General features: G+C 45.8%; 2 protein-coding genes and 1 long non-coding RNA gene across 5 annotated transcripts; 2 read left to right on the top strand and 1 right to left on the bottom strand.

The window, feature by feature from the left end:
• Positions 1-31,903: 31,903 nt before the first annotated feature.
• LOC109740512 (F-box protein At5g49610-like) lies at positions 31,904-98,071 on the bottom strand. Its single transcript, XM_073495663.1, has 2 exons — positions 97,949-98,071; positions 31,904-32,971 (listed from the first exon to the last, which is right to left on the bottom strand). The coding sequence occupies exons 1-2, from the start codon at positions 98,069-98,071 to the stop codon at positions 31,904-31,906; spliced, it is 1,191 nt and encodes a 396-aa protein (XP_073351764.1).
• A 14,137-nt stretch (positions 98,072-112,208) lies between these two features.
• On the top strand, positions 112,209-115,587 carry LOC109740556 (uncharacterized). Of its 2 annotated transcripts, XR_005752731.3 has the most exons (4): positions 112,209-113,994; positions 114,465-114,547; positions 114,912-115,285; positions 115,362-115,587. It is a non-coding gene; the product is annotated as an uncharacterized lncRNA (long non-coding RNA). The 2 variants fall into 2 exon arrangements; XR_005752732.3 differs by lacking the exon at positions 114,465-114,547.
• Positions 115,588-117,790: 2,203 nt separating this feature from the next.
• LOC109740550 (inactive anthranilate O-methyltransferase 1) lies at positions 117,791-120,203 on the top strand. Of its 2 annotated transcripts, none has more exons than XM_020299602.4 (4): positions 117,791-117,974; positions 118,831-119,223; positions 119,290-119,556; positions 119,651-120,203. In XM_020299602.4, the coding sequence occupies exons 1-4, from the start codon at positions 117,900-117,902 to the stop codon at positions 119,996-119,998; spliced, it is 1,083 nt and encodes a 360-aa protein (XP_020155191.1). In that variant the 5' UTR covers positions 117,791-117,899; the 3' UTR covers positions 119,999-120,203. The 2 variants fall into 2 exon arrangements, with proteins under 2 accessions (XP_020155191.1, XP_040241706.1); XM_040385772.3 differs by having other exon boundaries at positions 117,832-117,974; positions 118,834-119,223.
• The last annotated feature ends 23,976 nt before the right edge of the window (positions 120,204-144,179 follow it).

Genomic DNA, 144,179 nt, shown 5'->3' with positions numbered 1-144,179 from the left:
GGTCACCTTGAGTCATGCTGGAGAACTCGGCCATTTTCATGGCACTGTTGTCAAGCCAGGTAGCTTAATAAGATATGTGTTACCATGAAGTTGGAAAGTTCGATGTCACCGAAATTCAAATTTGACCAGAAATGCTCTAAAAATGGTGATCTTGAACACTACTCTTGCTTCAAACGAGACCCACGGATGCGACTGACAAGAAATAATGCTCGAGTTTGCCTCCATCTCGGTGAAGGTCACTTGGTCGACTATGCCATGGTAATAACCCTTGTGTGTTTCGTATTCGAATTTGAGTCATGTTATTCGGTCTTGCATTGGATGTATATAATTGTTGGCCAGTGCTAGGAATCATCCGGCTGATCCCGCGCGGGGATCAGCCGCCTCCCCAGCCGCTCGATTGGCATGATCACGATGGAAACACCAACTCGTTCTTTTCCTTGCACGCCTCACAGCCGCTCGCGCGTTCGTATTCCTGGCACGCGTGTTGCTGGCGCGTGCGCATTCTGGCTCACGTACTAGCTAGCCTCCCGGCTTGTAGTGCCATGCAGCAACGTGCAGTTTTTTTTTCTTTTTGCGGGCAAGCGACGTGCAGCTTTGGAAGTGAAATGACAGCCGTCGACGTATTGACATGAGCTGCTTCAAAATCAACGCCGGAGTGGTTGCTGCGTACGACGGACGACACATTGTAAGCCGAGACGACGACGATGCTCCGAGGGTGGTCCGGCAGCTACGGGCGTCATTGTGAGGCCGCGGGGCAGTGTTGCGATGCTGGACCACTGCCCCGACAATGGTGCGACAATATGCTTCGGATGCTTGTGGTATGCTTGGACAGCCACGGCGAGGCTGCAACGGCATCCCGGTTGCTTCGAGGATGTTGCCTGGACATGCTTCAACGGCCACCGCGATGCTACTTGGCGTTCCGCGGCGGCATCCGGTTACTTCGAGGATGTTCTGACGACATGCTTCGACAGTCACGGCGATGCTACGAGACGTGTTGCGACAGCCGCGACATTGGCACAATGACATGCTTCGAACACATGTGCTGTGCTTTGATGGCTGTAACGATGTCGCGACGACATGCTTCGACGGCCGCGGCGATGCTACAAGGCATTGCCGTGACGACGGCGATGACGAGGCTGCGATAGCATCCTGGTTACTTCAAGGATGTTGCGACGACATGCTTCGACGATCACGCGATGCTACGAGGTGTGCTGCGTCGGCCGCGGCGTTGGCACAACGACATGCTTCTAACACATGTGGTGTGCTTCGATGGCAGCAATGATGCTACGAGGTGTGCTGTACCGACCACGACGATGGCGCGATGAGATGCTTCGAACGACCGTGGCGCGCTCCGACAGCCAGAATGATGTTGCGAGGACATGCTTCGACGGCCATGGCGATGCTGCGCCGACATGCTTCGAACAGTCGTGGCAATGCTGATACATCATGCTTCGACAATCGCGGGGATGCTACGACAGAAGCTCGATTGCTTCGACGATGCTGCAATGACGTGTTTCACGGATGTGGCATTTTTTGACGACAGCCATGGCTGCTTTGATGACGGTGCGATGGCGTGTTTCAACGGCCCTAGCGATGCGGTAACGGTAGCCCGGCTGCTTCGATTATGCTGCAATTGCGGCCGCAGCGGCGTCAAGGACGTTGTATGCAAAGCGACCTTGACTCCATGAGCTTTCTAGTGCCAAATCAAAGCAACATCCACGATCAGCGTCCAGAACTGGAATCGTCATTTGCCACTTGTTATGTGGTTTGTCTTGAAATTATTTGTACCATCACACATGTACTCCAGTTATCTAGCAAAAGCAATGTGTATGAAGTATAAGTGTAAGAAGGGTCGTCAAAAGAATGGCGAAGTATCGGGTGAAAATAGGTTTTCAGTGAAAATTTGAAAATTCTCACGTGGTCCATCGGATCTATAATGAGCGGCTCCGATCAAAGGTGGGATCTCCCACGATCCACTTAAACAAAATTAGTGGATAACCCCCTGTTCTCTCACTGATTAACGAATATCATGTGGGGATTGCCTTGCCCAACTCCGATCTAACTCTTCCCCGGTCGTCCCATGGGCTGCTCCCGCGGGGAACGCCATGGCGTTTTCGAGACTTCTAGCGGCCGCGAGGCACGAGGCGGGGCAGACACAACCGGCACCGGCAGCGACGCGGGTACGCACCGCCTCAGAGCTCTCATCGGCAGGGAGGGCTCCCGAGGATCTGAGGCGAGGATGCCGCCCTGGGGGGAGGCAACGATATCCGCGACGTCCGCCCCGGAAGCTTCACCAACGACGCAGACAGTGTGGCGGGAGAGTGGGACTGCGTAGATGACGCGCACGCGGCAGACCAGCCGCAGGGGTGAAGTCGAGCGGCATGGTGATAGCAGCGCATCCGAGCTGCTGCGCTAGAATGACGGTGGGTGTGACCTGCAGGGTAGCCGCGTCCATTACACTAGCGGCCGGATGCGTCGACCTCGAGCGGCAACGACGTGGGCTGCCCCCATGCCACGCTTTTCTCTGAAAATTTGTACCTTAACTTTACAGTTCTCTGAAGAAACGTCCGCACAACCTCTGTTATTTCACAAAATGTACCTGAACATGCTGAAGCTTTTGCATTGAGATTTGCTATATTGTTAGTGCTGGAGTTGTGCAACTCTCCTGTGGTGATTGTTCAGTGGCAATGGACAAACTGAAAATCTGAAGCATCTCGTTGTAGATTGTGTCATGAGCTCAAGAGATATCAAAGTGATGTGTAGTCGCTTGCCTAACTGAATGTTCCAGCTTGCTGTAACCAAATTTTGCTGTAACACAGTGTACAAGTTAGCTGCGTCCATCACAGTAGCGTCTAGATGCGTCGACCTCGAGCGGAAACACGCGGAAGCGTGCTGCCCCATGCTACACTTTTCTCTGAAAAATTGTAGCTCAACTATACAGTTCTCTGAAGAAATGTCCGCACAACCTCTGTTATTTCCGAAAATGTACCTGAACATGCTAGCTCGATCATAAGGGTTGTGTAATGTTTGGCTGGGGCTTGTCCCTCTGTTTGTTTCTAAATTTGCTTGTAAAGACTGTAATTTGGGCCCATGTACATGTGTCTAGCTACAAAAGAGATTAAGATTGATTGGGTGGTGGACTCGTTGCGAAACTATGTGTGTAGGAGGCAAAAGAATGTGAATACAGAACTTCAGGATTATTGCACAGTTTCAGCTTGATAAAATGTTGGCATGAAGCCCATAAACTAACATCTTTGTAGAGTTTTGCACGGTTCAACGTGATAAAATATTGGCACAATGCCAATTCAGAAATCACGCAACACATGAACTTGTTCAATGTAGTTCACCAGAACAAGCAACTAGCAATGTTTCTCTACAGATAAAGAAAAATCAGTAGCAGGTAACAAAAGGAGTTCTCAAAGAACGACACTGAAGCTCTCAAATAGATAATGCTCATGCTCTTAAAGGCGCCGCTCTTAGAAGCCCAAAAGATAAAGTTGATCTCTCAGAAGATAATGCTGAAGCTTTGAACTCCATCTTCAAGTACACCAAAATAAAAGCACCTGGCTGCCTCGAATCAAATAAAAGAAGCTGCACATAGACATGAACACAACTGTTAGTATTGGACAAATGAATTCTGAAATAGTAATCATTCTGTCCACATGCATAACCTATGGACGGTGTTTGGCATAACTTCATCAAGGGCAGCCTTCATACTAGCATCTTCATCAGTTACTATAAGCCTCGGTGCTACACCATCCATTGCTTTCAAGAATGTTTCGAACACCCATTTATATGACTTTATCTTCTCATCAACAATCAAGGCGGCACCATAGAAAACTGATCCCATATGGTGGTGTATTCCTGTGAAAGGACAAAATATCATCTTATACTGATTGGTGCTATATGTGGAGTCAAAAGACACCATTTCGCCAAATAAAGCATAATTCTTCCGACAAAAAGCATCTGCCCAAAAGACACGCGTCAGTGGGTTTTTATCATCAAGAACATAGTCAAAGAAGAATCCTGGGTTGATTTTCTTCCTCTTTCTGAGGTTGTCAATGAACATTTGAGCATCTGTATCTTCGAAACTGCTTCGCATGTCGCGGTGATAGTTTTGCAAGTCTCTCTTTGTGCACCCCACGAACTGGAATCCGCCCTCACCAACACGAAGCAATCGGAAGGCCCCAGATGTGCCAATGCTAGCTGCATGACATGTGAATAGTGTGGTCTTGGCCTTCTCGCTGACTTCTCTGTTAGACTTGGTTAAATGCTGCTTGCTAGGTGTGACAAATTCATGGGTGTGTTCTTCTTGAAAATATGATATACAATATTTGCCATCCTGCATATGCTTGACAGTTATCATGGCCTCACAACCACATCTAGTAATCTTTCTTGCATGTGTTCTTGTCTTCTCTCCCTTCGAATCCTTCTTTCGTTCCTCCTCCTTTATTGTTCGGAAACCTGCTTTGCAACAAAGAAATCTCCTCCAGACCACCACATTACCTACGGTCCTTTTCTGCCCAATTCGAACTGAAAATCCAACACTGTGTGCGTAAGCCTTGTAAAACTTCTCGACAGCTTCGATACTCTCGAATGTCTTACCTACAACCGGCTTTAAGTTCTCATCACAGTCAGGTGTACATGATGAACCTTAAAACAATTAAACCTCGTTACTCATACAAGCTAGTCATTGTTAGAGAAATCTAACCGAAATTATGGTGATAATGATACTCACACAAAATGGGCCACTTGTAGCTCTCTTTTTTGTTGTACTGAAGTTGTCTAGATTGATCGGAGGAGGATGGATCTCCATATCATGACTCCCTTGATCATTGCCAATATCGAATTCATGCTTGCTCCATCTGTGATGCAACATCATGGGTGTTAGCATGTTCAATTCGTATAAACAAAGAAACAGTCATCAAATATGCATATTCTGTACAGTATATGTACCGTTGCATGATCATCTCATACTCTAATTTTCTAGTACGTCTAGTGCTGATGCAGATATGTTTTTTTTGGCACAAAGCCTTGTCAAGCATCAGTCTATTTTTCCATCTAATGCGCCATAACTTGAGAGTACGAGACCATGAATGTTACCTAGTGATCAATCGATGGTTCATGCTCACGTAACAGCTTACCTCTGCATGGCTAGGAAGAGCCCGAGGCACGGTGTTGAGTACTCTGAAGATTGAGACGCAACAGGCGAAGGGTGAGCAGCCAGCCGGAGGCCATTTCACGACTGACAGCGTTGAGTACTCTGAAGATTGAGACACAACCGGCAAAGGGTGAGCAGCCAATGAAGGCCCTGTCACGACAGACGGAGGGGAGATCATGGCTTCAGTCGCCATGGGCGGAGGATGAGCTGTAGCCGACGGAGGGCCCGTCGCTGCCGTCGGAGGGAAGGACATAACTCGAGTCGCCACCGGTGGAGGATGAGCCGCAGCGGACGGAGGGCCTGTTGCTGCCATCAGAGGGGCCGTCGTTGACGTCGAAAGGCAAGGGCTCGCGGCCGCTGAAACGTGGTTCTCCATGGCGGCGTGTAAGATTGAAACGTAACCCTATCATAGGGTTTCACGAAGGAATTTTCCACCTTGATGGTGAACAAGCCAGGGGGTTTTCTGCTAATTGTGTTTAAGTGGATCATTAGAGATCCCATCTTTGATCAGTGTCATTCGTTATAGATCTGATGGACCGTGTGAGAATTTTCAGATTTTCACTGAGTACCTATTTTCACCTGATACTTCGCCCAAAAGAATAGACTAGTCACGCGGACGCTAATACATGCCACGAACTCACAAAGGTGGGCCACCTCCGCGTGGGTATACAAAGGCCCTCTGGGCCACACGATCACCTGAGATCAGACGGCACCGGACCCAGTTGACGAAGGTAAGAAATCATCCGACTGTTTTAAAGCATTTTTCATAATTGTTTGGCACTGGATGGATATCTACTTACTAGTTGTCGATTTTGTGTTGGAACTGAGTATTGTGGGCCTCTTCCTTGTTTCAAGCAAGGATCATACATATTTTCCACATGTAGTGACTCTGAGCATGGATTATTTGTTGGGGAACGCGTAATTTTAAAAAAAAAATTCTTATGCACACACAAGATCCATCTAGGTGATGCATAGCAACGAGAGGGGAGAGTGTTGTCCATGTACCCTCGTAGACCGAAAGCGGAAGCGTTATGACAACGCGGTTGATGTAGTCGTACGTCTTCACGATCCGACCGATCCTAGTACCGAAAGTACGGCACCTCCGCGATCTGCACACGTTCGGCTCGGTGACGTCCAACGAACTCTGGATCCAACTGAGTGTCGAGGGAGAGCTTCGTCAGCACGATCGCATGATGAAGGTGATGATGAAGTTACCGACGCAGGGCTTCACCTAAGCACCACAACGATATGACCGAGGTGGAATCTGTGGAGGGGGGCACCGCAGCTATGACAATTGTCAACTTGTGTGTCTATGGGGTGCCCCCCTCCCCCTACATAAAGGAGTGGAGGAGGGGGAGGGCCGGCCCTCTATGGCGCGCCCAAGGGGAGTCCTACTCCCACCGGGAGTAGGATTCCCCCTTCTTCCCTAGTTGGATTAGGAGAGGAAGGAAGGGGGAGAGAGGGGGAAGGAAAGGGGGGCCGGGCCCCCACCCAATTCGGATGGGCTTGGGAGGGGGGGCGCCCCCTCCTAGGCTCCCTTCTCCTCTCTCCCACTATGGCCCAATAAGGCCCATATACTTCCCGGTGGTTCCGGTAACCTCCCGGTACTCCGGTAAATGCCCGAACTCACCCGGAACCATTCCGATGTCCAAACATAGTCATCCAATATATCGATCTTTATGTCTCGACCATTTCGAGACTCTTCGTCATGTTCGTGATCATATCCGGGACTCTAAACAACCTTCGGTACATCAAAACACATAAACTCACAATACCGATCGTCACTGGACGTTAAGCGTGCGGACCCTACAGGTTCGAGAACTATGTAGACATGACCGAGACTCACCTCCGGTCAATAACCAATAGCAGAACCTGGATGCTCATATTGGTTCCTACATATTCTACAAAGATCTTTATCGGTCAAACCGCATAACAACATACGTTGTTCCCTTTGTCATCGGTATGTTACTTGCCCGAGATTCGATCGTCGGTATCTCAATACCTAGTTCAATATCGTTACCGGCAAGTCTCTTTACTCGTTCCGTAATGCATCATCCCGCAACTAATTCATTAGTCACATTGCTTGCAAGGCTTATAGTGATGTGCATTACCGAGAGGGCCCAGATATACCTCTCCGAAACACGGAGTGACAAATCCTAATCTCGATCTATGCCAACCCAACAAACACCATCGGAGACACCTGTAGAGCATCTTTATAATCACCCAGTTACGTTGTGATATTTGATAGCACACTAAGTATTCCTCCGGTATTCGGGAGTTGCATAATCTCATAGTCATGGGAACATGTATAAGTCATGAAGAAAGCAATAGCAACAAACTAAACGATCAAGTGCTAAGCTAACGGGATGGGTCAAGTCAATCACATCATTCTCTAATGATGTGATCCCGTTAATCAAATGACAACTCATGTCTATGGCTAGGAAACTTAACCATCTTTGATTCAACGAGCTAGTGAAGTAGAGGCATACTAGTGACACTCTGTTTGTCTATCTATTCATACATGTACTAAGTTTCCGGTTAATACAATTCTAGCATGAATAATAAACATTTATCATGATATAAGAAAATATAAATAACAACTTTATTATTGCCTCTAGGGCATATTTCCTTCATTATTATGATTCCATGGAAGGCATAATTCTGCATTTCTGTCCAACTGCATAAACAATGATCATCATTCTCTCACTTCATGGGCGCAATAACTTCCCCCTATGTTGCCCCCGCGAGCGACCGGGGCTAACCCTAACCATCCGTCAACTTCTCCCCCTCGCTGCCATCTTCCCCCGCCGCCACCAGAAAGTATCGTCCAATGAAGCCCGCCTGGCATTCGACACAAACCAAGCAAACCTCATCGGTCCACTTGGCTGACAACCATCATAGAAAGCGCCCCATAGGTGCCGGGCGGCTAGAATACGCGATCACAAGGGTCGGGCAACCAAAATCCGGGTGGAAGCGCAGCATGCAACACGCCCACCTGGGCATCCACAAACAAAGTCGAACAACCAAGGCAGGCCTGACAGGAAGCCAACAACACTGACAGGCCGGTCGGGAAGGCAACACACTGAGCCGGACACACGCGCACACCCATTGAACCAACCTCGTAGGAAGCCAACAACACTGACAGGCTAACCCGCCCTGGCCGACGCTCGTGGAGTAGCGTGCAAGCCGGTGCACGCAGCCCCGCAGGAGCGAAGGACGCTGACATGCCAATTTGTCCTCGCCCTCCGCGCTCGGGGCAGCGCACGAGATGGTGCTCGCGGGCGCAACAAAAACCACCATACAAGTAGCCTTGGCGGCGCCAACGGCCCACACATCATTTTCCATCGAGGGAGACTGACTAGGTGCAGGGCGCCCGCGTAGATTGGACGACATGAAGAGCGCCATGGAGCCAGCGGTAGAAGGTGCACGTGAAACGGAGGGCATGGATGGCACTCTCGTGCCTGGAAACCGCAATGAGGCAGATACTCCAACATCGTTTATAGGAGTTGAAAGTGCTAGTTATTGACTAGAGGAGGAGGGGAGTGGGGGTTGAATAGGCGATTCTTATGAAAGTATTCAAACTATGACCTACGAAAAAGGTTCTTCAATGACTCCTGGTTTTTTTAAGAAAGATCCAAAAACAGGAAAAAAATAGAAGAAAAAGCCACGAGGGTAAATGGATCGGCTCAATAGGGAATTTTCTGTTACACAATGCCGTACATATCGAAATCACTAGTTAAGGGTACTCATTGCAAAGATCACTCCCACCTCCCCAGGTTGTGACAAGGGGCGCGATGCATGTGCGCCACTTGTTGCAACCTGGGAGTTTTCCCATTTTTCGTAGATTCATTTATTCAAAATGTTTTATCTCTTAAACCGTGCGTCCAAATCTTGAACCATTTTCAGCATTAGATTCATCGCATCGATATCTTCAAAACTAGATCCCATGTTGATAGGTTTTGACGAACATTTTTTCACACAAAAAACCAGACAAAAAAACCAAACCAGGAGCACGGATATTTTCCCTTTCCGAAAGAGGCACGCCAGTGTCTCTCATAAAATCACAACCGTGCCTCTCGCGAAGCAAAACCGTGCCTCTCGCGGAAGGAAAAAAGGAGAAACGTGATAACCCACAAGTATAGGGATTGCAACCGTTTCGAGGGTAGATTATTCAACCCATATTTATAGATTCAACACAAGGGGAGCCAAAGAATATTTAAAGGTATTAGTAGCTGAGTTGTCAATTCAACCACACGTGGAGATTAATTATCTGCAGCAAAGTGATCGGTAGCAAAGTAGTTTGATAGTAGTGATAGCAGCAATGGTAACAGTAACAGTGATAGCAGTAATTTGTAGCAAGTGTAACAGTGATGATAGCAATAGTAACGTAGAAAGATCAATATAAATAGATTCGTAGGCATCGGATCGGTGACTTGTTGGATGATATTCATCATGTGACAGTTATAACCTAGGGCGATACGGCACTAGATCCAGTTCATCGATATAATGTAGGCATGTATTCCGTAAATAGTCATACGTGCTTTATTAAAAGAACTTGCATGACATTTTTTGTCCTACCCTCCCATGGCAGCGGGGTCCATATTGGAAACTAAGGGATATTAAGGCCTCCTTTTAATAGAGAACCGGAACAAAGCATTAACACATAGTGAATACATGAACTCCTCAAACTACGGTCATCACCGGGAGTGGGCCCGGTTGTTGTCACTCCGGGGTTGCCGAATCATAACACATAGTAGGTGACTATAACTTGCAAGATCGGATCTAAAACATGGATATAATGATGAATTCATAAACGGTTTAGATCTGAGTTCATGGAACCCGGGCCCAAAGTGACAAGCACTAAGCATAGCAAAGTCATAGAAACATCAATCTAAGAACATAGTGGATACTAGGGCTCAGACCCTAACAAAACTAACCCGATTACATGATGAATCTCATCCAACTCCTCACCGACCAGCGAGCCTACGAAGGAATTACACACTCCCGGTGGGGAGCATCATGGAATTGGCGATGGAGATTGGTTGGTGATGACGAAGAACGAAGACCCCCCTCTCCGGAGCCCCAAAAAGACTCCAGATCTGCCCTCCCGAGCAAGAACAAGGCTTGGCGGCGGCTCCGTCTCGTGAAACACGATAATTCTTTCTCCCTGATTTTTTCTGGAATAATGTGAATTTATAGTATCAGGGGGGTCATCAGCGGGGCCACCAGGTGGGTACAACCCACCTGGGCGCGCCAGGAGAGGGGTGCGCGCCCTGGTGGGTTGTGCTCACCCAAGGGCCCCTCTCCGGTGGTTGTTGGCTCCAAAAATCTTCTTTTATTCCATAAAAATTCCTCGCAAAGTTTCACTTTATTCCGAGAACTTTTATTTCTGCACAAAAACAACACCATGGTAGTTCTGTTGAAAACAACGTCAGTCCGGGGTTAGTTTCATCCAAATCATGCAAATTAGAGTCCAAAACAAGAGGAAAAGCGTGAGAAAAAGTAGATATGTTGGAGACGTATCAACTCCCCCAAGCTTAAACCTTTGCTTGTCCTCAAGCAAATTAGTTGATAAACTAAAAGTGAGAAAGAAAAACTTAAATAAGCTTAAACAGAACCCAGGTTTTCAGCCAATCATTATAACTAACCATGTCAACAATAACTCTTAAAGATTATATTAACTCATATCAATGACATAATCAGCTACCAAGCAATAATAAGATATCTCAAATGGCAACACATTGTCAAAACAACCATGATATAATATGACAATAGTGGTATCTCACTAGCCCTTTCTGAGACCGCAAAACATAAATGTAGAGCACCTCCAAAGTTCAAGCAGTGACTAAACATCGAATTCATGGTAGAAAAGATCCAGTCATGATGCACCCAACATTAGCCATAGACAATGCATAAATCATGACAACTGTGCTCTCAGGTTCTGGTGCTTGTTTTAGAAGGTGATGACACAACATAAAAATAAATAGAAAGTCCCTTCGCAGAGGGAAGCAGTGATTTGCAGAGGTGCCAGAGCTCAATTTTTAAAACAGAGATAAAATGATTATTTTGAGACATGCACCCTTCTTATTCACTTCACGACCATCAGTTATCAACATCTTCCATGCTAAGCACGCTAGTGGAGGTTCCCAAGCGATAAAAGTAAAGGTTTACCCCCCATCCACCATCAATCACACTCCACGGCTTGCCCGGAACAACGGGTGCCGTCCATACTAACATCAGTCCCGGGGGAGTTTTGTTTAATTATTTGCATTTTTGAGTTCGGGACTGGGAATCCCTATTACCGCCCATTTTCTCGTGCGATGGCAAGTGAATAAACACTCGACCTGAGAATAACCCGCTTAGCATGGAAGATATCGACCACCTCCTGTCGTTCCATGAACGATCCAACCACACAAAAAGATAATTTTTAGAAGTTTTCAGAGGTGGCACATGCAAATTTACTTAGGACGGCAGGGTAATACCGTATATAGGTAGGTATGATGGACTCATCTAGAATAACTTTGGGTTCAAGGTTTTTGATGTACAAGCAGAATTCCCACTTAGTACAGGCGAAGGCTAGCAATTAAGATTGAGAAGCGGCCAGCTAGAGAGCAACAATGATCATAACCATGCATTATGCATAAGTAACATTGGACACTAGCCTGAGTAGGATATGAACACCATGAACATAAATATCATAGAGGCTATGTTGGTTTTGATTCAACTACATGCATGAACATGTGCCAGGTCAGGCCACTCGAACATTCAGAGGAGGATACCATATCATCATACTACATCACAATCATTTTAATGCTACGTTGATATCCAAGATAAATCATTATCCACTCCTAGGTACTTATGCATGGCATGAGAAACTATAATCTCTAATTGTCACTGCAAACATTTTTAATCATAATGGGCTGAAGCCTGGATACTAGGTTAAACATATTTACACAAACAGGACAAGTCGAGTTCATACCAGTTTCTCTTTGCCATGGCCAGCGCATCGAATATCGTCATTATTGCCTTTTACTTGCACGACCGAATGATATGAAAATAATAATAGTTCAAGAGTGCCATGGACTAAGCTGGAATCTGCAAAACATTTTATTCAACAAGAGAAGACAAGGTAAAACAGGCTCTTATTAGTTCAACGATTAGTCATATGAGAGCCACTCATCATTTTCATCGTGGTCTTCTCCTCGGTAAGACTCGAATAAAAAGAAAAGAAATTCAGAGAAACACACTGAAATATTTAAGGAGTTTTTGTTTTTTCTTGAACAAGCAAATAAAAGCAAGAACGAGAAAAACTATTTACATGGGAAAGCTCCCAACAAGCAAAAGAAGAATAGGAAAATCTTTTTAGATTTTCTATTTAGTACTACTACTAAGCATGCATGAAAGTAAACTACTACAACTAATTTTTTTTGGTTTTTCTAAAGTTTTTCAAACACACAAGAGAAAAGCAAGAAAATAAATCTAAGCATGTTTACAATGAAAAAGTGTGAACACCGACAAATAAAATGATATGTTGACATGAATGTAATGTTGGTGAGAAACACGTACTCCCCCAAGCTTAGACTTTTGGCCTAAGTTGGTAATCAATCAGTAGCCTGGAGGGTAGTAAGGATCCTGAGGAGCGGGCATCCACACATCCCACTGCTGAGGTGCCTGTGCAGCTTCTGCAGCAGCGTGAGCGTTCCAGTAGGCGAGGATGTCTGCAGGCATAATCCTGTATCCGCCCCTAGCAGCAGAATCAAACAAAGAAGGTGCAGGCAAGGGGATAACATCACGGGTATCAATGCTATAAACCAAGTTATAAGGAACGGCAATGTTAGGACAATCATGTGCAAGAAAGTGATGGTGATACATGGCTGCCTGGTCTAGGTAAACCTTGGTCAGAGGGTAATCATGAGGGCGTATCTCAACCTCGAAGTGAGCCACCAAACGAGTAGCAAAAATCCCACCATGTATTTTACCCTGAGATTTATTAAGATGGAGGCGATGAGCCACAATAGCTCTCAAGCTATATGTGTTGTCGCCATCGATTGCACGACGTAAAATAGTAAGGTCTGATGAACTAAGTGCACCCACCTTCTCCCTAGCAAGCAAGCATTTAGTGATGAAATATGCAAAGTAACGAACAATAGGAAAATGTAAACCACCAGCAGTGATGGCTGACACTCTCCTCTCATCACCCACTGTCAAAGTGCGACAAAAATCCTCAAACTCAGCGGGCCTAGGCTCAGCCAAGCTCCCATCAGACGGGATCATGCATATGTTGCAAAACTCAATAAGTGGTATCTGATGGTTTTCCGCATATAAATCAAAACTCACTTCAGGAGGATTATTTCTAGGCAAGAAAGTAAAACTTTGAACAAACATGTTTGTGAGGATTTGGTGCTGTTCACACTCATCTGCGATGAAGTCGGTGAGACCGACGTTGGCAATAAATTGCATAAACTCCTCATGAATTCTAACCTCTTGCAGGAACGGGGTGTGCGGCCATTCACATGGCCGTACCTCCGCCAACCTCCGAGGGCGGAGATCACTGTCAGAAGACTCCTCAATAACTCCCTTGGAGTTCTTCTTAGAGCCAAATTTCCTGAAGATATTCATGTCCGCGTACAATTTTTCCTTTGAACAAAAATCTGAATTTTTTAGTCCACAAAATTTTACCAACAAAACTTCACAAAACTAATAGCAATCACTCAGAGGGATACATAGAGGCCATAGCAAGCATTCAAACTACTTAGAACACTAAGAATTCAACATGCAAGCACATCTACAACAGCCCCAAGAGTAGATATTTATTCAAAGTATAAACCACTAAAACAAAAACCAATTGGACAATTGGTGGAGTCGCATACCAAGCAACAAATCCCCGAAACAATTTCAGAAACGGAGCTTCGAGCAAAGAGATTGAAATCTGCGGGTTTGAGCTCAACAACACGGGAGAGAGAGCAATGAGGATTTTTTTCTGGAGGTGAGTGATGATGTGGGCTAAAGAGATAAGTGAGGGGGCCCACGTGGGGACCACAACCCCCCACGGCGCGCCAGGGGGTGCTGGCGCGCCCTGGTGGGTTGTGCGCACCAGGTGCACCCCCCTCTGGTATTATTTGCACCAAAATTCCTAAATATTCAGGAAAAAATCGTATTAAATTTTCAGGGCATTCTAAGAACTTTTACTTTTTGGTCATTTTTTATTCCACGGGAAATTCAGAAAACCAGACTAAACATGGCATTTTATTTTATTTAACTAATAAAATAAAAAAGTAAAGACAGAAGGCAGTGCTTACTAAATTCATCAACTTCATACCGCTCAAAAATGATTCATTAATAAGGTTGATCAGGTCTTATTAACAACCACCTTCGATTAGCATGAAACTGAAGAACTTTCGTAAATCACGAAGTTACCTCAATGGGGATATGCATCTCCCCAACAATAAGCATTTCATATTTCTTTTTGACAGTAGGTAGAGGTATTTGAAAACTTTCAATAGTGATTGTCGGAGATTTTTCAATACCGTTCACCTGGAATTGTTTCTTTGGAAAGTGCACCGTATGCTCATTACCATTAATATGAAAAGTGATCTTGCTTTTATTGCAATCAATAACAGCCCCTGCAGTATTCAGGAAGGGTCTACCAAGGATAATCGACATGTTGTCGTCCTCGGGCATCTCAAGTATAACAAAGTGAGTGAAAATAGTAACATTAGCAACAACAACGGGCACATCCTCACAGATACCGATAGGTATGGCAGTTGACTTGCCATTTGCAAAGATAGTTCAGTAGGTGTGAGTTTATTCAAGTCATGTCTTTTATATAAAGAGAAAGGCATAACACTAACACCAGCTCCTAAATCACACAAAGCAGTTTTCACATAATTCTTTTTGATGGAGCAAGGTATAGTTGGTATACCCAGATCTCCAAGTTTTTTAGGTACTCCATCTTTAAAAGTGTAATTAGTAAGCATAGTGGATATTTCAGCTTCCGGTATTTTTCTCTTATTAGTTATGATGTCTTTCATGTACTTTGCATAAGGAGGCATTTTCAAGATATCAGTCAAGCGAGTACGCAAAAAGATTGGCCTCAGCATTTCAGCGAAGCGTTCAAATTCTTCATCATCATTCTTTTTAGTTGACTTGGGTGGAAAAGACATAGGTTTTTCAACCCACGGTTCTCTTTCTTTACCGTGTTTTCTAGCAATAAAGTCTCTTTTATCATATCTTTTATTCTTATGTTGTGGGTTATCAAGATCAACAGGTGGTTCTATCTCAACATCATTATCTGGTTCTTTTTCATTTGGTTGAGCATCTTCATGAACATCAGCATTATCTTTTTCATTATCACTAGATGAGTGTTCATTACTAGATTGAGTTTCAGCATCAGAGATAGAAGTTTGATTTTCATTATCAGGAGGTTTCTCTATTTCAGGTTCACTAGAAGCATCCAAAGTCCTATCATTTTTCTTCTTCTTCTTCTTCTTCTTCTTTTTAGAAGGACTAGGTGCACTAGTGTTATTTCTATGTGAATCTTGTATAATTCTTTTTGGGTGTCCCCCAGGATAAAGTGGTTCCTGAGTCATTTTACCTCCTCTAGTTGCAACTCTAACAGCAAAGTCATGCATATTATTATTCATTTCATCAAGCAATTCTCTTTGTGATTTAGCAACTTGTTCTAACTGGGTTTGTACCATAGAAGCATATTTTCCAACACCTCTGACATCATTTGAAATTCTAAATAACAAGTCACTCAAGCGAGCAATCATATCCGAATTGTATTTCAATTGTTTCATAACATTTGCATTGAAGTGATCTTGTTTTCTAATGTAGTTTTCAAACTCATAAAGGCATTGACTAGGGTGCATATTGTGAGGATTGTCATTTTCATTGAATTTCATAAGAGAATTTAACTCTACCACCTTAGGCGGCGGTGATGTATTAAGCCCATGTATTTCTTCAATAGGGGGTAAATTTTTAACATCCTCAGCTTTAATACCTTTTTCCTTCATAGATTTCTTTGCTTCTTGCATATCTTCAGGACCGAGATATAATATACCCCTCTTCTTTGGAGTGGGTGTAGGCGGTGGTTCAGGAAGAGTCCAATCATCATAATCTTACAAGATGTTATTCAGTAATTCTTCAGCTTGAGCAATAGTTCGTTCCCTGAAAACACAACCAGCACAACTATCTAGAAAGTCTCTAGAAGCATCGGTTAGTCCATTATAGAAGATATCAAGTATTTCATTTTTCTTAAGAGGATGATCAGGCAAAGCATTAAGTAACTGGCAAAGCCTCCCACAAGCTTGTGGGAGACTTTCTTCTTTAGTTTGCACAAAGTTAAATATTTCCTGTAAGGCAGCTTGTTTCTTATGAGCAGGAAAATATTTTTCAGAGAAGTAATAAATCATATCCTGGGGACTAAGCACACAACCAGGAGTAAGAGTATTGTACCAAGCTTTAGCATCACCCTTTAACGAGAAAGGAAATAATTTGAGAATAAATTAAGAGCGAGTTTTCTCATCATGAGTAAAAAGGGTGGCTATATCATTCAACTTAGTAAGATGTGCCACAACAGTTTCAGTTTCATAACCATGGAAAGGATCAGATTCAACCAAAGTAATTAACTCTGGGTCAATAGAGAATTCATAATCCTTATCAGTAATACAGATAGGTGAAGTAGCAAACTTAGGATCACATTTCATTCTAGCATTCAGAGATTTTTCTTTATACTTGCATAATAATTTCTCTAGATCATCTCTATCCTTACAAGCCAGAATATCTCTAGTTGCCTCCTCACTCATAACATAACCTTCCGGTACCTTAGGCAATTCATATCTACGAAGGATAGTTCTAGCAGGTGTTTCAAGAGTTTCAGTTTCAAGATCATCATCAGATCCAACAACATCATTTTGTATAACTCTAGCAATTTGTTCATCAAGAAAATCACCAAGTGGCACATCATCATTATCAAGCAAGGTACTAGCATCATCATAAGCATCATTCATAGTAGAAGTAGCATCATCAATAACTGGTGACATAGTAGAATTCATAGCATGTGGTGGTGTTGCAAGTTTACTCATAACAGAAGGTGAATCTAAAGCAGAACTGGATGGCAGTTCCTTACCTCCCCTCATCTTCGAGGGGAATATCTTAGTCTTTGGACCCTTCAGATTCTTCATAGTGATAATATGATAACAATCCCAAGTGACTCAACAAATATTTCTATGCTCCCCGGCAACGGCGCCAGAAAAAGGTCTTGATAACCCATAAGTATAGGGGATCACAACAGTTTTCGAGGGTAGAGTATTCAACCCAAATTTATAGATTCGACACAAGGGGAGCCAAAAATTATTTCAAGGTATTAGCAGCTGAGTTGTCAATTCAACCACACCTGGAGATTAATTATCTGCAGCAAAGTGATCAGTAGCAAAGTAGTTTGATAGTTTTGATAGTAGTGACAACAACAATGGTAACAGTAACAGTGATAACAGTAATTTGTAGCAAGTGTAACAGTGATGATAGCAATAGTAAGGCAGCAAGATCAATATAAATAGATTCGTAGGCATTGGATCGGTGACTTGTTAGATGATATTCATCATGTGACAGTTATAACCTGGGGCGATACGGCACTAGCTCCAGTTCATCGATATAATGTAGGCATGTATTCCGTAAATAGTCATACGTGCTTTATTAAAAGAACTTGCATGACATCTTTTGTCCTACCCTCCCGTGGCAGCGGGGTCCATATTGGAAACTAAAGGATATTTAGGCCTCCTTTTAATAGAGAACCGCAACAAAGCATTAACACATAATGAATACATGAACTCAAACTACGGTCATCACCGGGACTATAACTTGCAAGATCAGATCTAAAACATGAATATAATGATGAATTCATAAACGGTTCAGATCTGAGTTCATGGCACCCGGGCCCAAAGTGACAAGCATTAAGCATAGCAAAGTCATAGCAACATCAATCTAAGAACATAGTGGATACTAGGGATCAGGCCCTAACAAAACTAACTCGATTACATGATGAATCTCATCCAACTCCTCATCGACCAGTGAGCCTACGAAGGAATTACTCAGTCTCGGTGGGGAGCATCATGGAATTGGCGATGGAGATTGGTTGGTGATGACGAAAAACGAAGATCCCCCTCTCCAGAGCCCCAAACGGCCTCCAGATCTGCCCTCCCGAGGAAGAACAGGGCTTGGCAGCAGCTCTGTCTCGTGAAACGCGATAATTCTTTCTCCCTGATTTTTTCTCAAATAATGTGAATTTATAGTATCGGGGGGGGGGGGGGGGGTCGTCGTTGGAGCCACCAGGTGGGTACAACCCACCGGGGCGCGCCAGGAGAGGGGGGCGCGCCCTGATGGATTGTGCCCTCCCAGGGGCCCCGCTCCGGTGGTTGTTGGCTCCAAAAATATTATTTTATTCCATAAAAAATCCTCGCAAGGTTTCACTTTATTCCGAGAACTTTTTTTTCTGCACAAAAACAACACCATGATAGTTCTGCTGAAAACAACGTCAGTCCAGGGTTAGTTTCATCCAAATCATGCAAATTAGAGTCCAAAACAAGAAGAAAAGCGTGAGAAAAAGTAGATACGTTGGAGAAGTATCAAAACACGTTTTTTTTTTCATTTCCGTGGAGGCACAGCCGTGCCTCTCATGAAAGCACAACCATGCGTCTCGCGTAAGCAAAAACCATGCCTCTCACGACAAAAAAACAGAAAACGCATTTTTTTTGTTTCCGAGATGCACGGCCGTGCCTCTCGTGGAAGCAAATCCGTGCCTCTCTCGGAAGGAAAAAAACAGAAAACACGTTTCTTTTTCCGTTTTCTTGAGGCACGACCGTGCCTCTCGCGAAAGCACAACCGTGCCTCTCACGGAAGCAAAATCGCGCCTCTCGCGGAAGAAAAAAAACAAAAAACGCGTTTTTTTCATTTCCGAGAGGCATGCCCGCGACTATCGCGAAAGCAAACTGTGCCTCTCGCGGAAGCAAAATCGTGACTCTCGCAAAAGAAAGGAAAAAGAAAAAACGTTTTTTTTCACAAAAAATATTTTTTTGGTCCAAAAGTTAAGGAAAACCGGGACGTCGAAAAACCCGTTTAAAAGGCCGAAAACGCGTGCGGAAAAAATAAAAATAAAAAGAAAATTCTGAGAGAGCACCCAGAGCACGGCACGTGACGGGCGGCTGAGAGCGCGCAAGTGGCGCTGATCGTTGCGAGACTCCCAAAGAAGCGCTCGTTAACTAGTTCCTCTCTGTACATATGGAGGAGGTAATGAAAAGCTAGGCCCTGACCTCAGCCACATTGGCCCAACATAAATAAATAAAACAAGTCTGGATTACATACGGCTGGTGCTACAAACAAACGATTAATCCAGGCAAATCAAAGGGGAACCCCTAAAAAAAGCAAATCAAAGGGGAAAATGTTTTCAAATTTATTAATTATTAAAGACAAAAAAGGTTTAGTTTGTTGAGAGTGGGATTTGAACCCACGCCCTTTTGGAACCCACCCTTAATGTGCCACCTTAGACCAACTCAGGCCATCCCAACAATTCTTGTCATTAGCAATAATATATTCTATTTAATAAAATAATTTATCTTAAAAACTTAATCTATTTTGTGAACAGGAGGGAATAACAAAATTGTACCTGAAAGAAAAGACTGAAGGAAAGGATACATATATATCCAGTCTCCAGAATGGGCCGTCGAAAACTATAAATTGGGACGGGCCGCAAGCACATGCCTTCCCAAAGTTAGTTATGGGCTAGATTATTATTGTCCACAGAGAGATCACAATTGGCCAACGCCCCACGACTATACTAGAGATCAGTCTATGTAATGTACTCTACAAAATTGCATCAAAGGTTATTTCCAATCGGCTCAAGTTGGTTTTACCTCACATTATCTCTGAGGAACAATCAACGTTTGTTCCCGGCAGAATGATCACTGACAACATCATCACGACATATGAATGTCTTCATTTTATGAAGCGGAATAGGGCGAAAAAACATCAGGCATGTGCCCTAAAGCTCGATATGATGAAGGCCTATGACAGAGTTGAATGGCCCTATCTGAAAGCAATGATGTTAAAGTTGGGCTTCACAGAAAAGTGGGTAAGCATTGTCATGAGCTTAGTTACCACAGTTAATTTCTCCGTTATGTTTAATGGTCAGAAACTGGATATGTTTAAACTGTCACGAGGAATCACACAGGGGGACCCAATATCCCCATACTTGTTCTTGATAGCCGCAGAGGGCCTATCGTGCCTGTTAAAATCGAGAAGTGAGTCATCCAATTTGGAGGGAGTGATGGTGGCACCATTGGCACCACCGGTAAACCATCTCTTATTCGCTGATAACAACCTCCTTTTCAAGGCAAATAGTATGGGAGCTACTGAGGTGAACCAGGTTCTGGATATCTACTGTCAAGCAACTGGTCAGAGAATCAACCATGCCAAATGATCTATATTCTTCAGCAAAGGGGTACTAGAGAATATACGTGAAGAAGTTAAGGAACTTCTTAATGTACCCACTGAAACTCTAAATGAAAAATACCTCGGTATGCCCTCGGACATATGAAACAATAAAAATGGTGCGTTCAAGGACCTCAAAGACAGATTGTGGAGCAAAGTCCAAGGTTGGATAGAGAACACAATGTCTTCAGAAGGTAAAGAGGTACTGGTTAAATCAGTTGCCCAGGCAGTACCAGTTTATTCTATGTCCTGTTTCAAGCTACCGCGGGGTCTGTGCGAACATCTGAATAAGCTTATCAGGAAATTTTGGTGGGGAAGTAAGGAGGGAAAACTGAAGCCACACTGGGTTTCTTCGAAGGACATGACCCAACCGAAATGCATGGGGGGCTTGGATTTCAAGGATTTTGAGCTGTTCAATCTAGCAATGCTAGCTCGGCAGGCATGGCGACTCCTGCAAAATCCTAATAGTTTATGTGCGCGTCTGCTCAGGAGCATATATTATCCAAACGGCTCAATTCTAGACGCCCCCCTTGGTAGCAATCCGAGTCAGATCTGGAGAGCAATCTATGAGGGACGGGACACGCTAAAGGAAGGCCTGATCCACCACATTGGCAATGGAGCCAGGACTACCATATGGGCCGATAACTGGCTCCCGAGACCGGAGATGATGAAGCCCTACGGCTGTATGTGCAATAACCCGCCTGTCCTTGTTTTAGAACTCATAGATGCCACATCCGCGTCATCGAACAGACAGAGGGTGCGGGCGACTTTCTGGCCAATGGACGTTGAAGTTATATTGGGCATCCCGTTATGTACGAGTAATGTCGAAGATTTTTGGGGCTGGGCTCATGAAAAGAATGGAATCTTCTCAGTGAAGTCAGCATAGTGAATTCTTGTCAGTACACGGGAACGTCAAGAGGCATGGTTAGAGAACCGGTCGGGTTCTTCTAGCTGGGCTAAAGAGGAAGGGGAATGGAAGAAGCTGTGGAAAACTCAAGTACCGGGAAAGATCAGAATGTTCCTATGGAGGCTGTCAAAACAATCAATACCAACAAATGATGTTCGTGCACATCGGCACATGGCAAGTTCGAGCGCATGCAATATGTGTGGATCGCCTAATTCATGGAGGCACTCCCTGTTGGAATGTACGATGTCAAGATGTACTTGGGTCCTGGTAGATGAGGAACTGGCACAAACTATGGCAACAATCACAGAACCGGACGCAAAATAGTGGTTGTTTTCTCTCATGAGCTAATTATCACATGCCATGTTTGTGAAGCTGGCTGTCACTCTCTGGTCGATTTGGGCCTCACGTAGGAAGGCTATCCACGAGGGTATATTTCAAAGCCCGTAGACTATCAATGCTTCATCAACAGATACATTGAGGAGCTGAATATGCTGACAGAGCCCACGCGCACACCGAACCATCGGAGGAGCACCTCGAATGCCACAAGACGGAGACAAAAGGCGCCACCGGCGGGATACGCAAAAATACATGTTGATGCTGCATGTCGCAAGGGAGCTGGAGGCACAGCTGCAGCGGTATGCAGAGATGCAGATGGGCTGTACTTGGGCAGCTCGGTGCTATAATAATCGGGGGAGTGGATGACCTGGCAAGCTTGGAGGCTATAGCATGTAGAGAAGCACTTGCGTTGGCACATGACCTAAACCTGCATCACTTATTGATCGCTTCAGATTCAAAGGGGGTGGTCGGTGCAATCAACATGGGAGCCAGAGGAGAAAATGGTGCAATCATAAGTGAGATTAATAGCTTAGCAGCTTCTTTTACTTGTAATTTTTCTTTTGAGGGTTGTGCCGTAAACACTGAGGCACATAGTTTAGCCAAGTTTGCTCTCTCGCTAGGGTTGGGCCGCCATGTTTGGTTAGGCCAGCCCCATGACGTGAGATGTATCTCACTTTTTATGGAGTTTGATGAATAAAACTTGGTGTTAATGCTAAAAAAAACTACTATACTAGAGACAAGCATCGGTTATCGGTTTGCATCATCTGACAATTTCATGTCCTCCCTTTTTTTCAGGAATTTTGCTTCACAAAGCAGGGTTCCCATCCAAATCTGAACAAGCCATTGCCTGACAATCAGTCCCGAAAATGGCATGCCCAATACTCAACTATGGGCCTGTTGATTAGTGCGACGAACCAACCAGCACCAGCAAAAACAAAACAGCACCATCATCTCCTCTTGCAAATTGCAATACAGCGCCGCAATCACCGGCCTCGTCAGAACATGTCTTCACATATTCAATCAGCTGGAGGCAGGCTGCGTCCAGCCAACATTAGGGTCTTTTCCCCCATCCGTTTTAGCTTCCTGGTAACCGATTCTGAACAGTTGATGTTGAAGCATATTTTAACATATAAGGTGGCTGGGCGACCCGCTCACCCGAAGCTCCCCCGATTTCCATTCGATTCTACCCGTTCGATCTACACAAGTCGGGTCAACGCTGCTCTGCCGGACGTTAGATTTTTACTGCGTTTTTTGACCTGATGTTCTTTCGTGGCGTACTATGACTGGTGGGCTCGTACCTATTATACCTGTGTGGTCAGTCTGTTCAACAAAGGAGCCCTCAGTGCTGAGTCTGAACCACCACTCATCACTCATCAGGTTTCCACCGTCTGGGCGTCGCCTTGCTTCAGCAAACATGTACTGCTTGCCTTTCTTATCATCGCACCCATATTGGCCCGGACAGTCAGGCCGCTGGAACATCAGCCAAGCAGCATCAGGGACCAGACCTTGATCCACCCCTGATCACTTATCAGGTTTCCACAATTTTCCATCTGGGGTGCTCTGATGTATTTTCTGTCGCATTGCTTCAGCAAACATGTTCCGTTTGCCTTTCTTACCGTCACACACAGGTAATCATGTTGGGACAAAATAATTCAGGAGGAAGGCAACTGAGGCGCCAATGGTACCATCAACTTTGCTGTCAGTACTGAACAATAACACCATTCCTCCATACAGTGTCACCGCCTCAGCAGGACAAAATTAACAACCAGCCGGGACCTGAATTTCTGGATGCCTCATCATGCGGGAGTACCCAAACTCCAGGCCAGGGTACAACATACAGTAGGAGCATGGTGGGTGTCTTTTAGACCCATTCCCACATATGTCGCACTACACAAGTTGAGTTTGATCCAACCCTCTGCTGAGTTTTTTTATCCACCACTGATCAGTCTCGCACCAATTTTCCACTGGTGTTGAACTTGTATGTATACTGATTATACAGTGTTAACTGTAACCCACAGTCTTGACTTTTCTTGTCTCCAGTATGTAAGTATATTGATACCATAAGTCAACAAATAACTGACTCTGATCAGTAGCTGAACAATTACCATGCAGGAATGGCACATCGTACGTGCTGTGACAAATTGGACACTCTGCTTTCGACAAATGCAACTCCACGTGGCCTTGGCCTTGCACCAGTTTTTTTTTTTGAAATGGAGGAGGACCCCCGGCCTCTGTATCTGGACGATGCATGCAGCCATTTTATTAATTATTCACACAAGACCTTACAAAGTCATACAACAGTAAGACTGAAGCCACCGACTAGGCAACAAAAGTGTCGCTACTCCTATCCAACTGATGAAGGGATGCTGATAGTCTGGGTCTAGTACCAAACAGACCTCGCAGCCAAGCCTAACATCTAAGACCTGAGGTCCCATCCAGGACGCCTACCGGGTATGGGTCACCTATCAGTCCGGCGTACTCCTCAACCAGGACGCCTGCCGGGTCTGAGGCCGCCGCAGCCACCTGCCACCAATCCATCTTCAGAGCTGTACTGATGCATCTACCTTGCCCGGTCTAGCTGCCGTCGACGCCACCACGACGCCAGACCGCGTCACCCTCCTGCGCGAGTCCATCTCCGCGCATCGGACGCAGAGTCACCACAGCGCCATGCCACCGAGATCCGCCGCCATCAATGAGTGAGATGCCGCACTGCTCCACCAAAGAATCCGTCCTCTGGTCCTGCATCCAGCCACTGCTCAAAAAACGATGCCCCCATGAGGGAAAACGACGCCCCAAAAGCACCGCCATCATCCGATCCGGAAACTCCGGATCAAGGTTTTCACCCAGAGCAGCGCAAGCAAGTCGACAGAAGCTGCAAAGGCGATGTCTTCAACAAGATAACGACGCGAAAACGCCGCCATCGCCCGCCATGACCCGAGTCATAGCACGGTTTTCACCGGCAGCCCCGTCTCCCCACTGTACGCCGAGACTGGATGCGAGAATCCACAACCATCTAGCCGACCACCTCCGGCGAAGAAGATGGCCACCACCTCCACGCCAAGGGCCGGAGCCCTCGACGCCCTCGTGTCGCGTGCCTAGTCCAGAGGCCGCTTGCCGCGCCGGAACTAAGGATGCGCACGACGGCTCGAGGAACCACCATCCAGATCCGAATGGGATCCAGATCGGACACCCTAGCCGCCGACGTGATCTCTTCGTCACCGGCACCAGCACGACAACCCTGGTCGCCACCGGCCTGCGCCATCGCCCTTGGATCGGCCGGAGTGGGTCGCCGCCACCCAGATCCGATCGCCGGCCGAGGAAGATTGCCGCCGCCGCCGCTGCGGCCCGCAGGCTTAGCCTGCGATGCCCTCAGCGCCGGCGGCGGGAGGAGAGGGAGGCCCGGCGGGGAGGCCCCGGTGCGGCGCGGCGCCGCCGCACGGGGGGAGGGGGTCATGGGGGGAGGAGGTCAAAACATAGATGGGATTACAAATTATAAAGAAACAGGGTTGACAGCTCAACAGAACTACTTATAAGTTATAACAGAACAATTCTGTGTCTGAAGAATGTGAAGAGGAACACAATCTGGGATTGTGCAACATCAAAGACATAACTATAACAGAACAATTCAGCACCTAACCAGATGCAATGAACACATGAAGAAGAATAAATTGCAACACAACATTTCACTCACAAGTTGACTACAATGCAACCAATCCATTCAGCCTAACGAGCAGTGCTCCAAACTACTCCAACAATCAGGTGAAAGAAGCAACTGAACAGATTAAGAGGATGATCTGCCACATTCAATTACCAGCTAGAACAATACTTGGAAATAAAAACTAATGTATACCTCGATAAAGAATACAATCCATTTTTCAGTAGAGAAACAGAGTCATGGGGCAAGCCAATCAGCAATTATTTCGAACGACTGACCAAAACGACTAAATAGTTGTAGCATAAACTTGCTATCCACTTCATCCCGAAAGAATATTCACCTTCCGCTTCGTGATGGATGTGGACCGGCAGTTCATACACGACGAGCAGGTCCTCCTGATGGCGTGCAAGGAGAGAGAGCTCGGCGGCAGCGACAGGTACAATTGCCCGATCTGCTTGGAGGGCCTAGAGGGAGAGCCCGCCGTGCTGCCGCCGAGGTGCCCACACGCGTTCCATCGCCGGTGCTTTTTCACGTGGTTCTACCAGGCGATGACGTGCCTGCTTTGCCGCCGCGACGTGAGGATCTGTGCTAGTGGCAGAGCTTCATGGGGGCCATTGCCCCCCTACTATAGGAAAACTCTTAAGTGTATCCCTAATATTATTAGGCTTGAATGTCCTAGATTTCTTAGAGTTCATGCATAACTTATCTTCTTTGCCCCCTCAACTCTGATTAGCCCCTCAACAATCATTGTCAAGCTCCGCCACTGATCTGTGCCGTGTCGAAGTTTCTTGCTCTCTAGTGCACTGGTGAAACATACGGTTCAAGGCCGAGCAGAGCAGGAGTATTGAGTCTCCTTTTTGTTCCTTCCAAATATCAAAGATTAATTGCATCGTCGTGGTCACATCTCTGCCAGTTATCCCTTCTTTGTTAAGGATTCAGTCGGTTATCTGTTAAATGTTCGTTGAAAGATTGTATGGCTGTTGTCATATATCTGCCAGTTATCCCTTCTTTCTTAGGGATTCAGTCAAGTTATTATCTGTTCAATTCGGTCGTAATTAAACTTTCGAATCTCATTGCAGGATGTGTGCCTTCTACCCATCCAGGATCGACATATCCTGCATGTTTCCACTTGTTTTTTTAGAGAGAGAAGGACATTCAGCATCTTCTTACTATATTTTTTATTTGTGCACATGTTTACAAGTTATGCCTGTGATTGACATTACAGTGTTTTTCTTTTTGCGGGGGATTGACTTTTATAGAACTGTTGTAATATTAGTTTCGCAGTGGCAAAAAATATGCCGACTAGTATTATTTTTGCTACCCCATAGCTTACATGGATGCGGTACTAAACACTGACAGGGTTTTGAAAAGTTTCCTCATGAATTGCCTTCATGTGTGCTGCACAAATTGCATATACTATCAGTCATATATTTGTCAAATATGGGTATGTTGTAGTCCCCATCAGGTGGAACAACCATTCTTATGGGTATGTTGTAGTCCCCATCAGGTGGAACAACCATTCCTTTACACCCGACACAAACTAGCGCACAAATCCTCGATTGGTAAGCCGACCATCTAGCAGTGCCCATACACATCTGGCCATATAGTGCAATCAACAAGGGCATGTTGTCATGCATCTTCAGGTCTGTTGCAAATCATGCACCTTGCTGAAGTAGCCATGTCCAGTGCTACAATATATCTCTCGCTGGTAGTCAATTCTGAACAAGTCCCCATGCAAACACAAATACCTTCGAAGGTATACTAATTTTCCAGAATAGTGAGGAAGCATTAGTTGATATTTAGGAGCTTGAGCTTGGCCTACCATTCCACCAATCTCTTGTGTCTTCTTTGTGGTCACCAACATGCGATAGCAAGATCTAACAAAAAAAACAGATTTTTTTTGTGCCACCATGAATTGGCGGAGCTTCAAAGAAAAAGCTGGGCGGGCCAAGCTATAGAAAAGCACAAACATTTTAGGCATTAATCAGCACCCATTACCTTTTGTTCCCTCACACCTACAAACTCGATAATGTGCAGCTCTCACCCCCCATACCGAAAACCGGTCTCGTCACCGATCCATCCACATAACCTATCGGGACCAACAGCCGGTGCAGCAGACCTAAAGCGCGCACCACTTGCACACGTTTTAGAAGTCAGAAGCCGCTATCATCCTCGGACCGCTGACCCATCTTCAGGATAGAGATCCGCATCATCCTTGCCAGTCCAGACATCCGTCAACGCCACCACTGCGCCCAACGGCGCCACCGCCCTGCGCGCATTCATCCAGATGCGAAGACTCAGGAAGATCTGTCGTGCGTAGTACCTGCCGACCAGGCATGACACGGCGTAGCATCTGTCGGCCAGGCATGACTTGACATCTCCACCGAAGCACCTGGCAAGACTTAGCCGCTCCACCTCCTGCCTCTGTCTTCCAGCGCCGCTCCACAAACGATGCTCCCAAGAGAGTAACGACACTGCAGTACCGCCATCGTCTGATCTGGATGACCAGATCTTAGGGTTTCCCCCAAAGTAGCACGAGTGGGTCGACAAAAGTTACATGATGATGCCTTCATCAAGGTAACGACGTAGAACGCCGCCATCGCCCGCCATCGGCTCGGTTTTCACCGGCAACTCTGTGTCCCCAACTGGCAGCCAGGACTAGATGACGGATCTGGAGATTCGACCAGCCAGCCTCAGGTTGACCATCTTCGGCGAAGGAGGCGGCCACCACCACCACACCCAGGGCCGGAGCCCCCGACGTCCTCATGATGCGGGTCGATCCTAGGGGCAGTATGCCGTTGACGGGATGGTACCTCACGCTCCTCCTGCACCATGTCCATGTAATAGGCACGGGCCTCGCCGATAGTCAAGGTGCAATGCACCACCAAGGGTGGCACGGAGGAGGAGGGTGGCGCCGGTTCATCGTCGGCATCATTCACCATTGGGACGTCGTCGTCCTCCGGCAGCAATGGCGGCCATGTCCTTCTTCTGGTCCGGCGTCAACCCGTCACAGAGAGCTTTGGCGGGGGAGGAATCCATGGTTGGAGTGGTGCGGAAAGGGCTCAGAGATGGATGACTACGACTATGGCCGGGGCAGTGGTTTATATAACAATGATGGGCGGTAGAGGGAGGGACGGATGTCACCGGAGGAGACGCCTCAACAACTGTGTGCAATCAATGTTGGCGTTAGATGGACGAACGGGAGCCTGTCGTATCGTTTGAACACGCAGCAGTCACCTACAGCGGGAAGCGACGTGAGCAACGCCCTCTCGAGCGGCGCACCACTTCAATGCTGGCACTAGTGAGCGGTCGCATCTGCTCTGGCCGGGCAAGAATGCGGGTGCTGGCGCTCTGGAGGGGTGCTGACCGAAAGCACGCGGGGTGGAGGAGGGATTTTTGGGGATCGGTCCAGACTCCCGGAAAGCCCCCCCCCCCCCCCCGTTTGTCTCCGATTCGTGAGAGAAAGTACGTCCGGACCGCGCCACTGACCGATACAAGACTGCGTTGAATGCCTTCTGTTTTTCAGACTGCGTGATCTGAACGCGTGCAGGAGGTTCGCGGGGTCGACGTTGGAGATGCCCTAAGAACTCCTAAAAAAGATGGACGCTTAGAACAACAAAAATCCGTGAAAATCAAAGGGGAACACGAGTTTATTAGAGACAAAAAAGATTCTGTTTATTGAGAGTGGGATTCGATCCCACACCCTTTCGGAGCACATACTTAACATGCTACCTTAGACCATCTCGGCCATCCCAACAATTATTAATCATAATATATTCTATTTAATAAATAATTCAGCTTAAAAAGCTTCATCTATTTTTTGAACCAGAGAGAATAGCAAGTTGTAACTGGAAGAAAAAATTCTCCACAATGGGCCGTTTTTTAGTTATAAATTGGGGAAAAGAATTATATGAGACCAGGTCTCACGGGCTAGCATGTGAGACCCACGCTGATAGATGACACGTGGCATTTACAAATCACAAAGCATCTACCTCACCCTCACTTGAAATCAGGGGCGGGAGAGATTAGATGCTTTATGATTTGTGAATGCCACGTGTCATCCATCAGGGTGGGTCTCACCTGGTAGCCCGTGAGACCTGGTCTCATATAATTCTTTTCCATAAATTGGGACGGGCCGCAGACACATGCCTTTTATAAGCTAGTAGATTTGACAAGTGTGTGCATCACAGAATTGGCGAACGCCCCACTACTAGAAATGAAAATACTGTGCAAGATGATGCCCTTGCGTGTTTCATACTTGAATTTTGGTCGCGCCATGTGATGTGACTGGATCTGGCACTGGATTGATACCTACAAACTAGCTATTGATTTTGTGCTGTCCTGTGTCACTGTGCATCGAAAAGCACATGATGTTTTCCGAATGCACATGAAGCATGTCTTGTTATCCTTCGGCCATCAACTGGCACCCTTTCATGTCCTCTTTTGTTTTCTACACTAATTTTGCTTTGCTGCTTCGCGGGAGCCTCATCATGCGAAGCCTTACCAACACGCAGTGACCAACCAACCGGCACCATCATCCCTCTTGCAAGACAGCCCCAATCACCGGCGCCTCGTCAGTACATATCTTCACATATTCGGCTGGACGCTGTGTCCATCAGGAGGGTTTTCCCACCCCCATTCGTTTTAACTTCATGGTACTAACTCCATCGGTCCAGCAGCACGACCAATTCTGAACTGTTGATGTTAAAGCATTTACCTGTACCTCCCTGGCCAGTCTGTTCAACAAAGGAGCCCTCGTTGCTGAGCTTCATCCACCCCTGACCAGACCAGGCTTGCACCATTCTCCATCTGGGAAACTATGATGTATCCTCCGCCGCCTTGCTTCAATGCACATGTTTTGCTGACCTTCCTTTTTCTCATCATCGTGACACACACATGGTAATCAGGTTGTGCGATGAAATAATCCGAGCTTCTTCATCATAATTTCTAATACATCAACAAAGAAGGTAGTTGCCTCATAGTGGATCCGGTTAATACATACTGCAGGTCATGTAGATACGAAGAGCTAGGCCAATAAGAAGCACCACCACACTCAACAACCCTCAGACGAAAGGCCAAGTATTCACAGCATAATCTTCTCGTCAGACGAAAGGCTAATTATTCAAAATAAAAAAAAGGAGGATCAGTGTCAGCTCTACAGCAGTCTGTCTGTCTGTCAGCTCTGGTAGAAGAACTGCAACCCTGCAACAAGAAACAGAGACTATACTAATCTGGTGTTCAGCTTGTATGTTGCATCAACAGTGTAAATTGTACCTATACAAAAAAAAATGTCACCAGTATGTAGCATGCTACATAATACTAAATGTGGGTGCGCTTCAAGTGATCCTGCAATGGCACATCCAATAACAAATGATCAGAGTGAACTTGAGACAATCTCCTTGAGACCAATGGTACTCGAGACGGTCTTGCACTGATCAGAGGGAATGAACATGGCTGGTAGTTACAGAGTCTAAAGGAGAAAACAATCTTGTACCCCAGCCTGACCATGATAAGCTTAATCACAAACAACGCAACAGCAAAGACAGATTTATAGCATAGCTTTTTAACATCTAACCAGATGCAATGAATACATGAAGAGGAATGAACGAACATTTCTCTAAGTTGACTATAATGCAATCATGCACTTAAACGAGCAGTGCTTAAAGCTCTTTAAAAACCCAAGTTCAACTTTCCAGTCATTAAAGAGGATAATATGTCCTAATTTCATAACCCACCACAACAGAACTGGTAGCCATTCGGCCCAATAGGATATTCACACACACGAAATTTATGCAACAATGTAATAGTGATAGCTTCTTGATCATAATAAAGAAACTAGCCGGCTCATAGGTGGACCCAGTTTATACATAGCAGCTCATGAGTATATTAGCAAGTTAAGAAATTGAGAGGATAATCAATCTGCCACATTCAATTTTCACATTCAGTGGTCAGCTAGAACAGAACTTAGAAACATGAGACACATCAAGATTGCAAAATAATAAGAATTCATCTTTGAGAAGAGCAGTACATAATTTCATGTAAAACGAAGACCAAGAGAAAAGGTAAAGTCAATCCTCCAGTTCAAGAAACAGAAACATGAGGCATGTAGATTGCTAACTAATAAATAGGAGTACAACAGAGACATGAGGCAGACCGGAGCACATCCTTCAAACACACACCAAAATGACTTGGTAATTTGGTACCAAAACATGCATAGATTTCAGGCAACCACATAACAGTGAGAGCTTCTTGATCACAACTTGACATGCATCAACAAAGAAGCCTGCGGGCTCAAACTCGATATTGTAGCTCATAAGGATACCGCTAGGCCATTTAGAAACGCTGCCTCACTGGACAGCTAACATCCGATGAAAGATGAATTGTTCACAACATAACCCTGTAGCATTGGAAAGAAGGTATGCTGAACAAGAGTTTGCTTGAGACAATGTTCAGCAGGAACGAGGCCTCTAAAATGGAAACTGGCAATCAACTTGCCATTGATGTCAAACTGAAGTAGCCACTCACCAAATTTGACTAGCATGGACACACCACCATCCCTAGAAGTGACCATGAAATTCCAATACTCAACAAACTTTCCAAACTGCACAGTGAGATCTGCAACTGGTAATTTAACCCGGTATTTCAAGGCCCATAGCTCGTTGTCATAGTCTTGTGACATCCAGATATCAATGGTTGTGTTGGTTGCCTCATCAAAGCTGGACATGCTGAGCATTCCATCCATCTCAAACAGGTGAGCGGGGTAAGGAAGAGGCGGAGCACGCATCTGCCGGAACGACTCAGCGGTGGTGTCGAATACCTTTAACATGTTGCCCGCGCTCTCTAGAATTTGCCAATGCAGGTTACCACGGAACAAAATGGGTCTGGTGAACATCAATTCAAATGCATTGGGATACCCTTTGTACCTCGGCGACTGGTCGGAGCCTAATGAAAAGACATAGGAGCCATCTTGTCCCAGATTTGCATCACTCAAGTACAACAATAATCTGTACTTGCCGGTTGGGCTGTGCGGGTACATCCCCAGCAACATGAAGCCAGCAATCTGTGGGAGTGGAGCATATTGACGAGTTGCCGGATTGTAGACGGACAAATTTCTGTTTTCTCCTACGGAGAAGACGAGGAGACCATCACAAGAGACCTCCATACCAGGATAGGAGAGGTCAATTTGCGCGACGGACTGGAGCCGGTCGGCGGTGGCGGCCCCTACTCGGTGGTCGAAGGGAATGATGTCTAGGAACTTGACGCGGTCTCCGTCGCACTTGAAATTGTAGGCGTAGATGAGGGGGAGGGCGGGCTGGCGGGCGTGGTGAGCGAGGAGGAAGTCGTGGGTGGAGGTGGCACCGCGCCAGGCACGACAGACGGCACGACAGCGGAGGAGGGCTTTGGGGGGCAGGCGGACGAGGATCTCCTAGATGGAGATTTCGTCCGGGAGGCTGCGGTGGAGGGGAACTGGTGCAGCCTCCGCCATGGTCGCCGGCTGGCCAGGGGCTCAATCTGGATCTCGATAGCAAAGCAAGAGGAGTGGTGTGAAGTGGAAGTGACGGCGGGGGCGATGGAGCTCTAGTGCAGTATATATATATATATATATATATATATATATATATATATATATATATATATATATATATATATATATATATATATATATATATATATGGGAACCACCAGATCCCTAGGGTTCCATCAGACCAGAGCATGGCCACAGGGCCGTACATGAGAATTTGGGGGCCCAATGCAAAATCAAAGTTCAGGCCTAATTAAGTTAAGAAAATAGTTAGGGAAAGAAGTTTTTAAAATTTACCATATGTGCAACCCATTTTTTCCAAGAACTATCTCTTGCAAAAAAAACATGTATTGCGAAAATGCAAAGTGACGAATTAATTAATATCTAATCTGTATTTTAGTTGGACCGAGCAACCTTTCTAGAACTTCCTTTCAAAAAATCTTCAAGTTTATCTCCATTAAATATTTTCAAGCACAATTTTGAAGTGCTATCTCTGTAAAAAAGCAATTTCCATCTATTCCACTGCAGTTAAAATGAAACCACAAAAAAGGAACGCGATCCTTTGTTAGTTGAAGTGCTATTGTAACAAATCAGGAAAAAAAACCCACACCGGCATGTTTATTTTTTGTTACTAGACATTTGTGCTAAATTGGAAATTATTTAATTTGTTTACTTTCTAAAGGATGGAATATGCCCTTCTTTAATTGTTGCAACGACTATGGTCCGATGTACATGTAACGTGAGGCAGCAGTCCACACCAAATCTACATCGATAAGTACCTGCAAAACAACAGACACTACCAATAAGGTGAAGAGAAGGCAAAGAATGGTGAAAAAAGGAAGAGGAAGAGAAAGAGGGGGAACTAAATCCAAGAAAAGAACGCCGAAGAAACTGCCAAAATAGGCAAAGGAAAAAATCCAAAAGAGGCAGAAGCAATGGGAAGAAACTAAATAGCGCTCTCATCAGAACAACAATAAACTGTAAGCACAATAATATTCCGGCTATACCAAATCGACTGTAAAATAGCACAGAAGGTTCTTACCTTGAAAGAGTATAGCAATTCATCAAAACATGTGTAGCAGACACTATTACACAACACAAGGCAGACCCCTGATATAAATTGGTTGATGTATAGACACGGGACTTAAAAAGAAACTACAAGATGCAGGATTCACGTGCAAACCCGATAAAGGAGAACTGAGAACAACCACAAGATTTTCTTTTCATGTATAGGCAAGGCTCACCCTATCTATGAGTTATTTCTTCTGAATCCCCGACTATCAAGTGTTTTCTCTGAGTAAACAAACACAATAGTGTTCTCTGAATTATATTGTATGACGATAATAAACAAAGCAACTGAAATTAACAATGTAATGGGTAAACAGTGTTCACTTAGAGATAACTTAAATAATACAGTTTACACAAGCTTTTGCAGACTGAAGTAAAAGGTCACAGTACATGAAGATAGGAGCAAGGAAGTCCATAAATATATTCTACAATATGGCTTCCTTAGATATATTCTACAATAAAAGGCATAAAGCCTTGTCATCCTCAAGTTCTTCAATCTACAATATGGCTTCATTGCTAGAATTTTCTTTCGTAGATAATGGGGTCATGTCAAACATTTGGTCATGAATATATTCTTGAAATATATTCTTTACCAGGTTTTGAGTATCTAATAATCATAATTTAAATGTGAGGTGCTTCATGCATTCCATTTGCTTCATATGAACTAAATTTCTCTATAAAACACTCGCATTTCATATTTGAGATCAGCATATCAGAGTGTATAGAGAAGCTAACTTCTAGCAACTGGAAATTCTGAGCAAGACAGATTAAGGAACTTTGCAATGTCAGCAACCGACCATTAATTGCAAAATAGTTAGATAAACCAGGTAAGGAGCCGAATGCAAGCAATTTTACTTGCGGCAGCAATAGAACTTTCATCTTTTAGAAGCAGGTTTGAAGCCATGAAACGGGAGGTCATATGAAATCAATCAAGTTGCCAGAAACCGATGATTAAACGCAAAATAGTTGGATAAACCAGGAAAGAAGCTAGAAGAAGGCAGGCAAATTTACTTGTGGCAGCAATAAAACTCCCATCTTTTAGAAGCAGGTTTGAAGTAGCTAAGCAAGTGACTTATATAGGCGAAACCGACGTCAAGGGTAAACATAGCAGCCAAAAAGAGTAGTATCCGTTCAGATTGACCAGAAGTAGTAACATATATAGTTGCTTCCAAGTTAGCATCTCTGTGGACTTGTAGGCAACCTACGAACACTGAATCGACTTGTTTGTAGACCAGATTGCATTTCTTCAAGTTGTAAAGAAACAACATACGGTCAATCAGCTAACATGAACCTAGGAAAAAAAAGAGGGAACTGAGAAATCAAAATCGAAGGAACAAAAAAGAGCCAGTAAGCAAACATAGCAACTCAAGACCTTTTAAGAAAATTAGCACCTTTCAGCAAGAAGAAAGAAAAGAAGGAACATAAGATACACTTCCCATAAATATCAGGACCTTTTCGGTTCCTTTTTTTCTTGTTTTATTGAAACAGAGTATACTAATTCAGAAAGGTAAGTTGGTAAGCATGACGTAATTAAAGCAAAAGGATTCAAAAATGTTATTTGCTGCATTATTCAACACTGACAAAGTTTTGCATCTCAATTTTGTTAATTTTGAAATATGAACGGATTTGAACTCCCTATAGTTTGACGATCAAGTTAACTGATCTTAGATCTTTTGCCTATGAATCGACTGCTCCACTGGTTACTCTCGGTTTAAAATCAATCTGAAGGCGAGATCTAATTTTGTGTGCACCACATCCAGAGAATTGATGTGGATATTCATAAAGTCAAAACTAAGAGCCACTCTCTCCTCATTGCTTAAATCCTAAAAGTAATTTCCTCATTGGTATTTACCAGAGATGGTTACACTTATTTAACAGAAAATTGGCAGAAAGATCACAAGCAATTTACATTTATGCATCCATGGTGAATACCTAAAATAAATATATGCAGCAGAAAAGGGGGGTGCATTACCAAAATAACGCAATTTTCCCCACAAAGAATAAATGCCAACCAAAGGGCACGATTATTCATCAGCTGTTGTAACTGATGAATGCTCGACAGTCATGGAAAACACCTCTCCCAGTACATACAATTATCTGGAGAAAGTCACAACTACAAATCAGAACATAATAGCTAATGAATAATATTACAAATGGTGAATATCCTAAATAAATATATGAAACAAAAAAGGGGTGCATTACCAGAAGAAAGGTCTTTCTATTAATGTACTTCTCTTCACAAATTCTATGGAACCTCCGACATTGGAAGCTATATCATAAATGCCAACCAATGGGCATCATTATTCGTTAACTATTGTAGCCGATCAAAACAAAAAGGCATTGAGTATTGAGGAAAGAACTAAGTACTTTTTCTTTCAGAACACCTGAACCAATTTTTTCACCTCACTAATGCTTATGCCCATCAAATTAACGTGTTGCTCTTATCAACCTTGTATATATGGCAAATCTCACAATGGACCAAGAGTGGCCAGTGATGTTTTTTTGTACCTAGCAAATGTTGACCAGATATTATCCTCATCCTACCTAATCAAGACCAAATCACACAGTGGCCATTGATGGAGAGGCACACACACACAAGAGAGAGAGAGAGAGAGAGAGAGAGAGAGAGAGAGAGAGAGAGGGGAGAGAGAGGGAGGGAGAGAGAGGGAGATATATATATATATATATATATATATATATAGAGAGAGAGAGAGAGAGAGAGGCACCTGCATGACGGGGAGGAAGAGGAGGCTGACAGGGAGGAGGTGTTGGGGAACGTAGCAGAAATTCAAAATTTTCTACGCATCACCAAGATCAATCTATGGAGTAATCTAGCAACGAGGGGAAGGGGAGTGAATCTACATACCCTTGTAGATCGCGATGCGGAAGCGTTGCAAGAACGCGGATGAGGGAGTCGTACTCGTAGCGATTCAGATCGCGGTTGATTCCGATCTAAGCACCGAAAGAACGGTGCCTCCGCGTTCAACACACGTGCAGCCCGGTGACGTCTCCCACGCCTTGATCCAGCAAGGAGAGAGGGAGAGGTTGGGGAAGACTCCATCCAGCAGCAACACGACGGCATGGTGGTGGTGGAGGAGCGTGGCAATCCCGCAGGGCTTCGCCAAGCACCGCGGGAGAGGAGGAGGAGGGAGAGGGGTAGGGCATCACCAAAAGGAGACTTTCTCGTGTGTGTATGGCAGCCCAAACCTCAAGTATATATATAGGGGGGAAGGGGGCTGCGCCCCCCTTAGGGTTTCCACCCCCAAGAGGAGGCGGCCAGCCCTAGATCCCATCAAGGGGGGCGGCCAAGGGGAGGAGAGGGGGAGGCGCCCCACTAGATGGGCCCTAAGGCCCATCTGGACCTAGGGTTTGCCCCCTCCCACTCTCCCATGCGCCTTGGGCCTTGGTGGGGGGGCGCACCAGCCCACCTGGGGCTGGTCCCCTCCCACACTTGGCCCACGCAGCCTTCTGGGGCTGGTGGCCCCACTTGGTGGACCCCCGGGACCCTCCCGGTGGTCCCGGTACATTACCGATTTCACCCGAAACTTTTCCGGTGACCAAAACAGGACTTCCCATATATAAATCTTTACCTCCGGACCATTCCGGAACTCCTCGTGACGTCCGGGATCTCATCCGGGACTCCGAACAACATTCGGTAACCACGTACATGCTTTCCCTATAACCCTAGCGTCATCGAACCTTAAGCGTGTAGACCCTACGGGTTCGGGAACCATGCAGACATGACCGAGACGTTCTCCGGTCAATAACCAACAGCGGGATCTGGATACCCATGTTGGCTCCCACATGTTCCACGATGATCTCATCGGATGAACCACGATGTCGGGGATTCAATCAATCCCGTATTCAATTCCCTTTGTCTAACGGTATGTTACTTGCCCGAGATTCGATCGTCGGTATCCCTATACCTTGTTCAATCTCGTTACCGGCAAGTCTCTTTACTCGTTCCGTAACTCACATCATCCCGTGATCAACTCCTTGGTCACACTGTGCACATTATGATGATGTCCTACCGAGTGGGCCCAGAGATACCTCTCCGTTTACACGGAGTGACAAATCCCAGTCTCGATTCGTGCCAACCCAACAGACACTTTCGGAGATACCCGTAGTGCACCTTTATAGCCACCCAGTTACGTTGTGACGTTTGGTACACCCAAAGCATTCCTACGGTATCCGGGAGTTGCACAATCTCATGGTCTAAGGAAGTGATACTTGACATTAGAAAAGCTCTGAGCAAACGAACTACACGATCTTGTGCTAGGCTTAGGATTGGGTCTTGTCCATCAAATCATTCTCCTAATGATGTGATCCCGTTATCAACGACATCCAATGTCCATGGTCAGGAAACCGTAACCATCTATTGATCAACGAGCTAGTCTCCTAGAGGCTTACTAGGGACATGGTGTTGTCTATGTATCCACACATGTATCTGAGTTTCCTATCAATACAATTCTAGCATGGATAATAAACGATTATCATGAACAAGGAAATATAATAATAACCTATTTATTATTGCCTCTAGGGCATATTTCCAACAGCCTCCCACTTGCACTAGAGTCAATAATCTAGTTCACATCACCATGTGATTAACACTGACAGGTCACATCACCATGTGACCAACACCCAAGAGTTTACTAGAGTCAACAATCTAGTTCACATCTCTATGTGATTAACACTCAATGAGTTCTGGTTTGATCATGTTATGCTTGTGAGAGAGGTTATTTAGTCAACGGGTCTGAACCTTTCAGATCCGTGTGTGCTTTACGAATATCTATGTCATCTTTGTGGATGCTACCACGCGCTATTTGGAGCCATTTCAAATAATTGCTCTACTATACGAATCCGGTTTACTACTCAGAGTCATCCGGATTAGTGTCAAAGTTCGCATCGACGTAACCCTTTACGACGAACTCCTTTCCACCTCCATAATCGAGAAAATTCCTTAGTCCACTAGGTACTAAGGATATGTTCGACCGCTGTCATGTGATCCATTCCCGGATCACTATTGTACCCCTTGACCAACTCATGGCAAGGCACACTTCATGTGCGGTACACAGCATAGCATACTGTAGAGCCTACGTCTGAAGCATAGGGGACGACCTTCGTCCTTTCTCTTTCTTCTGCTGTGGTCAGGTCTTGAGTCCTACTCAATACTCACACCTTGTAACACAGCCAAGAACTCCTTCTTTGCTGATCTATTTGAACTCTTTCAAAATCATGTCAAGGTGTGCGTTCTTTGAAAGTATCATCAAGCGTCTTGATCTATCTCTATAGATCTTGATGCCCAATGTGTAAGCAGCTTTATCCAGGTCTTCCTTTGAAAAACTCCTTTCAAACAACCCTTTATGCTTTCCAGAAATTTTACATCATTTCGGATCAACAATATGTCATTCACATATACTTATCAGAAATGTTGTAGCGCTCCCACTCACTTTATTGTAAATACAAGTTTCTAATAAACTTTGTATAAATCCAAAATCTTTGATCATCTCATCAAAGTGTACATTCCAACTCCGAGATGCTTACTCCAGTCCTTAGAAGGATCGCTGGAGCTAGCATACCTTTTAGCATCCTTAGGATCGACAAAACCTTTCTGATTGTATCACATACAACCTTTCCTTACGAAAACTGGTAAGGAAACTTGTTTTGACATCCATCTGCTAGATTTCACAAATGCAGATAATGCTAACATGATTCCGACGGACTTAAGCACCGCTACGGATGAGAAAATCTCATCGTAGTCAACTCCTTGAACTTGTGGAAATACTCTTTGCCACAAGTCGAGCTTCATAGACGGCAACATTACCGTCCATGTCCGTATTCTTCTTAAAGATCCATTTACCTCAACAGCCTTACGACCATCAAGTAGTGCTCTCAAAGTCTATACTTTGTTTTCATACATGGATCCTCTCGGATTTTATGGCTTCTAACCATTTGTCGGAATATGGGCCCACCATCGCTTCTCCATAGCTCGTAGGTTCAGTATTGTCCAACAACATGATATCTCAGACAGGATCACGTACCACTCCGAAGTAGCACGCATCCTCGTCGTCCTACGAGGTTTGGTGGTGACTTGATCCGAAGTTTCATGATCACTATCATAAGCTTCCACTTCAACTGGTGTAGGTGCCACAGGAACAACTTCCTGTGCCCTGCTACACACTAGTTGAAGTGACGGTTCAATAACCTTATCAAGTCTCCACCATCCTCCCACTCAATTCTTTCGAGAGAAACTTTTCCTCGAGAAAGGACTCGTTTCTAGAAGCAATTACTTTTGCTTCCAGATCTGAAATAGGAGGTATACCCAACTGTTTTGGGTTTTCTATGAAGATGCATTTATCCGCTTTGGGTTCGAGCTTATCAGCCTGAAACTTTTTCTCATAAGCATCGCAGCCCCAAACTTTTAAGAAACGACAACTTAGGTGTCTCTAAACGGTGTCGTCTCAACGGAATTGCGTGGTGCCCCTTTTAAAGTGAATGCGGGTGTCTCTAATGCCTAACCCATAAACGATAGTGGTAATTTGATAAGAAACATCACGGTATGCACCATATCCAATAGGGTGCAGTCATGATGTTCGGACACACCATCACACTATGGTGTTCCAGGCGGTATTAATTGTGAAACACTTTCCACAATGTCTTAATTGTGTGCCAAACTCGTAACTCAGATATCTCTATGATCATATCATAGACATTTTATCCTCTTGTCACGACGATCTTCAACTTCACTCTGAAATTACTTGAACCTTCCAATAATTCAGACTTGTGTTTCATCAAGTAAATATTCTCAGCATCTACTCAAATCATCTGTGAAGTAAGAACATAATGATATCCACTGCATGCCTCAGCACTCATTGGACTGCATACATCAAAATGTATTACTTCCAATAAGTTGCTCTCTTGTTCCATCTTACTGAAAACGAGGACTTTCAGTCATCTTGCCCATGTGGTATGATTTGCATGTCTCAAGTGATTCATAATCAAGTGAGTCTAAATGATCCATCTGCATGGAGTTTCTTCATGCATATATACCAATAGACATGGTTCGCATGTCTCAATCTTTTCAAAAATGAGTGAGTCCAAAGATCCATCCACATGGAGCTTCCTCATGCGTTCTATACCAATATGACTCAAGTGGCAGTGCCACAAGTATGTGGTACTATCATTACTATCATATATCCTTTTTGGCATGAACATGTGTATCACTATGATCGAGATTCATTTTAGGTGCAAGACCATTGAAGGTATTATTCAAATAAACAGAGTAACCATTATTCTCCTTAAATGAATAACCGTATTGCGATAAACATAATCCAATCATGCTCAACGCAAACACCAAATCTCGATAGTAGAGGGAGCATGCGATGCTTGATCACATCAACCTTGGAAACACTTCCAACACATATCGTCATCTCACCTTTAGCTAGTCTCCGTTTATTCCGCAGCTTTTATTTCGAGTTACTAACACTTAGCAACCGAACCGGTATCTAATACCCTGGTGCTGCTGGGAGTACTAGTAAAGTACACATTCATATGACGTATATCCAATATACTTCTGTCGACCTTGCCTGTCTTCTCATCTACCAAGTATCTAGGGTAGTACTGCTTCAGTGACCGTTCCTCTTATTACAGAAGCACTTAGTCTCGGGTTTGGGTTCAACCTTGGGATTCTTCACTAGAGCAGCAAACGACTTGCTGTTTCATGAATTATCCCTTTTGCCCTTGCCCTTCTTAAACTAGTGGTTCTACTAACCATCAACAATTGATGCTCCTTCTTGATTTCTACTCTCGCGGTGTCAAACATCGCGAATAGCTCAAGGATCATCATAACTATCCTTGATATGTTATAGTTCATCACGAAGCTCTACTAGCTTGGTGGCAGTGACTATGGAGAACTATCGCTATCTCATCTGGGAGATTAACTCCCACTCGATTCAAGCGATTGTGGCATTCAGACAATCTGAGCACACGCTCAACGATTGAGATTTTCTCCCTTAGTTTGCAGGCTTAAGAAACTTGTCAGAGGTCTCATACCTCTTGACGTGGGCACTAGTCTGAAATCCCAATTTCAGTCTTTGGAACATCTCACATGTTCTGCGACGTTTCAAAAACGTCTTGGGTGCCACAATTCTAAACCGCACTGAACTATCACGTAGTTATCAAAACGTGTATGTCAGATGTTTCGCAACATCTACAGACGACGCTGAGGTTCAGCACACCGAGCGGTGCATTAAGGACATAAGCCTTCTGTGTAGTAATGAGGACAATCCTCAGTTTACGGACCCAGTCCGCATAATTGCTACTACCAACTTTCAACTAAATTTTCTCTAGGAACATATCTAAACCAGTAGAACTTAAAGCGCAAGACATAATTCGCAAAGACCTTTTGACTATGTTCATGATAATGAAGTTCGTCTGATTAATGAACTCCCACTCAGATAGACATCCCTCTAGTCATCTAAGTGATACATGATCCGAGTCAAACTAGGCCGTGTCCGATCATCACGTGAGACGGACTAGTCATCATCGGTGAACATCTCCATGTTGATCGTATCTGCTATACGACTCATGTTCGACTTTTCGGTCTCTTGTGTTCCGAGGCCATGTCTGTACATGCTAGGCTCGTCAAGTCAACCTAAGTGTATTGCGTGTGTGCCGAGGCCATGTCTGTACATGCTAGGCTCGTCAACACCCGTTGTATTCGAACGTAAGAATCTATCACACCCGATCATCACGTGGTGCTTCGAAACGACGAACCTTCGCAACGGTGCACAGTTAGGGTGAACACTTTCTTGAAATTTTAGTGAGGGATCATCTTACTTACTACCGTCGTTCTAAGCAAATAAGATGCATAACATGATAAACATCACATGCAATCAAATAGTGACATGATATGGCCAATATCATTTTGCTCCTTTGATCTCCATCTTCGGGGCACCATGATCATCTTTGTCACCGGCATGACACCATGATCTCCATCATCATGATCTCCATCATTGTGTCTTCTTGAAGTTGTCACGCCAACGGTTACTTCTACTTCTATGGCTAACGCGCTTAGCAATAAAGTAAAGTAACTTACATGGCGTTATTCAATGACACGCAGGTCATACAAAAAATAAAGACAACTCCTATGGCTCCTGCCGGTTGTCATACTCATCGACATGCAAGTCGTGATCCCTATTACAAGAATATGATCAATCTCATACATCACATATATCATTCATCATATCTTCTGGCCATATCACATCACATAGCACTTGCTGCAAAAACAAGTTAGACGTCCTCTAATTGTTGTTGCAAGTTTTTTACGTGGTTTGTATAGGTTTCTAGCAAGAACGTTTCTTACCTACGTAAGACCACAACGTGATATGCCAATTTCTATTTACCCTTCATAAGGACCCTTTTCATCGAATCCGTTCCGACTAAAGTGGGAGAGACAGACACCCGCTAGCCACCTTATGCAACTAGTGCATGTCAGTCGGTGGAACCTGTCTCACGTAAGCGTACGTGTAAGGTCGGTCCGGGCCGCTTCATCCCACAATGCCGCCGAAACAAGATAAGACTAGTAGCGGCAAGAAGAATTGACAACATCGACGCCCACAACTTCTTTGTGTTCTACTCGTGCATAGAAACTACGCATAAACCTGGCTCTGATACCACTGTTGGGGAACGTAGCAGAAATTCAAAATTTTCTACGCATCACCAAGATCAATCTATGGAGTAATCTAGCAACGAGGGGAAGGGGAGTGAATCTACATACCCTTGTAGATCGCGATGCGGAAGCGTTGCAAGAACGCGGATGAGGGAGTCGTACTCGTAGCGATTCAGATCGCGGTTGATTCCGATCTAAGCACCGAAAGAACGGTGCCTCCGCGTTCAACACACGTGCAGCCCGGTGACGTCTCCCACGCCTTGATCCAGCAAGGAGAGAGGGAGAGGTTGGGGAAGACTCCATCCAGCAGCAACACGACGGCATGGTGGTGGTGGAGGAGCGTGGCAATCCCGCAGGGCTTCGCCAAGCACCGCGGGAGAGGAGGAGGAGGGAGAGGGGTAGGGCATCACCAAAAGGAGACTTTCTCGTGTGTGTATGGAAGCCCAAACCTCAAGTATATATATAGGGGGGAAGGGGGCTGCGCCCCCCTTAGGGTTTCCACCCCCAAGAGGAGGCGGCCAGCCCTAGATCCCATCAAGGGGGGCGGCCAAGGGGAGGAGAGGGGGAGGCGCCCCACTAGATGGGCCCTAAGGCCCATCTGGACCTAGGGTTTGCCCCCTCCCACTCTCCCATGCGCCTTGGGCCTTGGTGGGGGGGCGCACCAGCCCACCTGGGGCTGGTCCCCTCCCACACTTGGCCCACGCAGCCTTCTGGGGCTGGTGGCCCCACTTGGTGGACCCCCGGGACCCTCCCGGTGGTCCCGGTACATTACCGATTTCACCCGAAACTTTTCCGGTGACCAAAACAGGACTTCCCATATATAAATCTTTACCTCCGGACCATTCCGGAACTCCTCGTGACGTCCGGGATCTCATCCGGGACTCCGAACAACATTCGGTAACCACGTACATGCTTTCCCTATAACCCTAGCGTCATCGAACCTTAAGCGTGTAGACCCTACGGGTTCGGGAACCATGCAGACATGACCGAGACGTTCTCCGGTCAATAACCAACAGCGGGATCTGGATACCCATGTTGGCTCCCACATGTTCCACGATGATCTCATCGGATGAACCACGATGTCGGGGATTCAATCAATCCCGTATTCAATTCCCTTTGTCTAACGGTATGTTACTTGCCCGAGATTCGATCGTCGGTATCCCTATACCTTGTTCAATCTCGTTACCGGCAAGTCTCTTTACTCGTTCCGTAACTCACATCATCCCGTGATCAACTCCTTGGTCACACTGTGCACATTATGATGATGTCCTACCGAGTGGGCCCAGAGATACCTCTCCGTTTACACGGAGTGACAAATCCCAGTCTCGATTCGTGCCAACCCAACAGACACTTTCGGAGATACCCGTAGTGCACCTTTATAGCCACCCAGTTACGTTGTGACGTTTGGTACACCCAAAGCATTCCTACGGTATCCGGGAGTTGCACAATCTCATGGTCTAAGGAAGTGATACTTGACATTAGAAAAGCTCTGAGCAAACGAACTACACGATCTTGTGCTAGGCTTAGGATTGGGTCTTGTCCATCAAATCATTCTCCTAATGATGTGATCCCGTTATCAACGACATCCAATGTCCATGGTCAGGAAACCGTAACCATCTATTGATCAACGAGCTAGTCTCCTAGAGGCTTACTAGGGACATGGTGTTGTCTATGTATCCACACATGTATCTGAGTTTCCTATCAATACAATTCTAGCATGGATAATAAACGATTATCATGAACAAGGAAATATAATAATAACCTATTTATTATTGCCTCTAGGGCATATTTCCAACAGGAGGCGCTGGAGAAGATGCAGCAGCGACAATGGAGGCGAAGCTCACATCAAGGTCGCGGGGCGGAGGCGCCGGATGGCATCGATGTCGACTTGTTTTCATCCCCGTCCGCCTGGACCAGATCTCGCTCTCCCCCTCCCGCAGCATGTCGACGATGACCCCGTCTCCCATCGATGGCAAAGACGCGCTCCTCGAACTCGACTCGGGAGTAGCTGCGCGAGCAGCAGGTTGCTTCCCTCCTGACGCTAGAGGAGAAGGGGTGCCGGGGGCGGCGAGAGGGAGTTGACGGAGAGGACGCGCGTTGGCGGCAGAAGCAGGGAGGGGGAAATCGCGGGCGTGGGCGTGGACGCGAGAGCGAGGCGGCGGCGGACGAGGAGGATGGTTTGCGGCGGCGGCGGGTGGGGAGGATTGCTGGTGGGCGAGGGTGGTCGACGGCAATGGGAGGAGAGGAGGCACGGTCGCGGCGTGAGGGACGGGAGAAGAGAGAGGGGAGTCGAGGCGAGGGGTGAGGGCTGAGGATTGGGAAAGATGCAGCTAGGGTTACGCGTGCTGCGTTTTATACGCGTACGTGTGAAAAGACGAGAGTGCCCTCGGTGGGGCATGGGATTTACAGGCGGTGGCACACTGCTTGACCACACTGTTCATTGTAGCAGTGTTTTGCTCGATCCGACGACCAGGATCGCTCCGGATGAAGATCCGACGGCCAGTATCGCTCCAGATGAAGATCCGACGGCCATGACTGTTTTGGAAGGCTAATCCGACGGCCGAGAATCAAACGTCCTGAGAGGGCTTCATTTTGTCCCACACCCTAACAATGGGATGTTCGCATATATCAATATCAAATGTTGAGATCGCTGAGTGAACCTCCCACCCGGTATATGTATGTATGTAGTAACCACTCTAAAAATGTATGTATATAGTATTATAATACACACCAATTTACAACGTATAATACACATCAATTTAGAACGTAATATTCAAGGCACTAAAATAATTTCTACAAAACATCTTAATGTTGATTCAAAGAACAAATAGTATCATAAACACTTACTTGATCCTTAACATCATTAGTTGGTTCGTCCACGGGAATTACCGCCAACTTGTCGAAGCCCCTTTGTATTACTCTGGAAAAAAAATTATCCATAGTTCCTCTCTGTAATTATATTAACTCATCTACAAGTCTGCTTTCTTTTTCATGTGCATTACCAAATGGATACTTTCCAGATGATATAATATCTGGCAGTGCTGAAAGACAAGAATTCCAAATCTGTTGAGCTAAAATAATCCAATTGCCAACATATACATGTAATGACAATGGTTAGTGAATTAGTGATCAATAGTACATTTAGGAGATCCAGTCGGTGAAGCAAATAGGGCTGATTGGTGAACTGGTGTGACCGACTGCCTGATACACATATCATGGGCGGAAGGAGCTTTGTGACAGAAGAACAAAAGAAGTCCTGGAGCGATCAGATCAGAAGTGGAAGAAGCTGCAGAGCCGGAGCACTAGATCAGGAGCAGCATGCAAGCGACCTCACCAGTGATCTTGTTCCTGGCAGGCCGTCTGAACATCTTGAAGACTCGCTTCTGCAATCAGCATGGACGCCATAGATTCGTAGCCGCCGTAACCCGCTGGATCCGCTTGCAGCCTCGCTTGAGTCACATTTGGATCATTTGCCCCACTTTACATGGGGTTTGATGATTTGCCCCAGGGTTGTCTCAATGGCGAGTGGCCTCGGCCCCATCCGTCAATCTCAGGGGGTGAAGCATGACGACAAATTGTAGGAAGCATGAAAATCTGACAACTCAACATTACTCATCTTGGTTGGAAGCACAGAATGAAACTTTGATAGTGAAACAAACTAAGATTGTGGCAAAGATGAGGTGCATCTTTTGTGTTGTTGACATGCAAATTTAACGAATTTGTTGTTGATTCATGGGAGCAATTATCTAGCCCAGCGAAGCAATAGTATTACATTGTAGAAGCATGGACGCATGGCACTAGGTACATAAGTAGTGATAAAAAAAACTTGGAAGGTAGGAAATTTGAAAATGAAACAAAAACTAATATTGTCGTCGATGTGCATACCAATCTCACGGAAAATTGTGGATGGTTTAGCTATCAGATAAGAATGACCGATGCAATTTCACGCACTCAGACATGGAACAAAAAACAAACTATTGACATAGAGAGGGATCGCACCAGTCTCATAACACAATTACGCCAAAGTTAACTAGCAATGCAGGAATTGAACCATGCCAAAAGAGATGACTCAATCACTCAAACCCAAGGCTAGAAGGGGCGGACTGGGTGTATCATGTGGAAGGCAGTGGTGATGGCTTTGTTCCCGAACATAAATGGCACTCCCACAAGGTGGACCGCTGTCCACGGCTGCGAGTGGAGCAGAGGGTTGGTCGTGGTGGAGATGAGAACTACACGGAGTTTGCGAGGTTCTCGGCCGGCAGGTTGTGCTCCAGTCGCTGCACGGCCACCGACGGTATAACGTATCGGCTAGGTGCGGCGGAGGCTGTAGATAGGCGGGGCATGATACTGGCTAGGGAGAGAGACGGGGCGACCAGGGGAACGGCAAGCATTGCTGTGAGCAAGGACGGCACACAAGATAGATGGGGACTGGGGTCAACTTGGTATAGGGCAATTAATTGAGGCAAGGAGAGATTACCGGGCCTCGGTGTGAAAATCGGGTAGTTTAGATAGAGATTGGCACAGGATTTCAATTTCTCTCAGCCGTGAGATCAATTAGGAATCAACGGCGAACGACCGCTCTGGCACATTCTACGCATCAGATGTCTGGATCGGAGCGTTTCCCTACCACCCTGAAATATATATATATATATATATATACTCCCTACGATCTGAAATATATGACGTTTTAAGTTTGGGCACTCATAGGCCTCGGCGCGCTGGCCCAAATTTGGGCCGATCGCACTGCAGCCCCACGATATACCTGTGGGCAGCCGTCAGATCTGCCACCTGTATCGTCTTGCTCCATCCCCTCAATTCTTCCTTTCTCTAGCACACCAAAGCCGCATCAAACAGCGCGCACGAGAGAAATCCCCCTCCCCCCGACAACCCCCAACGCCGATGACCTCGCAAGCTTGCCGCCGCTCGCCATTCTCGATCCTGAACAGCCGCAGTTCCAGGAGTCGGTTGCAATACCGGTGCTCGCTGGTCCGCCCGACACAGCAGAAATGTGGTGTCAGATCCAGGAAAATCGACCTCCGGTTGCAGCTTTTCAGTGAAAGATGTCGCTCTGGCCGTTTGCAGATGAGGGTAGTAGCAAAACAAAACATCAGTTCCAACAAAAAAATTGCTGGTTCCAGTAAAAAAGAGGATGGCATCAAAACTCAAATACAGTGGTAGCAAAAACAAAGACGGTGGTAGCAAATATGGAGTGTTTACAAAGTAAAAAGGATGGATCCGGCAAAAAAATCGAAAGATGTGGGTGGTAGCTAGTTGTAGCAAATTTGGGCGCCGGTTGTAGCTTTCCTGCTGCCGGTTGCAGCAAAAAACACAGCGTTGTCACCGCCGGCCACACTTCATTCTCATGGTTGTAGCAAATCTGGGCGTCGGCTCCAACATCTCGAGCTTACCCTTCCAGCAAAACGGGGAGCTGGAATAATGCACCCCCCCCTTCCCCGTGGCGGCAACTTCTCTGGCAGCTGGTTGCAGCTCTGCCACCAATGGTTGTAGCTCCTATGATAGCCGGTTGTAGCTTTCCCATCTACGTGGCTACACCAAACTGGGGTTGCAGCTCCTTGCCGCCGCGCACAGCAAAATCGACGATGGCTCATATCACGATGGCATCGACCGGCCATGGCGCGAGCTTGCAGCAGCACGGCGCACAGCATGGCGCCTCCATTGATCTGCAGTAGCACAGCAGCGGTGCCCCTCCAACGTCCGCCCGTCTCCTCGATGCAGTACGAGGTGCCATGGATTTGGGGAGAAGAAAATCAGAGGAGGGAAGCATCTGGATAGAGAACGAGTGGGCTGCTAGATTTGGGGAGAAGAAAAGCAAAGGAGGGATGGATAGAAATGAGTGGGCTAGAGCAGCTTCGCGTGAAAGGATAAGGTGGGGAGGGTTCGAGCGGCACATGGGACCCGCAACGCGTTAAGCGCGCGAGCGTCTGGTGCAACGCTCCGCCGCACACCGTCTTCAAACATTTACCTTTAAGTTTCTACCAGTGCAAATTAAATTTCGTCATGTTACAATCTTCTGTTGTTTTCAAAACTACCCTCCCACTCTTTTGCTCGCTCAGCCACTCTCTCGGCCGCTCACCCGAATCCCTAGCTAGCTCGCCGCCACCGGTGCCTCTCCCTCACCTGCGCCGCCTTAGCCTCTCCCTCTCACGCCATCGCTGCCTTTCCATTGGCCCCGTCGTCGTCGTCCTCTTCAAGATCTCGTTTTTATTCTCTGGCGACTGGATCCGAAGCGCGGCGGCTTGATATGCAACGGCTTTCCACCACTCCCACGCGAGCAGCCGCGGTATGCCTTGACCACCTTAGTTGCAAACACTTCGAGTGATTTGACTTCTGAGGAGGCAATAACATCCTTATATGCACCCCAATTTAAATTAGAATTGATAGGCATTGCCTTCATTCAACACTTGTGTGCTGTTCGAACATCATATTTCCATACTAATTGAACTTGGTCACTTGGATCCATCCACTTTAATCTAATCCGTATTTTTTTCACAACCTATTCATTGCTATAGTATAAAATTTTGCATAACGGTGTATAAATATAGTATAGATATAAAGAAATGAAATACACATGAATAGTAGTGCTGCGGGGCAACAACCGGCGCTGCTGCCGTAGCGCGGTCCAACCCCACACTACTACTAGACACAAGTAGTAGTAGCGCAGCGTTAGACCTGCGCTACTACTAACAATTACTTGTAGCGTCCTAGTAGTAGCCCGGCCCCCTATGTTACTGCTAGCCCTTAACCCCGTGCTACTAATAGGGTTTTCCCTAATAGTGTTAATACATACTTCATCTCATGTGATACGGAGAGCTAGGCCGATAAGAGGCATCACCAAACTCGATAGCCCTCGGATGAAATGATGCAATTAGTACATACTTCTGCTCATGAGATACAAAGAGTTAGGCCAATAAGAAGCGCCACGACACTTGATAGCCCTTGGATGAAAAGCCAAGTGTTCATAACATAATATTGTTGTCACATGAAAGGCGAAGCATTGACAACATAACCCTCTAGTGTTGGGAAAAAGGTATGGTGCACAGGATTTTGCTTGAGCCGATGTTGAGTTGGATTCACTAATAGAAAAAGGGCCATTTGTCCCGGTTCATAAGGCCCATCTGTCCCGGTTGTGGAACCTAGGCCTTTAGTCCCGGTTCTTATACCAACCGGGACAGATGGGTCTCCACGTGGCCGCTCCGGCGAGCCCAGACAGGAGGGCCTTTGGTCCCGGTTGGTAGCATCAACCGGGACCAATAAGCCTCCACGCGTCAGCATTTCAGGGGCTGTTTTTTTTAAAGGAGGTGGTTTAGGTGTTTAGGGGGTTAATTTAGGTTGTTATAGATAGCTAATAGAGAGATGTGTCCTCTCTTATCTCCGTGCTACTGCTATACTGCTATTTCTAAACATGACTTAGATTGAAGTGAGGCAACATGTGGTGCATGTCGAAAGTAATACTAATCCTAACTTGATCAAGTTTGGATTGTACTACTTTCGACATGCACCACATGCATGTTGGCTTCACTTCAATCCAATCCATGTTCATTTCACCCACAGATATATAATAACTCTTCATGCTCGCATCATGCCTCATCATAATAACAAGTCCTACTAATCATCATCATACAACTTCTACTCGTTATTAATAACAAGTCATACGATCATCATCCTGATAGTCATCGAACCAACCCTACTTAATTGTTCTTAGCACATGATCATCAGTATTATGCAGGACCTAAATACCCTATTTAAGGTAAAACAGCATAAAACAATATAGACCCTGACTCTCCATTATGGAGAATGGAGATCATCATGTCTCCAATTCTTGCGCGGCGCTTCCTTTTACTTCCAAGAACCTCCTTACGACTGTCCATAAATTTTTTCCATTCTCTGATTAGCATGTCTCCACTTCTTTTAGAAATCCGGTATGGACAGTTGAGATTCGTAGGATGACCTGGATATATGTTCAAAACACGAAGGCTGCCATTCTGATACATCACATGAGGCACACAATCCTCTGGGATTCTCTGTTGAAAAACATAGTAATAACTTCATAGTTAGCAATGATGTACTAGTTTTAGAAGTATGCAAAAGATGCACGGATGTCGTAATAGTAAAAAATCTTACCAGGGTATCTCCATGGTAGTTACCGTAGTTCAACACATGCACTAGTGGCACGTATTGACCATAATGCTGAGGAGTTTGATTGTAGATATTATAATTCTCAAGATCAATACAAAATCCGACTAGATGATTTTTCTCCTGATAAGTTAACTCGGAGCCATCGGTGTAGCGGGTTTTGTCTACCATGTTCCGCACATTGTTTGAACAATAAAAATAAGCTGTCAACTATTTTGAAATAAACAATATAAATTAGTTAATAATTAACTATGTTTGAGAAACTCACATAGCGGTAGAACTGGAGGCGTATCAACAAGGACCCAAATGTCCATATTGTCTTGGTCGATGTCAGGATCACCAAGATCCATTGTGACAAGCATACCCTCATCAAAACCATACATCTTGCAAAATGCTTCCCAATTTTTTCAACCAAAATGGGTTACGCTCTCAGCATTATACAGATTTACTTCAAAATCCACATCATGATGGGACCTTAGGTGAATTTTCTTCGTTTCAAAATTTTCATGGTCTTCAAAATCCATCCTCTCCATGGTCTTCAAAATCCATCCTCTCCAAGACATAGCATCTTGCATGGCATGGGATAAGCTATACTGAAATTGTAAAATATGAAAATTACACGTTGAAATAGTTGAAGTCATGCTTAACTACGAAAAAACACTTGTCGCTGTTGCGTACTGTTTCAACATCGAAGGTCTCCTCGAGCTTAATGCAGAAGCGCCGATCATCGTCCAGGTGAGGCCTGTCGCACAAACCTCGATCGTCGTGGCACCAGCCGCACTCCCCCGGGAGACTTTCGTCGTCCGATGACGACATTTCCTACATTCATAATTCAAAGATTAAACTTGCACAATTAAATATATGTACTACAAAAACTAAATTAGATCATTATTATTCATCACGGGTTGACTATCGGTTTGTCGAGCTTGAAAACTCTCAGCTCACGTGGTGTATACATTCGGCCGTTGATGATGGTCGCTCCTCCATTTGTCCCCGAGTGCATTACACCAAAATGTCTAGCACACGGGAACGAAGGAGAAGCGACCCCCACGACAACAGTCGGGATTCTTCGTCCTCTCATATATATATATATATATGGTGGAACTCTTCCTCACTGATTCCTCTCTGACATTTGCGACCGTCGGTGATGGTAGCTCCTCCTTTCGTTCCCGAGTGCATTACACCAAATTGTCTAGCACACAGGAACGAAGGAGAAGCTACCCCCACGACAACAGTCGGGATTCTTCGTCCTCTCATATATGGTGGAGACTCGACGGACTTAAAGTCAACCCGAAATATCGTTTAATTATCTTTCTAAAAGAGGATTCGGCTGGTCTCACCTCGAGGTCGGAGGGGGTCGGTGACGGGGACGACGGCGGGGATGATGGAGGGGTCGGGAGCTCCTAGATTTCTGTGAAAACAAAAACCCTATAAGCTATCAACTAATCATATGCATACGCCTTGCACAGTGCTCTCCAATTTTAGCATTCAAAGTAGCAGTAGTTTTCCAATTTGAGCATTCAATAAGCAAAATCAAATCGCAAAATAAGTAGTATTCAAATAAGGATGCATTCAATTATAAGCAAAACTACATCATCTCCATGCGTCCGTACATCGTCGAATATTATCACTAATACACCTCGAATACTATCATACATATAGCATCGCCAGTACAGCTAGAACCGTAGCGCCCGACGGGTATCGGCGCGGGCGGTGGACACCCAAAGAGAAGGAACCATCACAGGATCGCTCCAGTGAGATCCCTGAAGAACCTGCCAGGTATTGTCGAACCTGGCCTCCAACGCAACCATGTAGCGACGGACGTGCTCGTCCTCCTCGCTGACACGGTGACGTACCACCTCCGCGGTGTCCGGAAGCCTCGGCACCGTCACTGGCCCACGCGACCGCCACCAAACAAGGATCGGGTCAACGACGGGCTGGCTCCTCACCAACCTACGCCCCCCGGAAGGTAGCACCTCCCAAAACCAGCCCGGCGGAGCCTAGTCCCGGACATGGCCCCTCTGATCAAGCCGGCCTCCTCCGCCGAGTCGACGACAAGGATGCGGGATAGGCATCGTCGACGTCGATTCGGGAATAATTGCTTTAACTAAAAAAATAAATTAGTTCTATTAATTTCCTTGCTAAAAATAAACTACTTCTATAGTAAAATAAAGTAGTTTTATTAAATCAACTAGTTCAACTACTAATTAAGCACTTACTATAAATAAAATAAAGTAGTACTTACTAAAAATAAACTACTTCTATATATAGTAAAATAAAGTAGTTTTATTAAATCAACTAGTTCAACTACTAAGCACTTACTATAAATAAAATAAAGTAGTACTTACTAAAAATAAACTACTTCTATATATAGTAAAATAAAGTAGTTTTATTAATTAATCAACTAGAAATAAACTAACTTTAAATGCACTAACAGTAGAACTAATAACCTAAAATAAAACTATAAAGCCTAAAAATGCTATGAACAAAAAACTATACAGCCTAAAAATGCTATGACCAAAAAACTATGAAAAAAAAGACACTGAACAAAAAACTATGAACAAAAAAAATGCTAAAAATGCACTAACGGATCGAGATGGGAAGGGGCTCACTGGGGGCTCGAGGCAGGACGGCGACGAGGCCGGTGACAAGGACGACGACGAGGCCGGCGACAATGACGGCGGGCTCGTGGGGGAGGGGTTACGCGCACGCGCGGCGATGACTCGGGGAGGAGCGGCTCGGGGGCGGCGACGGCGAGGACGATGTCGACGACTGGTCGGGGGCGCGGCGACGGCGTCGGGGCAGGGGCTCGGGGCGGCGACGGCGACGACGATGAGGAACGGCCTGGCAGCGTCGGGGGAATGGGAGCAGTTGGCGAAATTTTCACAAGTGCTACCTTATATAGCAAAACCAATGGTACCGGTTCATGGCACCAACCGGTACCAATGCCCACCTATGGTCTCGGTTGGTGCCACCAACCGGGACCTGCCGAAAAGAGACCTTTGGTCCCGGTTGGTGGCACCAACCGGGACCATAGGTGGGCATTGGTACCGGTTGGTGCCACGAACTGGTACGAATGCCCACCTATGGTCCCGGTTGGTGGCACGAACCGGGGCCATAGGCCTTGTGCTGGCACGGTGTGGTGGGAAGTTTAGTCCCACCTCGCTAGTTGGGAGGGGCTCGGAGTGGTTTATAAGCTTCGCTGCCGCCACCTACTCGAGCTCCTCTCTATTGCAGGCTTACGGGCCTAATCTCTACTTTGCCATGCCTGTTAGGCCTATTGGGCCTTCTGCGGGCCTGACTCCTGGCCCATTGTAGGGTTTCTAGTCATATTCAGGCCATGAATCTCCAGTAGGTGGCATTTTTTCCTTTTTTTCTTTTTATTTTTTTATTTCTACTTAAAACTAAATACTTATAGTTTTTTAGTGATTTATTTTTGCTTTTAGGTCACAAAAATTATAAACTTTCTGTTAGTGCCATTAGTTTTAAAATTTGAATTTTTTTAAATGTATGTGAATCACTAGTTTTATGAATAAATTTACTATAAAAATAAATGATATTAATGTTTGGAACAAAAAATACTTTGTTAATATAAGTTGCATAAATTTTATATAATTTTAGTTTCAAAAATACTAGAGGTATATATAAGCTTTTTAGTTGATTCCTTTTGCTATTATAGTTTTATAAAAGCTTTTTAGTTGGTTCTTTTTGCTATTGAAGAATATTATAGTTTTATTTTAGTTCATCATAACAGAATATTTTAATTGATTTTAGTTTTTTAGTTGATCATAACAAATATTATAGTTTTATGCATTTTATTATTTTTCATGCATTTACTGCTTTTTTGAGCTATAAGACCCGGAAATTGAAAATCATTTCAAATGAACTCCGAAAATGTTGAAAATTAGCATGGTATAATCATTTCACCCACATAGCATGTGCAAGAAAGTTGAGAGGGTTACGGCAAAAACTAGATGCACTTCGTGTACAAAACGGACAATCTCTTTCGAAGTATCAGGGTTTCGGACGAAAGCTCATCTGTTACAAAGGAATTTCATTTTTTGAACTTATTTGAATTCCATTGTTTTTCTGTGTTCAAAATGCACCATTCAAAGCCACATCATCAATTTTCAACCCTTTCTGACTTCATTTGTTATTTTCCATGCATTTACTGATTATTGTGAGCTATAAGACCATGAAATTGAAAAGCACTACAAATGAACTCTGAAAAGGTTGAAAGTTGGCATGGTATCATCGTTTCACCCACATAGCATGCCCGGTATCAGGATTTCATACAGACATGGATGCACTTCGTGTACAAAACGGACAATCTGTTTCGAAGTATCAGGATTTTATACGGAAACTCGTCTGTTACAATAGGCATTTCAAATGAACTACGAAAAGGTTGAGAGTTGGCATGGTATCATCATAATAGTTGTGGAGAGAAAGTCTTCACTTTTTTTCGCTTGTGTGCTTTGCTTATTGCGCCGTAACCATGGATAATCTTCATCGTTTATCAGGATGCTTGGGTCAGCCTTGACTTTAAAGGGAGGAATTTCATGAAACTTTTCATAATCTTCAGACATGTCTGTCTTGCCCTCCACTCCCACTATGTCCCTTTTTCCTGAAAGAACTATGTGGCGCTTTGGCTCATCATATGATGTATTCGCTTCCTTATCTTTTCTTTTTCTCGGTTTGGTAGACATGTCCTTCACATAGATAACCTGTGCCACAACATTGGCTAGGACGAACGGTTCGTCAGTGTACCCAAGATTGTTCAGATCCACTGTTGTCATTCCGTACTGTGGGTCTACCTGTACCCCGCCTCCTGACAGATTGACCCATTTGCACTTAAACAAAGGGACCTTAAAATCATGTCCGTAGTCAAGTTCTCATATGCCCATTATGTAACCATAATATGTGTCCTTTCCCCTCTCGGTTGCTGCATCAAAGCGGACACGCTGTTTTGGTTGGTGCTCTTTTGATCTTGGGCGATCGTGTAAAATGTATTCCCATTTATCTCGTATCCTTTGTAAGTCAATACAGTCGAAGATGGTCCCCTGGACAACGAGTACAACTCATCACAAACAGTGGTGTCACCTCTGAGATGTGTTTCCAACCAACTGCTGAAAGTCCTGATGTGTTCACATGTAATCCAGTCGTCACACTGCTCCGGGTGTTTGGAGCGCAGACTATTCTTGTGTTCATCGATATACGGGGTCACCAAGGTAGAGTTCTGTAGAACTGTGTAGTGTGCTTGAGACCAAGAATGCCCGTCCCTGCATATTATTGAGTCCGCTCCTAGCGTGCCTTTTCCAGTCAGTCTCCCATCATACCGCGATTTAGGGAGACCTATCTTCTTAAGGCCAGGAATGAAGTCAACACAAAACCCAATGACATCCTCTGTTTGATGGCCCATGGAGATGCTTCCTTCTGGCCTAGCACGGTTACGGACATATTTCTTTAGGACACCCATGAACCTCTCAAAGGGGAACATATTGTGTAGAAATACGGGGCCCAGAATGACAATCTCGTCGACTAGATGAACTAGGACACGCGTCATGATATTGAAGAAGGATGGTGGGAACACCATCTCGAAACTGACAAGACATTGCGCCACATCACTCCTTAGCCTTGGTATGATTTCTGGATCGATCACCTTCTGAGAGATTGCATTGAGGAATGCACATAGCTTCACAATGGCTAATCGGACGTTTTCCGGTAGAAGCCCCCTCAATGCAACCAGAAGCAGTTGCGTCATAATCACGTGGCAGTCATGAGACTTTAGGTTCTCGAACTTTTTGTCTGGAATATTTATTATTCCCTTTATATTCGGCGAGAAGCCAGTCGGGACCTTCATACTGAGCAGGCATTCAAAAAAGATTTCCTTCTCTTCTTTGGTAAGAGCGTAGCTGGCAGGACCTTCGTACTGCTTTGGAGGCATGCCGTCTTTTTCGTGCAAACGTTGCAGGTCCTCCCTTGCCTCAGGTGTATCTTTTGTCTTCCCATACACGCCCAAGAAGCCTAACAGGTTCACGCAAAGGTTCTTCGTCACGTGCATCACGTCGATTGAAGAGCGTACCTCTAGCTCTTTCCAGTAGGGTAGGTCCCAAAATATGGATTTCTTCTTCCACATGGGTGCGCGTCCCTCAGCGTCATTCAGAACAGCTAGTCCGCCGGGACCCTTTCCAAATATTACGTGTAAATTAGAGACCATAGCAAGTACGTGATCACCGGTACGCATGGCGGGCTTCTTCCGGTGATCTGCCTCGCCTTTGAAATGCTTGCCTTTCTTTCGACATTGATGGTTTGTCGGGAGAAATCGACGATGGCCTAGGTACACATTCTTCCTGCATCTCTCCAGGTATATACTTTCGGTGTCAGCTAAACAGTGCGTGCATGCGTGGTATCCCTTGTTTGTCTGTCTTGAAAGGTTACCGAGAGCGGGCCAATCATTGATGGTCATGAACAGCAACGCCTTTAGGTCAAATTCTTCCCCCATGTGCTCATCCCACGCACGTACACCTGTTCCATTCCACAGCTGTAAGAGTTCTTCAACTAATGGCCTTAGGTACACATCAATGTCGTTGCCAGGTTGCTTAGGGCCTTGGATGAGAATTGGCATCATAATGAACTTCCGCTTCATGCACATCCAAGGAGGAAGGTTATACATACATAGAGTCACGGGCCAGGTGCTGTGATTGCTGCTCTGCTCCCCGAAAGGATTAAAGCCATCCGCGCTTAATGTTGGGGAACGTAGTAATTTCAAAAAAATTCCTACGCACACGCAAGATCATGGTGATGCATAGCAACGAGAGGGGAGAGTGTTGTCCACGTACCCTCGTAGACCGAAAGCGGAAGCGTTAGCACAACGTGGTTGATGTAGTCGTACGTCTTCATGATCCGACCAATCAAGTACCGAACGCACGGCACCTCCGAGTTCAGCACACGTTCAGCCCGATGACGTCCCTCGAACTCCGATCCAGCCGAGTGTTGAGGGAGAGTTTCGTCAGCACGACGGCGTGGTGACGATTATGATGTTCTACCGACGCAGGGCTTCGCCTAAGCACCCCTACAGTATTATCGAGGTGGACTATGGTGGAGGGGGGCACCGCACACGGCTAAAAGATCAAACTATCAATTGTTGTGTCCTTGGGGTGCCCCCAGCCCCTGTATATAAAGGAGCAAGGGGGGAGGTGTGGCCGGCCAGGGAGGAGGCGTGCCAGGAGGAGTCCTACTCCCACCGGGAGTAGGACTCCCTCCCTTCCTTGTTGGAATAGGAGAAGGGGGAAAGAGGTGGAGGAGAGGAAGGAAAGGGGGGCGCCGCCCCCTCTCCTTGTCCTATTCGGACTAGGGGGGAGGGGCGCGCGGTCCTTGCCCTGGCCGCCTCTCATCTCCACTAAGGCCCACTATGGCCCATTAACCCCCGGGGGGTTCCGGTAACCCCTCCGGTACTCCGGTAAAATCTCGATTTCACCCGGAACACTTCCGATATCCAAATATAGGCTTCCAATATATCAATCTTCATGTCTCAACCATTTCGAGACTCCTCGTCATGTCCGTGATCACATCCGGGAATCCGAACAACCTTCGGTACATCAAAACATATAAACTCATAATATAATTGTCATCGAAACGTTAAGCGTGCGGACCCTACGGGTTCGAGAACTATGTAGACATGACCGAGACACGTCTCCGGTCAATAACCAATAGAGGAACCTGGATGCTCATATTGGCTCCCACATATTCTACGAAGATCTTTATCGGTCAGACCGCATAACAACATACGTTGTTCCCTTTGTCATCGGTATGTTACTTGCCCGAGATTCGATCGTCGGTATCTCAATACCTAGTTCAATCTCGTTACCGGCAAGTCTCTTTACTCGTTCCGTAATACATCATCCCACAACTAATTCATTAGTTGCAATGCTTGCAAGGCTTAAGTGATGTGCATTACCGAGTGGGCCCAGAGATACCTCTCCGACAATCGGAGTGACAAATCCTAATCTCGAAATACGCCAACCCAACAAGTACCTTTGGAGACACTTGTAGAGCACCTTTATAATCACCCAGTTACATTGTGACGTTTGGAAGCACACAAAGTGTTCCTTCGGTAAATGGGAGTTGCATAATCTCATAGTCATAGGAACATGTATAAGTCATGAAGAAAGCAATAACAACATACTAAACGATCGAGTGCTAAGCTAACGGAATGGGTCAAGTCAATCACATCATTCTCCTAATGATGTGACCCCATTAATCAAATGACAACCCATGTCAATGGCTAGGAAACATAACCATCTTTGATTAACGAGCTAGTCAAGTAGAGGCATACTAGTGACACTCTGTTTGTCTATGTATTCACACAAGTATTACGTTTCCGGGTAATACAATTCTAGCATGAATAATAAACATTTATCATGATATAAGGAAATAAATAATAACTTTATTATTGCCTCTAGGGCATATTTCCTTCAGTCTCCCACTTGCACTAGAGTCAATAATCTAGATTACACAGTAATGATTCTAACACCCATGGAGCCTTGGTGCTGATCATGTTTTGCTCGTGGAAGAGGCTTAGTCAACGGGTCTGCAACATTTAGATCCGTATGTATCTTGCAAATTTCTATGTCTCCCACCTGGCCTAAATCCCGGATGGAATTGAAGCGTCTCTTGATGTGCTTGGTTCTCTTGTGAAATCTGGATTCCTTCGCCAAGGCAATTGCACCAGTATTGTCACAAAAGATTTTCATTGGACCCGATGCACTAGGTATGACACCTAGGTCGGATATGAACTCCTTCATCCAGACTCCTTCATTTGCTGCTTCTGAAGCAGCTATGTATTCCGCTTCACACGTAGATCCCGCCACGACGCTTTGTTTAGAACTGCACCAACTGACAACTCCACCGTTCATTGTAAACACGTATCCGGTTTGCGATTTAGAATCGTCCGGATCAGTGTCAAAGCTTGCATCAACGTAACCATTTACGATGAGCTCTTTGTCACCTCCATAAACGAGAAACATATCCTTAGTCCTTTTCAGGTATTTCAGGATGTTCTTGACCGATGTCCAGTGATCCACTCCTGGATTACTTTGGTACCTCCTTGCTAGACTTATAGCAAGGCACACATCAGGTCTGGTACACATCATTGCATACATGATAGAGCCTATGGCTGAAGCATAGGGAACATCTTTCATTTTCTCTCTATCTTCTGCAGTGGTCGGGCATTGAGTCTTACTCAACTTCACACCTTGTAACACAGGCAAGAACCCTTTCTTTGCTTGATCCATTTTGAACTTCTTCAAAACTTTGTCAAGGTATGTGCTTTGTGAAAGTCCAATTAAGCGTCTTGATCTATCTCTATAGATCTTGATGCCCAATATATACGCAACTTCACCGAGATCTTTCATTGAAAAACTCTTATTCAAGTATCCCTTTATGCTGTTCAGAAATTCTATATCATTTCCAATCAGCAATATGTCATCCACATATAATATTAGAAATGCTACAGAGCTCCCACTCACTTTCTTGTAAATACAGGCTTCTCCAAAAGTCTGTACAAAACCAAATGCTTTGATCACACTATCAAAGCATTTATTCCAACTCCGAGATGCTTGCACCAGTCCATAAATGGACCGCTGGAGCTTGTACACTTTGTTAACTCCCTTTGGATCGACAAAACCTTCCGGTTGCATCATATACAACTCTTCTTCCAGAAATCCATTCAGGAATGCTGTTTTGACATCCATTTGCCAAATTTCTTAATCATAAAATGCGGCAATTGCTAACATGATTCGGACAGACTTAAGCATCGCTACGGGTGAGAAGGTCTCATTGTAGTCAGTCCCTTGAACTTGTCGAAAACCTTTTGCAACAAGTCGAGCTTTATAGAAAGTAACATTACCGTCAGCGTCAGTCTTCTTCTTGAAGATCCATTTATTCTCATTGGCTTGCCGATCATCGGGCAAGTCAACCAAAGTCCACACTTTGTTCTCATACATGGATCCCATCTTAGATTTCATGGCCTCAAGCCATTTTGCGGAATCTGGGCTCACCATCGCTTCTTCATAGTTCGTAGGTTCGTCATGGTCTAGTAACATAACCTCCAGAATAGGATTACCGTACCACTCTGGTGCGGATCTTACTCTGGTTGACCTACGAGGTTCAGTAACAACTTGATCTGAAGTTCCATGATCATCATCATTAACTTCCTCACTAATTGGTGTAGGCATCGCAGAAACCGGTTTCTGCGATGAACTACTTTCCAATAAGGGAGCAGGTACAATTACCTCATCAAGTTCTACTATCCTCCCACTCACTTCTTTCGAGAGAAACTCCTTCTCCAGAAAGATTTCGAATTTAGCAACAAAACTCTTGCCTTCAGATCTGTGATAGAAGGTGTACCCAACAGTCTCCTTTGGGTATCCTATGAAGACACATTTCTCCGATTTGGGTTCGAGCTTATCAGGTTGAAGTTTTTTCACATAAGCATCGCAGCCCCAAACTTTAAGAAACGACAACTTTGGTTTCTTGCCAAACCACAGTTCATAAGGCGTCGTCTCAACGGATTTTGATGGTGCCCTATTTAACGTGAATGCGGCCGTCTCTAAAGCATAACCCCAAAACGATAGCGGTATATCAGTAAGAGACATCATAGATCGCACCATATCTAGTAGAGTACGATTACGACGTTCGGACACACCATTATGCTGTGGTGTTCCGGGTGGCGTGAGTTGCGAAACTATTCCGCATTCTTTCCAATGAAGACCAAACTCATAACTCAAATATTCTCCTCCACTATCAGATCGTAGAAACTTTATTTTCTTGTTACGATGATTTTCAACTTCACTCTGAAATTCTTTGAACTTTTCAAATGTTTCAGACTTATGTTTCATTAAGTAGATATACCCATATCTGCTTAAATCATCTGTGAAGGTGAGAAAATAACGATATCCGCCACGAGCCTCAACATTCATCGGACCACATACATCTGTATGTATGATTTCCAACAAATCTGTTGCTCTCTCCATAGTTCCGGAGAACGGCGTTTTAGTCATCTTGCCCATGAGGCATGGTTCGCAAGTACCAAGTGATTCATAATCAAGTGGTTCCAAAAGTCCATCAGTATGGAGTTTCTTCATGCGCTTTACACCGATATGACCTAAACGGCAGTGCCACAAATAAGTTGCACTATCATTATCAACTCTGCATCTTTTGGCTTCAATACTATGAATATGTGTATCACTACTATCGAGATTCAACAAAAAATAGACCACTCTTCAAGGGTGCATGACCATAAAAGATATTATTCATATAAATAGAACAACCATTATTCTCTGATTTAAATGAATAACCGTCTCGCATCAAACAAGATCCAGATATAATGTTCATGCTTAACGGGCACCAAATAAAAATTATTTAGGTCTAAAACTAATCCCGAAGGTAGATGTAGAGGTAGCTTGCCGACCGCGATTACATCGACTTTGGAACCATTTCCCACGCGCATCGTCGCCTCGTCCTTAGCCAATCTTCGCTTAATCCATAGCCCCTGTTTCGAGTTGCAAATATTAGCAACAGACCAGTATCAAATACCCAGGTGCTACTGCGAGCATTAGTAAGGTACACATCAATAACATGTATATCACATATACCTTTGTTCACCTTGCCATCCTTCTTATCCGCCAAATACTTGGGGTAGTTTCGCTTTCAGTGACCAGTCTGCTTGCAGTAGAAGCACTCAATCTCAGGCTTAGGTCCAGACTTGGGTTTCTTCTCCTAAACAACAACTTGCTTGCTGTTCTTCTTGAAGTTCCCCTTCTTCTTCCCTTTGCCCTTTTTCTCGAAACTAGTGGTCTTATTGACCATCAATACTTGATGCTCCTTTTTGATTTCTACCTCCGCAGTCTTTAGCATTGCGAAGAGCTCGGGAATCGTCTTATCCATCCCTTGCATGTTATAGTTCATCATGAAGCTCTTGTAGCTTGGTGGCAGTGATTGGAGAATTCCGTCAATGACGCTATCATCCGGAAGATTAACTCCCAGTTGAATCAAGTGATTATTATACCCAGACATTTTGAGTATATGCTCACTGACAGAACTATTCTCCTCCATCTTGCAGCTGTAGAACTTATTGGAGACTTCATATCTCTCAATTCGGGCATTTGTTTGAATATTAACTTCAACTCCTGAAACATCTCATATGCTCCGTGACGTTCAAAACGTCGTTGAAGTCCCGGTTCTACACTGTAAAGCATGGCACATTGAACTATCGAGTAGTCATCAGCTTTGCTCTGCCAGACATTCTTAACGTCGTCAGTTGCATCGGCGGCAGGCCTGGCACCCAGCGATGCTTCCAGGATGTAATTCTTCTGTGTAGTAATGAGGATAATCCTCAAGTTACGGACCCAGTCCGTGTAATTGCTACCATCATCTTTCAACTTTGCTTGCTCAAGGAACGCATTAAAGTTCAACGGAACAATAGCACGGGCCATCTATCTACAATCAAGATAGACAAGCAAGATACTATCAGGTACTAAGTTCATGATAAATTTAAGTTCAATTAATCATATTACTTAAGAACTCCCACTTAGATAGACATCCCTCTAATCCTCTAAGTGATCACGTGATCCATATCAACTAAACCATGTCCGATCATCACGTGAGATGGAGTAGTTTCAATGGTGAACATCACTATGTTGATCATATGTACTATATGATTCACGCTCGACCTTTCGGTCTCCGTGTTCTGAGGCCATATCTGTTATATGCTAGGCTCGTCAAGCTTAACCTGAGTATTCCGCGTGTGCAACTGTTTTGCACCCGTTGTATTTGAACGTAGAGCCTATCACAGCCGATCATCACGTGGTGTCTCAGCACGAAGAACTTTCGCAACGGTGCATACTCAGGGAGAACACTTATACTTTGATAATTTAGTGAGGGATCATCTGATAATGCTACCGTCAATCAAAGCAAGATAAGATGCATAAAAGATAAACATCACATGCAATCAATATAAGTGATATGATATTGCCATCATCATCTTGTGCTTGTGATCTCCATCTCCGAAGCACCGTCATGATCACCATCGTCACTGGCACGACACCTTGATCTTCATCGTAGCATCGTTGTCGTCTCACCAATCTTATGCTTCTACGACTATCGCTACCGCATTAGTGATAAAGTAAAGCATTACAGGGCGATTGCATTGCATACAATAAAGCGACAACCATATGGCTCCTGCCAGTTGCCAATAACTCGGTTACAAAACATGATCATCTCATACAATAAAATTTAGCATCATGTCTTGACCATATCACATCACAACATGCCCTGCAAAAACAAGTTAGACGTCAGCTACTTTGTTGTTGCAAATTTTACGTGGCTGCTACGGGCTTAGCAAGAACCGTTCTTACCTACGCATCAAAACCACAACGGTAGTTTGTCAAGTTGGTGCTGTTTTAACCTTCGCAAGGATTGGGCGTAGCCACACTCGGTTCAACTAAAGTTGGAGAAACTGACACCCGCCAGCCACCTGTGTGCAAAGCACGTCGGTAGAACCAGTCTCGCCTAAGCGTACGCGTAATGTCGGTCTGGGCCGCTTCATCCAACAATACCGCCGAACCAAAGTATGACATGCTGGTAAGCAATATGACTTATATCACCCACAACTCACTTGTGTTCTACTCGTGCATATAACATCAACGCATAAAACCAGGCTCGGATGCCACTGTTGGGGAACGTAGTAATTTCAAAAAAATTCCAATGCACACGCAAGATCATGGTGATGCATAGCAATGAGAGGGGAGAGTGTTGTCCACGTACCCTCGTAGACCGAAAGCGGAAGCGTTAGCACAACGCGTTTGATGTAGTCGTACGTCTTCACGATCCGACCGATCAAATACCTAACGCACGGCACCTCCGAGTTCAGCACACGTTCAGCCCGATGACGTCCCTCGAACTCCGATCCAGCCGAGTGTTGAGGGAGAGTATCGTCGGCACGACGGCGTGGTGACGATGATGATGTTCTACCGACGCAGGGCTGCGCCTAAGCACCGCTACAGTATTATCGAGGTGGACTATGGTGGAGGGGGGCACCGCACATGGCTAAAAGATCAAACGATCAATTGTTGTGTCCTTGGCGTGCCCCCTGCCCCCATATATAAAGGAGCAAGGGGGGAAGGTGCGGCCGGCCAGGGAGGAGGCGAGCCAGGAGGAGTCCTACTCCCACCAGGAGCAGGACTCCCTCCCTTCCTTGTTGGAATAGGAGAAGGGGGAAAGAGGTGGAGGAGAGGAAGGAAGGGGGGGCGCCCCCCTCTGATTTTCCTATTCGGACTAGGGGGGAGGGGCGCGTGGCCCTTGCCCTGGCCGCCTCTCCTCATCTCCACTAAGGCCCACTATGGCCCATTAACCCCCGGGGGTTCCGGTAACCCCTCCGGTACTCCGGTAAAATCCCGATTTCACCCGGAACACTTCCGATATCCAAATATAGGCTTCCAATATATCAATCTTCATGTCTCGACCATTTTGAGACTCCTCGTCATGTCCGAGATCACATCCGGGACTCCGAACAACCTTCGGTACATCAAAACATATAAACTCATAATATAACTGTCATCGAAACGTTAAGCGTGCGGACCCTACGGGTTCGAGAACTATGTAGACATGACCGAGACACGTCTCCGGTCAATAACCAATAGCGGAACCTGGATGCTCATATTGGCTCCCACATATTCTATGAAGATCTTTATCGGTCAGACCGCATAACAACATACGTTGTTCCCTTTGTCATCGGTATGTTACTTGCCCGAGATTCGATCGTCGGTATCTCAATACCTAGTTCAATGTCGTTACCGGCAAGTCTCTTTACTCGTTCCGTAATACATCATCCCACAACTAATTCGTTAGTTGCAATGCTTGCAAGGCTTAAGTGATGTGCATTACCGAGTGGGCCCAGAGATACCTCTCCGACAATTGGAGTGACAAATGCTAATCTCGAAATACGCCAACCCAACAAGTACCTTCGGAGACACCTGTAGAGCACCTTTATAATCACCCATTTACGTTGTGACGTTTGGTAGCACACAAAGTGTTCCTCCGGTAAACGGGAGTTTAATAATCTCATAGTCATAGGAACATGTATAAGTCATGAAGAAAGCAATAGCAACATACTAAACGATCAAGTGCTAAGCTAACGGAATCGGTCAAGTCAATCACATCATTCTCCTAATGATGTGAGCCTGTTAATCAAATGAAAACCCATGTCAATGGCTAGGAAACATAACCATCTTTGATTAACGAGCTAGTCAAGTAGAGGCATACTAGTGACACTCTGTTTGTCTATGTATTCACACAAGTATTACGTTTCCGGTTAATACAATTCTGGCATGAATAATAAACATTTATCATGATATAAGGAAATAAATAATAAATTTATTATTGCCTCTAGGGCATATTTCCTTCACTTAAAGCAAACCATACGTTCCTTGGGTCACTTGGAAACTCAGCTCAGAACTTTCTCTCGATTTTTCTCCACTGCGACCCATCAGCGGGTGCTCTCAACTTCCCGTCTTTCTTACGGTCCTCACTGTGCCATCGCATCAACTTGGCATGCTCTTTGTTTCTGAACAGTCGTTTCAACCGTGGTATTATAGGAGCATGCCACATCACCTTTGCAGGAACCCTCTTCCTGCGGGGCTCGCCCTCAACATCACCAGGCTCATCTCGTCTGATCTTATACCGCAATGCACCGCATACCGGGCATGCGTTCAAATCCTTGTACGCACCGCGGTAGAGGATGCAGCCATTAGGGCATGCATGTATCTTCTCCACCTCCAATCCTAGAGGGCATACGACCTTCTTTGATGTGTACGTACTGTCGGGCAATTCGTTATCCTTTGGAAGCTTCTTCTTCAATATTTTCAGTAGCTTCGCAAATCCTTTGTCAGGCACAACATTCTCTGCCTTCCACTGCAACAATTCCAGTACGGTACCGAGCTTTGTGTTGCCATCTTCGCAATTGGGGTACAACCCTTTTTTGTGATCCTCTAACATGCGATCGAACTTCAGCTTTTCCTTTTCACTTTCGCACTTTTCCCTTGCATCAACAATGACCCGGCGGAGATCATCATCGGGCACATCGTCTGGTTCCTCTGGATCTTCACCTTCCTCTTGATCTTCAGCTTCCCCCGTTGCAGCATCACCGTATTCAGGGGGCACATAGTTGTCATCGTCCTCTTCTTCTTCGCTGTCTTCCATCATAACCCCTATTTCTTCGTGCTTCGTCCAAACATTATAGTGTGGCATGAAACCCTTATAAAGCAGGTGGGTGTGAAGGATTTTTTTGTCAGAGTAAGACCTCATATTCCCACAATTAGGGCATGGACAACACATAAAACCATTCTGCTTGTTTGCCTCAGCCACTTCGAGAAAATTATGCACGCCCTTAATGTACTCAGAGGTGTGTCTGTCACTGTACATCCATTGCCGGTTCATCTGCGTGCATTATATATAATTATGTGTGTCAAAAGTAAGAAAATTAGACAAGTATCTATCTAAAGTAAGATTTTTTTTCTTTCAAAAGGAAGATAAGACAAAAGGCTCACCACGGTGGTGCCGGCGACGAGATCGGTGCGGGCAATCGACGGCGGTGAAGACGAGGACGGGGCGTGATGGACCACTAAACCTAGACAAATCTCGGAAAAAATGGAGCTCGGAGGTCGAGCTTCGTGTTTTACGCGAGAAGAATATTAAAATCTATCCGCGTTGGCATTTTAGGTGCGGGCGTGCCAATATACGAGTGTATACAAAAAATAAAACTAAACACACAAAATGATGCGGAGAAAACTTGTAAATCTTTATTGCTGAAGATATACAAATCTCATTTTACATGCTCTTGGTATAGCATCTGACATACAAAAGACAATTGCATAATTCTCGACTCCTAGGGCCTCGAAGGGATCCCTAGTTAATTACATTCATAGCATATCTATGAAATACCTCCGATTAAACTGCCTCAAACGGTCATCATCATTATCAAACTCATGGCTTCTGTCTCCAAGGCAAAAAGAATATGCAAGTGCTCCAAGACAAATAATAATCTCGCCATGCCAAAACTTATGGATTCATGCATCAACCAAACATGGGATGTAGATCAAGTCTCAAGGATAAAATTAAATGGATAGTTCGGCCTCATCGGTCACGAACATCATGTATCCTGCCTCGTCGGTCAGGAAATGTATGTGGGTTCCGGCCTCGTCCGTCGCGGAAAAAAGTTATCTGAGCGTGGACTTGGAAGATGAACCCTTATTTGATTGAGGAACATGCTTCTGCAAAATTTTGTCAATGGCCTCTTGTTTATTCCGGAGTAGATGGCTGTGTCTTTATTATTCTCACAATAATATCATCACCCATTACATCATACGATCTACTTGACTTTATTAGTGACCCCTGATGCGCGTGTGATGACTCATGATGCTGATTTTGATTATGTGTGTGGCTGCGCTGCTGTCCCCTAGGGCCTAACTTTGTATGCCACCCCAAATGTAATATTACAAAAGATGTTGTTGATGAATTTGGTGCGTCCGTGGCGACGATTTGATCGCCATGTAGAGCCACGAGACGCCATAAACTTTTCTTTCTTTCGATTCTCAGATCTGATAATGAAACATCCGCGGCGGCAATTAGATCGCCGTGTAGAGCCGCAAGACGCTAACTTCTTTCTGCTTTTTTTTATACGGACCAAACCATAAAATATTCGCGACGACGATTTGATGGCCATGTATAGTCGCGGAAGGCAATGCCTCTTTTTCTCGTACTGGACCATGAAGCACCCACGGCGACGATTAAATCGCCGTGTAGAGCCTCTAGATGCTAGCAAACTCTTTTTGTGGATCGGGTTGTAGAACGTCCGCGGCGACGATTAGATCGTCATGTAGAGCCACGAGACGCCGCCGAATTCTTTTCATGGATCAAACAATGAAACGTCCGCGGCGACGATTAGATCGCCATGTAGAGCCACGAGACGCCAATTTTGTTGTAGATCAAACGATGAGACATCCACGGCGACGATTAAATCGCCATGTAGAGCCGCGAGATGCCACAAAAAGAAATAAACAAAGAGAAGAAAATAAATAAAAGAAATAAGTGATCATATGCAACCTTCATATGATTACTCACCATACGGCTGCGCCATGGACGCCGGCCACAAAGGGAAAACGCCAGTCGAGGATTGAAGACGTGTGAATGTGTGAGTGTTGGAGCGGAGATGATATGAAGTGTGTGTGTGTGTGTGTGTATGAGTGTGTGTGAGTGGTATGGTGAATGGTGCTGAGATGAGCGTGTAAGCGATGCGTGCGTTGTGAGTGAGCTGAACCTCCTTCGCAGTCACTCGAGCAGCCTTTTTATAGCATCGTCTCCACCGGCTAGCTATGCGAATAGATAGGAAGATAAGCACGAGAGATTAGCGTCGTCGCCGCTGCCGTTAGTAACAATTAAACAAATCTTATCTCTAATCTCTCGGCGTTGTTGAACTAAAAAGCAACAAACTCCTTGGCCAATACTTATCTCTTCGTGGATTTAGTCAAGCCCAACGGATCGATTTTCTCTATCACTAGCGACCACGGACCTTGGTTTTGTACCAACATCAACACGTCCAACTAGCAGCAGGCATGTACAAGATTTTACTACTTCAACACACCAAACGTTTGCCTGGATAGTTGTTGGCCGGTTGAACCGTGCATGCACACACGATTTATTCCATTAGCAAACTGGTTGATCGGCCACTACTAAATCCATTTGATCAACCAAATGCATGCGTTAACGTGACTAGACCTGAAAATTCATAACCATAATATGTTTTCCCCTCTTTTTTTTGAAGATCACCAAATATATATTTATGAGAGAAATTTGATTTTGTCTTATCATTTATATACTCATTGACATGATCTGACAAGGGTCTGCTCATTGCAGATAATCAAATATATATGTGCATCACATGGTAAAAAAAATGGGGTCAAACACTTCGAGAGGAGAAAGCTTAACTAGTCTGGCTCGGGCATTTCATCGAACACCTCACATGCATAAGAGGTGAGCTAGAGCACCCAAATGCCCTTCCTCGCCGGCCAGCAAAAAACAGAGCACTGTGGAGTGCTCTGCTCGCCGTCGATGGGGTATTATAGGAAACTCATTTGTCCCGGTTCGTGGCTGGAACCGGGACTAAAGGCCATCCTTCTGTCCCGGTTCCTGCCACGAATCGGGACCAATGGTTGTGGGCCAGGAGCGAGGCCCATTGGTCCCTGTTCGTGCCAAGAGCCGGGACAAATGGGCCCAGACGAACCGGGACCAATGCCCACGAAGCCCCGGCCGGCCCACTGGGCTCACGAACCGGGACAAATGCCTCCATTGGTTCCCGGTTCGTGGCAGAACCGGGATTAATGGGCTGGCCAGGCCCGAACGGAAGCCCCTTTATCAACTAGTGATTGAGACCTCTGAGGTGGACACTAGAAACCAACTTGCCATCAATGTTAACCTGAAGTAGCCAGTCATGAATTTTCACCTACACGAGCACATCAGCATCCCAAGATGTGACCACCACATCCCAATAGTCACAATTTCCAAATTGTAACGTGATCTCTGCCATTGGCAATTCAACATGATATTTGAAAGCTCAGATCTCTGTTTCATACTCTGGCATGACCCAGATATCAACAATCGTCCTTTCATCATTAAGACTGGACATGCCACCCATCTCAAGCAATTCAGCTTCACCAGGAACAAACCGAGAGCACATCGACCGGAACGACCCATCAGTGGTGTCGAATACCATTATCAGGTTTGATGTGCACCAATGCAGGCTACCATGGAACATGACAGATATTGGGGGTTGTATCAGTTTCTTTGCATCAGGGCACCCTATGCGTAAATGAAGGAACCACCTTGAGCGTCAGGTACCAGATCCATGGAGGTCTGGTACAGCAACAGTCAGTACTCGCCGGTAGGGGTGGTTAGGGTACATCCCCAAGAGGGTGAAACCATAAAGCTGCAGGAGGGCAGCGAACTCCCGATTTGCCGTCTTGCGGATGGAAAAGTTTGGTGGTTGAATGACAGAGATCACGAGGAGGCCGTCGCAGCAGGCCTCCAAAAGAAAGCAGCAAGATGGGGGTGGGTTGTGCAAGCAGTGTGACGGACTGAAGCTGGTTGGCGGCGGCGACTCCTGCCTTGTGGTCGAAGGGGGTGATGTCCAGGGATTCGACATCATCGTCGACGAAGTAGTAGCCGTAGAAGAGGGGGAGGGCGGGATGGTGGACGTGGTGGGCGAGGAGGGGGAGTTGCTAACAAAATCTACAGTAGTTTTCTCAAAAGGGCAAAAGCTTTGCCACATTCATTAAATAAGAGAGAGTTTTTGTAGAATGTGAGTAATTAGGGTCTTTGATCCGAAAGAAGCGAATGTGGAGCCAACAAATGCATTATCATCTTCTCCAGTTACCCAACCGAGGAAACCAGGGAAGATTAAATGGATGGCTTAAAATAACATACATGTCTGCTTTGACTAGAGTTACAAGCATTGAGCTGATCATTAGGGACTAACAGGGCGCACTGACGCTGAGGCTATGGTAATCCCCGGAAAAAAAGTGAATGTACGGTCTATTGAATTGGACGTGCATGTAGTCAGCTCTGATAGTAGAGAATACAGTTCAACATCCATCTGGTGTTCCAACCACTACCGGAATCGCACCCTGGCCGTCGGCATAGCCCTGATATGCCGTCGAGACAGGCCTATGCCGACGGCCCCCCGTCGGCGTAGCCTGGGAGGCCGTCGGCATAGAAAGGCCATCGTCATAGGACCTATCCCGACGATGTTCGTACATCTATGCCGGCCGTCTGTAACGTTCCCGTCTAACGGCGGCCGCCGTCAAGTGACGACCAACTGTTGCCCGCCACGTGGCGCATCTATGCCGACGGCTTAGTGACGGCTAGGCCGTCGGCATAGATGCGCCACGTGGCAGCAGCTGGGCGCTCCTGGGGCAAGGCTATGCCGACGGCATAGCCGTCGGCGTAGTTTCAAGCTAAGCCGACGGCTATGCCGTCGGCATAGCCTTGCCCCAGGAGCGCCCAGTTGCTGCCACGTGGCATCTATGCCGACGGCCTAGCCATCGGCTTAGCTTGAAACTACGCCGACGGCTATGCCGTCGGCATAGATGCCACGTGTTAGCAACTGGGCACTCACGCCAGCACTATGCCGACGGAAGAAATGTCTTTACTTACTTCTTTAGCACAGAGCGTGCAGAAGAAATGGCTTAGCTCGGCAAGCACTCGCCAGACATGCTCAGGGACATAGCCTCGAACCATCACCGGCATTATCCGCTCAATCCATACATGGTAGTCATGACTCTTCACGCCGGTCACTTTGCCTGTTGAAAGATTGACTCCCTTACTTATATTCGATGCATAACCATCGGTGAACTTCAAAATGTGTTTCAGCCAGATAAGTACTTCCTGTTTTTTCTGGCGATTTAAGGACAAAGTCAGCATCTGGCTTGAACCAGTTTTTTCGACCGCCTTTGGGATGCTTCATGTTTAGACGTGGTCTATCACAAATTCTCTGTTGATCGGCTCTAGCTTTAACGTTATCCTTCGTCTTATCAAGAATATTGAGGATCGTGTGGAAAAGGGACTCTGCCACATTCTTTTCGGTGTGCATCACATTGATGTTGTAAGGAAGTTTGAGGTCCTTGAAATAGGGAAGCTCGGAGAAGGGGGTAATGTGAGTCGAGTTGTGCGTCTCACCATATCCCTCGAAGCCTTTGGCTTTGCCTTTGACTTTAGGCTTGAGAGCTTTTAGCTGAGCAAGAACATCTGCCCCCCGAAAATGTTGGAGTCTCGGTTACTTCATGAACAACCCGGCCTTTCGTGAAGTTCTTCTTGTCTTCCCTGTCTGGATGGTCTGGAGGGAGGAACTGTCGATGCAGGTCAAAGGATACATACTTGCCACCCTTACTCAGCCAAATCATTCGCAGAGCCTGCATGCACGCTGGGCATGGCATCTTCCCATTTGTACACCATCCGCAGAATAGAGCATAGCCGGGAAAGTCATGCATGCAATAGTGCAACCAAACGTTCATCAAGAAATTTCTCTGCAGATCCCGGTCGTATGTCAACCTCGAAAAGTACCAAGAATGGTGCAAATCATCCACCAGCGGCTGCATAAACACACCCAATTGCTTCCCCGGGTATTCAGGCCCTGCAATGATGAGCGACAAGAACATGGTCTTGCGTTGCATTAGGGCACCGAGAGGAAGATTGAGCGGAGTTACAAACACGGGCCAGCAGCTGTATGGATTGGACGACATACCATAAGGATTCAACCCATCACCTGATATGGCTATTCTGACATTCCCAGCCTCGACTGCTTCCTCGGGGTATTCTTCATTGAACGACTTCCATGCTTCGCCTTTTGATGGATGTACGATTTTTTTTGGATTGTACCTCATACCTTCCTTGTGCCACTTCATCATTTTGGCAGACTCCCTCGTGATGAAAAGGTGCAGCAGTCTTTTTATAAAATCAAGATACCGAAGAACCTTAACGGGGATGGTTAGCTGCTTTTTCTCACCATCCTCACCGACCACCTCAATGTACCGAGACGAACCGCACTTCCTACAGTACTTGTCATCCGCATACTCGTGCCTAAACAAAAGGCAATTCTTCAGGCAAACATCTATTTTCTCATAATCCATAGAGAGTGCCTTCATGATTTTCTTTGTATCGTACATGCTTTTTGGCAGTTCATGACCCTCAGGTAGGCTGTTAGCCCATACTCCCAGGAATGCTTCGAAGCATTTCTGGCTACAGCCGTACTCAGCCTTGACTGCAATCAGTTGCATAAAGAGGTTTCTTCGACGAGGCCAAGACCTCCAAGAAGGCCTTTGCGGTTGCCTCCGGCTCCTCTGGTTCATTCTCTGAAGGTGTCGCATTTTCCGTTTCTGCAACAATGATATCATCTAGCATGTCCCTGACCCCGTCGTCCTCATATCCATCGATGTGTTGTCGCATCACATCCTCTCTACCACGGTCCTGCTCGGCTATGTTTATCGGCGGCATGTCAAAGTTTGGCATATATCCATGCATGCGAAGGTGCTTAGTCATGTACTTCTGATTTCTACGGTGACATCTGGCACATCTCGCACAGGGGCATGGTGGGATAATTCTCATTGGAGACGGAATATCTCGTTCAACTACACATCGGTTTTCGCGATCCACTCTGATGTTACTCGATTCCAACGGATAAAACCACTGTACATCCACTGATTATCTGCCATGCTCTGCTTTTTTGCAAGCCACACAACATAATTAAGGATTCACTTAAATTAATCACATCAAATTTTAATTTTCTACCGCGTTGAATCCACCTACATCTCTAATAGGTAAAGATGGGTCCTAATCCCACCCGAAGATGTGTAGATTGAGTACGTTCTCCATTCTACCCCGTTCCGAGACAAAATTTCGGCAGCACCTCCCCGCTGTTCTCCAAATACACGTCTCGGCAAATAGCCGAGAGAATGTGCTCCGGAGAACAATGGGGAGGCGCCGCCGAAATCCTGTCTCGGAATGGGGTAGAACATGGAGAACATACCCAATCTACACATTCTCGGGCTGCCCGTGGAAAACGCTGGACAATCCGATAGAGCTGCGGTGATAAATATGCAATTGAATGCATATTTATCGATGCAACTCTTTCGGACGGGAGTCGCCTAGGTTACGTGAGTTGACTTGAGAATGAAATCTAGTGACATGAAAAAATGGAGGAGATGGACTTGTAGCTCACCCTCGGCTGTAGAGGAAGTAGTCGAACAGCAGAGGGATGCTCAGGGGGACCAACGCGTCGGACAACGGTCACTCCAATGAAATGCGATACCACAAAGCCTGCAAATTCCATCGCGGCAAAAAATTAGAACATCACAACTCATAGAGCATATTTAAAACATCTAAACATGCATTCATTTATTTTTGCATCATGTAGGCAAAAAAACTAACAACATTAACAATATATTCATCATCATCATCACATAATCATCATCATCATTATCACCTATTCGTCATAATCATTGATTCATCTCATCGAACCAATTTTTTTTTGCAAGATATGCAACATATAGCATCTCATCTAACCAATTTTTTTGCAAGATATTCACCTATCTAACTATCTATTTAATAAAAAAACAGGAAAAATGCCTAAAGGGGCATGCTGGTTCCATATTTCTACTACCTATCTAACTATCTATCTAACTATCTTACTATCTACCTATCTAACTATCTATATAACCATCTATATAACTATCTATCAAACTATCTATCTAACTATCTAAATACCTATCTAACCATCTAGCTACAAAATTACTAAAAACACTAAAAAAATACATAAAAATTACACCTTCGAGAGGGCCGGCCGGAGTTGGGGTGGGGAGATGCGGGGTCGGGGCGGGGCGGCCCGCGCGAGGTCAGGGCGGGGCGGCCGGCGCGGGGTCAGGGAGGGTTGCGCGGGGTCGGGGCGGGCGGCGACGTGCTTGGATCGGCCGACGCGGGGTTGGGCGAGGCGGCGCGGGGTCGGGGCGGGGAGGCACGGGCTCGGGGCGGGGTGGCGCGGGGTTGGTGCGGCGCGGGCGGCGGCGGGCTCGGGGCGGGCGATGGCGTGCTCAGGGTGGGCGGCGGAGGTGGTGGGCGGCGGTAGGGAAAGGGGTCGGGGTCGGGTGCGGTAGGGAGAGGGAGAGAAATGAGTGGAGGAGGAGGCCGGCCGAGTAGATAAGGTGGCCCTATGTCGATGGCTTGGCCGTCGGCATAAGCTGGGCCCACATGTCAATGGAGCGGAGGAGTGGATAACGTAGGAGGCCTATGCCGACAGCCAGGCCGTAGGCATAGATGGAAACCACATTTTTTTGAAGAAATAGTCCGGCCTTGCCGAGGGACAAGCAATTTGACCTGTTTAAATAGTTCACTAATCAATACGTTATAAGCTCTGGTATTCATTAGACTTATATGAAGAAAACGGACAATTACAGTTAAACTTTCAGTGCCCGGGCACTGAAGGTTTAACCGTGATAGTACGTTTTCAATGATGAATACCGGAGTTTTTAATAAATTCAATTATTACATTTTTAAGATTTTTAGTTTACCGTGTGTATGGGACCCGGTGCGACGCCCGTGACATCGGGACCCTAGGGGGATAGGCGGGACGGGGGCCCGGGGGGGTAGCAATGCCACCGAAGCGTCGCACCGGGACCTCAGACATGCCGTACGGTGTGGTGGCATGTCCGAAGAGGCGGCACGCGTCTCCGGGGTGTGCCCCCCTCACGGACGGCGACGCCGCCGGCACCTGGAGGGGGGAAACGGACGGGTCGGGTCTACACGGCGGGGATCTTACTGTGGCTTTGGCCCGGATGTTGCTCCAAAGTGTTCCTATGGGCTGACCTAACACAACCGGGTGAAGAGTTCCACTGGTCAAAGCCCGTCCGTGCAAAGTCAAAGGGCTAGATCCCTTGGTCAAATGCTACAGGGTTAGGCGGGACGGGGGCCCTGGGGGGGTAGCAATGCCACCAGAGCGTCGCACCGGGCCCTCATACATGTCGTACGGTGTGGAGGCATGTCCAAAGAGGCGGCACGCATCTCCGGGGTGTGGCCCCCCTCACGGACGGCGATGACACGGTAGTTGACGTTCTGCGGTAACGATGCGGCGTGAATATTATTAAATACTCGGAGCGCGATAAAATCATGAGTTTTTTACATTACGTGGGCGCATGTGCTATAGGACTGATGGTAATTTTTAATAATTTTTGGTGATGGAGAAGTATCTGAACACTTCCCTCTACGCGGATTGCTCTTCGCGTGTCTACGACTGTGGCCGGCGGCCTCCAAGGGCTAGCATGCCGCCAAATCTTGCGTAGGCGGCCTCTCACAAGTCTGGAAGTGTTGTGGCGGTTGCAAACCACTAGAAGAAAACTGGGCTTTGGTCACAGGGCAATATTCACATTAGTCCCGGTTCAGTCACGAACCGGGACTAATGTGAGCATTGGTCCCGGTTCGTGCGGCCAGGGGCCTGCCGGGCCTCGTGGGGGCATTGGTCCCGGTTCGTCCGGCCCCTTTGGTCCCGGTTGGTGGGACAAACCGGGACCAATGGGCCTCGCTCCTAGCCCACCACCATTGGTCCCGGTTGGTGGCTTGAACCCGGACCAGAGGCTCACCCTTTAGTCCCGGTTCATACCACAAACCGGGACTAAAGGGTTGGTCCTAGTAGCGGTCAGAGTTTAGTCCCACCTCGCCAACCGAAGGGCGCTCACACCGGTTTATAAGCCCGTCCCTCTCTGCCTTGTTGAACTCCTCTCAAAGTGAAAATAGATGCCCTTATACAGGGAATTTGACCTAAATTCAGAGTAAATTTCTTTGAATTTCATAGAAATTTATTATGAATTTAGGTTGAATTTTCTCTATAGGCGCATCTATGTTCATTTTTTTGTAGTAAATAAAATAAATAAACCTTAATAAAATAAAATAAAATAAACTATAGTAAATAAAATAAATAAACCTTAATAAAATAAATAAAAATAGCAGCAATAAAATAAATAAAAATAGCAGTAGTAAAATAAATAAAAATAAAATAAATAAAGTAAAATACATAAGTAATTAGAAAAAAAAATGGTATAAAATAAATAAGTTTTTTGTTGTAAGTAGAAACAAAACAAAATAAATAAAGCAAAAGAGAAAACAAAAAACAGGGAAAGAAATTATGCCACCTACTGGGCCACCACAGCCTGAATACGACTTGAAACCCATCCATGGGCCAGGATTCAAGCCCGCAGAAGGCCCAGTAGGCCCCACAGGCAAAGAGAACGGTTAGGCCCGAAAGCCTGCAGTTGAGAGGAGCTCGAGAGGGTGGGCGCAGCAGCGCTTATAAACCACTCTCGAGCTCTCTCAACTAGCGAGGTGGGACTAAACTTTTGACGCGGGGCAGCACAAGGCCTTTGGTCCTGGTTGGTGCCACCAACCGGGACTAAAGGGGGGCATGCGTACCGGTTCGTGGCACCAACCGGGACCAATGCCCCCCCTTTAGTCCTGGTTGGTGCCACGAATCGGGACCAATGAGTTGCCTATATATACCCCATCGCCATAGCAGAGCACTCCATAGTGCTCTGTTTTTTCTGGCCGGCGAGGGGAGGGCGTTTGGGTGCTCTAGCTCACCTCCTATGCACATGAGGTGTTCGATGAAATGTCTGAGCCACACTAGTTAATCTTTCTCCTCTCGAAACTCGACCTCCGAGCTCCATTTTCCCCGAGATTTGTCTAGGTTTAGCGGTCCGTCACGGCCCGTCCCCGTCTTCACCGCCGTCGATCCCCCGCGCCGATCTCGTCGCCAGCACCACCGTGGTGAGCCTCTTGTTCTTATCTTCTTTCTGAAAGAAAAAAATTCTTACTTTAGATAGATACTTGTCTAATTTTGTTACTTTTATTATTCCTTCTTATTACATAGTGCGATGGTTTTGGTATCCTCCCCCGTTGGCCCTCGTCCTGTCTATGATTCGGATGTGGTATATATTATCTTTTTATAACTATTTGGTTCATTTATTGTTTATGACAAATATGCCGACCAACGTGACATAGATTTTATTTATCTAGGAGGTGGTTGAACCAGAAATTCCAACCGACCCTATTGTCGAGAGGTTAAATTTAGTTGAAGAAGAAAACAATTACTTGAAGGAAAAAATAAAAAAAATTGAGGAGGAGAAGATGATATTGGAGTTGCATGTTGCGGATGTCGTCGATGATCACAAGATCAGATGGATGCAATGCACTTGAAGATTAGAAAGATTAGAAAATATGCCATTCATATCGAGGCTTGGTATCATTATGCCGTTGGATCAATTGTTACCTTGGTTGCGATTATGATCGCATTTGTTTTCCAATTGAAATGTTTTACATAGTTTCAATGTATGGTTTAATTAATTAGATGCTCTGGAGAGCTATATATATGTTGTTAGATGAGAACTATGTATGTACTTTGGTTTTAATGTGATGATGAACTTCTATTAATTTGGTCACTTAATTATCTATTCATGATGTTCTGTAATGGTTTTTGACACACTTAATTATATATAATGCACGCAGATGAACCGGCAATGGATGTACGGTGACAGACACACCTCCGAGTACATTAAGGGCGTGCATGATTTTCTCGAAGTGGCTGAGGCAAACAAGCAGAATGGTTTTATGTGTTGTCCATGCCCTACATGTGGGAATACGAAGTCTTACTCTGACCGGAAAATCCTTCACACCCACCTGCTTTACAAGGGTTTCATGCCACACTATAATGTTTGGACAAGGCACGGAGAAATAGGGGTTATGATGGAAGACGGCGAAGAAGAAGAGGATGATGACAACTATGTGCCCCCTGAATACGGTGATGCTGCAACGAGGGAAGCTACTGAAGATCAAGAGGAACCAGACGATGTGCCCAATGATGCTGCAAGGGGGGAAGCTGCTGAAGATCAATAGGAACCAGTGCTCGATGATGATGATCTCCACCGGGTCATTGTCGATGCAAGGACGCAATGCGAAAGTCAAAAGGAGAAGCTGAAGTTCGATCGCATGTTAGAGGATCACAAAAAAGGGTTGTACCCCAATTGCGAAGATGGCAACACAAAGCTCGCTACCTTACTGGAATTGCTGCAGTGGAAGGCAGAGAATGCTCTGCCTGACAAAGGATTTGAGAAGCTATTGAAAATATTGAAGAAGAAGCTTCCAAAGGATAACGAATTGCCCGACAGTACATACGCAGCAAAGAAGGTCGTATGCCCTCTAGGATTGGAGGTGCAGAAGATACATGCATGCCCTAATGACTGCATCCTCTACCGCGGTGCGTACAAGGATCTGAACGCATGCCCGGTATTTGGTGCATTGCGGTATAAGATCAGACGAGATGACCCTGGTGATGTTGACGGCGAGCCCCCCAGGAAGAGGGTTCCTGCGAAGGTGATGTGGTATGCTCCTATAATACCACGATTGAAACGTCTGTTCAGAAACGAAGAGCATGCCAAGTTGATGCGATGGCACAGTGAGGACCGTAAGAAAGACGGGAAGTTGAGAGCACCCGCTGACGGGTCGCGGTGGAGAAAAATCGAGAGAAAGTACTGGGCTGAGTTTGCAGCTGACCCAAGGAACGTATGGTTTGGTTTAAGCGCGGATGGCATTAATCCTTTCGGGGAGCAGAGCAGCAATCACAGCACTTGGCCCGTGACTCTATGTATGTATAACCTTCCTCCTTGGATGTGCATGAAGCGGAAGTTCATTATGATGCCAGTTCTCATCCAAGGCCCTAAGCAACCTGGCAACGACATTCATGTGTACCTAAGGCCATTAGTTGAGGAACTTTTACAGCTGTGGAATGGAAACGGTGTACGTACGTGGGATGAGCACAAACAGGAGGAATTTAACCTGCACTTGTTGCTGTTTGTAACCATCAACGATTGGCCCGCTCTCAGTAACCTTTCAGGACAGACAAACAAGGGATACCACGCATGCACGCACTGTTTAGATGACACTGAAAGTATATAGCTGGACAAATGCAGGAAGAATGTGTACCTGGGTCATCGTCGATTTCTTCCGACCAACCATCAATGTCGAAAGAAAGGCAAGCATTTCAAAGGCGAGGCAGATCACCGGAAGATGCCCGCCATGCGTACCGGTGATCACGTACTTGCTATGGTCAATGATTTACACGTAATCTTTGGAAAGGGTCCCGGCGGACTAGCTGTTCCGAATGACGCTGAGGAACACGCACCCATGTGGAAGAAGAAATCTATATTTTGGGACCTACCCTACTGGAAAGAGCTAGAGGTCTGCTCTTCAATCAACGTGATGCACGTGATGAAGAACCTTTCCGTGAACCTGCTAGGCTTCCTGGGCGTGTATGGGAAGACAAAAGATACACCTGAGGCACTGGAGGACCTGCAACGTTTGCAAGAAAAAGACGGCATGCCTCCGAAACAGTATGAAGGTCCTGCCAGCTACGCTCTTACGAAAGAAGAGAAAGAAATCTTCTTTGAATGCCTGCTCCGTATGAAGGTCCCGACTGGCTTCTCGTCGAATATAAAGGGAATAATAAATATGCCAGAGAAAAAGTTCCAGAACCTAAAGTCTCATGACTGCCACGTGATTATGACGCAACTGCTTCCGGTTGCATTGAGGGGGCTCCTACCGGAAAATGTCCGATTAGCCATTGTGAAGCTATGTGCATTCCTCAATGCAATCTCTCAAAAGGTGATCGATCCAGAAATCATACCAAGGCTAAGGAGTGATGTGGCGCAATGTCTTGTCGGTTTTGAGCTGGTGTTCCCACCATCCTTCTTCAATATCATGACGCACGTCCTAGTTCATCTAGTCGACGAGATTGTCATTCTGGAGCCCGTATTTCTACACAATATGTTCCCCTTTGAGAGGTTCATGGGAGTCCTGAAGAAATATGTCCGTAACCGCGCTAGGCCAGAAGGAAGCATCTCCATGGGCCATCAAACAGAGGATGTCATTGGGTTTTGTGTTGACTTCATTCCTGGCCTTAAGAAGATAGGTCTCCCTAAATCACGGTATGAGGGGAGACTGACTGGAAAAGGCACACTTGGAGGGGACTCAATAATATGCAGGGACAGATATTCTTGGTCTCAAGCACATTACGCAGTTCTACAGAACTCTACCTTGGTGACCCTGTATGTCGATGAACACAAGAACAGTCTGCGCTCCAAACACCCGAAGCAGTGTGACGACTGGATTACATGTGAACACATCAGGACTTTCAGCAGTTGGTTGGAAACACGTCTCAGAGGTGACACCACTGTTTGTGATGAGTTGTACTCGTTGTCCAGGGGACCATCTTCGACTGTATTGACTTACAAAAGATACGAGATAAATGGGAATACATTTTACACGAACGCCCAAGATCAAAAGAGCACCAACCAAAACAGCGGTGTCCGCTTTGATGCAGCAACCGAGAGGGGAAAGGACACATATTATGGTTACAGAATGGACATATGGGAACTTGACTACGGACATGATTTTAAGGTCCCTTTGTTTAAGTGTAAATGGGTCAATCTGTCAGGAGGCGGGGTACAGGTAGACCCACACTACGGAATGACAACAGTGGATCTGAACAATCTTGGGTACACTGACAAACCGTTCGTCCTAGCCAATGATGTGGCACGGGTTATCTATGTGAAGGACATGTCTACCAGACCGAGAAAAAGAAAAGATAAGGAAGCGAATACATCATACGATGAGCCAAAGCGCCACATAGTTCTTTCTGGAAAATGGGACATTGTGGGAGTGGAGGGCAAGACAGACATGTCTGAAGATTATGAAAAGTTTCATGAAATTCCTCCCTTCAAAGTCAAGGCTGACCCAAGCATCCTGATAAACGATGAAGATTATCCATGGTTACGGTGCAATAAGCAAATGACACAAGCGAAGAAAAAGTGAAGACTTTCTCCCGCAACTATTATGATGATACCATGCCAACTTTGTAACAGACGAGTATGATACCATTGTCCGTTTTGTACACGAAGTGCATCTAGTTTTTGTCGTAACCCTCTCAACTTTCTTGCACATGCTATGTGGATGAAATGACGATACCATGCCAACTTTCAACCTTTTCAGAGTTCATTTGAAATGCTTTTCAATTTTAGGGTCTTATAGCTCAAAATAATTAGTAAATGCATGAAAAATAACAAATGAAGTCAGAAAGGGTTGAAAATTGATGATGTGGCTTTGAATGGTGCATTTTGAACACACAAAAAGTCAGGAGTTCAAATAAGTTTTAAAAAATGAAATCTCTTTGTAACAGACGAGTTTCCGTATGAAATCCTAATACTTCGAAAGAGATTGTCCGTTTTGTACATGAAGTGCATCCAGTTTTTGCCGTAACCCTCTCAACTTTCTTGCACATGCTATGTGGATGAAATGATAATACCATGCCAACTTTCAACCTTTTCAGAGTTCATTTGAAATGCTTTTCAATTTTAGGGTCTTATAGCTCAAAATAATCACTAAATGCATGAAAAAGGTGCATGAAAAATCACAAATAAAATAAATAAGTAATTAGAAACAAAATAATATAAACTTTAATAAAAATATATAAGTAGAAACAAAATAAAATAAACTTTAATAACATAAATAAAATTTATGAAACTGAAATTATCAAAGTATTTTCTGTTCAAAACATTATAAGCAACCTCTAGTATTATTGAAACTAAAATTATATAAAATTGATGCAACTAAAATTATCGAAGTATTTTCTGTTCAAAATCATTGAAAGCAAAAATTATTTTCATAAAGAACTTTTTTGTTAGAAACTTTAATAGCAAAAAGAATTATCATAAAGTAAAATAAATAAGTAATTAGAAACAAAATAAAATAAAATAAATAAGTTTTTTGTTGTAAGTAGAAACAAAACAAAATAAATAAAGCAAAAAAGAAAACAAAAAACAGGCAAAAAATAAAAATTATGCCACCTAGTGGGCCACCACGGCCTGAATACGACTAGAAACCCATCCATGGGCCAGAATTCAGGCCCGCAGAAGGCCCAGTAGGCCCACAGGCATGTACAGAGAGGTTAGGAGCTCGACAGCTCAGGCGCACCGCACCTTATAAACAGGTGCGGCTCTCTCTCAGCTAGCGAGGTGGGACTAAACTCCCACCACCACGCCGCTGTGCAAGGCCATTGGTCCCGGTTGGTGGCACGAACCGGGACCAATGCCACCCTTTGGTCCCGGTTCGTGGCACCAACCGGGACCAATGCCCCCCTTTAGTCCCGGTTGGTGCCACCAACCGGGACCAAAGGCCGCCGCTTCCCGCCCTTTGGGCTGCTGAAAAGAGGCCTTTGGTCCCGGTTGGTGGCACCAACCGGGACTAAAGGGGGGCATTGGTCCCGGTTGGTGCCACGAACCGGTACCAATGCTCTCAGTATATAAGAAAGCACTTAGCGTTTTTCAGATTCATCTCTGCATCAGTTTCCCCGCCCCGACGACGCCACCAGGCTGCCCGAGCTCGCCCCGTCGACGCCGTCGCCGCCCTCTGCTGCCTCGTCGACGCGCAGCCGCCCCTTCCCCGAGCACGCCGCCGGCGGCCCGCCCCGACCACGCCGCGTGCCCCTGCCCCGACCACGTCGTCGTCGCCCCAGCTGCCCCGACCACGCCGCCGTCGCCTCTGCCTCGCCCTGCCCCGACCACGCCGCCGTCGCCTCTACCCCGACACGCGTCGTGCCTCTGCCCCTACCCCGACCACGCCGCACCTCTCATCCTTTGGTCAGGGCCGGCACTGCCCCCTTCCTCCCTGTTTTTTCTGCACATATATATGATGTTTTTTTCCTGATTATATGTATATGTATGAGTATATGTATGTGTGTATATCTGTTTATATGTCCTTTTTTAGATCTTTTTTCTGCATTTTTATAAAAATGTATATATGTATGTATATATGTTCTCTGTGTATATATATGTTCATGTATATATGCAAAAGAGAGATTTTTAGAAAAGTTAGGATTTTTTCTGTTCATAGATTTTTTTGGTGATATTAATTATTGTAGAATATGCAAATGTTTGTATATTCATATGAACAATGCATTTGGCAAAACCTTTACTTTTTTCGAAATTTTCTATTTGAACATTTTTTTATGAATGAGAGGAAAAAGGAAAATAAGAAGAGGAAGAAAGGAGAAGAAGAGGAGAGGAAGAAGAGGAGAAATAAATAAGAAGAGGAAAAAAGAAGAAAAAGAAGAGGAGAAGAAGAAAGGAATAGAAGAGAAGAAGAAAAAATAGAAAAAATTCTATTTTTTCTTCTTCTCTCCTCTATTCCTTTCTTCTTCTCCTCTTTTTTTTCTTCTTTTTTTTCTTCGATCTTCTCCTCTATTCCTTTCTTCTTCTCCTCTTTTTATTTCTTCTTCGTTTTCTTATGTTTTATCGGGTCTGTCGTCGTCGATATACCCCTCTCCCGATAACTTCAACACGAGGGGGGGGGGTCAATATACCCCCTCCCCGATAATATTATTTTCCCATGTACGTATGTCGTCGTTGTCGATATAACCCCCTCCCGATAACTTCAACACGTGGGGGGGGTCGATATACCCCCTCCCCGATAACATTATTTTCCCATGTATGTATGTCGTCATTGTCGATATATATAACTCCCTCCCAGATAACTTCGACATGATGGACGGTCGATATTTATACCCCCTCTCGACCGTGATAACTTATACCACGGGAGCACCCCCCGGCCCTCTCGCTCGACCAAAACTCTCGAGGACACCCAAACCCTAGAAAAAAACGATGTTGGTCTCCTACCCCCTCCCGCCGCGCCCCTACCCTTGAAGCGTTGCCGAGGCCACCTCAAACCCGGAATAAGCTAGGTCTACGTTTGCACTAATATATCCACCTGCTGTTATGTTTGTGTAATAATTGCCATGTTGTAATATTTGCAGAAACAATGGAGCACGGACGAGACGAGCAAGCAGAAGAGGTGTTGGGGGACATAATCTTAGCCGGAGGTGATATCTTGTCGTATCTTAACGACAATGATGCTCTGGAAGAACAGGGTGAAGAAGCAGGCTACGGTGATCGAAGAGTGGAGGAGGAAAGACATGATTATGATGGCTCCGGTGACCCAATGCTGGTGCAAGAAGGAGCCCGTGGTGACGGCTCCGGTGACCGAACAGAGTCCGGCCAGGTAAATATACTAGTTAAGCCTGTGCTGACTAGCTAATTGATGCATTCATTGTTTTGGTATGTACACATATTAATTAACTCTCGTCTTTCTTCTTTCTAGCCCTCCGGATCAAGCACAACTTCGGTAAAGAGACGAGGCCCGAAGAGAAAGTTGCGCTCGGATGAAAGGTTTGAGATCACAGCAATCGCGCGCGACGGCCAACCGATTGAACCCATCCGGACAAAGGAAGCATTTGCTGCTCAGTGCGGGGTTCTTGTTAGGGACAAGATCCCGATCAGCATCCACCAATGGTATAAGCCTAAGAAGGAAGACCCTGAGGTGTCTTATGTCAATGATATGCAGAAAGATGATCTTTGGACTGAGCTGAAGGCAAATTTCACCCTACCACCAGAGGAGGATCCGGAGAAGCCAGTTAAAGAGCAATTAATTAAGTCTCATGCTCTTAAGAAGATGGAAGACCTATTCAGGAGGTGGAAGAATGAGCTAAAAACGTTTGTCGACAAAGAAGAGACACCAGAATTCATCGGCCGGTATGAGAAGATCAGAGATCACTGGCCCGCATTTGTGGCCCACAAGACATCGTAAAAGAGTAAGAAGATGTCAGCGACAAACAAGAAGAATGCTGCGAAGAAGAAGCTTCACCATCGCACGGGGTCAGGTGGCTACCTGAAAGCCCGGCCTAAGTGGGCCAAGGCTGAGAATGATCTGCTTGAAAAAGGGATCGAACCACAGACAATGAACTGGACAGACCGTTGCCGGACTTGGTTCTTCGGGGCTGGCGGAAAATTGGACCCTGTATCAGGGAGGTGCGTTTGGACGAACGAGATTTTGAGAATACCAGTCAAGAAGATTCAGCAATATATCGATGCAGCGCAGGAAGGGACGTTCGTTCCAGACAGAGAGAACGACGAGCTCACAATGGCCCTCGGGAATCCTGAGCACCCTGGACGGACACGAGGCACGCCAGGCTCCGTTCCGTGGAAGGCTGGTTTTCCGGACGCAGGAGGTTACAAAAGCCAGGAGAGGAGGAAAAAAATGGAGCAGACCCAAATTCAGAAGCTGCACGAAAGGGTTCAAGCGCTAGAGGAACGAGACGGCAATCGACATGTCGAAACTACCCCCGAAGCTACCCCGCCATCTCAGCGGAGAAGCAGCATGGCTTCCACCGAGCTGCTTCAGCCAGAGCATGTCTTGACGGCTTCTGCTAGCTACCCTGTGGATGCTATCACGGAGTCTCAACATTGCCACCTTATGGCGCAATGGCAGAACTTCAAAGTCAAGGCGGCTGTTGGCTCTGTTTTACCTCCTGAACCCGGCGCAACCTACCACTGCCGGCCGATTCCAGAAGGATATGCTAGGGTGATGGTGGATGAAATAACGGTGGGATTTGAGGACCTCCAGCTTGACCACCCTACCGGTGAAGGGGAGACTCGGCTGGGTTTAGCTCTGAAGACTCCGTGCCTATGGCGGAAGGAGCTCATTAACCTTCCCAACTGGACGCCTCCGGCGAGTAAGGGCACTCCGCTGCCTCCTCCTCTGGTGAGTGATCAGGGCACTTAGCCTCCTTCTCCGGCGCGTGGCGGCACTCCGCCTCCTCCTCCGGCGAGTGATCAGGGCACTCAGCCTCCTTCTCCGGCGCGTGGCGGCACTCCGCCTCCTTCTCCGCATGCGCCGGCGTGCCAGAGCAGCCAGCCTCCTCCTTCTCCGCCTCGTCAGCAAGGGCGGAAGTGACCCGCCGCCGCTCCGGCTGCTCCGGCGCGTCGTAGTCCTTCTCCTCCTCCTCGTAAGCAAGGAAAGAAGACAGCCGCAGCCGCTCCGTCTGCTTTGTCGGCGTCTAGCAGTACAGCTGCCAGAGGCGGGAGGCAATACAGATTCGGTCCTTCTCTGAAGACTCCAGAGAAGTTACCATACGAGAGGACCGAGGAGGAGAACGCGAAGATCGTGCGAGCCGAAGTGAAGAACTTCTTTGAAGGGGTGAAAGCAAAGAAACATCTACCTCCGGAGGAGAAGGTAGATCCGGTGAAAGCGAAGCGCACTCTGGCTGCCCTGACAAAACCACCAAAGTCTCCGCCGAAAGGCAACTATGAGCGCATTATTGCAAAGACATTTGTCGAAGCGGAGCGGTCGGGAAGTACTGTCAGTGATCAAAGGTTAAAAGAACGACGAGCTAGGAAAAAAATTGCCCAGCTCGGCGAACAAGCGAACCAATCGTGCCCCCCGCTCAAGGTGTCTAAAGACATCGTCGCTAATGATCCGAGGATGGTGGCCGGTTATAGCAATCTTGGAGATTACCTGCCCGACGATGTACATTATGAAATCATGGAGGTGGACGAACACAAATACCATTACGGGAAGCCTCTCGTCAAAGATGAAAGATCTCTAACAACGATGATGCGAAGATTACATGATTGGTACATGAAAACCTGCAGAGAGTCTGATGGGATGAATACTTTGACGCTGAGAGTTAAACCGGAGCATGACCTCGTTGGAATTGAACTGCTGAAATTTCCATTTGAGGATTTCTTCCAGTTTTTCAATCAAAAGGCCCTCGATAAATCAACGATCACTTGCTACTGTCTGTAAGTAGTACTACTTCTGTCATTAAGTCTCTCTATATAGGTCAGCTCTTTCATTGCATGTATTTATAATTATCCTCACTATATTATGCAGATTGAAGATCGCCGAATTGAAGAAAAGACAAATCGGTGATATTGGGTTCATTAACACAAATCTCATAGATGCATATACGGTTGAAAAACATGCCAAAGAAGCCGAGGCCAACTTGCTACGATCGTTGGTATTAAATCAAAACAAAGATATAATACTCTTTCCTTACAACTTCAAGTGAGTGTTACTGTCTTGTGCATATTCGGTTTCCCTTATTAGTCCAGGCTATGGTAATGTAATTGATGACTTATGCATGCATGCGCAGCTTCCACTATATTCTCCTAGAGATTAAGCTTAAGCAGGGAGTAGTAACCGTCTTAGACTCGAGACGAAAAGACCCCCAGGACTATGCGGACATGACTCAAATGCTCGAGAAGTAAGTTAAATCGATCATTATCCACCATATCAGCAACTTTGTTCATTTCCTGATATCAAGTAATTGTTTTCTTTGTCTGGTAGGGTTTGGAGAAAATTCACCACAAAAGCTCCGGGACTGCCGAAGAAGCTGCAATTTAGACACCCGAAAGTAAGTACTATAGTAGCATGTTCCGCACATCTCCTAGTGATTCAAGCGCTAGTTTCATCAATACCATTTAGCATGCTTGCTTATCAGTTAGATTGACCTCTATTTCTTGTAAAGTGGTTGTGGCAGGAACAAGGGAATGATTTCTATGGATACTACGTTTGCGAGTCTATCCGCCACACGACCTGTGAGCGGGGCTACTCTGACGAACAATATGAAGTGCGTAAGCAATAATATTCACAATTTTATTTTATTACCATCATTTTTGTCGAGTTTCATTTATTCATATATATATATATATATATATATATATATATATATATATATATATATATATATATATATATATATATATGTATGTATTGACCCCCTTCTTCAAATTAGATGTTTCGGATGCGGGACGAACTCCTAGCACCAGATCGTATGCGAGCAATTCAAGAGGAATTGGCGGCATTCTTCCTTGACCACGTGATCGCTGAAAACGGAGAATACTATGTGGACCCTGTGTTCTTACAATTTAATTAGGAGATTATATTGTAAGAGATAATTGTTGTATATATGTAGCCGGTAGTGTCAGATAGATATATGAGAACTTGTTGTTCGACCAATCTCTCGGAGAAGGAGAGGTGGTCGATATCACTTCTCTCTGTATGCATATGTTCATGACGATCTTCTGTTTCCTTCATTTGCTTACTAGCTAGCGTGTCTAGTCCTCCCCATACGTATATAGTACGTAGCGTCGACCAAGCACGGAGATAAGAGAGGACACTTCTCTCTATTAATTGGCTAGCTAACACAATATATGAAACACCTAAATTAACCCCCCAAAACCCCCCAACCCCCCCCCCTTCAAAAAAAACAAAAATCCCAGCCCCTGAAATGCTGACGCGTGGATGCCTATTGGTCCCGGTTGGTGACACCAACCGGGACAAAAGGCCCTGCCTATTGGTCCCGGTTGGGCCTATTGGTCCCGGTTGGTGTCACCAACCGGGACCAAAGCCCCCCTGCCTGGGCTGGCAGCAGCGGCCACGTGGAGGACCTTCTGTCCCGGTTCGTGTAAGAACCGGGACTAAAGGGTTAGGGCTTTAGTAACGACCCTTTAGTCCCGGTTCGAAAACCGGGACAAAAAGCCCTTACCAACCGGGGTAAAAGCCCCTTTTTCTACTAGTGAACGCCCGACAAGCGTCTCCGGGGTGTGGCCCCCCTCGCGGACGGCGCCGCCGCCGGCACCTGGAGGGGGGAAACGGACGCGTCGGGGCTACACGGAGGGGATCTTGCTGTGGGTTTGGCCCGGATGTTGCTCCAAATTGTTCATATGGGTTGTCCTAACACAACCGGCTAGAGAGGTCCACTGGTCAAAGCCCGTCTGTGCAAAGTCAAAGAGCTAGATCTCGTGGTCAAACGCTGCAGGGTTAGGCGGGACGGGGCCCTGGGGGGGTAGCAATGCCACCGGAGCGTTGCACCGGGCCCTCATACATGCCGTACGGTGTGGTGGCATGTCCGGAGAGGCGACACGCGTCTCCGGGGTGTGCCCCCCTCACGGACGGCGCCGCCGCCGGCACCTGGAGGGGGGAAACGGACGCGTCGGGTCTACACGAAAGGGATCTTGCTGTGGGTTTGTCCTGGATGTTGCTCCAAAGTGTTCCTATGCGTTGACCTAACACATCCGGGTGGAGAGTTCCACTGGTCAAAGCCCGTCCGTGCAAAGTCAAAGGGCTAGATCTCGTGGTCAAACGCTACAGCGTTAGGCGGGATGGGGGCCCTGGGGGTAGCAATGCCACCGGACCGTCGCACCGGGCCCTCATACATGCCGCACGGTGTGGTGGCATGTCCGAAGAGGCGGAACGCGTCTCCGGGGTGTGCCCCCCTCACGGACGACGCCGCCACCGGCAACTGGAGGGGGGAAACAGACGCGTCGGGTCTACACGAAGGGGATCTTGCTATGGGTTTGGCCTGGATGTTGCTCCAAAGTGTTCCTATGGGCTGACCTAACACAACCGGGTGGAGAGTTCCACTGGTCAAAGCCCGTCCGTGCAAAGTCAAAGGGCTAGAGCCCGTGGTCAAACGCTACAAGGTTAGGCGGGACGGCGGCCCTGGGGGGTAGCAATGCCACCGGAGCGTCGCACCGGGACCTCATACATACCGTACGGTGTGGTGGCATGTCCGAAGAGGCGGCACGCGTCTCCGGGGTGTGGCCCCCCTCACGGACGGCGATGACACAGTAGTAGACGACGTTCTGCGGTAACGATGCGGCGTGAATATTACTAAATACTCGGAGCGCGATAAAATCATGAGTTTTTTACACGACGTGGGCACATGTGCTATAGGACTGATGGTAATTTTTCATAATTTTTGGTGATGGAGAAGTATCTGAACACTTCCCTCTACGCAGATTGCTCTTCGCGTGTCTATGACTGTGGCCGGCGGCCTCCAGGGGCTAGCATGCCGACAAATCTTGCGTAGGCAGCCTCTCACAAGTCTGGAAGTGTTGTGGCGGTTGCAAACGGCCGGCACGCGTCTCCGGGGTGTGGCCCCCCTTACGGACGGCGCCGCCGCCGGCACCTGGAGGGGGAAACGGACGCGTCGGGGCTACACGGAGGGGATCTTCATGTGGGTTTGGCCCGGATGTTGCTCCAAAGTGTTCCTATGGGCTGACTTAACACAACCGGGTGGAGAGGTCCACTGGTCAAAGCCCGTCTGTGCAAAGTCAAAGGGCTAGATCTTGTGGTCAAACGCTACAGTGTTATGCGAGATGGGGGCCCTAGGTGGTAGCAATGCCACCGGAGCATCGCACTGGGTGCTCATACATGCGGTACGGTGTGGTGGCATGTCCGAAGAGGCGGCACGCGTCTCCGGGGTGTGCCCCCCCCGGACGGCGCCGCCGCCGGCACCTGGAGGGGGAAACGGACGCGTCGGGTCTACACGAAGGGGATCTTGCTGTGGCTTTGGCCCGGATGTTGCTCCAAAGTGTTCCTATGGGCTGACCTAACACAACCGGGTGGAGAGTTCCACTGGTCAAAGCCCGTCCGTGCAAAGTCAAAGGGCTAGATCCCGTGGTCAAACGCTACAGGGTTAGGTGGGACGGGGGCCCTGGGGGGTAGCAATGCCACCGGGGCGTCGCACCGGGACCTCATACATGTCGTACGGTGTGGTGGCATGTCCGACAAAGCGGCACACGTCTCCAGGGTGTGGCCCCCCTCACGGACGGCGATGACACAGTAGTAGACATTCTGCGGTAACGATGCGGCGTGAATATTATTAAATACTCGGAGCGCGATAAAATCATGAGTTTTTTACACGACGTGGGCACATGTTCTATAGGACTGATGGTAATTTTTCGTAATTTTTGGTGATGGAGAAGTATCTGAACACTTCCCTCTACGCGGATTGCTCTTCGCGTGTCTAACCCTGACACAGACGACCGCCGGGTCTAGCCCTTTGACTTTCGCCGAATGGGGTTTGACCAGTTGACCTTTTCACCAGGTTGTCATAGCCTAGCCCATAGCTACACACCCAACACCGTCCCGGCCCAACCCACCCCAAGATTCCCTCTGTGTCGGCCCGGCGTGGCCATTTCCCCCTCCGGGACACGGCGGCAGCGACGCCCGTGAGGGGGGCACTCCCCGGAGCCGCGTGCCAGGTGCCTGCGCCTGCCACCATGCTTCCACAACCGTAGGAGGCCCACCACAACACCTGGCGGCATTGCTACCCTCCCCCCAGGTACCCCGTCCTGTCTAACCCTGACACAGACGACCACCGGGTCTAGCCCTTTGACTTTCGCTGGACGTAGTTTGACCGGTGGACCTTTTCACCTGGTTGTCATAGCCCAGCCATAGCTACACCCCCAACACCGTCCCGGCCCAACCCACCCCAAGATTCCCTCCGCGTCGGCCCGAAGTGGCCGTTTCCCCCTCCGGGGCATGGCGGCAGCGACGCCCGTGAGGGGGGGGGGGCACACCCCGGAGCCACGTGTCGGATGCCTGCGCCTGCCACCACGTTTCCACAACCTTAGGAGGGCCCACCGCAACACCTGGCGGCATTGCTAACCCCCCACAGGTACCCCGTCCCGTCTAACTTCTCCGTGACACGACGGAAGCAAGGCCCGTGTTGGGGGCAATCGATATATGTTTTCTGTACATTTAAGTTAATGAAATTAGTTTTGGAAAAAAATAAAAAGTAAAATGAGAAAATAAATAAAATATTAAAATATTACTAGAAATCTATGCCTACGGCAAAGCCGTCGGCATAGCTACGGCCACGGAACGGTAGAGCCCTGGATTGATGACGTGGCGTAGGGCGGGGATCGATGACGTGGCAAGATCCATGTGCCAGGCTTATGCCGACGGTAAGGCCGTCAGCATAGATATGCCACCCCACCGGACCGGCGAGCGACGCGGATCGATGACGTGGCGGCGCCGCGGATCGATGACGCCGGCATAGCTATGCCGACGGCCATCGTTACCCCGTGGGCGTAGCCTGACGCAGTCAAACGGCCGTCGCCGCCCGGGTAGACGGGCCCACGTGATATGCCGACGGCCTGCCCTATACCAACGGCCGCCGTAGGCATATTTCTTTCGACGCCGACGACTGATCTATGCCGACGGGTGCCATCTGCATAGATTGATATACGCCAACGGCCTTTCTACGCCGACGGCTTTAGCTGGGCCGTCGGGATATGCCCATCTATGCCGACGGGGGCCATCGGCATCGCAAGTTTTTCTGGTAGTGAACTGTGCTCCGGTGGCCTGCGCCACTTCATAATTGCTTTCTCAATCTTAATAAAGATCCTCCACGGCCCTTCGAGACAGTGTAAACTTTAACCACACGCACGCAAAATATTGTCCCCACTATGTACAATTATCTCACACATAAAAAGGAAAAGGCAAAAGAGAAAAAACACATACGCAGATGGATTTCCAAGAGGCATGCATGTATGCTACTCCCTTCATTTCAAAATATAACTCCTTTTAGAGATTTCAATATGGACTACATACGGATGTATATAGACATACTTTAGAGTGTAGATTCACTCAATTTGCTTCATATATAGTCTATATTGGAATCTCTAAAAAGACTTATATTTAGGAACGGCGGGAGTACAGAAAAGACAAAACTGAATGTGGGTAGTTTACAAGTGATCCATCCAGCAATGCTGCATGATACATCCAGTAACAAATTATCTGCATGACACACAATTCCTGGTGATGCCCCTGCTTGACAATGGCCTCGACATGGCCTGCGCCCCAGTCACACGAAAAATAAACCGGTCTGGCAGTTTCAGTGTCTAGAGGGGAACACAATCTGGAACCTGAGCCTGACCATGGTAGAGACAATCCCAAAAAAATGCAACAGAAAAGACGGAACTACTATGACAGAACATCTCAAGACCTAACCAGATCCAATGGATACTTCAAGAAGAATGTTTACAACAAAATGCTTAACTGAACTTGACTGCTAGTGTAACACAATCATTCAGTTTAGCGGGCAGTGCTCCATTCCAAGCTCTTCCAAAAATCAGGTTCACTTTGCCAGTCACCAAATAGGATAATCTGCCCTAATTTCATCACCAGCTAGAGCAGAATGTACAGACAGGAAACCAATGTAGATTGGCTAAATAGTTTGTGTTACGAAAACCACTGGATGATCTTTAAGAAATAAGAAGACCCCCATAAAAACAAAGGCGATTCTTCAGTTCAAATAAAAACAGAGACACAAAAGCAGCTCAATTGGCAACTAATAAAAGTTGACCAAACCGATTTCATAACTTTAGCATCTGCATGCACGGTGGTCATTCCAGCCCAAAAGGATATCATTGAACGATGTAACAGCCATAGCTTCTTGATCATAATAAAGAAACTAGCCAGGTCATACGCACGCCCAACTTATACATATTGCATCTCATGAGAATGCTAGCAGGCGAAAAAATTGAGAAGATAATCTGTCACATTCAATCATCAACAAGAAAAAACTTAGAAACATCAAACACATGCATATTGCTAAATAATATAAGAGTTCATCATAGAGAAGAGACACGGGGAAGATCAGAGCACATCTTTCAAATGCACACCAAAATGAATTGGTAATTTCGGTACCAAAACAAGCATAGGTTTCACGCAACCACATAACAACAAGAGTTTGTTGATCACAGATTTACCTGCATCAACAAAGAAGCCTGCAGACTTTAACTTGATAAAGCAGTTCTTCAATTCAAAGAAAAACAGAGACATAAGGCAGATCAATCAGCAACTATTTGAAATGCTGACCAGAATGACTAAATAATTGTAGCATCAACATTCTAGGCACTTCATCCCAAAAGGATATTCACACAAGTATAAATTTCATGCAACCATGAAACATTCAGACCTCATTGATAATAACTTGTATACATCAAAATGGAACTAGCCGGCTCATAGTGGACCCAATTCTTAGTTTTCTGCTCATCAATACAAGTTTCATTTCTCAAGCATATATTAAGATCGAGGATCACATGAAGCAATGATTCCTTAAAGTGATTAGAAGTTATATGTAATTCCAAACAATGCAAGACAAAGGCAGAATTATAGCACTATGTTTCAATGACTGACCAGATGCAGTGGATTCATGGACAATAATAAAGAACAGCAACAGAACATTTAGTTGAAAATTGACTATAATGCAATCATTCAATTCATCTTGTGTTGCAAGCTCTTCTGAAATATGGTGCAACTAGCTATTCAACAAGGAGGATAATCTGCCCTATTTCACTTTCAGCCAAAACAAAGCACAGAAACAGGAATCAACTGTATGTTTTCTAAATATGTAGTACTAAAGGACAACTGGGTAAACTCTAAAAATGAAGACCTTAATAAAAAGACAGGTCAATTATTTGGTTCAATAAACAGAGACCAAGAGGCATAAGTCAGAGCAATCTGTATTTCAAATGCTGATCCAACAGACTTTTCATTTTAGCATCAACATTCACGTCAACCACTTCATGCCCAAAATGATACAAAAAGAAATGTAACACGACCATATAACAGCCAGGGCTTCTTGGTCATAACCTTTTATACATTAACAAAAGCTAGTGGTCTCATGGAGGATCCACTTAATACATACTGTAGCCCATGTAGATATGGAGGGCTAGGCCGTTAAAAAGCAAGACCACACTCAACAGCCCTCAGATAAAAAGCTAAATAATACTTAGAACATAAGCATCAGGTGAGATGAAAAGGCGAAGCATTGACAACATAACCCTCTAGTGCCGGAAAGAAGGTATGTGAAACTAGAGATTGCTTGAGCCGAAGTAGAGTTGGATATAGGAAACTGTGACGGATACTAGCAATCAACTTGCCATCTATGTCCACATGAAGTAGCCAGTTATCTTCAAACTGAATCAGCAGGAGCACGTCACCATCCCAAGATGCGGCCACAAGACCGAACCAACCTCCAGTACCAGAAGTTTCAAATTTCTCAACGATCTCTGCAATCGGCAAGTCAACCCGCCGTTGTAAGGCCCAGACTTCGCCATCATAGTCCTGCATCACCCAGATATCAACAATGTTGTCTTTTTCATTAAAAATGAACATGCCAAGCATGTCAGTCATCTCAAACAGGTCAGCATTGTGATCTGCCGGACCAATCGGAGAGTGCATCTGGCGCAACAATTCGGTTGCGGTGTCAAATACCATTATCAGGTTGTCTGTGTGCCAATGCAAGCTACCACGGAAAAGGACAGATCCGGCAGAACTCTTCGGTATCTTGCAATTAGGGTAGCCTATGTGCCTCGGCGGCTGGCCGGAGCCTAATGTGTAAACGTAGCAGCCGCCATTCCTCATCTTTTGGGGCAAATAGCTCCCCTGCGACATCTTTGAGTTGAATTGTCTCTCATGCGACGTCGTTGGTTGTAATGGCTCTCATGCGACGTCTCCCAGCACAGAAATAGCTCAAGCAAGACAAGCCGTTTACGCAGCTAGTTGGCTGTTAGTTAGGCTGAGGTTTGGTTAGGACACCGGGGGTTATGTGCTCTGACTGGTGGGGTCCACCTAGGGCCACGTAGTCAAGAGTCAACCGTCCACGACTCGACCGGTGACTGTGTGACCGTGCTCGACTCGCCCGTGCTGGACTGGGCGAGCGGCGCCGCCGTAAGCATCTTCTCCGGCAGCGGTTTCTTCTCCACGGTGGTGGAGCGCATTTCTCGGTAGCGGCAGAGCTATTGCGAGTGAGCCCGAAACCCTAGTCCCACTCCCCAGAATTTTGGGGGATCTGTGGCCTCATGCTGCCCCTCTGTTTCTTGGCGATTTAGAATCTCGATTGGATCCGGGGGCTGTTTCTTCTCCGCGGCCCGCCCGGTGGTGGAGCGCCTTTCTCGGCAGCGGCTATTGCGAGTGAGTATTTTCCAAACTCTAGTCCCATTCCCCAGAATTTTGGATAAATCTATGGCCTCATGCTGCCCCTGTTTCTTGGCGTTTTACAATCTCCATTGGATAGGAGCGCGGGGGCTGAATGAGATGGAGCGAGGAGACAGTGCTTCAAATCGGTAATGCCGCCCTCTTTTCTATTTTAGCTGTTATCGAACTCGATTTGGTAGTGACTGTCGCTTACACTGCTGCCGCTGCCTGCCATTGACAAAACAGGGGAGGTTCAGGTTCTGCCACCACATTCGCAAATATAGTGGAATTTTTCCCTGTAAAGCCAAGCTCAGTGATGGCAGTGTCCAAGACATTGATAGAGATACCACCGTGAGGTTGGATGTCGAATTTGCAGATGTTGATCCCCAGGAATTGGAGAGCATGAAGGAGAAGGCCGTGGGCAATTTGGTGGAGAGAATTGGAGAGAATATTGTTTGGGGTCCAGAACAAGAGGTATCTCTGCAACGTTTCGATAACTATAATGGTGAATATGTGAGAATTGAAGATGGAGAATCCATGGTTGCTGAAATTGATCAGCAAGAAGGGTGGGCAAGCAAACAAGTAACATTTTATGCTGAGCTAATTGATCTGCAAACTCATTCCAGAGTTGGTTATGTGCCATCAAAGATGGCTGCACAGGTGGAAGATAATGAGTGGGTTTCACAAAAGAAGATGTTGGCATTGTTGACTGAACCGACTGTAGTAGCTGAAGATACAGGGATTGATGCAGATGGAGAGGAGGGAACCCATGGTGCTAGGAAGATTGTTGTTGACTGGAATGTAGTAGAGTTGAATGAAAAAACAGATTTGGTCATTACACCAATATCTGACATTGATATGGCCGAAATGTTTGGCATTCAAGTTGATGACAAAGATAAGGAGAAGGATGACAGTTCTTTGCCTGCTGATGGTAACACATGCCCTAGAAATGCAAATGAGGATGAAGAAGAGCTGATGAGAGAGGCTGCAGATGATGTGGATGATGCAAATGATAATGAGCTGGTTTGTTTGTATGACAAAGAGAACCCAGTTATTGAGGTGGGAAAGTTGTGGCCAAGCATGAAGGAGTTTAGGATGTCTTTCAGGACCTATGCAGTGAATAAAGAGTTTGATGCCAAGACTATGTGGACTGATCGAAAGAAATTTTATGCTCGGTGCAAAGGTTATGATGGTGGTGGCAATCCTTGCAAATGGTACTTGTCTGCCAGACTACAACCTGATGGAAGTACAGTAAGGGTAAATCAAATACCACACCAGCATACATGTATGACCACTTCACAGAGAGTTTCAAAGATGACATCACAGCTTTGGGTTACAGAGAAGATTACTCCTATCTTAGCCAAGACTCCAAACACTACTGCAAAGAGGCTTAAAGTTGACTTGGAGAAGCTGTACCCCATCCAGCTGCAATATACCACAGTGTGGAAAGCAAAACAAAGGGCCATGAAATCATTGTATGGTGACTGGGCAAATACATTTAGGATGTTGTATAGTTTTAAAGCAGAGGTGGAGAAGAGGTCACCTGGAAGTGTGGTGGAGATAGATACAGAGGTAACAGAGGATGGCAAGGTTTTATTCAGCAAGTTTTTTATGTGTTTGAAGCCTTGCATAGATGGATTCAAAGTAGGTTGTCGTCCATATTTGAGCATAGACTCATCTTTTTTGACTGGAAAGTGGAATGGTCAGTTGGCAGCATGCAATGCTCTAGATGGACACAACTGGATGTTCCCAATTGCAATAGGAATGTTTCAATCAGAGACAGAGGAATCATGGATATGGTTCATGATGCAACTGAAAAGATGCATAGGGCCAGTTTCTCCTTTGGCCATCCACACAGATGCATGTAAAGGGTTGGAAAATGCAGTAAAAAATGTTTTCCCCCATGCTGAGCAGAGGGAGTGCTTTGCACATATGTGGATGAATCTGATAAAAAAATTCAGAGGAGATGAATTTGGGCGCATGTGGCCAGCAGCAAGATCCTACACCAGACAGACACATTCCTATCACCTTGGTAAGATATTGGCATCATGTAGTGATAATGAATTTGCTTCATGGTTGAACACACACCATTCTCTGTTGTGGTATAGATCAGGTTTTAATACTGCCATAAAATGTGATCATATCAATAACAACTTGGCAGAAAGTTTTAACAACAAAGTGAAGGATTTGAAAGACTTGCATGTGCATGACATGGTGGACCAAATAAGGATCATGATCATGTGTTTGTGGGAGTTGAGAGGAAAAATTGCTAATATTTTGGAAGGGGACAAGCTTCCAGCAGTGGTACAACAGGTGGTCAACAGGAGTAGAAATCTTTCACATCTATCTGTTGAGAAATCTTCCTTGTGGGGTGCTGAAGTTAGAGATACAAAGAGTGGCAAGAGGTATGTGGTAAATACTGAGTTGCATGAGTGCACTTGCCAAGAGTGGCAACACACTGGAAAACCATGTGAGCATTCCATACTTTTTTTGGCATCTAAACCCAGGTTAAATATGCACCCATATTTGCATGAGTATTATTCAGTACAAAAATTCAAAGCTGCATATGCAAGTCCAATTCCTGCACTGACTGACCAATCTCAGTGGCCTGAGGTGGAAATAGAATTTACCTTGTGTCCCCCTATCACTAGAAGAAAGGCTGGGAGGCCAAAACAGAGCAGATTCAAAGCTTGGTTTGAGAAAGGTGGTTTTAGTAAGAAGGGGAAAAAGGAAAAGGAAAAGAATGATAAGCCCAAAAGGGCTCAAAAAGGTAACAAAAATAGGTGCAAGTTGTGTGAGGTACTTGGGCACAGAGTTGGTTCATCCAAATGCATCTACACTCCTCAGAGGCCAAAGTATGTTTATTTTACTGTTTTTGCAAGTTTTTTATTTTGCTACTTGTTCTAGTATCTAACCAAGTGAAATGCTTTATTTTTTAGGAGGAAGCGTGCAGAAAAAGCTCCACCTCTTGTTGTTGAACAGTGCTGGCCAGTGAAAAAAGCAAGACTCAATGGCTTTAGAAGGAAGAGCACTAAGCAGATAATGTTTGGTGACAAAGATATGGAGCAAACTGAAACTGTTACTGCTGAACATGAGCTAAGTGTTTCTGTTTTGGACGATGTGATGCATACTGAATCTGTTTTGCAGGCGCTAGGGCAATCTGAAACTGTTGCAGATGAAGCAACTGTTGTGCTGCCATGCGAATCTGCTTTGACAGCTGTGTTGCCATGTTTGGAGGTTGTGATGCCAAGTGTTGAGTTGCAAACTGAAGTAGTTGAACAATGTGTGCCATCTACTCAAGCTGCAGAAGTGCAAACTGAAGAAGTGGGACATGGTGAGGGGCAAAAGTTGAGGGGGCCTAGTGGAGTTGGCAAGAAAACCAAGGGGCCAAAAAGCAAGAGCATCAGCATCAACAAACTATGCGCCGTGGAACCAACCGGTGTAAAAAAGGAGAAGAAATCGAGTGGTAGAAAGAAGCAAAAGAAATAGAGTCGAAATCATTCAAATTTGATGTGAAAACTTAAGTTTGTTGTCATTTGATGTGAAAACTTATGTTCTTTCATGTGAAAACTTATGTGCTATGATGTTGATTTGACTTGAAATAAAATTCAAATTTCAACCGACATTCAAATTTGAACCTATCTCCAATATTTTTGGAGTCATTTGTTTGTTCTGTGATGTTGCATTGTTTTATGTACTACTATGCACTTTAGTTCATAAATCCAACCCTTTTTGTGAAGTCCAACCCATAGTCACTGAAAATGTTGTCCAAACAGGCTCCAAAGTAAGGGAAAACGACCCCATTTCTAAGCAAGTTTTTTTTTTACCTTCTCAAAATCAAAAAAAAAAGATTTTCTTAGCTTATATTATACCTATATAGGATCAATACGAAGTCTCACCTTTTTTTGAATAAGTATTCATATTATTAAGTTATTTTTGAAAAAACACCCTTTAATACGAAGTCAGCAATAAAACAAGTTTAAAAATTTAAAATGCAAAAATAACTTCAGATCCTCCTTAGTCACTCCAAAATGAAGCTAAGGTGAGGTTTTTGATTTTTTGCATTTTCAAAACCTCAAACCCTCTTCTCACTCCTTTGAACTCTATGCAACCTCAGTCGAGATAGTCCAATTTGTGAAGGTTTTTTCATGCAAAGATCATTAGATCAAGTTTATCATTTTATATCATAACTATGTAACATAACAAGACTATATGCCCAGGTTTTTCATTTTTTAGATTTTTTTGAATTAGTTATACACATTTGAATGTTCGGTCAAACCTTTCAAAACCCCGTTGACTGCCTCCAAAACCCATGTAACCCTAGCGCCAAACGTCCACCGTCGATCTAACCCTAACGCCAAACTGCGGCCGTCGGATAGGCCTTCTACAAGGATTCCGCGGGGGCGATCCGTGGGAGCCCTGATTCTCCAATCTGATTGGCCACCGTTTTTTTCTCTGACGAACAGATAACGTTGAGCGGGGGAGCATCTCAGTGACCGTTGGGCCGAGCGGATCGGGCCCGGCAGAGCCTGGCGTGCGTGCGCACGGCCGTCGAGAGGGGGGATGGGCTGCATGCGAGAGGGTCACTGACATGTGGGCCATCCCTGTCCCATGCATGCCATGCAACGGCGTCGCAGCCTAGCTATTTTGTGCTCGTGAACGCTGGGACACAGCCTAGCCCTTTGCATGCGGCTTGCATGCACGCGTCGACACAGTAAAGCAGCGGCAGGGGCGCAGCGTATAGGTACGTCGCATCTAAGCTATTTTTAACAAATGCATGTTTGAACCTAAGACACGGGACGGACGCGTCGGTGGTGCAGCTCCTTTTTCAGTGTCACGCGCGGATGAACGTGCCTGTTTCCCACGCGGCGTCACCGCCGATGCAAGTCCACGAAACGATGCATCTTGCCTGTGCCGCCCGTGCCTCTTTGGATGCTCTGCCCGCCGTTTTTGAATTAATGCCCGCAATTACTTATGCCAGCACGAACGGAGATGAGAAAACGATCGAAGGCATCGTGTACACATTGACTATGGCTGCAACGCAGCTATAAAAGGGCACCATTTCCTCATCCCTCTCACACTCATCTCTCAAGCCTCCTCCGCTTCTTCGTTTCGAGCCAAATCCACCACTCGAGCCACCATGCAGTTCTACGGCCCTACCTACCGTCGCCCTCACACCGTGCCGGAGAGGGGGTACCCGGCCGGAGTCATCGTCGAGAATAGCCTGAGGGTGTGGGCCATCTCAAGGTGGAGGGGCCCTAGAGAGTTGACTCGCTTCTTCCTCCAAGCCGGCTACCGCCACCTCCCTCCGGGCACTCCGCCCATGTTCCACCTCCATGAGCAGTACGATGGCGACGCCAATGGCATCGTCATCGGCCTCCACGTCACCTTCACCAACCCCTACGACGCTCACCACCTCCTCGGCCAGGTGTTCTGGTGTGGATGCGAGTTTATCGCGTTCACCACCTACAACATCTTCACCAACTTCCACCACATCTTCCCCCACCCCAACGGCATGCACACCCTCCCCTACCAGATGCCGGAGAACGACGAGTGAGGGGCGCCGGCTAAGGAGGGGCCAATGAGTTGTTCAAGTGTGAGTCTTTCTATCTATCTAGCTTGTGTTGTGTTGGTTGGGGCGTGTGTGCCCGTGTCTTCTAGCTATATGTCTAGTTTTAATTATTTTCCTTTCATGTTTTATGCACTATATGTTGTAAGGGGATGCCCCTCTATATGTTCTCTAAGGGGATGCTACTAGGGTACCCGATGCCCCTCTATCGTGCTATCTATTAATGTTTTTTCGGGCCTAAAGTTTCTCCATTGCATTTTATTTATGTGGCCATGTGAACTAAAAAATGCACTAAAACATGATCCAATCATAAAAGTTGTTGTTAGCACGTGTCTAGTTAATTATCTTCCTTTTATGTTTTATGCACTATATGTTGTAAGGGGATGCCCCTCTATGTTGTAAGGAGATACTACTAGGGGCACACTAGATGTCTTCTCTTTTTGAGAGGGGCACAACCTTTTTCGGTTGAAACACACGAGTAAAAACTTTGAAAACACCATAGCACAAATTAAAAAGAAAATAAAAATGGTGCTTGGTTGAAATAAACTAGAACCAAACAATTGCAACTTTTATGGTTCACAAAGACTGCAAGTTAGACTGGTAACTAGAACCAACCTTTTGTTTTAGGCGAAACAACACGGGACCCTACCATCGGACACGATATCTTGTGCATAAAAATAGCTCAAATAAATATCAGATGAGTTATCTCAAAAAAAGGTGACTGCAGGAAACTTAAAATTTGTGAAATAACCTAAAGCCGAAAAGATATATCGATGTCAATGACCGTGTGCACTTTTTTTGCACTAGCTACACTTCTTTTATCAATGGGCCTGGATATGTTCCATTCAGCCCTGCCTAACTTCTATATGGGCCTGGCCTTTTCGGGCAACTGTGGAGGAACCTTTTTTTTCCTTTTCTCCCTCTACCACTGAAACTGAAACTGATGACGAACTGAAGAACTGAAAAAACGGGGCCGAAACAGAGTGGAGAAGACATGCCGAATTCGTACAGCGCAACACTTTTATTCAAACATACATATCATTGCCCCCATATCATTACGATTACAAATGATGCCCAATCTATTCACTTACAACTAATTATCATCACATAAACAAATGCCAGAGCAATTACACAAACAGCCATCAGCCCGATCAAATTGCCCTGCTTCTGCAATTCGATGAGTTTCTTCATCTGCTTGTTCAGCTTCTTCAGCTCTGGCGTCACTCCTGCATCCCCCACAGTAGCACCAATGGAATGGGCGCCCCCAATGGAATTGCCAGATCCAGGGGCCCCAGATCCTGACGGGCCCGATCCAAACTTCTCCGCCTCCAACGGTAAATCGAGCTCCCCTGATGCACCCTCCAGTTGAATCCGCTCTATGTACTCATCTAGCCACTCAAAATGGGTGCATTGCTTCAATTTCTCAAATCGGAAAGATGAACCCTAAATCCCAAATCCGATGAAAAATATGAAATTGGGAGACAAAAAACAAAATTGGCATATTGAGAAGTAAAATCTCACCTTTGCCTGCTCTGGTTTGCTCTCGCATTTCACGAATTCCCGCCCAAGGTTGCCATTCTTGTCGGTCGTTGTGACTAGCCGCTTCAGGGGTCTGGTACGTGGGCATGCAGGGCACCTTGTCATGGGCACTGCGCCATAGCGCGGCCATGAGCGGCGGGAGGCTGAAGCGGAGCTCGACATTGCTAGGTCGCGGCCCGGAACGGCGTTGCTGCGCGTCGTCGCCGGAGAAGAAGAACAACAACGGTCGGGGAGGGGGAGGAGGATGGGAAGGCCGCAGTAGGGCTCGGGTGCTGCACGGCTCGGGGCACGGCTCGGTGTCCTCTTGTACCAATGCTGAGCTGGATAAGTTAGTGGGTCCCACGCGGTGGGTCCCGCTCACCTGACCAATGCTGAGCTGGATAAGTTAGTGGGTCCCATGCTGTGGGTCCCGCTCACCTGACCAATGCTGAGCTGGATAAGTTAGTGGGTCCCATGCTGTGGGTCCCGCTCACCTGATTCGAGTTTTAAACATGTGTTTTTTGATTAGGCAGCAGTGTCGCACGGCAGCTATTTTTTTGCAACGCAGATGTCGCATGAGAGCCATTTGAACCAACGATGTCGCATGAGAGACAATTCAACTCAACGACGTCGCATGGGAGCTATTCGCCCCATCTTTTGGACCCTGTAGCTGTACAGCAATAGCCGGTAATCACCGGTTGGGGTGTGTGGGTACATCCCAAAGAGCCCGAAGCCATCAAGCTGATGGAGGGGAGCACATTGATGAGTTGTCGGGTTGCAAATGGAGGTCGTTGCAGTGTCACTCCTCTGATCCCAGGTGAGGAAGACAAGGAGGCCGTCACAGCAGGCCTCGAGAGAGATGTTGGAGGCGCCATCAAGCCGGGCGACGGACTGGAGTTTGGCGGCTGCCCGATGGTCGCATGGGATGATGTCAAATGACTTAATGTCGTCACCGAAGCTGCGAATATAATGTTTGTTGCAAAGGAGGGGGAGGTTGGGTTGACGGTCATGGTGGGCGAGGAGGAAGTCGTTGGTGGAGGTGGCGCGGCGCCAGGCGTGGCAAACGGCACGGATGCGGAGGAAGGCGGACGAGGATCTCCCAGGTGGAGATCTCATCTGGGAGGCCGTGGAGGAGAGGCGTCCGTCCTGCAGCATCAGCCATGGTCCTGGGCTGGGAGCTCCCGATCCTGCCTACGCTGCAACTATAATCTTTGTTGCGTCGCCGGGTGGGAGCTCTCGATCCGGCGGCGGTGGAGTTTTTGGTGGTCACAACGGCGGCGGTCTTCTTCTCTCTCTCGGAGACTATAGATGGCTGAACATGGGCTGGTCCATTGCTCTCGAACGGGCTGTGCTTGGCCCAATCTCGAAAAAATAGGAAACAATGATTTTGGTAATAATTATGTAAAATCCCACCTTCTGTGGAAACGATTTTGGAAACAATGATTATTTAATAACACAATTAAATTCAACAATTAAAATCATGTTTCTAGTTTGAGATGGCAGCGTAATTTTTGTACCACGGAAATATTCTTCTTGATGCTAGCTAGGAAGCATCTTTTTTTGGTGTGATGAAACCAATCTTACATCTTACATTCTTAAAAAGTTGATCCCCACTAGTACCAATTCTCTCGACATGCAGCCCGTCCACATCATCATATAGCCACCTCAGCAATTTTCATCCACGTCACGTCATCTCTTTGTTATTTTTGTTTCGAGTAGAGAACGAGAGACAATCGACAAGGCTGTAAAGTGAACAGTTGTTTTTATTGATGATGGGATTACACATATATATAGCCCCTGAAGAGGTGCGTCCGAAGGGACATGAGACAACCGCCTCAATTAGGAAAAGCAGGGATTAATAGGATTAATTAAATCCTAACACTCCCCCTAATCCATTCTTGTTAGTGTAAGTATCATCATCTTGAAAAAGCTCCTCCAAAAACCCTGTGGGAAAAATATGAGGAGATAGGTGTTTGGTATGTTGCTAAAACTCCTTCAAACCCAGTGGGAAAAATAAGGAGAAAATGGCACAACATATAATGGTCATTGTCACTTTTAACTCAATACGAGAAAACTCTTAGAGTTTAGAGGACAATAAATATGTCATATATACTTTCCCAAAAACACCGGTGGGGAAAACAGAAAGTATGACATATGATCTCATGTTGATATTACCTCATTAAAAACCTTTATGAGAACCTGTAAAGTAAACTCATGAAGGGAAAAAGAGTATAATATGATGCATTGAACAGGAACAATTCAGGAAGATACTCCCGCTGATTCTTGCAAAATTCGAAGCCGTCACATACCAAAACATAGAAGTTGGTAGAGACCCGCTGAACAAATCAGTCGCATGATTTGACTTGCAAGATATGCAATATAGTGATATTGCTTATTATGTAACATGTTTGCATCCGGGCAACACAAGAAACATTATCGTTGAGATAATGGTTGGTGAATGTAGCCATGAGGTCTATTTAGAAGACTCTTCATGAGGGGGCTACCACACCTAGTAGGAACACTAAACTTGTCTACGATCTGACATAGTGGGGATCCGATCGATGTATCCAATGATATCGGTGTTCACACTTTCTGTGAAACTGAAAAACCAGGACAAGATGTTTGATGCCTTGGAGATATCGAAAGATATTCTTGAGTACCAACCAATTGTGTTTGGTGGATCCAATGGCATTATGGAACGTTGAGTCCCAATATCTCATTTCCGCCATCTCTTGGTCTAAATAGATCTTTCTCTACGTCTAGAGAATGAACTACCATGAGAGTTATGGATGGATAAGATTTGTCCACAATGAATTTCTCCAATATATTTTGGATATAGAAAACATAGTATACCATAATGCATGAATGAAGGTGCTCAAGTTGCAATAACGAGCGGTGTTTTGGTTTACCCAAATCCTTCATTTAAACTCCGTCATTAGATGATTACATGTGTCGTCATTGCAGACATACAAACATGGATAATCATCTTTGCAGGAGTAATCCTTTTGTATAAGGAACTCACTACGTCGGTTGTACCATATGTACCGACCACAATAAGTCGTATGGTGACTTACTAATTTTACACAATGTATGTTGCATTTTGTATTTCGATTCAGAATTGAGATTCCATCGGAAATCAATGATATATGTCTGAATCTAGTGATCCACATGGATATGTAATCACTACATCTATCAACTGCAGAGATAGATGATTTTGAACTGCCAATGATATAAGGTATCGAAATGAGATTCCACCTCTGGAGAATAGTTGGGTATCTGCGTGAACCCTTGTGCTACAATACTTGCTCTTTGTTTCACCACCTCGTTATTCTCAATTCTGTTTCAAGAAGAAAACTGGTGTAGGTATTGCTTATGAATATCTTCCCATTATTGAGCAAGATCATTTCTACCTAGATTATACCCTTTGCTTGAGTTCAGTCCGAGTGTTGTTCACACTTTGCCATGGCCATGGTCTTTGGATCTGAATCACTTGAAAGGTTTTTTCAATCTAGTTGAGAAATGTATGTCGACAATTGTAGACTTCGGTTATATGTTTCTCCAGAATCTATATATCAATATATAGTTGATGGAAATATCGTTATCCATAGTGACTGCTCGTGATTTCCCAATGCGATTGAGTCGGGTATTCCGATGTCCCAGTCATTTTGTGCACTATGACCAGGGTTGGTGGAGGTTTCCCGTCCATTGGGTGTATACTACCCATCAGGTGTCTGTCAACGTGAAGTTGACTTGCATTTACTGATTCACAGGCCTTGATATCCTTGCTCGCGAGAAGCTGAATCCTGATGTACTATTGTCGTACTTCTCCCCCTGTTGCTTTGAACGGGGAGTTGAGTGGTTTTAGTTGGTACCTCCACTCTTTCCGACATATTTTTCAGGATTGTAGGATTGTATGACACCTTTATAGTCAGTAAATGAATCTGGCAGGTTATTTGCAATGTGTTACAAATCTTCTGAACGCATGGTTTAGATCTTTGAGTACGTGGATTTGAGGCAGAAATGTGTTGAAAATTCCACTAATTTCCTGGGATTCTTTATGGTACTTGAAATCTCCCCCTAATGCTTGGAAATGTTCCTCATTGAATTAGCATACTGGCCTTGAATAACTCCCCATGCGAGGGGCTTGAGGTATTGACGGAAATACAGTTATTCCTCACATAGATCCCAACTATATGTTGAGGGGCCAATGATGTATGCCGGGTGGTGATATCCGTATGCAACCGAATTACCGCAGATAGGAAATACTTGGTAGATATCCACATATCAAAGATAGAGGGGAATAATATTATGCAGTTTTGTCATGAGCGTGTAAAACTGAATGACTCCAACGTAAAGTTGGCAAGTTGCAATTCCAAAGTAAAGATAATGCAATGAGCTTAACTCTTTGGATAGGATTCTACCAAACCATTTTGAGTCTAGACCTTAGGACAAATTGCTAAACTTCAATCCGAGGGCCATAGAGAAGGCACTCAAGGAGAATTCTGCAATGCTATCCATTCGATTTGCTTGAAATCGATGTCAGTATAATGAGCCAAGGATTTCGTGTGAATAAAGCACACACTTAAGACCATCATGTAGATATGTCTTTTAGAACTATGGAATACCTGAATAGTCTAGTCAATGGATGGGAAGAGCCACTTACCTCAACTTGATGCATTCAAGGAGTCTGAGTGGTTCAGGGTAGACTTTAAGGTGTGCGAGCCTTAAAATTAGCTTCCCTGTGTCACTTGTAGTGCACATAAAATCCAAATGGTGTTAGAATTTAGCATCATAATAATCATAAACTATTGGAATTGCTGATAGTTTCGGTTTCAACCCAATGTCTCGATGACCAAGGCGAGTATGCCAAGTTTTTCATGTACAAGACATTTTGGAAAACTATCTTGGACGCAACATGTGCTATGGGTTTTGTAGTATGTGTAGTACAATCCAGATGATACATAGAGAATGTGCTTGCCATATCCGTTGCATATGGTAAAGATAAGTTATTTCTCTTTGTTTTCATCATAAGTTTCGCTATGGAAACTATTTTAACGGATACCTCCATAGTTTAGTAGGGTACGAGTTAAACCTGAGAAGCAATAAAGCATCCCGACGTTACTCGACTACCCACAGGGATAGTAAATATGACTCGAGGTGAGTCAACAAATACCTCATCGCGTCTAGCGATTTTAAAATATCTCATTTCTCTCAATGAGAGTGGAAACATTGGACTTCCCTCAGTATAGAGTTTGTGGTGCATGTGTCCACAAGGCACATATCATTTTTCATCGGATTGACTCCCGTAGAAATCTATATATATACATGAAGATTCTCAATATGAAAATCATTGTCAGATATACAGAATACATACAAATGTATTTGTATCAAAGTGTTGATACAATATATTGTGATATACAATATATGATGACAACAATACTTATGCTGTTGTTACGACATCGTAAATGGACATTAATTATATTAACCACTCAGGAGATTGAAAGACTATTCATAGTCTCCAAACATGTCGGTTGAGGCACATTCAACCATCACATTCTCCGTGCCCATAGGGTCCCGTCACAGCTGGTGATGTCGGATTAAAGGTTGAAGTAAGATTCAAACCTTTGCCCTTGAGGTTCATTGTATCCCAGGAATTGCTGATACAGAATAACCAGATGCATAGATCTGAATCGATATAATGCCTTATGCTGTATAAGACAATTTTTTTCTGTTAGCGGTGTGATTCCGACCAGAGGTTAATCATGTGGTCCTGGATTGCACACACTATTCCACGAGACACAAGAGCGATCATGATGTCCATGGCCCAGATAGGGCAGTGGTGGCCACTGAGGGCGAAAGCCTCAAATTCTATAGCCATATGTTACCTCTATGGGTAAACCGGAGATAATTAATTTAAAGCCAGTAAATTAAAGACCATCATGGTTGATGTTGTAATGAACTTAGCAAAATCAATCAGTATTTCAAGAAGTTATCTTGAAACCATCAATGTGAATCTCAAATTGTTAAGTATGACACCTTGAAGATAATCTCCAAAAATGGAGTGGGTCTCGCAGCATAGGGAGTATAATCTGATGAAATCAGTAGATACTCACTCACAATGCCTTATGTCATGACTTAGTAAAATGCGTGGGAGAGCACTTTGTAAAGCAACCATAGTGTTGAAACGACAAGATGTGGGCTTTATCAGTAATCATCGATAATCTGCATAGGCAGTAGCTCCATGACTTCCTTGTGATCCCAAGCATCAATTTGACGAAATCACTTTGAATATTGCATCTGTATTTGCAAGGAATTGAAAATCTCAATTGCAAATAGAAGTATTAATCTCGACATGTGTTTCACATGGAAATAAATACATCATAGATATATTCCGGAATACATCGTACTCAACGGAGAAATAGTACTCCAGAGGTACTGCAAGAGATGAGAAAATCTCAGTTGCAAATGAACGTAATTAATCTCAACACGTGGTAAACGTGGAAATATATTACATCAACTTAAGATCTGGAATACAGCTCGGTACTTAACAGATATACACTACTATTGTAATGAATAGTAATGATATTGCAAACTTGATGTTCAAGTGAAAAACATGAATTGTATAGACCTCAAAAATAAAATGAGATGATCTTGTATCAAGTTGCAAGATAATTCAGCAAAGTGAGTTAATATTTTGCGAGAGAAAATTAATCTCAATCGCAATGAGATTGTTTTGCGAGAGAAAATTAATCTCAATCGCAATGAGATTGTTTTGCGAGAAAAAATTTCTCAATCGCAAATCAACATTATTGTGCGAGAAAAATTTAATCTCAGTCATAAAACAATGCCGTTGTATCGGTAAAGAACATGCTAGGCATTAACAACCATGTATCTTTGGAAATTTTAAAATTCAACAGAAGATGATTTGAATGCAGATGTGGCCTCAACATGACAAATGCTAATAAATAGCAATAGTTGTTGGAGCACTAATCTGCTAAAAAACTAAAAATACGAGCAATTAAGCAAATAATGCAAATTAGCATGAGCACCTGGCGGCCCAACCGCATGCAAATAGAACACGTAGGGCAGCCCAGCCAGGTGCAGCCTGATCAACCGAATGGATAAGGAAGAGTAGACAGGGATATCCACAGAAGGAGTAGATTCGATCCCCAATCCACACGACCAAGACCGGAGGGACTCCAGCCGCGCTCTTCCTCGGAGGCACCTACGGCCGGTCGCCCGCATCACGGGCGACGGGAGGAACTCCAACCGCACTATTCATCGTTAGAGGAGTCGCCGGTTAGGCGGATGCCATGCACTGCCCGAGCGCTGTGAAGGCGGAGGTCACGAGGCGCCGGCGAGTGCCTGTGTGCGGCGAGGACGCCACGGCGGCACGGGCCGGGCGCGCGCGAGGGCGGCCACGGCCTGACGCAGGGGCCCGGCCACGGGTGTGGCGCGGCCGCGGCCGGGCGGCGGGGGGCGCTTGGCGCGACTGCATCAACATCGACGACTGCGGCGTCGGAGGAGCCGCTCATGCCGGAGGGCGACCCTGTAGAGGGCCAGCGCCGCCGATCTGTGCGGATGCGCGTTTCCGTCGCGGGACGCGAAGCCAGTGGTTCCGGTCGCCCAGTCCAGAGCGGGGTCGAGGCCAGACGCTGATGGCAAGATGACGATGAGCGCCACCACCAGTTCAGCGAAGATGGTAATGAAGTGAGGCATCGTACCTTGATTCACGTTCTATAAAGAGAAATTTGGATCGACGGATGCCAATGCCCTTGTTCCTCATTATCTCCTACACTTCCTGCAAGGAATCGCTCTTGAAGAGTTAATTTAGAGATCGAGAGATTCATGTCGTTGCCATGCATGATGCAAGGCTGCCGCTTGGAAGCGTTTCCGCCGGGCTGAGGCCGTCCAATTAATGAGCGCTGCCGTAGACGGAGAACGGCACACAGATGGATTCGCTCCGCCGGGGGCGCGCTGATAACGTGTTTCGAGTAGAGGACGAGAGACAATCGACAAGGATGTAAAGTGAACAGTTGTTTTTATTGATGATGGGATTACACATATATATATAGCCTCCGAAGAGGTGCGTTCGAAGGGACATGAGACAATCGCCTCAATTAGGAAAAGCAGAGATTAATAGGATTAATTAAATCCTAACAATTTTCTCTTCTCCACGCTGGCATATTTTCCTTGCTACCTCAAGCCACCATTACTTTCAGTTAATTCCCACTACTCCGGCCGTTCTATAAGATTAACTGAGGAGGCATTTGAACGGCCGGCCGGAGTAGTAACGTCGCCCGTATTCAGAAGCCTATCACGATGGTTCCCTTATCTTCCCTCAATCAATATATCTTCACAAAATTTGCCTTCAGAGTCTTCAAATAAAAACAGTTCCCTTTCACATCCTCTCCCCGATGTACTTCACGAGCCCGACTTCTCCCTAGCAGCGTAGGTATATGAAGATGTGGCGGCGGCTTGAGGGAATTAGGGGGCGGAGGCCTGGGGACGACATGGCGGTTCGCTCACCTCACAAAAATCCGAGCGTGCTCTTCCTCCCTTCCCTCTCGAGATTTGCGGCGGCTATGGAGCGTGGGCACACAGACAGCGGCGAATGGAGGGTTGCAGCACCGGATCGATGTGAGTCCATCTCCCGCTCTCTCTCTCTCTCTCTCTCTCTCTCTCTCTCTCTCTCTCTCTCTCTCTCTCTCTCTCTCTCTCTCTCTCTCTCTCTCGATCCCTCTGATGGTGTGTGTGTTCCGCGCCGGTCATATGTGCGACCGGGAACGAACAAATCAAACCTGGGTGGATGTGACTGGATGGCTGGAGGCCTTCGCCCACCACCCACACATCGGAACCACCTCCCGCGTCGTCTCCAAGTCCGTTAGTTCTTCTTCTGCCTGTTGGTCTCTGTTAGTTCGTCACTCCATCATCAGGCCATCAGTCATCAGTCATCACTACAGATGGAGCAAAGATGAGCATTCAGTTGTACTTTCCACATCCACTGATTCCACCATGCAGGTCATACGGTGCCTTGCATCTGTGATATGATTTATCTGATCTGATTTCTATACTCAATTTGGCTGGTTTCTTCAAACTGTTTGTTGCAGGAATTGTCTGAATGGAATGTGAATACTGGGACAAGTTTGGGTTTCAATTCATGATATGCGTGTCCAGGATGACCGCCCCCGAGGTCGTAGCCGAGCTTAAGTTCTGCATATGTCCATTCCAATAGTTGATTTCTGTAATTGACGACATGTATGCCTGTTTGGGTTGTCATCTCAACAATCCTTCCAACAGTATTTAGATATGCTCGCCTTAAATTCCAATATGTGGCTTCTGTAATTGACATGTATGCCTATTTGGATCATCTCAACAATCCTTGCAGCAGTAATGAGTTTTTTTGGTGTGTGTTTTGTTTGCTGGCCGGGTGAGCATGCGTGTGTGTTGTGTGCCGTCCGGGTGTGCATGCGTGCACCGGACGGTTGTCCTGGTGCTAATCATCTCTCCCAGTAGATTCCAAGGACACTGTACTAATCATTCTCCTTTGATTGCAGGTGCACAAAAGTGAGGCCACGACCAGGAGCTAGGCGGCGGTGGACTGGAGAATTTCTCTCTGTTAATTCCGTCTCTCTCTCAATAAGTTTCTCTCTCTACTCTCTGTGTTAACTCTCGCGCTCTCTCTCTGTTAATCCTGCATGAAGAATCAACGGATTGTGAATTTCAGACTTTAGTGAAAGCAACAGATTCAGTGGGCATGCGCGACTGCATCCTACTGGTGCATTTAATCTATGTAGTTGAACTATATTTGGCACTCGAAGTGAGTGGTTGTTAAGAACAAGTTGCATAATGACAGTTTCTTATTTTCTTTCTGTAGAGTTATGTCATCCAATGCACATAATTAGTCAGAAGAGGGAGCTTTATGATGCAGGTACAACTGAACACTATATATATTTAGAAGACCAAAGCCGTAAGGTTCTATCAGGACTAATGACATTTGTTTGCAGATTGTGCACAAGACTTGGGGTTGTAGTTACGTGTTCAAGTTTTAGCTGCAACTTCATAGTTTATTCCACTTGCAGAGAGAGTGGAGATGGTAGCATATTTTGCAAAAGTTTAACCATTCTCTTTCCAATTGTTCGTCTATTGTCCAAGCTTTGAATGATATAAGTTACTTACCTATCTGTCATTCTAAAGTATGCTCAAATAAGAATCTAATTAAACGTTTTGTCCTTTTAGGAGAGTCAGTTGATGAGTAAAACATCAACTTTAGGCAATATTTCCCGCAACAACGCGCGGGGTATCATCTAGTTGTTCGTATGATAGAGCACATTTGTTCCGTTCTACAGAAACAGTTGTAATTGCTTTAGAAGCATCACAGATAATTCATTTTCTCTCCATCGACCGAACAATCTGCTTCCATCTTCCGTGTTAACTGAGATTATTTAGAGTTGGTAAATTTTGGGCCAACGTAATAAGGTATTTATTTTGTTTGTGGCCCAGTAAAAAATTATTTTGATGGACCGGAGAATTATTTCCAATATACCATTGAGTTGCTTCCAACGAAACAAATTTCCTTTTTAAATGAGAATTCTTATTATCTTATACCATTGTAAAAGTTGTGTTGGTTTGAAACGAATTGGAAATTTTTGTCGAAAGAAATTAAACTTCTATTTTGTTTTTGTTGACAGCGTAAATAAACACACAAAGGTAAGCAGAGAATACAGTCCAAGACAAATCGACTTTTCGCCGGTTTCAGATTGATCAAACACATTGGAATCTGTATTACTCTGGGAGTTAAACTTGACAGTGTGAATAAACACACACTGAAAATATTTTGTCACCAGTACGCATTTCTACCACACAGCTGCCAAAAGAGTCATGCATGCAACGGATAATTGACCGTGATGCGAGCAGCTGAGAAATTAATTCCCATGCAGCCGTATACATGCCGTAACAAATGATCAGATCATCAGACTGGCTTTTCAACTTTTACAATTGTATCTGCTTTCGACCTGGGACACACATATTATTTCTTCAGCTTATGTTAAGATCCAACTATCACATGAAGCCGTAATAAATTCGCAAAAATCACATAAAATGTTTAGCAGCTAAGTGAAATGACATCATGAGGAGTGAGTGGTAGTGAAATGATGTCACCTTTTTATTTTGGCATACCATGGGTGATGGGTCTTGACTTCACTTGAACGAATCATACCGACTCACGCCAAACGATTTTGTCGTCTGCCAACGGTATTTCTTATTCGCATGAATAGGTATATATTGTTCGTCCCAGTGAAGTCGAGACCCATGGTGTACTGCCTGAGCATGGGAGTTTTACAAGGAGCATTGAAATGATTATATAAGATGTTCTTAATTTCATCATGGGAGGATGCAACCGAAACTCCATCTTTAAGATGCCTGATGAAAAGTTTCCTTCTCATGATTTGCTTGAATACGGAAATAAGAAGCATTTGCGTCTTTGGCAGCCAACCTTTGTAGACTGGATCGTTGTTGTATGTGCCACAATTCCCTCCACGGAACACAAGCCAAGGATGAGTCGGTTGGGCATCTGTTCAACGTGTGTCCTTTCACTAAGGAAGTTTGGCAACTCAGAGGCTGCAAGCATCCTGGCTTGGTGCCCATTGCATTCTTCAGGCCGGGACCATTTCTCCCTTTGCTTTACTGCTTTGTTTCCTGTCTTAAGGACAAAAGTTGCGTCATCATATGTCGCTTGGCATATCTGGAACGAGCGCAAGATAGATTTATCGTATCAAAACTGCAGAGTCAGTTTGAATTATTTCTCAGATTGTTTGTTCTTAGTGGTGTGTCACTTGAGAGAATTCAGCTCTTTCGTGCCAATATTGATGAGCCATGTAGCTTAAGAAGATGCGTTATTGCCATGCGATGGAAATTTGCATGGAACTGAAGTTCAAGTTGGGTCAGAAAGGCTCTAAAAATTGTGGTCTTCAGCAATCCTATTGCTTTCAAAGCGGACACACATGGATGTGCCTGTCGAGAAGGAGTGCTCGAGATTGCCTCTATTTTGGTGAAGGTGACTTGGTTGAGTATGCCGTGACGTCGACATATGAATTATACATGGATGTCTACTTTTACAAGTTATTGATTTTTGCTAAAGCCGAGTATTATTCCGCATCTTCCCTATTTTCGATGAGGATTAGATAAAAGTTTTCCGCATATGTACTCTAAGCATGACTTGTTATCTCTCCTTGGAAGGTGCAGTTGTGCGCCTTCGCCCAATAGCAAGGTTACTCTGCATAAGCGCTGAAGAATAATTAACTACTGTCACTGTAAATAATAAATATATAAAAACAATACCACTGAAAGAAAAGATTCTATATATGCTACTTTCCATTTCTGAAACGTCATTGCCAGATTTAAGTGGAACAACGTCATTGTGAATGGTCCCAGGAAAACGAGATATTTAAGTGCTACTTCATTGTTAGTACTACACCACCAACCTGTTTCCTGCAGATTCAAACCTGCAGTCTAGCACTTTAGCCTAGCTTGCTCTAGACAGAGCCATGGCCTCCAAACAGGCTGTGCATATGAAGCATGGGCAAGGCGAAACAAGCTATGCTCGCAACTCCAGTTTTCAGGTAGTATCTTATCTTTTCATTGAGCGGTATCTATGACCTTTTATTTGACACTTGGGTTCCAAAACCGAAGATCCAGTTTTTAAGGTAGTATCTTATCTTTTCATTCATCCCCCCCCCCCCCCCCCCCCCCAAAAAAAAATCTTATCTTTTCATTCAGTGGTTTCTATGAGCTTTTATTTGACACTTGGTTTCCAAAAACGAACTAGTATTACCGTGATTTCAACGAAGAGCCGATAGAGCAATGTTAGATAAGAAATCAGGGTGGATATAATTTGTTAAATGCTTGGTTGTTTGTAACCTTTTGTAGCTCGTTGCGTTTATTACTGGATACTGGCTCTCTCCTTCGTTCTCTGCATCCTAAGTGAATTAAACAACATGAAAGGAGAAGACAAATGTCTTCAAGACAAAACAAATCCCTTTCTTGATAGTATTAACGTGCTCATGAAGAATAATTCGTTGAAAAGTACTTTGGAGAATTTGGACACTGCGGGTAAAAAGAATAGGCAGCCTAAAAGTGATGTGCTAGCAGATCAAGGCTTTCGTCAACAAATCAAAAATATTTGTAACAAATAGAATGTTCAAGACAAAAAAAGCGATTGTGTTGGGCGAGCTAGATAATGTTCTGCATCGCTACACCGGATTCAGCAGACAAAGCCACACAAAAAGTAGGAGCTGTGTAGCGAAATCGTAAAAAGAAAAAATATATGTCGTCGCTTGTTGATGTGCCTAGCAGCCTTCCCTATGGTACTACAAGATGGCTTTATACAGATAAAGAGCGTATGAGCTAATTAACACATCATGACTTGAGCAAAAATATTAGACTAGATTTTTCTGAAGGACTACAACTTGATTGCAGAAGGCTGAGCAGAACAGGATGAAGCCCCTGATAGAAGAGGTCATCACCGACTTATGCAGCAGCACCAGTACCTTGTTGCATGGAAAGATAGTGATCGCGGACTTGGGATGCTCCTCTGGTCCAAATGCTCTAGCACTGGTATCGACTGCCATCAATGCCATCCACAACCATTGTCTTCAGTTACAACAGCCACCACCGGAAATATTTGTGCTACTCAATGACCTTCCTGACACCGACTTCAACACGGTGGTGAAGAGCTTGGTCACACTCCGTCAAAGCAAGAACCCTGTTGTTGTGACTGGTGTCGCACCAGGATCGTTTTACGAGCGGCTCTTCACTAGTAACTCCCTGCATGTTGTTTGCGCGTCGAACAGCTTGCAATGGCTATCAAAGGTTAGAGCTCGAAGAATTGATCCAATTGGATTACTTGCGAGTTTAAGCAAAATCTTACCTTTACAGGCTCCCGAAGATCTAACGAGGAACCGCATCCCAGCGTTCGACATTGATGAGCATGCTAGGCGTGAAATGCTCCCAATGGTCCGTGAGGCTTATGAAAAACAATTCAGGAAAGATTTCAAGCTTTTCCTGGAGCTGAGAGCCAAAGAGTTGGTCTCAGGAGGCCGGATGGTTATTTCCCTGGTAGGGACGCGTTCTGATGTAATCGCCTCCAAATTCTCTCTTTTCCCGGGAATTGTAGCTCAGATTCTAAGCGTAATGGTCGCGGAGGTACATTTATTTGCCCTTTTCTAGTATAGCAGACTATCTATTGCAATTGTATGTGCGGTTATTTTACTTGCCAATCTCATGACATGTCTGATAGGGTGTGATCGACAAAGCAAAATTTGATTCTTTCTATGTGCCGCTCCATGGACCTTCCATCGAAGAGGTAAGGGAGATCATCAAAGAAGAGGGGTCCTTTTTTATCAAGGAGATGCGTGTCCATGACCCTACAGCTGAAATGAACATTGCTCTGAGCAGCCCAAGCAAGTTTGTGAATAATCTGATAGCCTTATTTGAGCCGATAATAGTCCAGCATTTTGGAGAGGTTATGGATGAATTTGTGAGGGCGGCAGAGCTGCATTGGAGCCTGGATGTGGATGGGAGCTTGCGAGAGGAGCGGGTCAGAACCTCTCGAGCTATGCTGGTTGTATCCCTCGCGAAGGCATGAAGATGAGGCATCGGTGCCTGAAGATATATGCACCACATTTAATGAGATCGTACTTAATTGTGTGGAATGGACATATAAATAAGCAAAATAGTGTTGTTGTCTATGTAACATTGTGTGATTGATGTATGGTGTGCGCAAATTCATACTGACATTTGTGTCATATATCTGGTTTAGGAAGATCTGCATTTTTTTTTGCGAGGGAAAATTTTTAGGAAAGAAAGAAAGATCTGCATTGAGAGTAAAGGAGCCCTAAAGGAGAATAAATGTTGAACCCACCGCCAATTCACATTGATTTCCCTATGTATTTACTTATTGGATCGGCTAGCTAAGCCTATTAATGAAAATATATTTCATTGTGAATCTAGTGAAACTAATATGTTATTGTAGATATGGGCACATTTTTCTATAGATTTAGTCCAACTTAAAAATATTTGACTTAGGACAAACTTGAACTATTTTGAAATGGAGGTAGTACTTGCTAACGATCAAAACGTATCTCTTCTCTACTACTTACAAAAAGTAAGCAGTGTTTCTTTTCCTGCGAGGCAGAACTCTTCGTCGACCGGTTCGCATCCTCCCACCACGTCCCTTCACTGTTTTCTTTATCGGTCAATTTTTTCGCACCACGCCATAATTGACCACACCTTCCCAGTACGCCACTCAATCACATTAATTAACTTACATTTTACAACACTACATCAACTCCACCTTACCTTTTGCATCAATTTCATATATAACGTACTTTACTTTCCTTACGCATCAAATCCATAATTTACGTACCATGCATGACACATCCTACATTCTTAGCTATTTGGTAAGTTTAGATTATTTCCTGTATACATTTGATTGGGTACCGTCTCACATGGGCGCCTGAGTCGCTTAAATGCCTGTGTTTTTGAATGTTTGGAGTTTTTGGAAACGCAATTCGCTTGTCTCTTTCTTCTCTCTTCGACCTAGCCGAAGAAGACAAGCTACGGACGTTGATGATGCGACGAAAGCCGCGAGGACTCACCGTGTATTTTTCGTCTGCTATTGTTGTGCTGGAAATTAATTGGCCCCATAGCACCAAGGGTAATTTAATGATCTAAGTACTCTTGTATTAGTTTACAGAGAGAGTACATGACAAACAAAACAGTTGTATGTATGTACATATTTTTATCTGGAAATTAATTGGCTTCATAGCAACCCAAGGATAATTTAGTGATCTAAGCACTCTTGTATTAGTTTATGGAGAGAGTACATGACAAACAAAACAATTGTATGTATGTACATATTTTTATCAAATGGACAGCTGCGTCGGGTAACTTGACTGTCACTGTGGTGGGCACAAGATGGACAGCTGCTCATTCACCGGACGGGGAAAACATTGTGCTACAACGTTTTGCACGACGCATCATCGTACGCGCACCTTAATCATTTGGGGTCCTGAAAGCTGTGCCTGTGCTGTGCTTCAAACATGCCAAACTCGCGCGCGCCCACCCCACCGTACGACGACGATGCCGTCTGGTCCACATGTACGATTCATGCGTCGCACTCGCACCTGCGGTTTTGTTGCACGCGTCTGGTCCACACATGTACGATTCACGTGTCCGGTCGCCTCTCCTAGCTTTTTTCTTTTTCTAACAGCACATGTACGATTCATGCGTCGCACTCGCACCTGCGATTTTGTTGGACGCGTCTGGTCCACATGTACGATTCACGTGTCCGGTCGCCTCTTCTAGCTTTTTTCTTTTTCTAACAGAGAAGGGTCCTGAAGGACTCGGACTTTTAGAGCAACTTTAGCAGACCCCTATATGTCGCAAACCCACAAATTCCGGTGAGTATATGGACTCGGTCCAATTTTCTGGCTAGAACAGAGCTCGTATACTCGCCCGGCCCGTAAATATTTTTACCGCGGTCAGCAACCCCCCCCCCCCCCCACCCCAAGCAGTATATGTACGAGTTCATGGGGCATATGCGGGTCGAAACCCTATCCCCCGCCGCAATTCCCCACTCCCCCGCCCCTCATATTTCTCGCCGCCGGTGAGCCCTCTTCCGCCTCCAGCCGCTATGCGGGGCCGCATGTGGAGCTCCGGCCGCATCTCCGGTGGCAGCCCCGGCGGTGGCGGCGACCCCGAGCGCGAGCGGCGTGTCCGCTCGGATGGCGCGAGGAAGCGCGTGGCGAGGAAGTGGACGAACAAGGGCCTCGCGCCGCCGCCGAGCCTCCTCCTTCACGAGACGGAGGAGTACGACCGTCGACACTGGCGTACGCCCTTCTCGGCCGCGGGCTCGTCCTCCGCCGCGAGATCTTCCCACGCCGCGAGCTCTTCCTCTTCCGGCGCGGGGCTTCTCCCCGTGAAGAGGGAGTGGTCGGGGGAGCAAGAGGAGATCGAGGTCGTCGCCGTCAAGCAGGAGCCGGAGGAGATCGAGCGCCGAGGGCTCGTCGGGCCCGAAGATTTCTTGGACGATTTCGACGCGGTCGCGGTCGCGGCCAACATAGCCGAACGGAGCTTGCGCGAGGAGGCGGAGCGCCGATGCCATGACGAGGAGCTCGAAGACCTCATCCTCAAGCAGGTGGTCGCAGCCAACCTTGCCGCGAAGGACAATGACGACGAGCGGCGGCGCATCCGCGAGGAGCAGAGGGAGAAGTTCATTGACCTCGTCAGCTCCGACGAGGACTGAGCTCTGTTGGGGAACGTAGTAATTTCAAAAAAAATCCTACGATCACGCAAGATCTATCTAGGAGAAGCATAGCAACGAGGGGGGAGTGTGTCCATGTACCCTCGTAGACCGAAAGCGGAAGCGTTTTATCAATGCGGTTGATGTAGTCGTATGTCTTCACGATCCGGCCGATCCTAGCACCGAACGTACGACACCTCTGTGTTCAGCACACGTTCAGCTCGATGACGTCCCTCGTACACTTGATCCAGTTGAGGCCGAGGGAGAATTACGTCAGCACGATGGCGTGGCGACGGTGATGATGAAGTTACTAGCGTAGGGCTTCGCCTAAGCACTACGACGATATGACGGAGGTGTAAAACTGTGGAGGGGGGCACCGCACACGGCTAAGAGATTGTTTGTTGTGCCTTTGGGTGACCCCACCCCACGTATATAAAGGAGGGAGGGAGGAGGAGGCCGGCCAGGAGGTAGGATTCGCCCCCCCCCTTTCTTACTTCCACAAGGAGAAGGGGGGAAGGAGATAGAAGAGAAGGAAAGGGGGGCCGGCCCCCTAGCCCTAGTCCAATTCGGTTTGGGCTAGGGGGGGCACACCTTGGCCTGCCTCCTCTCTTCCACCACTAGGCCCATGAGGCCCAACAACTTCAGGGGGGTTCCGGTAACCCCCGGTACTCCGAAACTTATCCGAAACGACCCGAACCATTCCGATGTTCGAATGTAGCCTTCCAATATATGAATCTTTATGTCTCGACCATTTCGAGACTCCTCGTAATGTCCGTGATCTTATTAGGGACTCCGAACAACCTTCAGTACATCAAATCACATAACTCATAATACAAATCGTCATCGAACGTTAAGCGTGCGGACCCTACGGGTTCGAGAACTATGTAGACATGACCGAGATACATCTCCAGTCAATAACCAATAGCGGAACCTGGATGCTCATATTGGTTCCTACATATTCTATGAAGATCTTTATCGGTCAAACCGCATAACAACATACGTTGTTCCCTTTGTCATCGGTATGTTACTTGCCCAAGATTTGATAGTCGGTATCATCATACCTAGTTCAATCTCGTTACCGGCAAGTCTCTTTACTCGTTCCGTAATGCATCATCCCGTAACTAACTCATTAGTCACATTGCTTGCAAGGCTTATAGTGATGTGCATTACCGAGAGGGCCCACAGATACCTCTCCGAAACACGGAGTGGCAAATCCTAATCTCGATCTATGCCAACCCAACAAACACCATCGGAGACACCTGTAGAGCATCTTTATAATCACCCAGTTACGTTGTGACGTTTGATAGCACACTAAGTGTTCCTCCGTTATTCGGGAGTTGCATAATCTCTTAGTCATAGGAACATGTATAAGTTATGAAGAAAGCAATAGCAATAAACTAAACGATCATAGTGCTAAGCTAACGGATGGGTCTCGTCCATCACATCATTCTCTAATGATGTGATCCCATTCATCAAATGACAACACATGTCTATGGCTAGGAAACTTAACCATCTTTGATTAACAAGCTAGTCAAGTAGAGGCATACTAGAGACACTCTGTTTGTTTATGTATTCACACATGTACTAAGTTTCCGGTTAATACAATTCTAGCATGAATAATAAACATTTATCATGATATAAGGAAATATAAATAACAACTTTATTATTGCCTCTAGGGCATCACTACAAAAAAATACACTTGCGTGATGATACATGTTTGTCACAGTAGGTCACATTTTCTGTCATGCATGTACATTGATGACAAATTTATGACAGAATCAAGATAGTCATACCTGTGCTGTCGTAGAAGTGTTCCATGAAATTTCCAAAATTATCATCACGGAAGTGTCCACTTCCATGACGATGAATCGCGTGTCACAGAAGTGCTTTCGTCAAGGGTGACCGACACGTGGCATCCACCGTAACGGAACGCCGTTAAGCTATCGGGTCTGGTTTTGGATCCGATAACCCGCTAACAGCCCCGACCAATGGGGATTTTCCACGTGTAAAATCATCATTGGCTGGAGGAAACATGTGTCGGCTCACCGTTGGGACAGATGTCATCCACTCATTGGACCCAAAGCGCCTATGATACGTCAACACGTGGCACGGCCCAACAGAGGCCCATTCCTGTGAAAAGGCCGGCCCGTTTGACTTGGTCAAAAGGTGGCGGGCCGGCCCACGGCAAGCCTGTTAACGGCCTGTTCGCATATAGCCCATTTACAGCCCGCTATCCCAGGGCCCGTTTACGGCCTATCCGAATTAGCCCCAGTAGCGTCATCTGGGCCGTCCAATATAATTCTAGCCCGTTTTAACTTCTGGCCCATGTATGGCCCATGACGTCTTTCGGCCCATATGAGGCCCTTAGTAACCCTCGGCCCCTTAACGGCCCGTGGTAAAACTGGCCCGTAATGAACAGTGTATCACTTTATACCCATTAACGGCCCATTATTCCGTTGGGCTGTTTCCAGCCCATGTTATCTTTCGGCCTTCTCAGGGCCCATTTATTCTTGGGGTCATTTCCAGCATTCGGTTACTTACGGCCCGTTACTGTCATTTTCTGCTTGTGGCCAAATTTAGCCTGTGGTTACAGTCGGCCCATTTGTGGCCCGTTAATACGTTGGGCCGTTTTCATGTCGAAAAAACTCGTTGGGCTGTTTTCATAGAGTTATCAAATACGGCCTATTATTGTCCATGAATAGTACGGCCCATGATTGGCGAAATGATGATACGCCCCGTAGAAGGCCCATGGATCCTACGGCCCGTAAAAGGCCCATGGATCGTACGGCCCGTAGAAGGCCCATGGATCCTACGGCCCTTATAGAAGGCCAATGGATCCTACGGCCCGTAGAAGGCCCATGGATCATACGGCCCGCAGGAGGCCCATGGTTACAACAGTCCGTGTGTTGCCATGATTATTTTGGCCTAGTTTCCAAAAATAGGTTATTGTGGCCACTAGAAAAACACAGAAAAAGAACTGCAGTGACTACAAGCAAACAACTAAACAAGACAATAAGGAAATAAATAAGCAAGCAATTAACGCTAGCCTATTACCGCTATTACACATATTACATCCACTGGGAATCAAAGTTCGCCACCAGTGCAAATATAGGGAACAAAGCAGCATATTACATACACTAGCCGTCAAAATTGGCCACCAGTGCAAATAAACGCGGCAGCAAAACAAGAGCATAACTGAAACAACTTCAGAAGAGCTCAAGAAACGTGGTATCCACCATGCTGGCAATAAGCTTAGCAAGCTTATTAGCTTTGTCCTGTTTGGCGCTAAAATCCTCCAACGCTTGCTGTTGCACTAGAAAGTATGCATCTGAATGCTCCAGGGACTTCCGCTTCTTGTCGCAGCACAGCTGATCGATGTCTTTCAGCTTGTAGTTGAGACTCAAGAAACCGAACTAATTCAGACAGTGAGTTTGAATAGTTTGTGCAAGCGGTAGTGGCCAGTAACTCGAACACTAAACCAAGACAGGACTTTGGGGTTGTCTCACTAACTTCGAGATAGTCTTCCTTAGCTGTTTTGTCAGCTTTGTTGGAGACCAACAAGGATGTGTCACTATCCTGAACCTTATCTTCATTACTTCATTTACCATTGCTTAATAAGGCACTCTTCCCCAATATTCTGTCAGCATTCTAAAAGAAGAAACAAGGAGACACATAACAGGTTTAGCATGTACTAGTATATGAAACTCATTTTGGTGAACCAGTTCATTAGTAAGGTGGACAGGATTAAACTACCAAGTCTTCTATTGCCAAGTACTAGTACATAATAAAAGCATCAAACAAACATATATCTATGTCCTATGGTCACTGCATTGTCTTGCCAAATCAAAATAGAGACACGGTTCAAATCATATCAGTTCAAGACAAAGCAACAGTGAAAGAATACAAAGCGTGGGAAACTACATGGGCACAACAAGATTTCAGATGGGTACCACGGGTCTACATGTACAACAACACTATTGGCTCTGTTGTGATGCTAGTAATGTGTATGATATGAGAAGTCAACTGTATAATCAACAGAGCTATTGATAAGAGCAAGCCTGTTAAAGAAACATGCGTGAACATACCTGCTGTGCCATTGGAGTTTCGATTGGATACTTCAATTTAAAAATAAGTTTGTATGAGTAAATACAGTGATACAAGAGCAAAGCAGTATGCACAATAGCAGTCATAGTTAAAAAAGGCGCGCCTAAGCGAGCGCTTAAGCGCGCCTAGGCTCTAGGCGTTGGCGAAACGCATTGCGCATAACTACGCTTAATCTGTGCATAACTGCGCATAAGCGTGCGCTTTGGTCAGTAAAGCGCAAGGCGGTGGCAAAATGCACAATTAACGCCTGGCGCTTTTTTGAACTATGATAGCAATGGAATCTTAAATTAGAACAGTTGTTCTTCAGGTTTAGACACTTGTTCTACATGAACAGAGTACAGTAAGACGCAAGAATATAGTACTTAAAAATAGAAAATGAGCTCATAGACCTTACCACATTCTTGGTTCGGGACCGGTACAGAACAAGGCGTTCCCAGTCATCGTCCAGTAAATGTGTCTCAGAAGAACGTAAGGGAATTTGATGAGTTTCTTTGCCGGTGAAGTACGTTTTCTTCAGGTAATTCCGATACTACCACCAAGCATTCTTGAAGATAGCAGAGGTATTGACACAGGTTACCTCATCCTGAGTTTCCAAATCGGTCCTTCTCTATAGAGAAAAATGGGAAAATTTGTTGTATTATAACCATCATGGAGGTAGGATGCATGGGACAAAGCAAAGTAATTGCCATGAATAACATTACTTACACATAACTCCTGGACAAACACCTGCAACTGGCATTTTCCTTCATCTTCAGTATAATATTTCCAAGATGGGAAGATACGCACATACGATTTAACAACATCAAATGCGATAGATGCTAAACTACGACTAGCTGGTTGTGCTTCCTCCACAGGAATAGGCGTACTAACTGGTGGAGTGGGGGTTCGCCGTGGTAGTACTGGCCCTTTGGGCACTGGAGCTGCCTTACTAACTGCTCTTATTTGGGAGCTCTGTGGTGGAGATGGTGCTGTGTCAACAGGAACTGGGTTACTATCTGCTGGGGTTGGGGTTAGATTAGGCGAAGCTAGTTCTCTGTCCATCGCAGTAGGGGTACAATCTGTGAGAGTTTGGGTTATGTGTGGTAGGCCTGGTTCTCGTGCATGTACAACTAGGATGCTATATCCACCAAGAGGTAGCACTGTTTTATTTGAAGACCGTGTTTTTAGTCTGCTAGATGCTGGCATCACCCGCTCCAATTCAAATGACTGATAAACAGGAAACATAGTTGAATGTACAGACATTATATGAGAGACAGATGCAATAGATAGTGTGGAAAAAAGAGGGCATGAAATAGTTGACATGTATATTGTTTAACTAAAACGGATAGCATGACATAATTTCACATATATGATGTCTATCTAAACTGGATAGCATAGCATAACATAATTCAAAGATATGATGAATAACTAAACAGGATCGCATGACATAATTCACCTACATGTTATCTAAGTAATCAGGATCGCATCATTTAATTCACATATGTGATTTATATGCTAAACAGAGGGCATTAGATATGATGTCTGAACTAAGAACATGGTGTTGAATATTGTGTATATGATGTCTAAACTATGCAATGCAAGACACCATATGCATGATATGAGCAGTATAACCGTGCCAAGTTAGAGCATACACCTCGGTGGGGGAATAGGACTGGTCATCTGTCTCTGAATTCATCTCTGAGGAGCTATCGAGACCCAACAAGAGATCTGCTTCAATAGGTAGCACTGTCTGCTCTGAAGGCCTTGTTTTCACTCCAGATTTTTCAATCTCCCACCCAAATGGCTGATTCACGGGAAGAGTAGTTTAATGTACAAACATTGCCGACAAATGGAAATGTAATGAAGAAAAGGATGGGCAAGATATCATTCAAATATATGATGCCTGGTTAAACAGAATGGCATTGCACATTTCACATATATTATGGCTGGCTAAAAGACATGAGACTGCATAATTCCCATATATGATATAGAAACTAAACATGTGGCATTAAAGAACATGTCTAAACTAAGCAGATGACATATATGATGTCAAAAGTAGGCACTGCAAGGCAACATATGCATGATATGACTAACATCATCATGCCAAGGTAGAGCAAACACCTTGGGGGGTAAATAGGAGTGGTCAGCGGCGTCTGAATCCGCCTTAGAACAGATATCTTCCTCTGGATTACAATCTGGAGAGGGGTGGGGAGGGTTTGCCATTGAACCCACCATGGAGCGATGTCTGCATGACATTGTATTGCCGCGCAAAACTCTTCTCTTTTTCTCTACATGTTCAGCATGACTGTGGACAATATCTGACATGCATACGAAAAAAATATGGTGAGATTATGTAAGGAGAGCATGCAGAAATTTAGAGTGATGGTAACAACCAGTGGATGGATCCAAAAATAATGATAGCAGGCTGATGATTGCTTTAATTTAATAAAAGGACAGATGATGATTGCTTTATATTTGTTTCCCGCCCAAGATGAACAACATAGGCATACCCTAGGTGAACCAGATATTAGACAGAGATACTATTCATTGCTTCCTCGGTATGTGCCCCACAACTAATTTAGAACTCAAGATTGAACATTAATTTGGAACTGACTTGGAGTCCAAGAGGTGAACAGGATGATAAAGTAGCAGGTAATTTTAAGCAATGCATAACATAAGCAGAAACAAAAGAGTGCGACCTTTCTTGTGGACCCGTGTACTCCTTAGGTTCATCTATTGAGTCGATGATGGTGATGCTGTTGCGGTGGGTGCCGGCGGCAGGGAAGGAGATCTGAGGCGGCGAAATACGGTCAGGAGTCGTGATGTCTGGTTTGGTGGATGTTTCTGTCGATGGAGCAGCTCAGTTGAGGTGGATGACGTCGCGGCAGGGGCAGGACAAACCACACAAAGTTCCCTTCGACACCTACCTGTAACTGATGTAATTTTGTAAGGGATCATTTGGCTTGCATGATTCTAAAAACGCAGGGATAGGAAAAACACCGGAATAGGATAGGAATGCACATGGTAAACAGAGCATTTGTAAACACAGGATTTCTGTCAACTTGGGTGTTTGGTTTACAGGAATTGGAAGAGCAGAGGAATGCAAAGAAACATGACCAAAATAAAGTGAAACCATATGAAAGCGTGTACAGTTAGAATGTTATTCTGCCACTAATGCACTTGGTCCTGTTTTCATGCATAGGATTTTGAAAAGTAGGTCCAAGTGGATGTTTTGGTTCATTCCTTTCAACAAAATGCATGAATAATTGAATAGTAGAGTGCCATTGGAAAATTCCCTATTGCTATGTTTTTCCGTTGAACCAAAATAGCCCTAATGGATCGACATGAATGTATAGTAATAAGTGATGCCACAAGTGTACAACCTCTTTGCCGTAGCCGTGTCGACCTCAGCATCATTGGGTTGGTCGCTGAAGCAGTTGAGGCAGAGGTGGCTGTCGGAGGTGTGGAGGAAGATCTGAGGAATCTGTAGACGGCGTCCAGGGCACTGCTCTGTTGTGATGGATCGTTCTGTCGTTGGAGCAGCCCCGGTGAGCCGTAAGACGTCAAGGCTGAAGCAGCACAAGACAGACATCGTCAATCTCAAGTGGGATTATAATAGCATCTCCAATAGATGATGTAAAATAGATGTAAAATTTACTTCACCAGAAACCACCTGACTACAACAGATGAGGTAAAAACGGTTGACTCTGATCTTAACTGTCGAAACTGAAATTTACTGTGGAATCTGAATGTTATTGTCGAAACTGAACGCAATGGTAGCAGAGAGGCACTTGACATGTAGTTTAGGGAGGGCCTGCAGTTCATCTTCAACCTGCACCCCCCTGCGCCGCCAGCCGCCACCGGCCGAACCGCCGGCCCCAGCGCCGCCTTGCCGCCCCGAAACAACTCCCCACCGTCGGTCCGCCGCCGCCCCGGCCAGCCCTATAGGCCCCCCTCCCCCCACCCTGAACCCTAAGATAGATAGTGGGGTACCTCTCAGGCGAGCCCCCGTCCCGTTGCGGGTGGTTCTTCCTTAACTCCGGCGAGCCCCCCCCTCACCCCCTGAAAATCGACTGACCGAAAAGTCAATTTAGTCGACTAAAGTGTAGCTAAATCGGAGCAGAGCAGCAGCACGAGCGAGGGGGAGAGCAGCAGCAGCAGCGCGAGCGAGCGAGCGAGAGCCGAAGCAGCAGTAGCTGGGCGAGCGAGCGATCGAGCGAGAGCCGGACCAGCAGCAGCGAGCGAGCGAGAGCCGGAGCAGCAGCAGCAGATCCGGCTGGTATGGACGCCGCCGCCGAAGGGGCCTCACACTGGGGGAGAGCCGCCGTCGAGATGTCGCCCGCGGCGCCGGCTTCAAGGTAGCCGCTCCATGGGGGTGCGGGATGGAGCACCGTCGGCGCTGGGAGGTGGAGCTAAGAAGAAGGTGCGATGCGATGAGTGTACAACCTCTTTGGTGGCGCCGAGTAGGCCTCGGCTTCATCCGAGGAGTCGGTGAGGATGCTGCGGTTCCGGTGGAGCATGTTAAGGCGGCGCTGTGGGGATGGAGCAGCCGCGATAGACGAGGCGATCGTTGGAGCAGCTCCTTGGAGGTGGAGGATGGGGCGGCTGAACCGGCGGGACGACGAGATGGACGACGGATCCTCATCCGGGGAGGTGGACGAGGGATGTCGAGCTGTTGCGGTGGACGACATCGTCGGGGAAGAGGCTTCGGCTGGGCAGCGGTGAGGTGGCGGACGGAGGAGGGTGGGGTTTCGCGGCTGGAGCGGAGAGGTTATCGCGGCATGGGATTTCGAATGGCAAAAAGCTGGCGATGGGAGGGGGTGAACCATGACTTAAGGACGCGCTTGTCCAAAATGTAGGGTGTGTTACAAAAGTACCCCCCACCGATTTGAACTAGCGGCCCTTTCGGCTCAGGGTTAGAAGGGGGTTTTCGTGTGTCGGGATTTGGCAGCTGGAAGGAGTTTTCACGCGCGTTGTAATTTCGGGATAGCAAGGCGCGAGTTGTGAAGGCGCCAGTTTTGGGAGCACGATATCTGAATTTTCGGGATATAACAAGGTGTGGGTTGAATTCTAGGGACAAGCCTAACGTGTAATATTGTACTTGTACGTACCAAATCAATTCGCACTTCCCTCAACCAAAAAGAAAACGAAAAAAAATAAAACTATTCACACCACACAAAGAGAGAGTCTTGCCCTATATTACTATAAAAATGCTATTCAAAGCTACTCCCTCCTTCCATCTATATAGGGCCTAATGCGTTTTTCGATGCTAACTTTGACCAAATATTAGAGCAATAATATATGACATGCAACTTACACAAAGCACACTGTTAAATTCGTCTGTGAAAGGTTCTTTCAATGATATAATTTTCACATTGTGCATGTCATGTACTATTAATCTTGTCAATAGTCAAAGGCGGTCTTAAAAAACGCATTATGCCCTATATTGATGGAAGGAGGGAGTATGAATCCATGTTATGTCCAATTAAATTTTTTCGCTTGCTGTATAATCCATGTAACCTACTCATACCAACATTTTAGTGCATTCCAAATGTCTCTACTACCGCGGCAATTCGAACTGATTTTGAATTCGTTTCTCTATTTCAATAAGAATCTACAATCATGATTGTTGCCAACTTCAACCATCATTCGTGTATTACCTTAATAACACACCACATGATTACTATAGAGATAGATATGAACTATGTGTACTACATGAACTCGAATTATATTTTTTGAATAAACTTGATGTTGATTCCAAATGATAGTACATTTGATGTACTAACTATATATTCATAATCTAAACCATGTTACATACGTGTACACCGTGTTTATCACACATAGTATAGTGCCCCGCCCCCTACATTATGACCAGTATTTAGACCTGAGCTGCAAAAGCCACACATTAGCCCAAATTATGATCAATGTTCTATATATTATACGTAGTACTAGCAAGATGCCCATGCGTTCCACAGAACATCAACATGATCAAGGGGAGGCCTAATTTGCAAATATGGAGAGGGGTGTGGGTAATTTTTTTCAAAATTGCCATAGTTTCCTTCCTATCCGCCAGATATAAATCGGACGGCCTATATTGCAGGATGGCAGGCACACCATCATTAACAACTCCATTTTTTATAAGAGTAGAGATATAAAATATATTATATGTAGTATAACGTGTTCATAACCACACCATGTGTATCACCGTTATATATATTCACACATGCGTCGGTTTAAAACACTATGATAAATTCTTCAAATATCCGAATTCGCTTTTTATAATGAAGTATGATCTCTATTCATCTTTTACACCCACACAATCCTCTTATCTTTGTAGCTAGCTAGCGCTAACTTTCTCTCGTGCATGCACACGCCCGCATCCCTCTCACCCTCCCTCAGCATTCTCTAGCTCCATCGCGCAAATTCGTCTTTTCACTTTAGGTCGTTTTCACCAACGGTGTGTGTAGGGCCCCCAGCTCCTTCTTTACGGCACACATCGATCGATATGCCTCTCTAGCCAGGTGTGCCTAGCACAAACACAAGCTTCCCCTCTTCTCTTATCACCGTCCATGCCTCACTCCCACTACTCTTTTCATCGATCTCGTACTCGCACACTCCTTCCCCCTCGATATAGTATGACTCTCGCACCACCTCCTAGATGCATCCCTCTCTCTCTATCCTTCTCCCCGTGCCTCATTTGCTTCTAACACACACATGCATGTATACCGATCGATCTCCCAACATATACCTAGGTCGACTTTAACTATCCCCCCCCCATCGATCGACGTACCTCACAAGTTATGTCTCTCCTTTCTCTGACAAAGGACGATTGATCTTCCTATGTAGTTATGTCTGCTTACCACAGCCATATCGTCCCCCCTCATCATTCGTGCATGCCTCCTGACCCGTCTCTCACACGCACGTGCACAGACAGGCAGCCATCCCCTCTCTTATTGATATTGCAGGCGTGCCCTCCGGTTGTCTAGCAAGCCTATCCCACCATTTGTTAGAAGCAACTCCACTACCACCCCCTCCAACACTCTAGCTCTGTCTCTCTCCCAACCTTATTCCTCTCCTACACATATGCATGGATGCCAATCGATCTCCCTTAATACATGAGGTAGATCGATCTACCTTAATACATGAGGTAGGCCTCTCTCCTCCTCCACACATATACCAGCCATTGTACCTCTATAGTTAATTAGGTCTCCCTCCCTCCCCCCACCACACACCGATAGTCGAGCGCTGTAGGTAGGTATCCATGCCACAGAGACAAACTGCACCTGTCCCCTCTCTCGTTCTAGTAGGCCAGCCACTCTATATCTTTGACGTGGGCACACACAAATTCGATGGCACTCTTTATTGACCGCGCGCGCGCGCACACACACACATCATCCCTTTCTTCGATTCTATGGACACCTCAAGTAGATGATACCTCCACTCTCTTCTCGTGGATCGCTCCCTCTATATATATGATATATCCAGGACTCTATTTCACACACATTGCATATGTTACATTTTTTGATTGACCCCCCACCCCCCCAAAAAAACTCTCACGAACCCACACACTATATCTCTCTACGTTTGTATCTCTCTCACACAACCCCACGTAGGTGGTGTACGTATACAAGAAGAGAATAGGTGCACCGTGCACGTACTCACGCTTCGTGCCCAGCCACACCCGCGCGGGTACACGGTGGAGCTCATTTCTGTACGAAATGGCAGCCCACGTGCTAATTTGAACGCGTGTAGCGGTTGTTTACCTACGGAGGTCGTGTACCACGCGTGCACGAAACAAAGTTCGAATTGATGCGTTGGCACGTTATTTTTAAATAAAGTTATATCGCTCAATGGCACGTACATTGAATAGAAAACGATTTTTATGGAGAAAAAGGTAGTCCGCTCCACTATATACAATGGAGCGTCCCTGCCTGGTTTGTCTCTCTTCAGAGTATCTCACACAAGGCTGCGGTGGTCTCTCTCTCTCTCCGTTGGTCACTGATTCGGCCGCATCCCGTCCGTCGGTGGAAAGGGAGGACGTGCATCGTTTCTCCGTTCGACGGCGCCGAGGCAGCACGTCCCGATCTGCGGTACACGTCGTTCTCTCTGAGCAAGCTCCGGCGCGGTAGGGCCTACGCCACCTACTCGTTGTCGCAGTATGGGCAGATTCCGCCCGCTGCCGCTCACCTAGTTACATCCCGACGACCTCCAGGTATCCCCTCCGGCCGTGCTCCACTGCCCGTCTTCCCACGTCGCTGCATGTGGATCTTCCATAGTTCTTTGCACAAAACGTAGCTCGTCCGGCGTACTTTCCATATTGCAATCTCGTCCTCACACCGTTTTAGACAAACACAATCGTGTTGTTATCTTCCCTTAGGACAAGGAATATGCTTCTTTTTTTTCGTCGCAACTGTCATCAACAATATTTGTCTTTTTACAAATTTCAAATGGGCATGTTTTAGAGTGTAGATTCACTCATTTTGCTTCGTATGTGTACTCCCTCCGTTCCTAAATATTTGTCTTTCTAGAGATTTCAACAAGTGACTACATACGGAGCAAAATGAGTGAATCTACACTCTAAAATATGTCTATATACATCCATATGTAGTAGTCCATTTGAATCTCTAAAAAGACAAATATTTGAGTAGTCACTCGTTGAAATCTCTAGAAAGACAAATACTCCAGAGTATATTTAAGGACCGAGGGGGTAGTGCACAGCCGCATGGGAGACTCAGACCGGTCGTTGCGCCGCATTAATAGTGAGTAATGAGCAGTCAAATCATAAGCCCCACATTTCCCACTGTAAGTTGCTCAGAAGAAGCAACCATCAATACGTTCTTCTTTGAATCCGCTCATACTACTCCATCCGTCACTGTTTATAGAGCGCGCTTCAGAAAAAGAGAAAATCTCTGGGACCAAGGCGACTAGCGATCGGCCTAAAAAATAGCATTGGTAGTTATAGCACGGCGTCTATTACTAGAGGAGATAATGCGTACACACATGCATGCAGTGCTTCCACCCTTGGTACACACATGCATGCACTTACTCCACTCCGTAGTACTACCTCGAGAGAAAATTGCGGTTACCATGCCCTAATTAATTGAGCATTAAACCGAACGCGTCTAAAGTCTCTCTGGTGGTGGAAATGCATTGAGAGAAATGCATCATAATGAAGCGCGCCCTGTATACTGTGACGGAGGGAGGAGTAGTATGAAGGTGCAAAACCAAGTACGCGTATGGCCAGTCGGTCAACGCACCTCCTCTTGGCATATCACTGACATGTGGGACCGGAGTGTGAGCAAACCGATCTCAATTGACGGCAAAATGCCCAACCCGCCGTTCCTTGAGAGAGACGAGGAGCGAGAACACACAGACGGGCTCGCACGGAGGCCAAGATATATTCGAGCATGGTTGATCGATATCGTCATTACGTGTTGGGCTGCCGATTTCCGCCCTTCTCTGGAATAAATGTGTACTTTATCAGAGATTAAAAAAATAAGAGTACAGAGGCCCCACCATGCGGTTCTAGTAGTAGTACTACTCGTACTACTAAACCTTGCGCTTGGCTCTTCACCTCTTCGTCAAGTCGAACAATGATGGTACTCCGCATGTTCGGTACTATAGTGTATGCCTCTGCCAATCTGACACCGAATGAACAGATGCATGTCCATCACCTGGGCGAGGGTACGTTGCATTAGTCAAAAGGCGTAAGTGAGCTTCACCTTGTCCTGCAAGCTTCTCCTCGTCCTGTGAGTTGACGGGACACATCAACAAGTAGTGCTAGTCCATACTCCCTTCTTTCCGGTTAACAGGATATGAGCTAGAATTAAGTGAGAATTGTGGCGAGTGTTCCATGCAATCAACTTCCATTATCAGATGCGAGAACCCTCGAAGAGAACCAAATGTGTTGAAGATTGCTTTATCAGATTTTAAAAATATAATAAGAGTGCAGACGCTCCTCCATTCGGTTCCTAGTACTAGTATAGTACATACCTCTATAGACTATAGTAGTAGTACTAGTACTAGTAAACTTTGTGCTTGGCTGTTCGCCTCTTCGGGAAGTGCAACAATAATAGTACTAGTATAGTGTATGCTTCTGGCAATCTGACACCGAATTAACTATTGCAAATCCACCGCCTGAGCGAAGGAGAGCTTGCATTAGTTAAAAGTTTCTCCTTGTCCTGTGAGCCACCGTGCGCAAGCTTCTCCCGTCCTGCAAGCTTCTCCTTGTTCGGCAAGTTGACGGGACACAGCAAAGTAATGCTAGTCCATACTGCCTCCTCTCCGGTTAATATGGCGTAATTTGAAACGAGATAAATACACTGTCTGTCACTGTATATTTGTAAAAATACGGTCAGTGGACTTCATAATACGCTCATTGCACTCAATATATACATTTTCCGGTGTTTATACGGTCACTAGCTCACCCTGGCTGAGTATGTGTGTGCATGCACATGTAGGTTGAGCACTTGAGCATGACCGTGTGTGTTCCGTCGTGTGCTCGGACATGCATGCATTAGGGCGTCGTGCGTTTTTGCGTCCATGTGTATGTGTGACTGTTGCATACACGTAGGGGGAGAACGTGTAGGGGCCACTAAAGGAGCAGTCAAATCACATAGTAAGTTAGTCGGAAGAAGCAACAATCATTTCACTCTTCAATGACACGTACGCAATATAAAACGGTTGATATGGAGAGAAAAAGAAAACCACTATATATACACTAACATGAGCCTAAGCTACAAGCTTGCTTGCTTGGGTTGCTCTCTTCACAAGCATAGAACGACGGTGGCCACACCGCTGGTCACATATCCGGCCTGATCCCGCAGCTGGGGGAAGGGAACAATGTTCTGCGTAGACGCGGTTGACATCGGCGAGGGAGAAAATCCACAGTCGGTGCGTCCCAATCGGGGGTCACAGCGGTATGGGTCGATGCAGCGTCCCAACCACCCTTCTAGCTACAACCCGACGTCCGTTTCGAAAATATTAGTGCATGTCAACAAAAATTAAACTAGTATCGCTGTTCCGTTAAAAAAAGCATATAAGCTGTTACTTCTTACCCAAAGGATCTTTATATCCAACAGACACAAAATATCCATTCGACTATTCGAAATTACTTTCACTGCTGATCTGATGTCAAGGTAATTGCCGCATCACCACCAAAACCCACCATCTCTTAAGCTAAAGTAGACCGAGCTAACCCCTATATTAGCATATTATTAAGATAAACAGAAGGCATTGTAGAATCATTTAGGACATGAGCTTGTCAATCTGAATGTGGAGGGACACCAGCTTAGCCACGGCCAGCAGCTTGGGCGGAACTGTGAAGAAGGTCAGCTCCTGCACGGCGACGTCGCCGGGATCCCTCCTTCTTGTCACCTCCATTTCCACCTTGACGGCGTCGGTCCTGACTTTGGGCTCCCCCGGCGGGCCGTTCGCCCACAGCTTGGCCACGTAGTGCGGCAGTGGGGACGCCCCCGCTCTGATGTAGACGACTGACACGGCGATAGGCGCGCCGATGTCGAGCATGCCGCCGACCAAGAAAAACACGCGGCCGTCCTCCTCCGCGAACAGCAAGAGCTGTGGCTCCGACAGTGGCACTTGCAGCTGGAGCGCCTTGCCGTACTGGATCCTATGCACGGGCATGGGATGCACGGTGCTGATGTGCTGGGAGAGCACCAGCGGCGGGCCTTCGTACCCGCAGACGGGCACGGGGCATTTGCAGGGCGTGAGCGGACACACGCTCTGGTGATCGGCGAGCTTGTGGTAAGTGACTAGAGCCCACAGCCTTCGTGCGGGCACTCTACCCTCATCGAGGAGAGGACGGCGTCCACCGCCGTGTTCTGCACGTCGAAGCCACCGCCACGCTCGCACTTCTGGCACTGCCGCAGGTTCCCGGGGCGCTCGACGCAGCAGTCCGCGCAAGCCAGGTGCCCTCCCTTGCACTGCACAAATCAATCGAACAACACATCAATCAAGAAACCTGCACCTTGCTCGATCAGCCGAACGGACGAGGTGTATTCGAACCTCATACACTGGAGGCTTCAAGGGGCGGAGGCACTAGGGGCAGTGGAGCAAGGTGTGGTCCATCAAGACCATAGAGAGCTCCATCGTCGGGTCCTATTCCGTCCGCATGATCTCGCCCTCCTCGTGCACAACCATCTCTCGCTTTATTAGGGCCGGGGCATTACAAAGCTTTACCGTCACATATTCATACTACTTCAAGGTGCATTAAATCAACACATGCAACTATCAAAAGGAGAGTCACGACATGCATGCATGCGTTGTAATTAATGCATCGGTAAACGCAAATTATTGAAATATATCGAGTGCAGTGCTTTGATGTGTCGCGTCAACTCGTACAAGACCGAGAAGTTTGATTACTACAACGCCCTCTCGCCTTAACCGCACCTTCCTTTGGCTGCATGACAGGTGGGCCACCGACATGTTGGGACCACTTGTCATGGACACAAAGGCAGGAGCAGTAAGTCAATGAAGCTGCGTCCCTCCCTCGCCCATGAGCGTGGTGGCTGGCAGGACTAGGAGAAGCTTTCGTTCGCTACACGCTCTCCCTCCCATACGCGATGGACATGCAGCAGTTCAATCGGTGTCAGATGGCCAGAAGCATACTGTAGTACTCCTCCACTACAGTAGTACTGCATCATAATGGCCCTGTTTGAATCCACGGGTTAGAGTTAGTTTGGGTTAGTTTGGACTCAACTAACCCAAAAATATCCAAACAGGAGGGTTAGTTTGGGTTAGATGCATCTAACTCATCCAAAAAATCTAACCCACCCAAGAGGTGCTTGTTTGGGTTAGTTCTTCTCAGGACCACTAAAACATCTTTTTCTCTCGCTCTTCCCGAGGCAGATCCCTCCTCACTTCCTCGAAGCTTCTTGTTCTCTCCCACCCTCCCTCTCGCATCGCCCGTGAAGGCGCCTCGCCATATCCGCGCTTCATCTAACCCTGCTATCCAAAGACCTTTTTGGTTAGAGTTAGTTCAGGGTTAGAATCTAACTCTAACCTCTAACTGAGTTAGAGTATCCAAACACGGTGACTTCCCGAAGAGGCGAAGAGCCAAGCGCAGCCCGGACGCTCGTGTGGCAGTTTCATGTGTAGAGTAGTCTAGGATAGCGTGTACCGTGCCTGTAAGCTTAAAATCGTTGGGGTCGACTCCATTCTATATTTTTTGATTAAAATAATCTTCTGGCCCTACCTGTCATCCTGGTGATTCTAGTTTGCACGCTCATCTAGTCAAGACAGGAATATATATTTTAATTTGTGGTGGGGTAAATGTTAGAGGTTGCAGCAAATGGAGTATTGTACACCGCGGGTCTTTCAGCCAAGTGTAGAGGCAACCATGTGGGGCCAGTGCTATGATGTGTCGTGTCAACTCGTACAACGAGGAGAAGCTTGATTTTACTACTACACGCCTTCTCCCTCGCCCATGCGCGTGGTGGCTCGCAGACGAGGACAAGATTTTGCTTATAGTACTACAACAAGCTATCCCTCCCGCTCGCGGTGGACGGACATGCAGCAGTGGATTCGATACTGTAGAAGCAGTAGTAGTAACCTCATTATTCATCTTCTCGAAGAGGCGAAGAGCAAAGTGCAACCCGAACGTGGCAGTTGTGAACCTTGGAGCACGCATATAGCCAGGCTCTTGCATGAGACAAAATTGCTATGTGAGCCCACTATTGTAGTACTCCCTCTGTCCGGAAATACTTGTCATAAAAATGAATAAAAGGGGATGTATCTAGATGTATATTAGTTCTAGATACATCTTTTTTATCCATTTTGATGACAAGTATTTTCGGACGGAGGGAGTACTTGCTAGTATAACCCTGTAAACCAGAAAGGAGTATTTGCCTTTCTAGAGATTTCAACAAGTGACTAGACTACACCGAGATGGAGTACATATCGAGCAAAATGAGTGAATCTACACCGTAAATAAATACGTAGTTCTCTCGTTTTCCTCTCGACCTTGGTCACGATGCACAATATTGAGTATACTAGTACTATCATCTTGAAATTTACGAAGTCACCATAGGCACCTCATCGTCGACGGGAACGTCTCCTGACACGCGATAGACGCGAGCGACAGTCGCCTCCATAGGTGCTTGAATGCCAAGGAGGGAGAGGTTAGCGGTGCCCGAGGCGTTGAACGGTCAATGATGCATCCTCAAATTACTCTACATGCAGAGGGAATTAATTGGAGAAGCAGAATAGAGCCAGCACGATGTGAATGCAACAGAGTTTGGATTCTCATATAAAGGCGCCCCACCACTCCAATCCATCTACTCCTTAGTCTCTGCGCAACACTGCTCACTCCAATCCAAGACCAAGTGACTACAAGCCAGAAGCACCTATGGAGGCGATGGTCGCGAGTGGCAGTAGGCTGTGCCAAATCATCCAAGGCGCCGGCCTGCAGCCCCGCACCACGCAGCGTTTCCAGACGGTGCTGGCGACCACCGGCGTCGTAGCCCTCGCCGACGCCGGCTTCGCCTCTCGCATGGACGACATGATGGTCAACTCCATCCGCAAGTTCGCCGCCGTCAAGAAGCGTGTAGCGAAAGCTCCTACTAGTCCTGCCAGCCACCACGCTCATGCGCGAGGGAAGGACGCGGCTTCATTGACTTACTGCTCCTGCCTTTGCGTCTATGATAGGTGGGCCCAACAGGTGGTTGGCCCACCTGTAATGCAGCCAAAGGCAGGTGCAGTTAAGGCACCGGAGCTCAGTCCGCGAGGGAGAGGACGTTGTAGTAATCAAAATTCTCGGTCTTGTACGAGTTGATGTGACACATCAAAGCACTGCACTCGATATAAGTCTTTTTACACATTTCAAATGGACTACTATATACGGATGTATGTAGACATATTTTGCTTCGTATGTAGTCACTTGTTGCAATCTCTAAAAAGACTAATATTTGGAAACGGAGGGAGTACAACGCATGCATGCATGCCGTGACTTTCCTTTTGATACTTGCATGTGTTGATTTTATGCACCTTGCCAAATTTTGATTATAAATTTAACTAACCAAATCTTCATGCATGTCACAAAAAATTACGGGGCTGTTTGGATTGTGACTATGTTTGTCTTATGTTGCCACATTATTTTTCCCACACTTGCCTAACTTGAGTTGCTCAAATTGTTAGACACACTTTGGCTTGCCTAAGGGAATCTTGCCACACTTTTTGTGTCTATGACATGTGGGGTTCACTTCTAATAAAAAAATCTTGTCTTAGGTGTGGCTAAGAAAAAAGACTTATATTTAGGAACGGAGGGAGTAGAAAATATAAATAATAATGCATGTTGGGGCAACCCACGTTTCCGATAATTTTAGCCATGGGCTTGTTCACAATTTTTACGAGGGGGTGGTTGTTCATTTAATGGAGGGACTTGTACCAGACATGAACGATACAAAGTGCGACCTGGCACACCGTAACACCACTTGGAACAAGCGGGTAGCTATCTCGAAAAACAATCAACAACTAAAAAAACGGCGACCTGGCACGTAGTACACAATTTTAAACGATTGTTTTGATGGAGTGAAAAAGGAAAACTACCCCACTACGTATATATAGGCCGGAGCCTCCGCGCTTGCTTGCTAGGGTTGCTCTATTCACACACTCTCATCCTCTCCAGATCTAAGCAAGATAGGGGTGGTAACACTGTCTTTCTACCTTCAAAAAACACTGTCTTTCTATCCTCACCGCTAGTTGCAGATCCAGACGTATCCCCCTCCGTCGGTGAAGGGGAGGAGGGGCAGCGTTTAGGCCGTCGTCGACAGCGAGGGAGGAGACCCACTGCCGGCCGCACCATTATCTCTGGCCGAGTGCTGGTGAGGGAGGTCCTTCGATCCCTTCGTCGTTGCCCTAGTGTGGGCCGATCCGGCCTCCCGCCGCCCACCTATCCACATCCCGACGACCTTCAGGCATATCTTCCTTCGAAACCGCCTTAGCTCTACTCCCCCGGCTCGCTACGTCGCTGCATGTGCATCATTTTCTACCTCTCAGCCCCTCTCGATCGGATGGTCCAACATCACCTATTTTTTTCTTCTATTGTTAGAGGTAAAGCTACTTCATGGAGTCGAATCTTGTACTTGGTTCAAACAAGAAATAAAGTGGGGGTGGGGGAATTTAGTATGCAGTACATCGGACTTGGTACAAACAGGAAGGAAAGGGGTGAAAGTAGTACACACTGGTCATCCAACCGATCTCTTGGTCGAAAAGGGAAATATAGGGGTAACGTTGTACACAGTGGTATGACCAGGACTAGATTTGCTATCCACACATAGGAGTAGGTGTCTAGAGTGAACAAAAATGGGACCAACCCAGATATGTTTCTTGGATGTTTGTTTCTCGGGGCAACAAACTATGAATCACCACTTTATGCCCCTGTTTAGGTACATGGTGCTGGACTGCTGGTGCACCCACTGTCCCATGCCCTTATACCAAATATTTAGCTATTCTTAATCTAATGCCCCTGGTAAAAATGAAGCCATGCCACTGTTATAAGCCATGACAAGTTTAGCCAAATGTTTTTGCCTGTAATTGTTTGAGACTCTGACTGTTTCCTCTGTAGCTTTTTGTGCAAACAGGGATATCCATTTCACCTGGTTGCTGTTGTGACCTTTTGGTGCACTGCACAAAACTCTTCTTAAAAGAAGTGACTTTTGTGTTGTTTAACTGGAATGTCAGAGTGGAACAGTTGGTTCATTTCGGTGGAACTGCACAAAGGGAGATCTGTCTTCCAATCCTCATCATCCATATTGGCGCCATAACCTTCCTTTAGGTAAGAATGATATTTAATGCATGTGTTCATCTGTATTTTGCGACTGCCATGAGAAAATAATGCTATTTTTTTACTGGTACACTTGTACTCCCTCACTGACAAAACCAATTCTGAAATAGAAGGCCAATCATGTACTTGGTTTCACCAACTGGTGAGGAGAATGAGAAATAGAGCATGAAGAGGAAGAAGAAGAAGAGTAAACAGTGCCAAGGCGATCTTGCTGAAGCCAGAGGCCTCAGTTGAGGCCATTCAAGGGCTCCGGCAATGACTACCTTACATGTCAGACGATCCTCCAGGGAGCCCTTCCACTTCTGCTGTCTCACTTAATTAATTAGGAGTACTTAAGTACCACTAATTTATTGCTGCCTAATTTTCCTGTCGGAGTTAAACAAATCTTTAGTAGCACCCTATGCTGAATCATGTACGTGTGTATGTTTGTCTATGGAGGTGAATCATGTGGTGGAGCAGGGAGGGAATGCTAACTTTACCCATTAAGATAATGAGGGTGCTTCTATTTGTTAGTGTATGTTTCATCAACTAGTCCCACTATTACAGTAATCTCACTCTCTCAATATATGTGCCAACAGGGATGCTCGATTTTGGTGGAACTGCACAAAAACTTTGGGTGCTTCATTGCCTCGACAGCTT

The sequence above is a fragment of the Aegilops tauschii genome, chromosome 3 (assembly GCF_002575655.3).
Source record: "Aegilops tauschii subsp. strangulata cultivar AL8/78 chromosome 3, Aet v6.0, whole genome shotgun sequence".
Taxonomy (NCBI): Eukaryota; Viridiplantae; Streptophyta; class Magnoliopsida; order Poales; family Poaceae; genus Aegilops; species Aegilops tauschii.
The sequence above is the reverse complement of the archived record's forward strand: the minus strand, read 5'-3'. Positions and strand labels throughout refer to the sequence as shown.

Bases quoted from the DNA above. Each gene is read 5' to 3' on its own strand.
- LOC109740512 (XM_073495663.1), bottom strand. From the start codon at position 98,071: ATGCGCTCCACCACCGTGGAGAAGAAACCGCTGCCGGAGAAGATGCTT. The intron at 32,972-97,948 runs GTTGACTCTTGA...ATCTCCATCTAG, and splicing joins CACCGGTCGAGTCGTGGACG to GAGATCCTCGTCCGCCTGCC.
- LOC109740550 (XM_020299602.4), top strand. From the start codon at position 117,900: ATGGCCTCCAAACAGGCTGTGCATATGAAGCATGGGCAAGGCGAAACA. The intron at 119,224-119,289 runs GTTAGAGCTCGA...TTACCTTTACAG, and splicing joins GCTTGCAATGGCTATCAAAG to GCTCCCGAAGATCTAACGAG. The intron at 119,557-119,650 runs GTACATTTATTT...CATGTCTGATAG, and splicing joins TAAGCGTAATGGTCGCGGAG to GGTGTGATCGACAAAGCAAA.